Raw genomic sequence first — 120,547 nt, 5'->3', positions numbered from 1 at the left:
CATTCATCCCAAAGTGCTTCGCGCACAAGCAATCGTGTTCTGACGGTGTCTGGTCTTCCTTTTCACAACACCTATCCACGTTCTCGGACGAACCGAGCATACAAAAGACACATGGAAAATGATCTTCAAACTTTTCCCTGCTCTTTCGGCATTTTTACGAGAATGCAGGTTTTAGTATGGTGCTTTCAAAAGAACACAGGAATGCCCGTCCCGCATGGTGACTTCCGCCCACAGCCCCTGACCGTAAGTGCGCCCAACACGCTACGCAGCTGTGTAACTTAGCAGAGTTGAGTTGGTGCATACTCAGAGGGAGCTCACACTTAAAGGTCGACCTATAGAATTGTCTTCTGCAGTGAAAAAAAAAAAAAAACATTTTCCAGTTACTTATTTCTCATTCCCTCTCCATATAGGAGCGGGTCTACACGTGTTAAAATTATTGTAGCCATAATTGTCCCGATTTTAGGGAGTATATACACTTATCTTGGCGAGTGTCATAATGATGTTCAGATTGAATGCAGGATGATGGTTAACTTTGTGTCAGAGGTTTACTGTCCTGGTAAACGTAAATTGCAAGTTTATATGTGCATACTTGGTGAAAGCTCGATATTTTATGTTGCTAGAAAAAGGGAGATGTATTAGCGTCATAGACGAAACTGTTTGTTAGGCGAACAGCTTTTTTTTTTTTTTGTAATAGGTGTAGACGTGATATATTTGTTTTCATTGGCTGACTCCAGGCAATATGGCAATAATATAGCTCGGTGTATATGAGATAATATTAAAGTTTATATTTTAGTCCCGGTAATGAACGTTTTACAGAGTAAAGCATGCCTACGGATTTAGAAATTTCAATTTGTATTGGAAAAGGAACGCGGTACTTCGGCTCTGCAAGCAGAGATTACACAGTTACCCTAGCTGCTATGGGCCCATCTCTCCGGTTTCGCGATGACGTGAGCGTAAACGAAAAGCTCCCCGCTAAATATGGCGGAAAACCTTCTGCACTAATTCAGTTTCCCCGCTAAATTTAGGAGACAAATTGACGCCACGTGTCCTATGCACCAATTCAGTTTCCCCGCTAAATTCGGCATAAAAACTAATGTCACGTGGCCTGGCGCCACGGGACCTGCAGGCAAGTTCAGTTTTTCTTTTAAATTTAGTGGAAAAATTGACGTCACGTAAGTTATGCTCCAGTTAAATTTTCCGGCTATATTTCGCTGCAGATTTTGGCGGCAATAAGACGATCGTCATCCTCATGTCGTCGATTGAACAGCGCAGTTACCGCTGTCTAAACGCATCACGACGCCCGATCGTCCTCGAATTTTTTAAACCACACTCCGACAAGCTTTTAATTATTTAAACCCTAATATACGGACCTTTCAAATTTGAGTGCAATTTTCTTTGTAATAAAAGAGTTCACCAAATAAATAAGGTTATTCTTTTACAAATTTACAGATAAGCCATTTGCTGAGAGAGCCAGGCTGAGATTGCAGATAACTATTTATCCACTGTAATTTCTAAGATTGAATGCGTTTGTGCCGTCTGCATATATCAGCAATGTTCAGGATATATGGTATGCTAGCCAAGGTGTAAAAATAGTGATTTTAGAAAATGATTAATTAAACCGGACTGATTTCATATAAATCGGATACATTGAATTTCAATAAGATTAATTTGACTATATGATAATAGCAAGCAAATTGTGACTGTTTATTACTATCTGTATTTCTAAACATGGCATATTGATCCATCCATCCGACCACTGATAATATTGCAGAAGAAATACTGTATATTTAGACTACAGTTTAATTAACTACTCTTTATTGGTACAGTTGAACCTCATTATAACGAACACTGATATAGCGAAATATCGGATATAGCGAACTAATCACGAAGTTATATCCTCAGCCATTCTGGAGCAAAAACAGCTTGATTTTTTTAGCTTTTCTTCACGCTCTGATCCGCTGCAATCAGACATTACTTTTTCTAGTTTTTGTATCTTTCACATTGCAATTTGATTGCAATAGGGTGTTTGTATTGACGTCATGATGTCCACTGTTTTTTTTTATGTAATCTGTCTGGCGCGACTTGCCGGAGGCAAGCATTCCAAAGATGCATCCGGTACCATCAAGTATGTATGAAGTTTATAGTGCGGCCACCAAACAACGAAATGGCGGATTGGCGTCACGGGAAAGCACCCTACAGGACATTGCGTAGCTGACAAACAAGTGAAAGTTGGAAATGAAACTCATGATCTGATTGCTTGAAAAGAGCAACAATTTTATCTCGTATTCAGCCAGATATAAAACTTTCTTGCTTGGTGATTTTCTTTATTTCAAAGAAAAAAACAAATGCATATGAACAGCATCAAATGATAGACAAACAGTAAATAAAAAAACTTAATTTTGGGTTAAGATTTGATTTAAAGGGGCACTGATAGGGTATCTATGCTCGCCAAGGTTTTTATTGGCACAGGACATAGTAGAGCCCAACAACCCAGAACACAATTTGCGGCTCGAAATTCGTTCTCTTTCCGCCCGAAAACCGCCGATCGAGAATTGGCCGGTTTGAGTCGCATTTTCTATCGTCTCCATAGTCACGTAAGGTTTTCTATGCTTTAGACAAAACCACCAAAGATAATCAAAGTCGTAGATTCTCAGAAACACGCATTTAATATTTAAACATCATGATACCCATTCTCTGTGACTCCTAAAAACCTGCAAATATGTTGATTGAGAAAAAGAAGTTGCAGAAAACCAGAGGGAGAGAGACAGAAAAAAAACATTTCTTTAAAAAATCTAGGTCATTACTCTTGCGGTCGATGGGGCAATGCCCTCATTCCAGGACTCCGTAGGCCATGGCTGCTGGTCGATGCACCCTATGCATTCTCTACGTAATTCTCAACATGGCGTCGTATCGCGAGGGTTGCGGTTTGGAACAAACTGGATTACGCAATGACGGCGGAGGATAGGCGTGGGACCTCTATCTCAGAACTGTTGCTCGCGGTAACGGCGAATCTGTCTAGCTTTGAAAGAGAAATCGCTTACCCACCAGACAAGTAAAGTTTATTTCATACGACACGCCCGACCACCAATCTGATTCGCACAAAGACGTCGCCCCTTCTACTGGCTGAAGCCAACGCTGGTCTTACAAACGCAAATTCGTAGGAGCTTAAAACAGGCGCAAAGGTTAAGCACGAAATACTTGAATTTCGCCTTTCTCGCGCGACGTACGGGTTTTTTCGTCTGTTTCGCATGGCCAGAAAAAAAAGGGAAAAAAAGGATACGCTGTCAGGTGTAGTCACGTGACTTCCGGCTCCTCCTCTACATTTCTTAATAGGTAAAAACGAGCCTGTTGGTGAATAGATACGAATACTTGAAAACATAAAACATCGAGGAACGGGACGGCAGCAGGACTCCGTTTATTAAGCCACAATTTTATCGTTTCAACAATTCGTACCTACATTTCTTCTTTCTCTCTAGTTCTGTTTCGGTTATGGTTTCGAGCAGTTGCATTTTGAATTTATTAAAAATATACCTGACTTTGTAGCAGAATATTGATTTGGTTCTTCTCCAACACCATATTAAACGGCACGGCAAAAAAAAAAAAAAAATATATATATATATATTTTGCGGGTGTCAGTGTTCCTTTATATTAACCTAGTAAAACTGGTCTGATATAAATCATTTTTTTTATTCTCCACCCTGATGTTAGGTATACCATTAGTATAGATGAAAACAGCAAAGGTCGCAGTACTGAACCTTGAAGATAGCCATATTTGATCAAAATTGTAGATGATTCTTTCCGTTATATACTGTGGATTGCATACTTGATGTAAGATAATTTGTGAAGAGTTTATGTGCGGTTAACCATATACCATATGCTCTAATTTTTTAAAGACACAATCCTTGTTTAATTTAATCTGAGGCTTTATGAAGATCATAAAAAACAATTGGGAAGAGCGTAATTTCGATATTGTGAATTATATCTTGTCATGGATGTGCAAACGAGCGAGTTCAGTTATTTTACCCTTCCGGAATCCGCATTGTTGTCATTGCTTTTTTTTTTTTGTACATCTTGAATAATTTCTGAAGCCTTTTATTTATTATTTTTCATCTAGTATGGAGAACAAAAGCAATACCGATATTCGTCTGTAGTTATCTGGGTTGTTTTTGGAACCACCCTTAATGGTCGTTGAAACCTTGACTATTTTAACCGATTACAAAAAATACTACTTTCAAGTATACAATTACCTATATAAGTATTGGACATAGCAAATAGCACAGATAGAAATATACATAACTTTCACATCACCACTGCGCGAAGCATGTGGTTCTTAGATTGCATTGGATGCTCGTTCACGAATACCAGCGCGATTTCAGCACCTGAGAATCCCAATACTCTGCTGCTTATTTTTGCCTTGGGGACGCAGCAAGGAACTCTTTTGTTTCTTGAACCCATCTGTAATATTATGTTCTTGTTTCCGCAAGGAAGAACAGCTTTAAAGACGTCGATGTTAGCGGCGTCGGGCGGGACGTGCACAGGAGCGCCAATATACTTCTGGCGACCTCAGAAGTTTGCTAAACGGTATATTTGGCTAGCTGGTTGTTGAGCATCTTGTTTTAAAACAGCGCGACAAGGACAAAGCAAAGACTAGACAAACTAGTAAACACCCAGTAGAGTACCTGACAGAGAGAGAGAGAGTTCCCTTGCGCTGTTTCCAGCAGACAAGGAGAGCGGATTTGTTGTATCGAAAGCTTCTCAAGCTTTTCTTCCTGTTTTTCAAAAGTGTGGCGACGTACGGTTGGTCAAGGTTAGAAATGATGTTAAAGGGTCATGGAAAAGCTGGAGTCTGTAACAGCGATCGGTAGCGATAAATACAGAATAAAAACACTTCTGTTCAGATATGTTCTTTTCGGCAAAATTCCATAAAATCGCGGGCCTGTTACGGGTAATAGGGGCCGAAAATGAAACCTGGCTTAAATATCTAACGTAGTCTTAAAAAAAAAAAAACACCAAAAAACCTGTACTTACTGAACATTGACGACCCGTTCACGGTCAGAAACTCGAAAGGTGTCATAGAATTTTTAAGTGAAAATTAAACAGGGGCCTTTCAGCATTCTCCGTCGGCGTAAAATATCGGTACTATTCTATTCCACATAACGAACTAATGCGCAACGTTAACGACTGCACCAAAAAAGGGGGGCGATAGCGTTTTAAAACGGAAGTGGTATCTCCACAGAAAGATTTTAAGGCGAACGCCTTATATGTCTCATCGTTCAGTCGACCTTCAAGTCCTTGAGCAAAAACACGTCGGCGACACTCAAAGTACAAAAACACGTCGGCTACACGAAAGGTACCAAAACGAAAGGTACCGATGAAACGTCGCCAAAAGTGCGTCGTCAGAGGGCGCGCTGTCTTCGGAGGTTCGCTACCACCGGGACCACAGCCGACGCCACGATCCGAGTGAGCCAATGAAACACCGCCTAAAGTGCGTCGTCAAAGAGCGCGCTGACTTCGGATGTTCGCCATCTGGCTTGCATCGGCGCTTGGGTTTTTGCCTTCAATGGTGGTGTGCCGAACATCCGCACAAGCCCGATGTGCAGCTTGAGAATCTGTAAAGCGGTGGAAATAGGTCTTGGCGTTGCTATTGTTGGAGGAATTGTTTGCATGTCGGACATAACCAATATTAGCGTGCATTTCTGCTTGCGTGCCGTGCACGGGTTCCGTCGTAGCGTGATAGAGTCGCCTCAGAGTTGACGCACGCAGTGGCTTCAACCCAAGTCTATGAAAAACAACTCTGTTCCCTCTTGACGACAAACGGCGTCCATGTAAACTATCCGGATAAAACCTTCCAGGCAGGCAGTTTGGGTCCACTTGATATGTTTCTTGACGAATGTTCGTTGTCTTTCTACACTCTCGGGGGGCATATGCTGTGGCAGCGGTGCAAAATCGGTGAGCATGGTGCGCTCCCAGGGTGGCGATAGTTGTGGGAGGGATGGAAGCTTGCTAGCGTTGTGTCCAAGCATGGCTAGTGTGTCTTCCCGCGTGCGTGGAACGAAGACAGACCTCTTGTGGGTGAATTTGTGTCTCAAGAAGCTCTGGGAGGTCATTAATGCCACTGCAGCGTTTCAGAGCTGCTAGTGGACATGTAACAAGGAAGCCCAGTGATTGCTCGTGGTTGCTACTTGCCTCGTGGTTGAGACGCTCTAGGGTTTGAAGCTGCGTCCGGGTGACGGGGTGGTGTGGCAAATCATTCCACCCCGTCACCCGGACCCCGTTACTCTAGCGTGAATGAAGGCCGTGGAAAACTGCCAAAGTTCCTACTCTTTGAACCTCCCGGTACGTTTTGAAATTCTCCGCAGGACCTGTAGAACCTGTTTAGTGGTCGCAACAGTACGGTTTTACCAGGAGTTTGCTGCGCATTTGTCCTTGATGAGCATCCCGAGCAGTCGGAGTGATACCTTGCGAGGTATGAGCTGCTCTCCGCTTGATAAGCAGGTGCTGCCTTTGTCGGCTTCCTTGACTTTCGTAAATCTGCTTCCATGAATCACGATGAACTAAGTTTTGTCCGGTGCCGTAGCCAAACCTACTTTGACAAAGTATGCACATGTGGTATCAAGCTCCGCTTGGAGGGCTTCTTCTTGTTTGCCTAAACCTCCCGTGTGGGTCCAGACAGAGACATCGTCTGTGTATATGACTGTTCAATGTTCGGAATCTGTGCCAGCCTTGCCGGTAGTTGGGACATGGTTATGTTAAACCACGTAGGGGATATTACGGATCCCTGGGGGACCCCGACCCTGTTGTGGTGGGTGTTGCTGTTTTCTTTTCCGATTTGGACTTAGAATGATTTGTTCTCTAGGAAGGCAGCAATGAAGTTGTAGATCTTTTCTTTCTGACCGAGATCGCGCGAGCCTTGGTTAGGACCGTGACACGAGGAACGCCGTCAAGGCCTTTCCGGATATCTACTCCCACCACGATCCTGGGGTATGGGGAAGCGGTTACCAGACATTTTCTTTTTTTTTTTTATGAGGCGAAGAAAAATGTTTTTTTTGTTGACAGACCAGGGCGGAAGCCATATTGGATAGGAGAGAGGATCTATTTGTCTTCGATGTGCCAGGTCAAGTGAACGTTTACCATGCTCTCCCTCAGTTTGGAGAGACAAAAAGTTAACGATATAGACTTAAGGTTCGTTAGAGGATGTGGGAGTTTTCCGGGCTTAGGAATTGACTTTGCAATAAAAAAATTTCCATGCCTCGGGTAGTTTGACCTTGTCCCAGATCTGATTCATCACGGCAAGGAGGGCGTTTTTGTGAGAGTCCGGCGGATTGCCGAGGTGAACGTAGCATATGCCATCTGCGCCCCGCGTGCTCCGCGCATTTGCGTGTTGGAGAGCGTGGTTGAGCTCTATCATGCAGAAAGGGCTGTCGATCGCATCGTCATTATCCTTTCTGTCATATTTACCATAGGTGTTTTCGGTAGGTTTCGAGGTTTGTGGAAAGAATGAAAGCCGTTTACAACTCTCTGTAACACCGAATCAGGGCAGCTTTTGAGGAGGAGGAAGGAAGGGTACTGAGGGCAGAGTATTTCCTCCCCCCTCCTCCTCCTCCTCATACTGCCTGCTACTCCTCCCTCCGAGCGGTGTCGGCGTTGCCTTCGCCGTCGGCGTAACCATGCGGCCACGTGACCCTCGTGACCTCACGTGGGTCACGGGACCTCACAGGGGTCGCGTGACGTTACCGGGGTCACGTGACCTCACAAGCGTCACGTGACCTCACGGTTACGCCGAAGCCGACGGCGACGGCGACGCTGCTCAAGCCGGCAGCGGGCGCCTAAGAGCAGCGCTCTAAAATATGTCGGCAGCTTTCTCGACAAGTTCTGGCGTGCCGATGTTTTCCTTGAGCGCAACCCTTGCCGCGCCATTCCTCGCCTTACGTTGGCCGAGAAGCGAATGCAGAATACCCTACATCTTTGAGGGATGAGTATGTCCGCTTATCTGCTCGCAATTCTGCATTCATTGCTCTCAAGCTAAGTCGCTCGAGTAATGCTTGATCTTGTTCTGAATCTTGCGTATGCGTCTCTTGGTGCGCCGTTGTTTTCCTCTCTTACGGTAAGCAGCAAGAAGCCGAAGCGTGCGGTTCCAGAGCGCCTCGAGGTGCCGATCGGGGTCTGGGTGATATTGTGATGCTCGTCGTCCTTTGGTAGCCGCCGTCTTGGCCTCCTGGAGTTGCTGGGTTAGAAGCTCAATGCCCGCTTTGGAAAGTTCTTCACCGAGTATGAGGCAATATTTGTCAATATGTGTGATGTGGCTGATCCGAGTAACCGGTATTTTTCCGTCGTGTTGCTTTCGAGTCATGTGGAACCCGGATGCAGATTGGGGAGTGGCCGCTTCCCAAACAGTCCTCCAACACCGACCACTTGCACAGTTTGTGTACGCTTGCCCAGGTGAGATCAGCTGTTGTGTCTGCCTGGCGCCATGTTTGGCCCGATCGTGTGTATTAAGTATGGAGATGTAATATTTGGAAGGGTCCTCTAATTATCTTTGTCCCCTTAGCACCGCAGGAGTCGTAAATCCATGCTACATGCTTGAAGTTAGTTCCCGGATAGTGAGAGTTCATCCTGCGGGGATTGCCTCTTAAAATGAGGCGCAAAGCTGAGGTCGATAGGAGTCTGTTTGGTTTTATTGCAGGTATTTTACGGTGCAATGTAGACTGAGAAGACAAGGATGGCTCGCCGTAGCGTAAGCTGCACCTTGCACCGTGCGACGCTAGTAGTGTTAGTACACCCGCGCTCGGTGTCGATTTGAACATGATCAGTGTGTCTGGGCACGTATTAAGCTGCCTTGGTAGGATATTCTTGGTCTGCATGTGGCGAGTGTCCGTCGCATATGCCAATCGCAATAGTGGTCCGTTCTCTTCTTGTAGGGCGATTATGGTGTGTGTGTCGTTCGCATTTGCGAGTTAATGGCGTGCTATGACGTCTGCCTTCTTGTGAAGCGTACGGCAGTTCCACGGGATAACGGTCGAGCACGTCAAGAACCCCACTCGGCGTGCGCCAAGTATTTAGTTGCCGAGGGGGGGGGGGGGGTAGAGAGAGGAGGCGATTCGAAATTTTAAGGTCTGTTGTGGAGGTGCCCCGAATGGGAACCTGCCCGCGAACATCCATATTTTTCATGACGGTCCTTACGAAACTCTCTATGGCACTTTTGATGGATTGCTGAACCTTCTGCAGGTTGGTCTGCTTCAGCTGCGCGAGGAGCTGGACCACGTCAGCATGAGGTAACTGATGCTAATGTTCTCATGATGGAGGCAGCCGCACCAACGTGACAGGCAATGCGCTTGCTGTCTGGTGTAGCTGTGCATTGGCGGCTTGTGGAGTCGCTCGAAGAGCCCAGGTCTTACTTAACGGCGGTTGGGGAGTAAGTGCCGATTGTCGTGTAGTCGGCGCTTTGACCGCTTTCGCTGCTTTAGCAAAGGAAAGCTTGCTGCTATCATTGTAAGTCGAGGCAACTGGAGGAGATCTGCAACCGGTGTAAAAGCTGTGGTGGGTTGCTGTGGCCTTAGGTCTCTGTTGTGGTTGCGACGGTGGCGAGATGGTGGGTTTTTGTCTTGACTTATGTAGGCGTCGGAGAGAAAACGACTGCGTGGACGTGTGTTTGGGCGATTCAGGCTTTTATTGAGCTATCTGCTGATTTAGCTGCACTCTTTTTGGGCAGTCATTAGCTGTGGCGAGGCGAGGGCCTCCACAGTTGCGAGACTTTGACGTGTCGTTGAAGTACGTTGTATCCTTTTCGTGTTTTTTTTTTTTTTTGGTATCCGCACCACGAATTGGACTGGTTCTGACATTGTTCTTTGAGGTGCCCTATCTTGTGACAAGTTCCGCAGACCAGGATCTTGGCTTTGAAGGAGAACACTGGGATCGTAAAATGTCGTAGACCTGTCCGATAAGGCAGGCTCTTGTCACTAAACGTGATTAAGGCCATATCGTTTTCACCTAGGGGCCGTGCGCTGAAAAATTAACATTTCCTGTAGTGCAGGTTCTGCATAAGCTCAGTGGCAAGCATGCCACCCGCGTTTCTGATGATGTCTCTTATTTGTCTGTGGCGTACGGACTTCATGTCCTTTGATCTGGAGGTGGCCTGTGGTGACCAGCTTCCAACGAACTCGAGTTTCAGCAGCGTCCACAGCAATGTGATTGCTCCTGTTCAGGGAGCGAGTGAGGAACTTGGGCAAACCGTGCTGGTTGTCTAGTTTGAGATGATAAGTCGAAATACGCCAGAAAATGGCCTCATCTATCTTGATGAAAAGTTGGTCCATGATGCGACATCGTTTTGTGGGTTTGAGAATTCAGGCATGTTGATACATGGGGCGGCCAAAGGAAGTACTCGCGGATTCCAGTGTGGAGTTCTTATTGCGCCCGTACGTGAGGCGTTGCCAGCCGGACTCTTCTAGGGTTGAGGCCTGGGTAGAGGCGTCGGAGGGAGTCCGAGCGGTTTCCATTTTTAAGCCGCGCGTGTGATTTGTGCTCACCACGCTGAAGGTAGATGCAGCCGTGCAAAGAGATGATAGCGTTCTACAGGCTTTTTTCTGCCCATGCTTCGCAGTCTAAATGAATCGTACGTTCAAGGAAAGGTCAAGCAACTTGCCTCCTAAGTGTTGTGCATGCTCGAGATCCATATGCAGCGCAAACGGGTTGGTGTGAGGCCGGATAATGATCCTTGGTGGAGGAGCGATGGCGGCGGCCGGGGTGGCCGCCGTGCTCCCCGTTAGGCTTAGTGAGCCGGGCTGGCCAACTGAAATTTCGGTTGCCTGCAAGTTCATGCCCTCTTGGAGGGGGTCATTGACAAGTGCTTCGGTGTGGTCTAGGGATTAAAAAACACCGGTGGCGGGCATATGGGCCCGTAGATCCGTTGAAAAGCCTTGTACTGAACAAAGGAGATGCAAAAAGCGGCCGCTTTCTTTTGGAAGGAGTCTGTCTCTGTCGCGGATGTTCTGCCAGTGGCTGAAAGTCGTGGTGCGCTTCCACAAAACTTGCTTGTGACTACACCCGCTGCAGTACTATTTCTGAATCGGTTTCTTCTTCCACGGTAAAATAATGTGACGAACCTACCTTATAACAGTGTAGTTTGGAATGTCGTTAGCACGAAATGTTTCACGGCGCGTGGGCTTTTAAGGCACCTGGCGTGGCGATATAATTACTTTTTGAAGAAAGATTCTGCTTCAATTTTTCTTTGGCAGTGTCAGTGTCGACATCCAAGATTAGTCCAATTGTAGTGGACCCAGATAGTAAGGCGGAAACGGGATATATTAGTCTTTTTAGAAGTGCTTGTGCAGTTTTCTCAGTTCAAACGTCGATGGAGATTACGTTTCGCTGATCGTTGTACCTTATTTGGGTGACGGACCTAGAAGATGCCTTTCAGAGCTAGGGAATGCTTGAGGCTGGTGAGATATGTTTGCTTTCGTTTTTAATTAAGGGGGACAAAGATGACGGTGACGTCATCCGTTTGTCGTCTTAGTGGGCGCAGTCTGTCGGTACAGTAACCAAAAGCTTCGTGGATTTCTTTTTTTTTTAATAACAGTTGTTTGTGTTTAGTCGAGCTCTCGGTATCCATGTTGGCGATCTCGGAAGCCGTCGACAAAATTCTGAAGAGGCCTACCGTAGCTTATTCAAGGCTCCCGCTCGGAACAGTAACAGAACAGGCGCCCGTTTAAGTGTTTCGCGGTGTCGACGCCGCGAAACACTGAAACAGGCGCCTAAGAGCTGCGCTCTTAAACAAATACAACTTTTGTGGTGTCAGCGACCCCGAGACTAGAAGCTCCGCCTTCAGCGCGAGCTCGCTGGATTTTGCACTGATTTGGTTGCGCCTGCCTTCGCGTTCACGCTTGTGCTAGCAAGGGCAGAAAACTCGCGTTGAAGTCGGAGCTGCTAGTCTTCGCTTCAGGGTGTACGGAGTATAGCACGAGACACCGCCGAGAACCGATTTGAGGGTGACACCAGCGACACGTATCGCGCGCTCTACGAAAAGGTGCCACGGCGGGAAACGCGTTTCCAAACCGACCCTTTCTAGTAACGTTGCCCTGCTCGCAATCATATATAGAATAGGTTTTTCTTAGGCCTAGCGTTACACGGCTGCTTTTCTCGCTTACAGCGCCAATACAGCCAGCAAGCGAAATTATTCAAGTGAAAATACAACGTGATATGCTTGCGCTTAATAAACAGTACGCCACTTGTGTTAGGAATAAGCCAATAACCCAATCTACGCGTTCTTCTTTTGTTTTGTTATTTTTACAAATGATTAATTGTTTCGATATTTGAACTAAAGTTGAAATGAATACGATTCCACCAGATATGCGTTTTTTCATCTTCCTGCACGAGGCGCTGTCTTGTCAATGGTTGCCACCGTTCATTCAGGCTTAAGAACGGCCAGAATTGGAAGATGATCAAGAAAACAGGGCGGGATCACGGTTCATACTTTGCGTTCTAATTGCTCGTTCACACTTGCGGATTCGCAGGCAAGTCCACGGCGAAATTGACGCCGGGAGGGGGAATTCCCTGGCCGGCGGCGGAATATTCGACCGCGGGAGCAATCGGCCCGGGACCGATTCTTTCCCCGCAGAACAACTTTCCACGCCGCCGCAGCCAATCGGAACGCACGGAGGAAGTGGCGCTTCCCGCCCGAATTTTTTTAGGTTGCCGCCGGAGTTGTCGGAGTTCTCAAGTGGTGCATGACGCCGTCTCGCTGGTGTCGTTGCGTCGGCTAAAGTGCTGATGAGGACTAAATTATCCAACCCCGTTCGACAAGAGGTATCTGAGTAACGAAGACAGTGCCTACAAAGAAGATCTGTCTAACACAATTGGCGTGAGTGATACGTAAACACGCTGTATACGCTGTCTCGTTATTTTAGCATTGCCCTTTTGTATCGCCGACAGAATGCTGGGCATTTTCTCGGCAGTGCGGGCTCGACTTGCGAGAGCATTTTGCCGAACACCACACGAACCTGGGGCAATCTGCTCTAATTTATGCAACAAATTGAAGCCGCGCAAACACGGCGAGCGAAGCGAAATGTGAACGGCGCCTTTTCTTCCTCCCCAGTAAACTCGGTTGGCGGCAAAAGAGTTTCCCGCAAGTGTGAACGCCGCCTGAGTGAGGTAAGGCGAAGCGAAAGCCTGCTGCACCATTTCTTGCCGATGAACATGCTTAATCTGCAGATCCAAGGCACCCTAGCCTCACCCATAAATCTATCCCTCGCCGCTACCCGAATGTTTGCCGAGCTTGATTCCAAATCCAGTGCTCACGATATGCTTGGGTCCAATCTATGCACCGCATTCAAATATCGTCACTCGGGGGCTGCCAATCAACGTTGCTGCCAACACCGCGATCTCCGAGCTACGCCATCAAGATTTGCGAAAGGGGGAATGAAAGAAAACGTTCGCTTCCATCCTTGAAATTACACCACAACAAAAAAGTTCCTTGGTCAGCGGCGTTGCGTCCCACTAGTGTCTCTAAGCTCTTGTAAAGAAAACAAATCATTCCAAATAAGTATCGTTACATCGCCCCTTTAACTATGCAATGAGGAAGGAGTATTGTTACCTTCAGCAGTAAAACGTGGGTATTGTTACATTTGATATATGTCGAAAAGTTTGTCAACATATCAACTTTGTCGCATATAAAAAAGGAACCAATGTTTCCTCTTTTATATGCGGAGCACCAGTAGTTTGCTCTAATGAATTCTCCAATCACCATTCAGGTAAAGGTTGAAAAAAAAAGTGCGGCAAGGTTGCGCAGGGTACAAGTTAAGAGACATTTCGCAGATCAATATGCAAACAGTTCAGAGCCTTGTGGTCGCGTACTCGATCTGCACTCGAAACGGCGGCACGAGCTCCCGCTAGCAAAGGTGGATGACCTACGAAGGGTCGCTGTTAACGACACGCGTAGTTGAAATAACCAGCAATAGAATAGGCATTAAAGTTTGCCGTGTAGCAGGCGTATCTCCCACCGAAAGGTTAATTTGTAGTGAAAGAGATTTCCGGCTAATTTCATTAAGTGTTTCCGTGTGCAAGAAAACAAACGATGCAGCTGCCACACGCAAAAAATTAAATCATCAACAAATAATTGCCCGTTTAACTTCGTAATGCGGAAGGAGTATTGGTACCTTCAACCGTAAAACCTGGGTAGTGTTACATTTGATTAATGTTGGAAACATTGTCAACCTTTCAACTGCTTTTCCCTTTCTATATACGGAGCCCCAGTCGTATACTTTAATGAACTGTCCAATCCCCATGGAGTTAAAGGTTAAAACAATAATGAGTGCAAGCCAAGAGACAATTCGCTGATCAATATGCGAACAATTCAGAGCCTTGCGGTCGCGTACTCGATTTGCACTCGAAGCGGCGGCACGAACTCCCGCTAGAAAAGGCGAGCAACCTACCAAGAGTCGCTGTTAACGTCATGCGTACTTGGAATAACCTTTAATAGAATTGGTATTCAAGTTTGCAGTGTAGCAGGTGTATCTCTCACCGAAAGGTTAATTTGTTGTGTATGACATTTCCGGCTAATTTCCTTAAATGTTTCCGTGCGCAAGAAAACAAGCGATGGAGGTGCCACATGCAAAAATGAAATCATCAAAAAGTCATCGCCTCTTTAACTTTGTAATGCGGAAAGAGTATTGGTACCTTCAACAGTAAAACCCCGGTAATCTTACATTCGATTAATGTCGCAAACATTGTCAACCTTTCAACCGCGTTTCCTTATTTATATGCGAAGTCTCAGTAGTTTAGTCTAGTGATTTCTCCAATAACCAAATAGTTAAAGGTTGAAAAAATAATGAGTGTGGCAAGGTTACGCAGGGTACAAGTTAAGAGGCATTTCGCAGATCAATATGCGAAAAATTCAGAGCCTTGCGGTCGCGTACTCAATCTGCGCTCGAAGTGGCGGCATAAGCTCCCTCTAGCAAAGGTGGGTGACCTACGAAGGGTCGCTGTTAGCGTCATGCGTAGTTGAAATAACCAAGAATAAAATTGGCATTAAAGTTTGCCGTGTAGCAGGCGTATCTTCTACCGAAAGTTCTCTTTATAGTGAGTCACATTTCCGGCTGATTTCATTAAATGTTTCCTTGTGCTAGAAAATAATCCATGCAGTTGACTCAAGCAAAAATGAAACGTACATGCTAGTTTAAATAACCTTTATTGGCATTGGCATTCAAGTTTGCAGTGTAGCAGGCGTATCTTCAACGGAAAGGCCAGTTTGTATTGAATGCCATTTCCGGCTACTTTCATTAAATGTTTTTGTGCGCTATAAAATAATCGATTTACTTGACTCACGCAGAAATGAAATGTACATGCTAGTTTAAATAACCTTTATTAGCATTGCTTTGAAGTTTGCAGTGTAGCAGGCGTATCTTCAACGGAAAGGCCAGTTTGAATTGAATGACATTTCCGGCTACTTTCATTAAATGTTTTTGTGCGCTATAAAATAATCGATTTACTTGACTCACGCAAAAATGGAATGTACATGCTAGTTTAAATAACCTTTATTAGCATTGCATTCAAGTTTGCAGTGTAGCAGGTGTATCTTCAACTAAAAGGTCAGTTTGTATTGAATGACATTTCCGGCTACTTTCCTTAAATGTTTTTGTGCGCTATAAAATAATCGTTTTACTAAACTCACGCAAAAATGGAATGTACATGCTAGTTTAAATAACCTTTATTAGCATTGCATTCAAGTTTGCAGTGTAGCAAGTGTATCTTCAACGGAAAGGCCAGTTTGTATTGAATGACATTTCCGGCTACTTTCATTGAATGTTTTTGTGCGCTATAAAATAATCGATTTACTTGACTCACGCAAACATGGAATGTACATGCTAGTTTAAATAACCTTTATTAGCATTGCATTCAAGTTTGCAGTGTAGCAGGTGTATCTTCAACTAAAAGGTCAGTTTGTATTGAATGACATTTCCGGCTACTTTCATTAAATGTTTTTGTGCGCTATAAAATAATCGATTTACTTGACTCACGCAAACATGGAATGTACATGCTAGTTTAAATAACCTTTATTAGCATTGCATTCAAGTTTGCAGTGTAGCAGGTGTATCTTCAACTAAAAGGTCAGTTTGTATTGAATGACATTTCCGGCTACTTTCATTAAATGTTTTTGTGCGCTATAAAATAATCGATTTACTTGACTCACGCAAAAATGGAATGTACATGCTAGTTTAAATAACCTTTATTAGCATTGCATTCAAGTTTGCAGTGTAGCAGGCGTATCTTCAACGGAAAGGCCAGTTTGTATTGAATGACATTTCCGGCCACTTTCATTGAATGTTTTTGTGCGCTATAAAATAATCGATTTACTTGACTCACGCAAAAATGGAATGTACATGCTAGTTCAAATAACCTTTATTAGCATTGCATTCAAGTTTGCAGTGTAGCAGGCGTATCTTCAACGGAAAGGCCAGTTTGTATTGAATGACATTTCCGGCTACTTTCATTAAATGTTTTTGTGCGCTATAAAATAATCGATTTACTTGACTCACGCAAAAATGGAATGTACATGCTAGTTTAAATAACCTTTATTAGCATTGCATTCAAGTTTGCAGTGTAGCAGGCGTATCTTCAACGGAAAGGCCAGTTTGTATTGAATGACATTTCCGGCTACTTTCATTAAATGTTTTTGTGCGCTGTAAAATAATCGATTTACTTGACTCACGCAAATATGGAATGTACATGCTAGTTTAAATAACCTTTATTAGCATTGCATTCAAGTTTGCAGTGTAGCAGGCGTATCTTCAACGGAAAGGCCAGTTTGTATTGAATGACATTTCCGGCTACTTTCATTGAATGTTTTTGTGCGCTATAAAATAATCGATTTACTTGACTCACGCAAACATGGAATGTACATGCTAGTTTAAATAACCTTTATTAGCATTGCATTCAAGTTTGCAGTGTAGCAGGCGTATCTTCAACGGAAAGGCCAGTTTGTATTGAATGGCATTTCCGGCTACTTTCATTGAATGTTTTTGTGCGCTATAAAATAATCGATTTACTTGACTCACGCAAAAATGGAATGTACATGCTAGTTTAAATAACCTTTATTAGCATTGCATTCAAGTTTGCAGTGTAGCAGGCGTATCTTCAACGGAAAGGCCAGTTTGTATTGAATGACATTTCCGGCTACTTTCATTAAATGATTTTGTGCGCTATAAAATAACAGATTTACTTGACTCACGCAAAAATGGAATGTACATGCTAGTTTAAATAACCTTTATTAGCATTGCATTCGAGTTTGCAGTGTAGCAGGTGTATCTTCAGCGGAAAGGCCAGTTTGTATTGAATGACATTTCCGGCTACTTTCTTTGAATGTTTTTGTGCGCTATAAAATAATCGATTTACTTGACTCACGCAAACATGGAATGTACATGCTAGTTTAAATAACCTTTATTAGCATTGCATTCAAGTTTGCAGTGTAGCAGGCGTATCTTCAACGGAAAGGCCAGTTTGTATTGAAGGACATTTCCGGCTACTTTCATTGAATGTTTTTTTGCGCTATAAAATAATCGATTTACTTGACTCACGCAAAAATGGAAATGTACATGCTAGTTTAAATAACCTTTATTAGCATTGCATTAAAGTTTGCAGTGTAGCAGGCGTATCTTCAACGGAAAGGCCAGTTTGTATTGAATGACATTTCCGGCTACTTTCATTAAATGTTTTTGTGCGCTATAAAATAACCGATTTACTTGACTCACGCAAAAATGGAATGTACATGCTAGTTTAAATAACCTTTATTAGCATTGCATTCAAGTTTGCAGTGTAGCAGGTGTATCTTCAACGGAAAGGCCAGTTTGTATTGAATGACATTTCCGGCTACTTTCATTGAATGTTTTTGTGCGCTATAAAATAATCGATTTACTTGACTCACGCAAACATGGAATGTACACGCTAGTTCAAATAACCTTTATTAGCATTGCATTCAAGTTTGCAGTGTAGCAGGCGTATCTTCAACGGAAAGGCCAGTTTGTATTGAATGACATTTCCGGCTACTTTCATTGAATGTTTTTGTGCGCTATAAAATAATCGATTTACTTGACTCACGCAAAAATGGAATGTACATGCTAGTTTAAATAACCTTTATTAGCATTGCATTCAAGTTTGCAGTGTAGCAGGCGTATCTTCAACGGAAAGGCCAGTTTGTATTGAATGAGATTTCCGGCTACTTTCATTAAATGTTTTTGTGCGCTATAAAATAACCGATTTACTTGACTCACGAAAAAATGGAATGTACATGCTAGTTTAAATAACCTTTATTAGCATTGCATTCAAGTTTGCAGTGTAGCAGGTGTATCTTCAACGGAAAGGCCAGTTTGTATTGAATGACATTTCCGGCTACTTTCATTGAATGTTTTTGTGCGCTATAAAATAATCGATTTACTTGACTCATGCAAAAATGGAATGTACATGCTAGTTTAAATAACCTTTATTAGCATTGCATTCAAGTTTGCAGTGTAGCAGGTGTATCTTCAACGGAAAGGCCAGTTTGTATTGAATGACATTTCCGGCTACTTTCATTGAATGTTTTTGTGCGCTATAAAATAATCGATTTACTTGACTCACGCAAACATGGAATGTACGTGCTAGTTTAAATAACCTTTATTAGCATTGCATTCAAGTTTGCAGTGTAGCAGGCGTATATTCAACGGAAAGGCCAGTTTGTATTGAATGACATTTCCGGCTACTTTCATTAAATGTTTTTGTGCGCTATAAAATAATCGATTTACTTGACACACGCAAAAATGGAATGTACATGCTAGTTTAAATAACCTTTATTAGCATTGCATTCAAGTTTGCAGTGTAGCAGGCGTATCTTCAACGGAAAGGCCAGTTTGTATTGAATGACATTTCCGGCTACTTTCATTAAATGTTTTTGTGCGCTATAAAATAATCGATTTACTTGACTCACGTAAAAATGGAATGTACATGCTAGTTTAAATAACCTTTATTAGCATTGCATTCAAGTTTGCAGTGTAGCAGGCGTATCTTCAACAGAAAGGCCAGTTTGTATTGAATGACATTTCCGGCTACTTTCATTAAATGTTTTTGTCCGCTATAAAATAATCGGTTTACTTCACTCACGCAAAAATGGAATGTACATGCTAGTTTAAATAACCTTTATTACCATTGCATTCAAGTTTGCAGTGTAGCAGGTATATCTTCAACTGAAAGGTCACTTTGTATTGAATGACATTTCCGGCTGATTTCATTAAATGTTTTTGTGTGCTAGAAAATAATCGATGAAGTCGACTCAAGCAAAAATGAAACGTACATGCTAGTTTAAATAACCTTTATTGGCATTTGCATTCAAGTTTGCAGTGTAGCAGGCGTATCTTCAACGGAAAGATCAGTTTGTATTGAATGACATTTCCGGCTACTTTCATTAAATGTTTTTGTGCGCTATAAAATAATCGATTTACTTGACTCACGCAAAAATGGAATGTACATGCTAGTTTAAATAACCTTTATTACCATTGCATTCAAGTTTGCAGTGTAGCAGGTGTATCTTCAACTGAAAGGTCAGTTTGTATTGAATGACATTTCCGGCTAATTTGATTAAAAGTTTCTGTGTGCTATAAAATAATCGATGCAGTTGACTCATGCAAAAATGAAATTTTCATCTTAGTTCGAATAACCTTCAATGGAATTGGCATTGAAACTTGCCGTGTAGCCCAGGCGTGTCTTCTACCGAAACTCCAGTTTGTAGTAAATGAAATTTCCGGCTAATCTCATTTAATGTTTCTGTGTGCTAGAAAATAAGTGATGCAGTTGCCACACGCAAAAACGAAATTTCCTTCCTAGTTAGAATAATCTTCAATGAAAGTGGCCTTAACGTTTGCCGCGTAGCAGGCGTATCTCCTAACGAAAGTTCTCCTTGTAGTGAATGACATTTCCGGCTACTTTCATGGAATGTTTTTGTGCGCTATAAAATAATCGATTTACTTGACTCACGCAAACATGGAATGTACATGCTAGTTTAAATAACCTTTATTGGCATTGGCATTCAAGTTTGCAGTGTAGCAGGCATATCTTCAACTGAAAGGTCAGTTTGTATTGAATGACATTTCCGGCTATTTTTAATAAATGTTTCTGTGTGCTATAAAACAATCGATGCAGTTGACTTATGCAAAAATGAAATGTACATCTTAGTTGGAATAACCTTCAATGGAATTGGCATTAAAACTTGCCGTGTAGCAGGTGTGTGTTCTACCGAAAGGTCAGTTTGTAGTGAATGACATTTCCGGCTAATTTTATTAAATGTTTCTGTGTGCTATAAAACAATCGATGCAGTTAATTGACTTATGCAAAAATGAAATGTACATCTTAGTTGGAATAACCTTCAATGGACTTGGCATTAAAACTTGCCGTGTAGCAGGTGTGTTTTCTACCGAGAGGTCAGTTTGTATTGAATGATATTTCCGGCTAATTTTATTAAATGTTTCTCTGTGCTATAAAACAATCGATGCAGTTGACTTATTCAAAAATGAAATGTACATCTTAGTTGGAATAACCTTGAATGTAATTGGCATTGAAACTTCCCGTGTAGCCAGGCGTGTCTTCTATCGAAACTCCAGTTTGTAGTGAATGAAATTTCCGGCTAATCTCATTTAATGTTTCTGTGTGCTAGAAAATAATTGATGCAGTTGCCACACGCAAAAACGAAATTTCCTTCCTAGCTGGAATAATCTTCAATGAAAGTGGCCTTAACGTTTGCCGTGTAGCAGGCGTATCTCCTAACGAAAGTTCTCTTTGTAGTGAATGACATTTCCGGCTAATTTCATTTAACGTTTTTCTCTGTTAGAATATAATCGATGCACTTGGCAAATGCAAAACAAAAATGAAATGTACATCCTAGTTGGGATAAACTGCAATGAAATTGACATTAAAGTTTGCCGTGTAGCAGGCTTATCTTCTACCGAAAGATCAGTTTGCAATGAATGACATTTCGGGCTAATTTGAATGAATGTTTCCGTGTGCTAGAAAACCATCTATGCAGTCGCCACAGAAAAAATGAAATGTACTTCCTATTTTGAATACTTTCAACGGATCTGACAACAAAGTTCGCCATGTGGCATGCGTGTGCCCTCTCGAATACCAGATTCTAGTGAATGTCATTTCCAACAAATTCCATGAAATGTTTCCGTGTGGCAGAAAATAATCGATGCAATTGACACACACCAAATGAAATATACTTGCCATCGAATGTTTCGTCCCGAATTTCATACTCCTGTCGCACGGCAAAACTCAAGGGGCGATGCAACAATTTATTTTACTTTGAATAAATACAACTTAAAGTATTCCTTGACATCCTTAACGTATAAAACGCGGGTTCGTTGTTTTTTTTTTTGTTTTTTTTTCTTCACGCAATGACAGTCGCAAAGCAAATTTATCCCGTAAAAGATGACGTTACACCCTGCTTCCGTGCTCGAAACAAACCGTTGCTAGGGCTGTTGTTATGCACACATGCATGGGTGCTCGACGGCAGGTTAGAACTTGTCTGATAAAGCAGTGAATAATCTTTGTAATCATTATACCTTCTCAATATCTAATGATGAAGGCTTTCCTTTATCGCAGTGTCATATGGAGACCATCAAAATTTGAAATAACGTTTTACAGTCGGTTTTGGCTTTATAGCAGACCATAGAATGGCTTGTGGGTTCAGTGGTTCTTTCTGATGGAGCAGGCGGTTATATTGAAATAGTTTGATGACGAACGACTAAACCTCTATTCTTGGGACCAAGGTTTCGTTGGATTTTGGAAGCGATCAGCGTCCGTGTACATCATTGATCAACCCTTAAGGTGCGCGAGTACGCGAACTTTTGCCCGTTGGAGTGAGAAGGCAAAACCTAATTATGATAAGTTAAGCGACGACGTGGTGTGTATGAACGTCGAAGTGCAGGTGGGCACGCGTAGAAGTTATGACTATACAGAAGATGCTTCAGTACATGATAAAACGAACTCCGTAATTGACCTATACCTGATGTTTTTACACAGTTCTTTCGCTATTTGGGGTCTTGCTGAAAATGAAAGATTCATCAAAAGTTTTTATCACCGTCACAGTTGCAAGCAGGTACGACACACAGTCCCATATTGGGACCGTGCACCGTAAAGATTCCTAAGCTATTTTTTATGGACGGTCGGAAAGGATGAAAACGGCAGGGTTGCCCATAAAGAACAGCATAAGAGGAATGCTGGAAGCAGCGCCAGCTTGCACTGCAAGGCTAGAATAGTAAAAAATGCTATTGAGTATGGACATATTGGGCGTCCCTCTCTGTAGACGTATTGTTTAGCCGTAAATGAAAACACTACCTCTTTCAGTTTTTGAATATTTTTTGCCCGCTGTATTTTATTTAGAACTCAATTTCGGAATAATTACCTGGTCCTTGCCCTTAGGGTGCTTCTGCCATCTTATAGATTGCACCGTATGATAATAGTGACACATGATGCATGAAACGCGTGACCGCCCTCAACCCCTAGAAAAGCAAGCGACCTCCTCACCTCCCCTTCGTGCCCATCATAATAGGCCTCATTTGCGAAAGCACATTTGCTTAGTTGGCTGAGGACTTGGTGGTTAGACACATTTAAGATGCACTGTTACTCCGAAGAAATGAGGCTGATGAAGCTACAAGACTCCTCGAACCTTGTAGCGTGCAGCCGATATCCTGATCAAAGCAGGTTCACACCATTTTGTTGTCTTCAGGGAACTAAAACATAATGTGTTATGTCCATTTTAGAGGGACTATGATTACTAGCACCAATAAATACTCATAGATATATATCAAATTTAATAATCAGACTCAGTACGTGAAGCAATCAGTTATCAGTAAACCGTGCGCGTATTTCGGGGTTACCGAGCTAAAAAAGAAACAAATTACAATAATGATTATAGAGGCTTCAGCGCCGCTCCCGACGATTTCCCTAACGTTAGGAATCGGCAGTTTGTCGGTCTCCCACCAGATAGCGCAACGATGCATCAAAACATTTTTTTAGATTATCTAGTCCCTATAGAATTGAATAAATCGGGTGCCAAACACAAAGGAAGTCTAATATATAGTAAAGGCTCGTTCACGCAGTTGCTTCGACTGCGTTGCGCTACGTTGCGTCGTGCTGCACAAAGCCTTGAGGTGCGCTGGTCGGCTCGTCGTGAGGGTCGGCATAGCAACAGCTCGACGCAAGCATTCTTAACGTAATCCAACACAACTGTGTGAACGAGTGTTAATTCATGTCTGTTTACGACAAACCGTTTTATTACGTATCATTAATTTTATATGTTCATAAAGCAGATGCATCTAAAGCAATAAGGTCTAATAGGCTGCTAAAGTATTAGTACTTGAATAAATTAACAAAACCCCTCGTCTACATTTTTGCATGACTCCGGGGCTTAACAGTAGAGCGTGCTAGGCTGCTTAAGTACTTATTTATTTATTTAGTTATTTATTTTCAGTGCCAACCAATGGCCAGCAGCCTAGGACAGTAGAGTACCAAGTCAAAATTACAAAGGTGAAAAAGACAAAACAAATAAATCCAGAAAACGACCCGACGACAGCGCACTAAATCCGATTTTCAAAGCTTTTCTTCAATGGTGTGACGTCATCATTAAATAAGTCAAGGCGCGTATCTAGTTGAATAAAACAGTTCTGTATGCGAACTACGGGAGAGAAGCAATGCATGAGATTAACGGTAATCGCGCGGCTATTGCGAAAATGTCTAACAGGCACATTTAGATTGTTGCAAGACACAATAAAAGGACAGTCATAATAGCCATGCAGACACTTGAACAAAAATATGAGACCGCATCTGATGCGTCTTCTTTCAAACTCTACCAATCCTAAGTGATTGAGCACATTCACATAATAATAGGGTTCGGACAGGTCTTGTCTTGCGTGAATCGTACGTGCAAATTGCTTTTGGACTCGTTCTAACGTCGCTGCAGCAGTGGCACTAAGGTTCTTCCAGACAACTAAAGCAAAGTCTAATTTCGACAAAATAAGACTTCTGTGCAATACAAAAAGAAAAACATAAAGGATCGTGAAACACAGAACTAAGGCGAGTTACAATGTCCAAGACTTTAAAAGAGGCTGACAGGAAATCATTCCAACAAGTCTGTTGAACTTCAGCTCTTCATCTAGCATGACGCCAAGATCCCGCAAAACCGACACACGTTTAATAGGAGTGTTGTCTAGGCAGTAATCAAAAATTAATTATTAATCTATGTAAATTTTGCATGTGTTCGAGCTTTAAGACCTTATCAAATATTTGACTGCAGTTTAATTACCTGTTAAGCAAAATTAGAACTCCCATGTTCTATATAGAACACAAAATATTGCTGCGTTTGCAGCAGAGTATTTTACCAGCATCATGGCGGCTTTCGAAAATATTCATGAATATAAACAATATAAACAATAAACAATGAAATAAACCTGCAGGTTTAATTCATTAATACAATCCGATAGGCATAATCAGGGAAATATTCGGGCTGAACATTTGTGATTTTATGTCATCATTGATGGAGCTGTACGAGAAGAACACTTAAAAAGAAGAAAAAGAAAAGAAAGAACCTACATTAAAAAAAAGCCCTCGTGCAGTTTGGCTATTCTACATCTTTTTAACAAGACATCATCATCAAAATACTGTTAGATTTATAGGTCCTTTCGAAACTTGAAAACTAGCCAAGAAAACGGGAGTTTGCGCCTCCCTGTTGGCGGCGGTATAGGCGCTTTGCAGCAGCTGTGCATGGGTGCCGCCGTAATCGACCTTCAGTTTTTGTTTCCTCTTATTACATTCGCTTCACCTCATCATTACCACAGCAGGGCAGGTTATTGCCATTTTAGGTTCTACTGCGTCGTTCTCCACAGCACTGACCTTTGTGGCGACTTTTCAACACCCGCTGGACTGACTCCGCATCTGGAAAAGACAATTGAAGGTCAGCAACGGCGGCTACAATTTGGCGCGTGTGGAAAGCTGTCTATAGTTCTTCGCAAACGACATAAAATGTAACATAAGTTTTTGGAATTTTTGCTCCCCACTTGTCTGGAGAAAGGGGCTGAGTCATGGTTGATACTGTTTACATTTCGAGCCAGGTCTTCGGCGTCTTACACTGCCAGGCTGAACTGTCCAGTTTTTTTTTTCTCATGCTTCAGCCTTGCACCGCGATCGCATCCCGCACGCTCGCCGCATCTCTGACTAAGTTTTCCATGCATGTACAAATCCCCACATATTCCCACCACTCTGCCCATGTTTCATAATATCAACAGGTAGCCTTCATTACTGGAGCCGTTACCAAACTCTGCATTGGAAAATCGCGGTATTGTAAACAATGTTTAAGAGACACTGCGAAGACCTACAACAATCAATATGGAAATAAACAACCATTGTAAAGTCCATTGAATTAGCTATCTCAGAACCAGTGCCAGCCATTTGTGGGGAGATATAAAACCCCATAATAATAATAATAATAGTTTATTTCCATCAAACATGGTGGAGCAAAGGGTAAAAGCCTCAAAGGAGGCTTTTACCCTTTGCTCCACCATGCTTCATGGAGGCATTAACCTAGCCGAGCCGATAATCGGGAATTAAGAAGACTTTTTGCCTTCATTTGCTGCAGCCCTCCAGACACAGGTATGACGCACGGATGCCTGAAATAAAATATTTTATTTTATTATGTCTGACCTTTGAGTAGGGACTATTACTTGTGCGGAGAAGGATAAAAAGAAATAGAAAGATTTCCGCATAAGATGTTTTTAAAAAGTAATTACACTGCAATATAATTTTTTTCTTAAAGAAAAAAGCGCACCGTCAATCCCTTTTGCTCAGCCTACACCAACAAAAAATTTAAAGCGCAACTTTTTTTGTTGCAGGCGCTCATTCGAATTACCCACGTGATGTCCTCATGATATAAAGAGTAAAAGGTACAGGGAGAGGTGCATTCGTTACGACTTAAGGGAACCTTTGTACCATCGACGAAGATCTCAAGATGTTCGTAGCATTCGTGTTCATACCTCTTGTGGCCGGGAACGTCTTTATGGAAAGCAGTATTCGGCGTGTTCCGGAAATAACAGAAAGACAGGACTGGTCGAAAAAAACCTACATGTTATTTGACCCCTGCAATACTAACAAACGTGAGACCACTTTTTTCATCGATCCACGTAGCGAGTATCCTGATGGTCGTTAGTAGCGACACATCAGGTGCAATGTACACGGAGCGACACCATGGAGCCTTCGTAGACCGCTCCCCTACCTCCGCTACGCTCTCCCGAACAAATACGGCGCTACTGCGCGTGCGCGGAGCCAGCCTTGCCTTTCAGAGTCCCGGATCTTGTAGTGGATTGCGGAGAACGTTGCGGGACAGCGGAAACGATCCACGAAAACTCCCTACTGTTAGCGCGAACGCCAAATCTAAAATAATTTGCTTTAAATTTATTTCGAAAGGGTAATGTCGAGCTCGAAATTTTACGGGCTAGCTTAGATTCCGAAGTGAGCACTTTCCGCCATCATAGTAGTCTTTTACTGCAGCCTCTAGTTTCAAAGAGAAGTAGGGGAGGGGAGGGGGGGGGGGGGGAACGGAGATCACTTTTTTAGTGCTACGCGCATTGTGCTTTGATATAACGGGTGTTTGTGAAAAAACCTAACCCGTCTTTTTGCATCGCAAAAATAACCTGAACATCTCGGAGAACTCAATCTCTGGCAGAACGTAGCCCCAGCCGTTGGAGCAAGATGCCAAAGTTTCAGCACCGACCTTTATCTTATTCAAAAGTTATAAGGGATTTTTGAAATTTTCGATGGAGAAATGCGGCCCATTTTTGCCCGTTTTCGGTTTCTGGCGCCATAGAGCTCCATGTATTTGAGAGCTTCGTCTGCCGCCATTTTTTCATTGAATTTTTTTAGAAAATCGCTTATAACTTTTGAATATGATAACGGTTGGTGCTGAAACTTTGGCATCTTGCTCGAACGGCCGGGGCTACGTTCTAACAGAGTTCAAGCTCTTCACGATGTCTAGTTTATTTTTGCGGCACGAAATTCCGGCTACGGATTTCTGAAAAACACGTGGTACTTACTGCATAATGCCCACTATCATTTTTAGATATCTTTCATGCTTGCTACTTTCCTTGTATATTCAATGCAATTGTGATTTCCTTCTGAAAACAAACGAGAGCATACAGCGGCATCACTAGGGTAAGCGGCACCCGGGACGGTGGGCCACCGCGAAGAGAAGGAGAAAAGGAGAAGAGGAGACGAGAGCGCCCGTAGATATTATAACGCACAAATCTAAGCCGACTTACAAAAAAAAAAGAAAGAAAGAAAAGCGTCTCAGCTGAGACTGGGGGAAAGAAAGCACTACCATAGCCAGCGCACGAGGTACGCGGGACTCAAATCGCGTCTCAAGATGCTCGCGCCCCGCAGCCTTTGCAGTGTTTTTTTTTTCACCTCGCCTCAGCTGAGACGCTGTTCAAGCGAGCCGGCCTTGGTTGCGACGATTACACCAAATACTTTTGATTATATTCCTTGATACTCCGTTCGCCCATTGCCTCCTCTCCGCTGACAATGCCCGCAGATCGCCATGAGAAACGGCCACCCAAATGAAAAAGGTGGAGCGGCAGACAACGAATGAGAGGAGAGCGACGTAAGTGGCGCCCCGCCTGAGGCTGACGCCGAAACACACTTCTCCCGAGCGAACAAGTGTGTTTCCGGTCCTCGTCGATGCAAGAGTTGTGCGGTGACGTCCAGGTTCCCCGAGAAATTGCTATTTGATGTTTTGTGCTAACAGATCCTTGCGCTCCACATCTGCGACCGGACACTCTATGGCTCCGTCGTCGAACTGCCAGGCTTTGTGAGTATAGAGGAGGCTATGGTTCACCCTTATGTTGAGAATAGAAGTTCCTCCTTCAGCGCGAGCTGGCTAGCTTCCGCAGTGGATTTGTTGCGCGTGCCCGCGCGTTCACACTTGCGCGAGCAAGGGCAGAAAGCTCGCGCTGAAGGTGGAGCTTCTAGTTTCAGCTTAAGGGTGAACGGAGTAGTGGGTATAGACCCGTTGCTCTGGGGCAGGGGGCGCGAGCGCGTCCGGAAGACTTGCGCAAGACGCGACCATCTTATGCCGGCTGCATCGTCCGTGTGGCGCTGTAACGTTCGATTTTGCACGTGCGACGTTCGAACATAAGCAGCTGTCAGCATCTGTAGATGTGCAATAACAAAACATAAAAAAAAGCAAAAAGAAAAGAACAGAATTATGCAGCTCGCGGCCGCAGGGTCCCATTAAACATTCCTTTCATCTTTCCTTTCTTTCTAGCTTCCGCGAGCAAATATATTTCACTTTACGTGATAGCGAAGCCGAAGCTACTCGCAAAAGCGCGTCCTCCGGAACGATGCTCGCACTGCACGAGCGCGTGCTTGGCAGGGACGCTGAAAGCTCGCAGCTCGCTCTTGTAGCCTCTGCTACGCTGGCACTTAGAATGGAACGGAGTAGAAAAAACTCTAGAAGCGTATTGATGCATGCTCGAAACGCGAGCCAAATATTCTTTCTTTGCTCGCCTGGAGCGCTGCTCAAAGCTTGAGAGCTACGGGCCTATACCTGAAGCTGGCTGCCCTTGTCTCCATTGCAATTCTCGAACACATTAGAACGCTACACACGTGCGTCCGGTGTTTGGCTCCCGCGTTCGAACTGGTTCGACGAGCGCAGCGGAGACAAAGGCATCTAGCTTTCGGTCTACCCCCTAATCACTCCAATCAAAGCTCGGCGTTCCGAAGTTCCCTCTTGCCTCCCCCTCTACCTCACTTTCTCGGTGCTTACATTCTATACTTTGTTCATACTTAAACGTCTCAAACTGGTTTGAAATTTGCTGCGAAACGGCCCTCATCGAGCGTAGGAACGTGGAGAAAAATTTTTTTCCCGGAAATTCCAGTTATTTTGGGAGTTATTCAAAAATTAAGACTAGAAACAAAACTAAAACCTTTTTGATTCGTGACATGGTCAGAAACATATCAATGAATTTTGAGCGAAGCGACTGTCCAATCGGCTGCGGGTTGGGTCCATGGGTGCCGCGCCGAGAAAGTGCAGGCAGAGTCGGCCTCGTCGCTAAAGCCCCTTGCATTGTCGTAAGCTTAGGCTCCGAACGCAATCGACGTTACCAATGAATCCGGGCCGTTTACACTTCAGCGTCAGAAAAGCAGACTCGCGCGGCGTAGAACGATGGTCGTCGTCCACTTCGCCGCGCCCAGTCATAGAATCCAGCGTGGTGGGATGAAAGCGGCGACTGGGTGCAAGAAAAAACACCGTAATAAATCCGAAAAAAAAAAAAATACAATGTCGGGTTTGTCAAAGCTTCAACGGGCCGGCTTTGACGAATTTGATACACTCGCGTTTCGGAGCAGCCTTCCACGTTCACTTACTTATCACATCGAAGGAAGAAGCGGATGGTCCCGCATTTATGCCATTCACGAGTTTCAGACGGTAGCGTACTCCAAATATGCATTCGGGCTTAAACCTTGTTTCCATTGAACACCACTTCTACATTTGGCCTTCGTTGTTTCGAGTGGGTACAGCTGGCGGCGAAAACGTGATCATACATAGCCTATACACGAAGTCGTCCTGAATCCTAATTAACTATACCTTTGGTTCGTCATCGAGCTTCAAGGCTTTGCTTGCGCCCCGTGTAGGCACGTCCACCTTATTAAGCCTGTGAATCTTCTCGGGGTAGCGAGTAGAGCCGCCCATGTACTAACAGACTCGCCTAATCAAGCGCACGGACGTTGTGCGCTCGATTAATGTGCGCACGAAGGCACACCACTGAATGACGAGAGCGGTGCACGACATACGCAGATTCAAAACTGAGAAAATGAGCGTCGCGCACACGCTCCAAGTAACCCGACACGCCGATTCTCGATGTAGCAATTGGACGCCTGTACCACTCGCGCATTCTAAAAATATTTTTTTAAAATTTGTTATCGTTTTGGCTTAATAAAGACGCTTTTATGAAAGATTATTGCTAGTTTATGCAGCGATGCACATTATATAGCCCGCATAAAAAACGTTCTGACTACTCTTGCCGACTGCCAATTAAAAAATGCCTACCGATGATGTCACTGGTGCCGCGTTTTCAACACACTGTGTCGCCACCGGACGCTGGGTTGTTTTTGCCCCATCGATTCAAAATAGGGTGCGCTAATAATTCGTGGATACCACTTTTTCTCCCAGTAGTCCAAACCAATCGAGTGGAAATAACATATAAAGTTTAGAAACTCAATGAGGCTGTGCAAATCTGCCTTCTGCACTTTCTCCCAAAAACCTTGCGTAAAAAAAAAAAAAAGGAAGTTTGAGCGCGGCCGACAGTACGAGCGGAGTACCCAATCAAGTATTGCCGAAAGCGCCACGTCGCGGCTTCCACCATCTTTCTGCGCTCGTTCGCCCGCCCACCCACTCATTCAATCAAGTCCAGAGATTTGGTAGTGACTTCAAGGCAGACCTGCGGCTATCTCAAATACTCTAATCAAGATACTGTATTTCAAATACTTTTTGAAGTATTTTTGTATTTTGCAATCCGAAGTATTTGATACTGTATTTTGATTACATTTCTGAGTATCTCGTACTCATTACCTCAAATACATTTTTGACATTCCGCCATTTTCCGAGTTTTTTGTATAAAGTGGCATGGGCGTTACACGAGCAAACGTGAACATTCTTTCGAGCAACCAAATCCTGTTGCTGGCTCCCATAAGCTACGGTGATTTGGATTGAACTCGTGAAAACATCGCTTTTGTGCCGATTCTGACTCATAGTTCACCCCAAAGTTCGTACCCAATGAAGGTCTTGCCCTCGCCTTCCCAAAGGCGCCTTTTGTTTCCACAGGGTTTCCCCACAAAAAATCCTAAAACAGAAGGTGTAGTTCTACGGAAGTAAAGATGCCACCCAGAGGCGTAACGCAGACAGGGAAACGACCTACGACCACAATGCAGACTTGAGTGTCGAGAAAATAACAAATAGAAGAATATAAAAAGTGGAGACAAAACGAAGACACTCTGTTTTGTTTGTTGTATATTTGACTCTAAGCAAAACGTCAAGATGTTTTTTTTTATTATTATTTACTTCTTCTATTTTGGTCGTCGTTTGGCACTTATTGCCCACGGGAACACTGTCTGTAAGCGAAGATTGATAAGCGGAGAACAGGACAGGAAACTAACTGCGAGCAGGGTGACCTCTCAAAATGCCAGCAAAGCATCCCCTAACGTTGAGTGCCTTTCTGAATGCAACCAACTTGAAGAAAGTGTGACCAGTGCCGTGGCTATTATGAGGGCTATCGTTGTTATTCATTCACTCATTTCCGTATCTCACGTTTCTTTATAGTGATCTCTCCATTTAGGGAATATGGATTGTAGTTAAAGGGGCAGTGACGGTATTTAAGGTGGCCAAGGTTTTTGTTTCTACATGACTAATCAGAGACGAAATACCCAGAACACAATTTGCGGCTCTATATTCATTTTCTTTGCAGCCGAAAACCGCCGATCGAGAACTGGCCGGTTTGAGTCGTGCTCAATGTCTTCTTCGCGATCACGTGCCGTTTTTTATGGTTTAGACACAACCACCAAATATAATCAAAGTCATGAGTCATCGAAGGCATGCACCCAATACGAAGGGTTGACAAAAATATGATGCCCATTTTTGTAGCTTCTAAAAGACTGCAAACACGTTGATTGAAAAAAAAAAGAAGTTGCACATCCACTTGCCTTCCGGTAACTTTCTCCTCTCTATGCCTTCTTCCTCCCCAGTCCTGTTTAGGTTTCGGTTTCAAGCAGTTGCGTATTTTGACTTGATTAAAAATACACATGACGCTGTAGAAAAATATTCATTGTGTAGTTTTCTGACAATGAAACAATCGGCTGGCAAAACATCTGGGGTGTATTGTGCCCCTTTAAACGATGCGTCTAATGGGCGCCGCAGGACGTGATATTCAGCGATGTCACTATATCTGAAGCAACCTCTTTTCTATCTTGGTTTTAAAAGCGCACAAAAGACGAGGACAGAGTAAGAAACACAAACGACGGGCGAGCGCTCACTCGCAACTGCGAGTGAGCACTCGTCTCGTCTTTTGTGCGCTTTTAAAACCAATATGAATAACTACCAACTAGCCCAACTTTCCACTCTACTCTTTTCTATCTTTTGTTTTCGTCCCAGAAAAGTTGTGTAACATGTATCAGTGATTTCCTGCTCCTTATAGTTGGACTGCATAAAATGTCCCTGGGATTTTTTTTTTCTCTTTTTTTGCCGTTTTGTGTTGTTGCGTGCTAATAAACAATTCTGGTAAACAAGATTTGCGCAACTCTATAATTGTTTGTCATTGACGTGATACCAATTACGCAATGCGGATGTATCTTCAAAAGTAATTGAATTGCATTTCTAAGTTTTGAGTTCTACTAAAGATACTTTACAGTGAACGTAACTTGAGTAGTATTTAAAATACTTTATGAAGCAGGTAGTTGGTAACTTAAATACTGTTATTGAGTATTTTGTCCAACACTGTTTCAAGGGTTTAGTCTGTGTACATGTGCGTGTTTGTTTTCTATCCGGAATGATATAAGAGACTTATTTTTTATGTTTGCAATTTTAGCAAAGTTCTCCTGCGTCGTTTACTTCGCATCTCTGACCATTTGTGACAAATTAACAATCACTGTAACGCACCGCTGGCCCAACCACCGTCGGATTTTCGCAACGTCCCTCTTCTTGAAACATTGATAAGTAATGTCTGCTTCACGCACCTTTATTTTTCAGCTGGAAATCGAACGGTAAGCTGTTCCCAGATAAAAATGAGGGAACGCAGCAGCAAGCAAATAAAACACACAATTTATCCTCGTGACAAATCAGTAGAAGTGGACTGTGACATGGAGACCGATGGCGGCGGATGGACGGTAAGTGTCTCCTCATAACGCAGGGAATGTAAAATGAACTTTTTTAGATAACGTTGCCCTCTTCATTTTGATGAAGAGCCAAGGTCGTTGTAAGGGCCAGTGCAACAATATTAAAAGGTGTCATTAGCCTATTGTGCTAATGCCCTCACAGCACGTGGATTGGAAGCTCGATCTGCAGAACCCCGAGATCCTGGATTTCGTCTCCACGTCAGCCCGTTCAATCTGGATGATCATCGTAGCTGCGCGAAGTCGTGTATTGCTATGTGCTGCGCGGTTCACTCTAAAAACCCCACGCTAACATACGTACTGCACTGAAAAAAATTCTCATCTACGGCATGTAACAATTTTGCCCATACTCTGTCAGACTAATCAAACACTAAATTGTTATGTTTTTGCAAGTATCTGCAGTGGTGTCACATTTATTTTGTTTATCTTCATAAAAATAAAATAAATCAACAAGCTTAGCTCTTCTAGAATACCTCCATTCCACCATGCAATCATTGCAACGAATGAACAGGTTTCGCACTTATCTGGCGCTTGAATATCAGTAAACCTGCAAAAACTTTTTTTTCTCCCGTTAAGTTTCACTAAAGGGAGCTTCTGTAGTGCCATTTTACCCGATTCAACAAAACCATCCCATTTGTTTCATAACAAGCGAATAAAACCGGGCGATTGCATCTCTTCTGCTTAGAAGTTGACTGAGGGCCGCCAACATCGGCGATGCCGACTGGTTCTGATGTTCGAACACTATCGTACGGGAGCTTTAAAAGTGTTTTAATCCGACGCGAAAACCTCCAGACCACCGGAGAAGGAAAAGTAACTTTGAATGGGTTAGTAAAGATGATTTTCAAAACACGAAACAATAAAACATGTAGCAACGAACTCAAGCACTCAAACAGTACAGTTACCATGAATTCACTGTAGTAGATTTCTTTCAACTGCCAACCGACATTTAATGATACGACCGATGCCACCCTCGATGCGTCAGCCTTTCCCTTTTCTGAACCCAAATTCCCTCGGAAAAAAAGAAGAAAACCCTCGGACTGAAGGAGAAACCCGGGAAACGGAAGAGAGAGAAGAAATATAATTCCGAGGACACCTAAGCACTTCTTATCAGTTGGGAATGCGAAAGCATAACTGTCATCTTCCGTTCTCTCAGTTCGTCTGCGGTGTACTGGGGTGGACGGTCACGTTTCGCTATCTGCCAAAGTTTGCGGCCGCCGACGATCTAGATGCCCCAGGCGCCGCCATGTGCCTCGGCGCCAAGATGGGCAGAAGGGGTCTCAACGCACCACCCCCCTCCGGCAACGCCTGACCAGAGGCGTTGCCGAAGGCAACCGGTTTAACGCCCACTTTGTTTCTGCTGGTGCTCCCTTAAATTACCGCGTAGATATACCATGTGAACAGTTTATAAGGACAAATTGCCTACATTCTCTCTTCATATATCCGACTCATCAGTGTGAAATTAAAACCCTAATTATGGCACTACAATATGTTTGCGCTTCAGGTATGGATGATATCAAACCTGGACCGTTAAATGCCGTTTGTGGGAAAATCAGCTCTCCACTGGCTCACGTTTGACACCTCATGCTATCTACAGGCGTCTTCCCAGACAAACTGAAGCATGCACGTGTGGCTGTATACACAAAGATGGACCAGTTAATGAGCACAACAAATATTGACCTTTTTTGTACTTTTCAGTTTTTTCGAAGGTAGCTGAAAATATTAAAAATTAGCGACTTGTTAATTTTTTACTTGAATTAATATTATAGTAAAGGAGCAACTCGGTTTTCAGAAAAATGTCACCAGAAGTTGCACTCCTGGAATAAAATAACAAATCCTTCAGAGTATAGAACAAAAAGTATATACGCTAGCCATATTCATTGACCTTAAAAAGGCATTCGATTGCTTACAACGTGACGTACTCTTAAAGAAACTCAAATTCTGCGGAGTCCTGGTGTTGCGTTATTATTATTTAAAAACTATCTCTTGTCCAAAACAGTATATAACCAATAACGGACTGAAATGAGACCTTCAGCACATCAGATATGGAGTCCCCCAGGGATTGATTCTTGGCCCAATACTAGTTGCGTTATAAATCAACGACATTGTAAACATGCATGGTAGTTCGAATATAGTTTTATATGTAGATGATACAAATATTTTCTTCTCCGGTGTAGACATACACGATCTCTTTGGACGGGCCAAAAAAATGGTTGATGGGGTAGACATGTGGCTCAAAACAAATAAACTTTATTTGGATGTGAACAAAACTAAGTACTAACTATTTAAACCAAAAGGAATGACAAATCCGTCCAATTTTGAATTAGAATTCAAGGATTTCTTTCCAGCAGTTTTCAACAATTTGATTCTTGCTAGTTTTATGCCATGAAAACCTATCATGGACACCACATATTAATTCGCTCATAGGAAACTTTTGTCGAGCTGGTAGTCTTTCGAATACATTAAGATATTACTTACTCCAAAAAGCTTAATGTCAAATTCCTTTCGCCCTCATACACTCCTGCAGAAGTTATTGTCTCTTGGCGCGGTCAACTACGTCCCAAACAAATTTAGATCATCTCTTATCCATACAAAAGCGAGCATTACGAGTATGGGATGCAATATGCATGAGCCAGCATGTAGATTCGAACGAGTGATCTTTATCTCGCGCGCTCTGCGCTCGTGTTCAAACCGTGGCACCGCTGAGAGAGAGGTGGCGCCATCTCTCGCTGGGTACATCTCTTTCCTCTGGAAAAGTCAGAGCGTCACTATCAATATGCTTGCAGCATCACTGTGGTGGCCTTGTTTCCCTTGTTCTTCTTCACGGCTGCGGTCCCGGCTGCGGTCCCGGCTGAGGCTGACTCTGGTTAAAGTCACTTGAACTCTGTTCCGTGCCGGCTGTCTTTTCCACCGAAGAGGTCAGTCCCTGTCGAGAATCTGTCGCCGGCCGTAAGTGTTCACGGGTTCTTTGGCGGCCTTGACCTTCTCTGGTTAGAATGTTGTAGGACCTCGGCGCTGAATGTCCTACGACTATGGAAGGTGACCATGTCCACCGCAGGATGTTGTAGACGGTGATTCTAAAAACCCGTGTCAATGCCTGGCAGCGTTCTTGAGTTTGTATCGTAGTTCGCCATTTGTTGCCGCGTTATTTCTGTGAGACGACGTGTGACAGTTTTGGGTGGCACAATAACGGGCAGGTAATGTTCAAATCGTGCAGGTAACAATGTCCTTGTGTGTCGGCTCATCAATATTTGTACTGGCGATTAGAGGACATCGTCTCGTGGAGGGTTGCGCCACTCAAGGAGCGAACAGTAAAACTCTTCACTGTTCGCAGTCTTTCGCAAGAGTTGTTTGGCCTGTCTCGCGGCTCGTTCAGCCATGCCTTTTTATCGAGCATGGTAGGGGCTTGATGAAACTTGTTTTATCTTGAGGTTTTCCAGGAACTCCTGGCTCTAATATGGTGGGCCATTGTCGCTTATAATTTTCAATGGCAGTCCATGTGTTGCGAATACTTTCAGGCAAAACTCTTTTATTTTGGAATCTGTGGTGCTTTTTATTTCTTTTACCTCAAAATAAAATGAGTAAAAATCCGACAGGATTATGTAGTCTTTTTCTTCATGAGTGAAGAAATCGGTCTCGACAAAATGCCAAGGAAGCGTTGGCACTGCGTGGCTCAGGAGTGGTATCTTGCCGTTTCTTGATTTGTACTTCTCGTATTTGCTACATTTGTCATGTTCGCGTTCAACGTCAGCGTTGATTTCGGGCCTGAACAAAACTTCTTGCGATCTTTTTTTTTTTCTATTTGTCTTTGCCCGCGTGTGCCGTGTGGAGCAAGTTGAGAATCTTGGATCGGATGGCCGTTGGTATTATTATCTTGCTGGACCGCAGCACAAGGTCGTCTTCCTAGTGAATCTCCTCTCTGTAGGACCAGAATGGCCTTCCGAGTGCAGAAACTTGATCTTTCTGCTCGGGCCATGACGTCTGTGCATACTCGCGCAGTAGTCGCATCTGCGTATCAGCTGCAGTTGCGCCTCTTATTTAATTCGGCCGATCTTGTGTGACAGACATGTACTCCAGTGCTTTGACTTGACGTTTCTCTTCTTTTTTTTGCATTGTTTCTGTCGTGGGAAAGCGCGAAAGTGCGTCCGTTAGCCGCAGTTCTTTTCTAGGTTTGAATTTCACTTTCAATAAATATCTTTGGAAAGCCATCTTCATTTGAGTGCGGCTGTCAAAGATCTCGATGAGTGCGCTATTGGTGTTCCGTCTTACGTGATAACGGCTCCTACGCCGTATGGACTTGCGTTGACTGACAGCGTAATTGGCTTTTCTGCAGTGTAGTAAGCCAGCACTGGTGCCTTCGTCAAAGCGTCTCGCAGGTCTTCGCAACTCCAATTGTTGATCTTCCGTCTATACCCATGCGATATTTTTCTTCAGCAGTTCTCGTAGTGGTGTCGCACGCTTGGAAAGTCGTTGTATGAAGCTCGATTAGTAGGGGATCATTCCGAGAAATGTTGGAAGTTCCTTGCGATATTTAGGTTCCTTGACCTCCAGTATGACTTTGATCCTCTCTTAGTCAACTGCTACTCCATCACCAGTCAGTACTTGTCCGAGGTTGCCAAGACAGGACTTCTGTCTTGGCGAATTGGATCTTTTTTGGGTTAAGTCGTAGATTTTCCTCTCGGCAGCGTTAGAGCAAGTGTCGAAAATTTTCGCCATGTTCCTGACAAGAATCTTGTCCAGGCCTACTGTCCAGCGTTGCTTCGTTTCCTTGAATCGCTATAAACTAATTTGGCTTAAATCGCTGCCACCATGTAGGGCGCAATATGCATAAGCCAGCATGAAGATTCGAACGAATGATCTTTATTTCGCGCGCTCCGCGCTCGTGTTGAAACCGCGTGACCGCTAAGAGAGAGCTGGCGCCATTTCTCGCTGGTTACAACTAGTTACAACAACGAGCAGTTGGAAACAGAATTTTTTAGGAATGCCATACCGTGCTTTAGAGCAAGGGTGGCCAGGATGACCCAGCCTAAGAGCCGCACACAAATCCACTAAACTTCAAAGAGCCACCAGAAAGAGGACAAGCAGAAAGGGAGGGGGGAGGGGGCGGGAGGGTTCAGACATTTTTAGTGCAATAAATGAAGCTTGCACTGCTTTAGATATATCTCAGTCAAGGGCAGCCCAACTGTACGTATGGTAGCTGTAGCAGAAGAACAAATGTCAAACTGTTTTTCAATTTAAAACACGTTCCTTTTCTCTTTTTCCTGTGACCGGGAGGGAGGCGGGAAAGGGAAGGGGGGGGGGTGTTAGATTCATTAGAAAGTCGCGAGCCGCACTTTAACACACAAACACCCGCATGCGGCTCGAGAGCCGCAGCCTGCCCACCCCTGCTTATGAGCATATCAAATACTAAGCTTAAGAGATTTACAAAAACATTAACTGTCCCTCAAGATGTGACGGCAATTTCATATTTACAAATTGTTGTTCCATGCTAAGTACCCTGTGAAGATTGGCCCAAAAAATTAAGGACAAAATGAAATTTTGAAATCTCGTTCACTGACGAGTTATGGAGAGCAGAAGCTGAGTTTTCATATACCAGATTTTTCGAACCAACACCCAACTATTTCAGACTTTCTAAATAGTGCCAGGTCCCCTTAATTATGAGCAAAGTGTGAAAGAAATTTTATTTACGGATGAATAAAACAACAAAAAATATGTTTTAAACATTTTGAAGGATAAATGCATGTGATAGCACAAACAGTGTACTTTCTAAAAATCTGTTGACGCCAAATGTGATATCATGGATAACTAGCCCACCTCTGTTCGCACGCCGCTCGTTGTTTCTTTTATGTTTCCTTTTATATTTGTTAATTTACTGCATAGCAGTGAAAGCATTCCAAAAAAAGTGAAAGCCGTTTACAACTCCCTGTAACGCCGAATTGGAGCGCAACTCTTGAGGAGGAGCAGGGAAGGGTACTGAAGGGAGGTTAGACGCCTCCTCCTCCCCTCATTCTTTAATATGCTCCGAGGGGGTCACCTGACCTCGGGGGGAGGGGGTCACGTGACCTCGGAGGGGGGGGGGGTGTCGCGTGACTTCGGAGGGGGGGGGGTGTCGCGTGACTTCGGGGGAGGGGAGGGGGTTACGTGACCTCGGGGGGTCACGTGACGTGGGGGTCCCGTGACCTTGAGGTGACTTTAAAAGGGGTCACGTGACCTCGGGGTCACGTGACCCTGGGGTGACCTGGGGGTCACGTGACCTTAGGCTGACCTTGGGAGGGGTCACGTGGGGGTCACACGACCTTGAGGTGACCTTGGAAGGTGTCACGTGACCTTGGGGGTCACGTGACCTTGGAAGATGTCACGTGACCTCAAGTCACGTGACCTTGGGGTGCCCCGGGGGGGGTCACGTGACCTTGGGTGACTTTGGGAGGGGTCACGTGACCTTGGGAGGGGTCACGTGACTTTGGGGTGACCTTGGTTACGCCGACGGTGACGGCGACAGCGACGGCGACGCCGCTCTAGCCGGAAACGGGCGCCTAAGAGCTGCGCTCTAAAAAGTGAAAGCCGCTTACAACTCCCTGTAACGCCGAATTAGAGCGCAGCTCTTGAGGAGGAGGAGGGAAGGGTACTGGGGGGGGGGGTCAACTGACCGGGGGCTGTCACGTGACGATACCAATGGCAATGATGTCATCAGTGACGTCACTGATGACGTCATCAGTGACGATGACGATGCGGCTACCGATGACGTCATTAGTGATGCCGCTGATGACGTCACCATTGATGATGACGATGACGATGCGGATGTCGGTGACGTCATCAGTGATGATGACGATGACGGTAAGGATGCCGGTGACGTCATCAGTGATGATGACGATGACGGTAAGGATGCCGGTGACGTCATCAGTGACGTCACTAATGACGTCATCAGTAATGATGACGATGACGATGCGGATGTCGGTGACGTCGTCCGTGACGTCACTAATGACGTCATCAGTGATGATGACGATGACGATGCAGATGCCGGTGACGTCATCAGTGACGTGACTGATGATGTCATCAGTGATGATGACGATGCGGATGCCGGTGACGTCATCAGTGACGTCGCTGATGACGTCATCGGTGATGATGATGACGATGCGGATGCCGGTTACGTGTCAGTGGGGGGTCACGTGACCTCGGCGGGGGTCACGTGACCTTGGGGAAGTCACGTGACCTCAGGGGAGTCACGTGACCGGGGGGTCACGTGACCTCGGGGGGGGTCGCGCGGTGCATTATGGGACATTTTCCATAATGCACCGCGCAGTTACGCCGACGCCGACGCCGACGCCGACGCCGACGCCGACGCCGACGCCGCTCAACCCGGAAACGGGCGCCTGAGAGCTGCGCTCTAAAAGGGAGGCGTGGCCTCCCTTTTAGAGCGCAGCTCTTAGGGAGGCCACGCCTCCCTTTTAGAGCAAACTAATACAAACAAACAAACGAACGAACGAGAGCGGAGGCCGAGCGCGCGCTGTCTTGAATCTGCCACAACCCTTCCCTCCGCCCCCTCCGCAATCCGGCAACGCCTGTCAAGAGAGCGGCTGTGCGAGCTCTCACGAAGCGACCGTAGCTAACACCACCTAGATGGAAAGCCGCAGCGCTTCCCTCTCTCCCTTCAAGGGGCGTCGGCATGAGTAGGCTGAACTGGTAGTGCGCTTCTCCGCAAGGCTCCCCTTGATAGTTGGCTTCTTTGCAATGCGCGTTCTCTTTTTTTTTCCTTTGCCTCTGCGCTCGACGGGGCGCAAAAAAAAAAAAAAAGAAAAAAAAAAGCGCCACGGCGTCGCGTTTTTTTTTTTTTCTTTTTCTCCCCAACGGTCGTTTGTCGCGTTCCTTTCTTCGACGGCTTTTTTTCCTTACTCCTGCGGGTTGAGTCACGTGACAATAAGGCTGAAGAAATCAACTAGAACAACTCTGGACGCGAGTAGGTTTTTGGACGCCGACGGTCAGAAGTCTAACTCTCGAGTGAGATCGAGCACATTTTGGAATGTCCTCTCGCGGCCTCGTGTATGGACTTGAAAGCGGTGAAAGCTGCTTTTCGGTTGTCGGTGCGTAGTCCGTGCTGTCATTCGGTACAAATATTGTTTATCCGTGCATTGACGGAAAACTGGATGTGAAAGTGTCCATATTTGAATTTCTGCAAGGATGACTACGAAAGCGTGGACTATACAGCGAATCGATGGGAAGATCTCGCTTCTTACCGGCATGGCAGGGTAAGAACTTTTTAATTTTTATGATCGTGGTTTCGTTTCTTGTTTTTACTTTTCGCTGAATGCATGCTTGGGAGTGATTTGGTTGTGGCCTGGAAGCAACACAGTCAAATGCTGGCGCTACTTGCAGGTGCAGAACTAAATAAAAATGACCCGATTTATGAGTTCATGTTGGAATGTTTTCGCAAGCTACGCAAGTGATAGGTTACCGCGGTTGCAACCAGCACATCAATTAAAAAACAACAACAGAAGTACATTGTGTCTTTTCTGCGTATCCTCATCGGAGCGCAGAAATGATCCGCTACAACTAACTAGTAAGACCTATATTTTGGCGGGTCTCTGAGCTGTAGTTTGGAGTGCACGCAAGCCGGAATATGGTTCATTGATCAGTTATTTTTCCATACACAAGAGCCATATACTAAAGATTTAGCTGGAGCTGCTTCAGGCTCCCCAAGGAATCCCACCACGCACCAGGAAGCTCTATTAATTATTATTATTTTCTGAACCTGGTTCTATGTGCTCGTGCAATAAGCATTATTATTATTATTATTATTATTATTATTATTGCGCATTCGGCACATCAAATTCAAGAATAATTTTGATGTTTGTGATCCAAAATACCAGATCAAAACACTGCCAGTGTTTTCTCTCAAATGCGGGACCACTTCAGCTTAAAGAAGAGCATTCTTTCTCCTTTTTTTTCTTTTTATAACCATTTTTGATTACATTACCTTTTTTTAGGTTAATATGATTTCCTCCTTTTTCGTTCTATTTCCTGCAGAAGCGGTCACACATCCCGGATACTGCTTTGATGAACTACTGTACGGCCTCCATGGGACAAGCTGAAAACTGACAACTTAGAAGAGTACTTCGGAATGTATAGGCAACTGGCTTGCGTCTAATATCACGTGTCTACAAGGCACATTTGCGAAGATGAAAACAGAATACTGCTGTGGAGCACAATGTCAACGGTCACTACAGCTAGCAATGGAAACTAGAAAGATCTTTCCAAGCGAGCGGATACTTGACGCCCTACCTGCAACGTGGTACACCTGCAATGTGGCCCTGGGCTGTAAAAAAATAAGGCACAGCCTCCCGGCCTTGGGCTATGTGGCCAGCTGTGCAGTCTACACCACCTTAAAAAACCTAAGGGGCGAAAAATACAAGGCCGCGTCGGCAGCACGAAACAAGTTGGCTACAGTTCGCTCGCACAGGAAGACAAAGCTGGTGTAAATGCTGTAGCGAAATGAATGTTTGCATTAATGCCAAGAATGCCAAACAAAAGAAATGAAAAGCTGAAACTCGATCAAAGACACTCGCTGCCAACCGTCATGGATGTCAAGAAGTGAACTCGGACCAAGGAAGAGTATGTCTGACGCCTGTGATGATGAACCCATCGTGAGTTCGAGCTGAAGCATGTGTTGGACTGCAGTGAAAACTTTCAACTGAGGAACGTTTGTTGCAAGATACGCTAAGAGGTCAAGGCTAAACAAATTAGTTTGTGTCCGGCCAGCAACATGCTTGCGCTTCATCCTCATGCAAAGGCAACTGCTCTCTGAGGTCGGTGGATCTGTGTGTGTGTGTGTGCAGATAATCGGTGTCCTTGTAGCAGTCTGTTGGGTATCTTGTGGTGCTACAACAAAAATGCCAACATGCTGCTCAGATATTGTGTGTCTTGGTGTCACATAATCTACAGCATCTAAGATGCATGTGTGTAAATGTTTTTGAAGACGGATATTTTCAGAACTTATGGATACCAGGAGGCTCGTTTCGCAGTGTTCAAAGGTGACCGATTTCTTCTTTATGACTCTTCTGCATTGTAAATGCAAGCAACTTTGAATATCAAGCTCCCATGCCCACTTCTGTTTGTGTGCAAAACTTGTTTTTAGCCGCCCTAACTGTGTCGTTTCACAGACTCGGTACTGTCGAAGTACATCTGCATATGGGGCAACGCTCGGGTATTACGGTACTTTTTTTGCAAATATAAAGTTTTCATATTATGACATTGCGAAGAAATAGGTCACTGGTGTTTTTCGATGTAGTAACCAGATAGGTTGCTTGCTGCAAAACAAGTACTATATTTGGACAGGCAGAGTGCTTTGAATTGCTAAACATTTGCAGGTTGATCACAGGTCTAAGAAAAGTTTGCCAAAATATGTGCAATACATTTTTCAAACTATGTACAATACATTTTTCAAACCAGCACATCACAATTTTAGAATGTTATTACTTTTATACTTGTCTGGCAATTTGGGTCCCGTTGCTGTTGCATCAGTTGTCCCTAAGGGTAGTGTACTCGGGCCTCTATTGTTTCTAATATATATCAATGACCCTACCATTATCAATTAAATCGACAATTAGACGTTTTGCTCATGCTTGAGTTACTCCTCTATTAATCACAATATTGTCCAAGACGATTTAGATACAATATCACCATGGTGTTCCCTGTGGCAGATGAACGTTAACAGATATAAATGCAAAGAAATGTCCATAATTAAGTCTTCCACTAAAACTCCAACCCAGTACTTGTTACTTTCCGAACCACTAGAACACTCACTGTCGTACAAGTATTTGGGCGTGTATTTTACAGACTCATTATCATGGATTGAGCAAATAACAAATAGTGCACTAAAAACACTTAATTTGTGAAAAAAGCCATTTGTACAAGAAAATTCTTGTGTTCAATAAACGCATGAATCATGCAAAATATATAATAACCATATAAGAACTATATAAGATATATAAGAAACTTCTTACAAATTTCTTATATTCTAATCTAGTTCTTATAGGGCTCTTATATGTTCTTATATATCTTGTATGATTCATATGTGTTTATGGGACGCAGAAGTTTCTCATACAAATAAGATTTTTCAGTAGGGATCTAGCTCTTATTAAAGGAAAACTACTCGCATACAAAACATTTATCCTCCCACCTTTAGAATATGCGAGCATAATTTGGAATCCACTCCTAAGTTACCTATAATCTAGAGGCTCGAATCTTCAGAACAAAGCAGACAGATTTATATGTAGTGATTATTCATCCGAAACTAGTGTCTCCGCTTTAAAAGCTAGCATAAATCTTCCTAATCCGGAAAGAATACAAAAAATAGTCTGATTGTGTTTTTTTTTGTTTTTTTTTAAGATGTATATTATTCAGACTCCAATTTTCAATCTACTTAGTGCTGGGCTGCCCATTTCATATCATTTATATTAGATAATTCCTTCAAGATTGAACCATTTCAGTGCCATAGTTACACTTTCCTCTTCCTTAGTACTTTGCAACACTGACTAGAACAAACTACCTGACCATATTGTAACTGAGAGATATCCCATTTCATTTAAAAAGTGCATCAATTTGTGTAACTGAACTTTGGTTTGTAAAACTGCATCATAACATTAACATGCTAAAAAGCGGTGGTGTGTGTGTGTGTGACATTTTCTTTTTGTTGGTGTCTTTTTTATGTTCAATTACTATTTTGTCTTATTTTTTTTTAAATTTCCCCTGATGTAATGGGTCTTTGGATGCCTTTGAGGTGAATAAATTAAATGAAATGAATGCCTCTGCATCATTTTTCCAATTGTTACTTTAGTTCATTTTATCTGGTCCTACTACTTCGATTATTATCATTTCATAGGGATTATTTTTTATTACACAAGTCCCATGTCGTTCAGAGATAATTACACCACCAAGTTTATCGCTTAAAAAAATAACACATCTGTCTCAAGATATCACTTTCTTGTATTTCACTACAATAATTGTAGGTTATAAGAATTTTCCTGCGTTCTAAAATTGGTTCTTTATATCACTCGGCGTTCAGAGCTTTCATGTTAGCTCATAAAAAATAAATAGAGCGAAAACCCGCGTTTCTACGACGTAAAAGCTACGCGCGAAGCCTTCAGCTCAGCTCTATAGCGCGGCGGTCGTCAGCCTGCTGCCGTGACGTCACCGGAGGCGTGTGCTGGCCTTCTCCTCTAGGTGGTGTTGCCGTAGCCCCCCCCCCCCCCCCCCCTCCCCCAATCCGGCAACGCCTGCCACGAGAGCGGCGGCCGTAGCCCCCCCCCCCCCCCCTCCCTCTCTGGCAACGCCTGCCACAAGAGCGGCGGCCGAACTCGCGCTCTCGTGAAGTGGCCGCCAATGGCTATCTAGCACACACATATATATAACAGATATTCACGCGCGCACAGACACACAACTTATATATATATATAGGGTGTTATTTTTAAGCTTAACAGATTTGTTTTAAAAAAGCCGCTTGTGAATGTGAGTTATACGGCCAGGGGGACAAAATATAGGGGCTAATTGTAACGATCAGCCGGCTAATTAGTTAAAATTCGTTAATTAATTTTTTTAAATAATGAAAATAGACATATGGTTCCAATTAGAAACTTGCTCAGCGTCATCGGAAACCACTAAATCAGTAATTTTCAGAAAAGCTTTGAGCGCGTGAGAAGCGTAGTAGTGCACTAAAGTTACCACTCGTGGAGCAGGTAGAAAGCTAGCGGTTGCGATAAGGCTCCCGCCCGATTTTTTCGTCTCTTATCTAGCCCCAGCCTCGTACCTGCTCCACGAGTGGTAACTTTAGTACGCTACTACGCTTCTCACGCGCGGAAAGTGTTTCTTAAAATGACTGATTTAGTGGTTTTCGATGACGCTGAGCAAGTTTCTAATTGGAACCATATGTCTATTTTCATTAATTAAAAAGTTAATTAACGAATTTTAATTAATTAGACGACTGATCGTTACTATTAGCCTCCTATATTAAGTTCCCCTGGCGGTATAACTGACCTCCATAAGCGGCATAAGTGTAACTTTCACGGCTTTTTTTAAACAAATCTGTTAAGCTTAAAAAAAGACACCCTGTATAAAGGTGAGGCAGAGTAGCTTGAGAACAATGGACCGGAAAAATGTAATAAGTCAGAGATCCGGACTTGCGGAGTTGCTATGCTAGGAGTTTATTGTATGTTTATACGACCGTTTCGCCGAGAGGCTCGGCTTCGTCAGGAAATGGCATACATACTCCTGACGAAGCCGTGCCTCTCGGCGAAACTGTCGTAATACCTACAAATAACTCCTAGCATGGCAACTCCGCAATTGTTTTTTTCTGCATAGTGTGCCCCCTTAAGCTTATGTGTATATTGCATGTTCCAAGCACCAAAAGCGTTGCTTCTGGCTTTGATAATCAAATCTCGTAAGAACTTTGCGTGGCGTATAAACAACGCGCAACACTTCCTTTTTTTTTTCAGGCGACATCGAGTCTGGTGAGACAGAGCATAGTCACGTGTCTCTCTCCTACGCGTTAATTGGCTCACCTGGACCGTAGCCTTCGCCGTTTAACAAGATACCGTGAAACGTGTTTATACTCTCTCTCACTAAAAGCGTGCAATACAGCCAAAGCTACAGGGAAGAGAGCGTATGCCAACCTGTTCAAGAGAAGGGATAGGAGGAACGGTAGAGAAGGGCTGGGATCCCCTCTCCTCTTTTCACTCCTCTTGAACAAGTCTGGATACACTCCCTTTCCTGTAGCTCCGGCTGTACTGCACGGTTTTAGTGAGACATAGAAAAGCTGCTACCCCAACCAAGCGTGAAAAATGGTACATTCTCATTCCCTTTGCTCTGACTCATCTATCGACTTCCAGGTGATTCAACGTCGGACCGAATATGAAGTCACCAATGACAAGTTCGAGAAAGAATTTGAAGATTATGAGCGTGGATTTAGGACAAGAGCCGGTAGAGCCCTCTGGATAGGCAAGTACAAGTATATAAATCCATGTGTATTTGCATCTCAGAAAAGGCAACCCGCATCTGGAGCGCATGTAGGAGATCTTTTAGGAGATCTTCACTGTCATGTGCCATCCGAAGAATTTCCAGCAGAAAGTATAATTACAAAAAACAAATGAAAAAAGAAAGTAAATATTAGAGAAATATATAACTATACATCGCTTCAACTCAGGTCTCAGCAAAGCCAAAACTACAGCCCGAACCCTAATCCTTTGTACGTACCTGTCTCGCATGCGGCCTCATGGTCTGTTGGCACCGTTTTTAGGCTGCATGTATACGCAGTTGCAGCTATAGGATCGCTCCCACGAAAGCAGAAAGAAAGTATGAAATAAACCTGCTTAAACTCCGAACAAACCCGAACTCTTCACAGGATCATGTAACTGACTCTGAACTTTAGCATAGATCGGGACCGTGTTGTCGTATGTGAAACGCTTCATGAATTTCCCTAGCCATTTCTTGTAAATGCTTAGCCAAATTTTCAATGTCACCTAACCAAGATGAACAGCCACACCTATCGCAATGAACGGCTAGGTGACCCGAAGGTGAAGACCTCAAAGAGAGAGAATGCTCCCCAGTTCTAACATTAATACATTTGCCCGTCTGCCCATTATACACTTTACCACAGGGAAGGGGTATTTTATAAACGACCCCCACAGCACAAGCTACATATTTGATGCATTGGCTTACCCACACCCTACACGTTGAAGTCTTGCTCTCTCAATGGAAGCACACAAACGAGATAACTTGGAAGCTGCTGGAAAGACTATAGGGACTTTGTATTTAACAGTAACTTTTTAATCCTGCGGGAGAAGCTGTGCAAATATGGTATTACCACCGATCGAGAAGCAAGTTTTTGTCTAACGTTGTCAAGTATGCTAAGAGGATACCTGAATAATTTTAAAAGTAACTCCGATACTCCCATTATGACAAGTTCCGAGAAACCAACTTTTGTTAACCTATCGACTTAAACCAAAAGTTGTAGAAAACTTTTGTGAAAACAGGATTTCAATAAAGAAACTCTAAAACATGATCTTGCAATAACTCATTTTACAACTTTTGAGTGCGTAGATTCATAGCTAAGGAGCGAATTTTTTGATCTAGGCTCAGAAGCCTAGCACAGGTGACTCGGCTCAAGATGAATGCTCAGGTCCAAAATTTGCAAACCCGTTTAGTTGGAACCTCATTCGTAAACTGCAGAGCCCAAGAGCACTCCTGAAGGGTATCAATACCTCTGGGACAAAGTCAAAACTTCTTGAGCCCTGCTTAGCTTTTGGGAGGCAACCGATCCGTTTAAGTCAACCCAAAGTTGGACCACCTGAATGAGACCCCCATGGGCAATAGACTAGAAAAGATCTTCCACGTCCATCGAAACCAAATCACAAGTTCCTAGGTTGTCATTGCTTAGATAATCTACCAATTCTTCAAAGTTCCGAATTAAAAAAAGATCAGTTAACATCAAAGATGACAGGCGATGCTGGAGATACTTCGAGACATGCAACTGCAATGACTCTCTCTACGTAATGATCGCCCTGAACGGCAGGGTGTTCTTATGGGTCCTCACAAAGAAGAAAAGAGCAGATTGAGACCACGAGGCACCTGGAAAGAGTTTCGAAGCCTTTCTAAACAAAGCTGCTTACAAGGTTGCGCAGCACGCGTCTTCACCTTGCCCAGAACTGCATCTGAAACAGATTTGATTTTTTGGCATCCTCCCTCCTTATCAGAAACCAGCAGCTTTAACCCAGAGTCGTTGAAAAAAGAGAGAATAGGGCCGAAATAAAATTGATGCACAGGTTTCCTGGTGTCCCGCTCCATTTTTCTACAAAGTCCAGGATACACTTGACTTTTCCTCAGCAACAGTCTTCTCAGATATTCGTCTCACAAGGGAAAGCATTCCCTGGGGCTTCAAAAGGGGCTCAGTAGCGTACTTTGGACCCTTATTCCATAAGTTTGTGATAGAATCAAATGCAGCTGCATCACCTAAAACACAACACTGTTCCCTGCACTAGGCGGGTCTGTGTGTTTCTTAGGGAACGTCGAACATAGATGCAGCCATAAGAACTCGGTAATACGTGAAAACTCAAATCGACACGCACGAAGTATTCTCCTGGTGCTGTGTTCTTTAGTGCACGTGTTATAAAACCACACATTTAAGCAGTCATACAGACATCTGACTTGCCTCCCGTGTTCCGAGCGGAAAATCTTGGATACGCGCTAGGCATGTCCAGATGACGGAGACATCGATCCAAAAAGGTTTATTACCTCATGGGGGTAAATGCAGAAGTATTAATGTTAGAGCTCGGGAGCAAGTGAATATTGTGCAGACAGGCAGATGTAGTATTATTAGAGCTAGAGAGCAAGTGTATATTGGGAAAAGGGGCCGATGTATTAATGTTAGAGCTCGGGAGCAAGTGCATATTGGGTAGACGGGCAGATGTATTACTGTTAGACCTCGGGAGCAACTGTATATTGGGAAGACGGGCCGACGTATTGGGCAGACGGGCACATGTATTAATGTTAGAGCTCGGGAGCAAGTGAATATTGGGCAGACGGGCAGATGTATTAATATTAGAGCTCAAGAGCACGTGTATATTGGGCAAACGGGCCGATGTATTAATGTTAGAGCTCGGGAACAAGTGCATATCGGGTAGACGGGCACATGTATAAAAGTTAGGCCTCGGGAGCAAGTGTATATTGAGAAGACGGGCCGATGTATTGGGCAGACGGGCACATGTATTAATGCCAGAACTCGGGAGTAAGTGTATATTCGGCAGACAGGCACATGTATTAATGTTAGAGCTCGGGAGCAAGTGAATATTGGGCATGCGGGCAGATGTATTAATTTTATAGCTCGGGAGCAAGTGTATATTGGGCAGACGGGCAGATGTATTAATGTTAGACCCCAGGAGCAAGAGAGTATTCGGCACACGGGCCGACGTATTGGGCAGACGGGCGCATGTACTAATGTTAGAGCTCGGGAGCAAGCGAACATTGGGCAGACGGGCAGATAGATGTATTAATGTTAGAGCTCGGAAGAAAGTGTGTATTGGGCAGACGGGCAGATGTTTTAATGTTAGAGCTCGGGAGTAAGTCCATATTTGGCAGACGGGCAGGTGTATTAATGTTAGAGCTCGGGAGTAAGTGTATACTGGGCATACGGGCAGATGTACTAATGTTAGCGCTCGGGATCAAGTGAATATTGGGCAGTCAGGCAGATACATTAATGTTAGAGCTCCGGAGCAGGTGTATATTGGGCAGACGGTAGATATATTAATGTTTGAGCTCGGGAGCAAGTGTATATTGGGCAGACGGGCAGATGTATTAATGTTAGAGCTTGGGACTAAGTGTATACTGGGCATACGGGCAGATGTACTAATGTTAGCGCTCGGGATCAAGTGAATATTGGGCAGTCAGGCAGATACATTAATGTTAGAGCTCCGGAGCAGGTGTATATTGGGCAGACGGTAGATATATTAATGTTGGAGCTCGGGAGCAAGTGTATATTGGGCAGACGGGCAGATGTATTAATGTTAGAGCTCGGGACTAAGTGTATACTGGGCATACGGGCAGATGTACTAATGTTAGCGCTCGGGATCAAGTGAATATTGGGCAGACAGGCAGATACATTAATGTTAGAGCTCCGGAGCAGGTTATATTGGGCAGACGGTAGATATATTAATGTTGGAGCTCGGGAGCAAGTGTATATTGGGCAGACGGGCAGATGTATTAATGTTAGAGCTCGGGACTAAGTGTATACTGGGCATACGGGCAGATGTACTAATGTTAGCGCTCGGGATCAAGTGAATATTGGGCAGTCAGGCAGATACATTAATGTTAGAGCTCCAGAGCAGGTGTATATTGGGCAGACGGTAGATATATTAATGTTGGAGCTCGGGAGCAAGTGTATATTGGGCAGACGGGCAGGTGTGTTAATGTTAGAGCTCGGGAGTAAGTGTATACTGGGCATACGGGCAGATGTACTAATGTTAGCGCTCGGGATCAAGAGAATATTGGGCAGTCAGGCAGATACATTAATGCTAGAGCTCCGGAGCAGGTGTATATTGGGCAGACGGTAGATATATTAATGTTGGAGCTCGGGAGCAAGTGTATATTGGGCAGACGGGCAGATGTATTAATGTTAGAGCTCGGGAGTAAGTGTATACTGGGCATACGGGCAGATGTACTAATGTTAGCGCTCGGGAGCAAGTGAATATTGGGCAGACGGGCAGATGTGTTAATGCTAGAGCTCGGGAGCAAGTGAATATTGGGCAGGCGGTCAGATGTATTAACATTGGAGCTCGGCAGCAAGTGAATATTGGGCAGACGGGCAGATGTGTTAATGTTAAAGCTCTGGAGTATGGGTGTACTGGGTATATGGGCAGACGTGTTAATTTTAGAACTCGGGAGTAAGTGTATATTGGGCAGACGGGCAGATGTATTAATGTTAGAGCTCGGGAGCAAGGGTATATTGGGCAGACGGGCAGATATATTAATGTTAGAGCTCGGAAGCAAATGTATATTGCGCAGACGGGCAGATGTGTTAATGTTAGAACTCGGGAGTAAGTGTATATTGGGCAGACGGGCAGAGGTATCAATGTTAGAGCTCGGGAGCAAATGTATACTGTCCAGACGGGCAGATGTATTAATGTTAGAGCTCGGGATTAAATAAATATTAGGCAGAGGGGCAGATATACTAATATTATAGTTCGTGAGTGGGTGGATATTGAGCAGACGGGAGACGTATTAATGTTAGGGCGCGGGAGCAACTGTATATATGGCAGACGGGCGGATGTATTAATGTTAGAGCTCGGGAGCAAGTGTATATTTGTCGGACGGGGAGATGTACTAATGTTAGAGCCGGGGAGAAAGTGTGTATTGGGCAGTCAGGCAGATGTATTAATTTTAGATCTCGGGAGCAAGTGTATACTGGGCAGACGGGCAGATGTGTTAATGTTAAAGCTCGGGAGCGAGTGTATATGGGCATACGGGCAGATGTACTAATGTTAGAGCTCGGGTTCAAGTGAATATTGGGCAGTAAGGCAGACGTATTAATGTTAGAGCTCGGGAGCAAGTGTATATTGGGCAGACGGGCAGATGTATTAATGTTAGAGCTTGGGAGCAAGTGTGTGCTGGGCAGACGGGCAGATGTATTAATGTTAGAGCTCGGGAGCAAGTGTATATTGGCCAGACTGGCATATGTATTAATGTTAGAGCTCGGGAGCAAGTGTATATTGGCCAGACTGGCATATGTATTAATGTTAGAGCTTGGGAGCAAGTGTATATTGGCCAGACTGGCATATGTACTAATGTTAGAGCTTGGGAGCAAGTGTATATTAGCCAGACTGGCATATGTATTAATGTTAGAGCTCGGGACCAAGTGTATATTGGCCAGACTGGAATATGTATTAATGTTAGAGCTCGAGAGCAAGGGTATATTGGCCAGACTGGCATATGTATTAATGTTAGAGCTCGGGAGCAAGTGTATATTGGCCAGACTGGCATATGTATTAATGTTAGAGCTTGGGAGCAAGTGTATATTGGCCAGACTGGCATATGTACCAATGTTAGAGCTCGGGAGCAAGTGTATATTGGCCAGACTGGCATATGTATTAATGTTAGAGCTCGGGAGCAAGTGTATATTGGCCAGACTGGCATATGTATTAATGTTAGAGCTCGGGAGCAAGTGTATATTGGCCAGACTGGCATATGTATTAATGTTAGAGCTTGGGAGCAAGTGTATATTGGCCAGACTGGCATATGTATTAATGTTAGAGCTCGGGAGCAAGTGTATATTGGCCAGACTGGCAGATGTATTAAGGTTAGAGCTTCGGAGCAAGTGTATATTGGCCAGACTGGCATATGTATTAATGTTAGAGCTCGGGAGCAAGTGTATATTGGCCAGACTGGCATATGTATTAATGTTAGAGCTTGGGAGCAAGTGTATATTGGCCAGACTGGCATATGTATTAATGTTAGAGCTCGGGAGCAGGTGTATATTGGCCAGACTGGCATATGTATTAATGTTAGAGCTCGGGAGCAAGTGTGTGCTGGGCAGACGGGCAGATGTAATAATGTTAGAGCTCGGGAGCAAGCGTATATTGGCCAGACTGGCATATGTATTAATGTTAGAGCTCGGGAGCAAGTGTATATTGGCCAGACGGGCAGATGTATTAATGTTAGAGCTCGGGAGCAAGTGTATATTGGCCAGACTGGCATATGTATTAATGTTAGAGCTCGGGAGCAAGTGTATATTGGCCAGACTGGCATATGTATTAATGTTAGAGCTTGGGAGCAAGTGTATATTGGCCAGACTGGCATATGTACTAATGTTAGAGCTTGGGAGCAAGTGTATATTGGCCAGACTGGCATATGTATTAATGTTAGAGCTCGGGAGCAAGTGTATATTGGCCAGACTGGCATATGTATTAATGTTAAAGCTCGGGAGCAAGTGTATATTGGCCAGACTGGCATATGTATTAATGTTAGAGCTCGGGAGCAAGTGTATATTGGCCAGACTGGCATATGTATTAATGTTAGAGCTTGGGAGGAAGTGTATATTGGCCAGACTGGCATATGTACTAATGTTAGAGCTCGGGAGCAAGTGTATATTGGCCAGACTGGCAAATGTATTAATGTTAGAGCTCGGGAGCAAGTGTATATTGGCCAGACTGGCATATGTATTAATGTTAGAGCTCGGGAGCAAGTGTATATTGGCCAGACTGGCATATCTATTAATGTTAGAGCTCGGGAGCAAGTGTATATTGGCCAGACTGGCATATGTATTAATGTTAGAGCTCGGGAGCAAGTGTATATTGGCCATTCGGGCAGATGTATTAAGGTTAGAGCTCGGGAGCAAGTGTATATTGGCCAGACTGGCATATGTATTAATGTTAGAGCTCGGGAGCAAGTGTATATTGGCCAGACTGGCATATGTATTAATGTTAGAGCTCGGGAGCAAGTGTATATTGGCCAGACTGGCAGATGTATTAAGGTTAGAGCTCGGGAGCAAGTGTATATTGGCCAGACTGGCATATGTATTAATGTTAGAGCTTGGGAGCAAGTGTATATTGGCAAGACTGGCATATGTATTAATGTTAGAGCTCGGGAGCAAGTGTATATTGGCCAGACGGGCAGATGTATTAATGTTAGAGCTCGGGAGCAAGTGTATATTGGCCAGACTGGCATATGTATTAATGTTAGAGCTCGGGAGCAAGTGTATATTGGCCAGACTGGCATATGTATTAATGTTAGAGCTTGGGAGCAAGTGTATATTGGCCAGACTGGCATATGTACTAATGTTAGAGCTTGGGAGCAAGTGTATATTGGCCAGACTGGCATATGTGTTAATGTTAGAGCTCGGGAGCAAGTGTATATTGGCCAGATTGGCATATGTATTAATGTTAGAGCTCGGGAGCAAGTGTATATTGGCCAGACTGGCATATGTATTAATGTTAGAGCTCGGGAGCAAGTGTATATTGGCCAGACTGGCATATGTATTAATGTTAGAGCTTGGGAGCAAGTGTATATTGGCCAGACTGGCATATGTATTAATGTTAGAGCTCGGGAGCAAGTGTATATTGGCCAGACTGGCATATGCATTAATGTTAGAGCTCGGGAGCAAGTGTGTGCTGGGCAGACGGGCAGATGTATTAATGTTAGAGCTCGGGAGCAAGTGTATATTGGCCAGACTGGCATATGTATTAATGTTAGAGCTCGGGAGCAAGTGTATATTGGCCAGACTTGCATATGTATTAATGTTAGAGCTTGGGAGCAAGTGTATATTGGCCAGACTGGCATATGTACTAATGTTAGAGCTTGGGAGCAAGTGTATATTGGACAGATTCGCATATGTATTAATGTTAGAGCTTGGGAGCAAGTGTATATTGGCCAGACTGGCATATGTATTAATGTTAGAGCTTGGGAGCAAGTGTATAATGGCCAGACTGGCATATGTATTAATATCAGAGCTCGGGAGCAAGTGTATATTGGCCAGACTGGCATATGTATTAATGTTAGAGCTCGGGAGCAAGTGTATATTGGCCAGACTGGCATATGTATTAATGTTAGAGCTCGGGAGCAAGTGTATATTGGCCAGACTGGCATATGTATTAATGTTAGAGCTCGGGAGCAAGTGTATATTGGCCAGACTGGCATATGTATTAATGTTAGAGCTCGGGAGCAAGTGTATATTGGCCAGACTGGCATATGTATTAATGTTAAAGCTCGGGAGCAAGTGTATATTGGCCAGACGGGCAGATGTATTAAGGTTAGAGCTCGGGAGCAAGTGTATATTGGCCAGACTGGCATATGTATTAATGTTAGAGCTCGGGAGCAAGTGTATATTGGCCAGAGTGGCATATGTATTAATGTTAGAGCTCGGGAGCAAGTGTATATTTGCCAGACGGGCAGATGTATTAATGTTAGAGCTCGGGAGCAAGTGTATATTGGCCAGACTGGCATATGTATTAATGTTAGAGCTCGGGAGCAAGTGTATATTGGCCAGACTAGCAGATGTATTAAGGTTAGAGCTCGGGAGCAAGTGTATATTGGCCAGACTGGCATATGTATTAATGTTAGAGCTCGGGAACAAGTGTATATTGGCCAGACTGTCATATGTATTAATGTTGGAGCTCGGGAGCAAGTGTATATTGGCCAGACGGGCAGATGTATTAATGTTAGAGCTCAGGAGCAAGTGTATATTGGCCAGACTGGCATATGTATTAATGTTAGAGCTTGGGAGCAAGTGTATATTGGCCTGACTGGCATATGTACTAATGTTAGAGCTTGGGAGCAAGTGTATATTGGCCAGACTGGCATATGTATTAATGTAAGAGCTTGGGAGCAAGTGTATATTGGCCAGACTGGCATATGTATTAATGTTAGAGCTCGGAAGCAAGTGTATATTGGAAAGACTGGCATATGTACTAATGTTAGAGCTCGGGATGAAGTGTGTGCTGGGCAGACGGGCAGATGTATTAATGTTAGAGCTCGGGAGCAAGTGTATATTGGCCAGACTGGCATATGTATTAATGTTAGAGCTCGGGAGCAAGTGTATATTGGCCAGACTGTCATATGTATTAATGTTAGAGCTTGGGAGCAAGTGTATATTGGCCAGACTGGCATATGTATTGATGTTAGAGCTCGGGAGCAGGTGTATATTGGCCAGACTGGCATATGTATTAATGTTAGAGCTCAGGAGCAAGTGTATATTGGCCAGACTGGCATATGTATTAATGTTAGAGCTTGGGAGCAAGTGTATATTGGCCAGACTGGCATATGTACTAATGTTAGAGCTCGGGAGCAAGTGTATATTGGCCAGACTGGCATATGTATTAATGTTAGAGCTCGGGAGCAAGTGCATATTGGCCAGACGGGCAGATGTATTAATGTTAGAGCTCGGGAGCAAGTGTATATTGGCCAGACGGGCAGATGTATTAAGGTTAGAGCTCGGGAGCAAGTGTATATTGGCCAGACTGGCATATGTATTAATGTTAGAGCTCGGGAGCAAGTGTATATTGGCCAGACTGGCATATGTATTAATGTTAGAGCTCGGGAGCAAGTGCATATTGGCCAGACGGGCAGATGTATTAATGTTAGAGCTCGGGAGCAAGTGTATATTGGCCAGACTGGCATATGTATTAATGTTAGAGCTCGGGAGCAAGTGTATATTGGCCAGACTGGCAGATGTATTAAGGTTAGAGCTCGGGAGCAAGTGTATATTGGCCAGACTGGCATATGTATTAATGTTAGAGCTCGGGAGCAAGTGTATATTGGCCAGACTGGCATATGTATTAATGTTAGAGCTTGGGAGCAAGTGTATATTGGCCAGACTGGAATATGTACTAATGTTAGAGCTTGGGAGCAAGTGCATATTGGCCAGACTGGCATATGTATTAATGTTAGAGCTCGGGAGCAAGTGTATATTTGCCAGACGGGCAGATGTATTAATGTTAAAGCTCGGGAGCAAGTGTATATAGGCCAGACTGGCATATGTATTAATGTTAGAGCTCGGGAGCAAGTGTATATTGGCCAGACTGGCAGATGTATTAAGGTTAGAGCTCGGGAGCAAGTGTATATTGGCCAGACTGGCATATGTATTAAAGTTAGAGCTCGGGAACAAGTGTATATTGGCCAGACTGGCATATGTATTAATGTTAGAGCTCGGGAGCAAGTGTATATTGGCCAGACTGGCATATGTATTAATGTTAGAGCTCGGGAGCAAGTGTATATTGGCCAGACTGGCATATGTATTAATATTAGAGCTCGGGAGCAAGTGTATAGTGGCCAGACTGGCATATGTATTAATGTTAGAGCTCGGGAGCAAGTGTATATTGGCCAGACTGGCACATGTATGAATGTTAGAGCTCGGGAGCAAGTGTATATTGGCCAGACTGGCATATGTATTAATGTTAGAGCTCGGGAGCAAGTGTATATTGGCCAGACTGGCATATGTATTAATGTTAGAGCTCGGGAGCAAGTGTATATTGGCCAGACTGGCATATGTATTAATGTTAGAGCTCGGGAGCAAGTGTATATTGGCCATACTGGCATATGTATTAATGTTAGAGCTCGGGAGCAAGTGTATATTGGCCAGACTGGCATATGTATGAATGTTAGAGCTCGGGAGCAAGTGTATATTGGCCAGACTGGCATATGTATTAATGTTAGAGCTCGGGAGCAAGTGTATATTGGCCAGACTGGCATATGTATTAATGTTAGAGCTCGGGAGCAAGTGTATATTGGCCAGACTGGCATATGTATTAATGTTAGAGCTCGGGAGCAAGTGTATATTGGCCAGACTGGCATATGTATTAATGTTAGAGCTCGGGAGCAAGTGTATATTGGCCAGACTAGCATATGTATTAATGTTAGAGCTCGGGAGCAAGTGTGTGCTGGGCAGACGGGCAGATGTATTAAGGTTAGAGCTCGGGAGCAAGTGTATATTGGCCAGACTGGCATATGTTTTAATGTTAGAGCTCGGGAGCAAGTGTATATTGGCCAGACTGGCATATGTATTAATGTTAGAGCTCGGGAGCAAGTGTATATTGGCCAGACTGGCATATGTATTAATGTTAGAGCTCGGGAGCAAGTGTATATTGGCCAGACTGGCATATGTATTAATGTTAGAGCTCGGGAGCAAGTGTATATTGGCCAGAATGGCTTATGTATTAATGTTAGAGCTCGGGAGCAACTGTATATTGGCCAGACTGGCATATGTATTAATGTTAGACCTTGGGAGCAAGTGTGTGCTGTGCAGACGGGCAGATGTATTAAGGTTAGAGCTCGGGAGCAAGTGTATATTGGCATATGTATTAATGTTAGAGCTTGGGAGCAAGTGTATATTGGCCAGACTGGCACATGTATTAATGTTAGAGCTCGGGAGCAAGTGTGTGCTGGGCAGACGGGCAGATGTATTAATGTTAGAGCTCGGTAGCAAGTGTATATTGGCCAGACTGGCATATGTATTAATGTTAGAGCTCGGGAGCAAGTGTATATTGGCCAGACTGGCATATGTATTAATGTTAGAGCTTGGGAGCAAGTGTATATTGGCCAGACTGGCATTTGTACTAATGTTAGAGCTTGGGAGCAAGTGTATATTTGCCAGACTGGCATATGTATTAATGTAAGAGCTTGGGAGCAAGTGTATAATGGCCAGACTGGCATATGTATTAATGTTAGAGCTCGGGAGCAAGTGTATATTGGCCAGACTGGCATATGTATTAATGCTAGAGCTCGGGAGCAAGTGTATATTGGCCAGACTGGCATATGTATTAATGTTAGAGCCAGGGAGCAAGTGTATATTGGCCAGACTGGCATATGTATTAATGTTAGAGCTCGGGAGCAAGTGTATATTGGCCAGACTGGCATATGTATTAATGTTAGAGCTCGGGAGCAAGTGTATATTGGCCAGACTGGCATATGTATTAATGTTAGAGCTCGGGAGCAAGTGTATATTGGCCAGACTGTCATATGTATTAATGTTAGAGCTCGGGAGCAAGTGTATATTGGCCAGACTGGCATATGTATTAATGTTAGAGCTCGGGAGCAAGTGTATTTTGGCCAGACTGGCATATGTATTAATGTTAGAGCTCGGGAGCAAGTGTGTGCTGGGCAGACGGGCAGATGTATTAAGGTTAGAGCTCGGGAGCAAGTGTATATTGGCCAGACTGGCATATGTATTAATGTTAGAGCTCGGGAGCAAGTGTATATTGGCCAGACTGGCATATGTATTAATGCTAGAGCTCGGGAGCAAGTGTATATTGGCCAGACTGGCATATGTATTAATGTTAGAGCTCGGGAGCAAGTGTATATTGGCCAGACTGGCATATGTATTAATGTTAGAGCTTGGGAGCAAGTGTATATTGGCCAGACTGGCATATGTATTAATGTTAGAGCTCGGGAGCAAGTGTATATTGGCCAGACTGGCATATGTATTAATGTTAGAGCTCGGGAGCAAGTGTATATTGGCCAGACTGGCATATGTATTAATGTTAGAGCTCAGGAGCAAGTGTATATTGGCCAGACTGGCATATGTATTAATGTTAGAGCTCGGGAACAAGTGTATATTGGCCAGACTGGCATATGTATTAATGTTAGAGCTCGGGAGCAAGTGTATATTGGCCAGACTGGCATATGTATTAATGTTAGAGCTCGGGAGCAAGTGTATATTGGCCAGACTGGCACATGTATGAATGTTAGAGCTCGGGAGCAAGTGTATATTGGCCAGACTGGCATATGTATTAATGTTAGAGCTCGGGAGCAAGTGTATATTGGCCAGACTGGCATATGTATGAATGTTAGAGCTCGGGAGCAAGTGTATATTGGCCAGACTGGCATATGTATTAATGTTAGAGCTCGGGAGCAAGGGTATATTGGCCATACTGGCATATGTATTAATGTTAGAGCTCGGGAGCAAGTGTATATTGGCCAGACTGGCATATGAATGAATGTTAGAGCTCGGGAGCAAGTGTATATTGGCCAGACTGGCATATGTATTAATGTTAGAGCTCGGGAGCAAGTGTATATTGGCCAGACTGGCATATGTATTAATGTTAGAGCTCGGGAGCAAGTGTATATTGGCCAGACTGGCATATGTATTAATGTTAGAGCTCGGGAGCAAGTGTATATTGGCCAGACTGGCATATGTATTAATGTTAGAGCTCGGGAGCAAGTGTATATTGGCCAGACTAGCATATGTATTAATGTTAGAGCTCGGGAGCAAGTGTGTGCTGGGCAGACGGGCAGATGTATTAAGGTTAGAGCTCGGGAGCAAGTGTATATTGGCCAGACTGGCATATGTTTTAATGTTAGAGCTCGGGAGCAAGTGTATATTGGCCAGACTGGCATATGTATTAATGTTAGAGCTCGGGAGCAAGTGTATATTGGCCAGACTGGCATATGTATTAATGTTAGAGCTCGGGAGCAAGTGTATATTGGCCAGACTGGCATATGTATTAATGTTAGAGCTCGGGAGCAAGTGTATATTGGCCAGAATGGCTTATGTATTAATGTTAGAGCTCGGGAGCAACTGTATATTGGCCAGACTGGCATATGTATTAATGTTAGACCTTGGGAGCAAGTGTGTGCTGTGCAGACGGGCAGATGTATTAAGGTTAGAGCTCGGGAGCAAGTGTATATTGGCCAGACTGGCATATGTATTAATGTTAGAGCTTGGGAGCAAGTGTATATTGGCCAGACTGGCACATGTATTATTGTTAGAGCTCGGGAGCAAGTGTGTGCTGGGCAGACGGGCAGATGTATTAATGTTAGAGCTCGGTAGCAAGTGTATATTGGCCAGACTGGCATATGTATTAATGTTAGAGCTCGGGAGCAAGTGTATATTGGCCAGACTGGCATATGTATTAATGTTAGAGCTTGGGAGCAAGTGTATATTGGCCAGACTGGCATTTGTACTAATGTTAGAGCTTGGGAGCAAGTGTATATTTGCCAGACTGGCATATGTATTAATGTAAGAGCTTGGGAGCAAGTGTATATTGGCCAGACTGGCATATGTATTAATGTTAGAGCTCGGGAGCAAGTGTATATTGGACAGACTGGCATATGTATTAATGTTAGAGCTCGGGAGCAAGTGTATATTGGCCAGACTGGCATATGCACTAATGTTAGAGCTCGGGAGCAAGTGTATATTGGCCAGACTGGCATATGTATTAATGTTAGAGCTCGGGAGCAAGTGTATATTGGCCAGACTGGCATATGTATTAATGTTAGAGCTCGGGAGCAAGTGTATATTGGCCAGACTGGCATATCTATTAATGTTAGAGCTCGGGAGCAAGTGTATATTGGCCAGACTGGCATATGTAATAATGTTAGAGCTCGGGAGCAAGTGTATATTGGCCAGACGGGCAGATGTATTAATGTTAGAGCTCGGGAGCAAGTGTATATTGGCCAGACTGGCATATGTATTAATGTTAGAGCTCGGGAGCAAGTGCATATTGGCCAGACGGGCAGATGTATTAATGTTAGAGCTCGGGAGCAAGTGTATATTGGCCAGACTGGCATATGTATTAATGTTAGAGCTCGGGAGCAAGTGTATATTGGCCAGACTGGCAGATGTATTAAGGTTAGAGCTCGGGAGCAAGTGTATATTGGCCAGACTGGCATATGTATTAATGTTAGAGCTCGGGAGCAAGTGTATATTGGCCAGATTGGCATATGTATTAATGTTAGAGCTTGGGAGCAAGTGTATATTGGCCAGACTGGCATATGTACTAATGTTAGAGCTTGGGAGCAAGTGTATATTGGCCAGACTGGCATATGTATTAATGTTAGAGCTCGGGAGCAAGTGTATATTGGCCAGACTGGCATATGTATTAATGTTAGAGCTCGGGAGCAAGTGTATATTGGCCAGACTGGCATATGTATTAATGTTAGAGCTCGGGAGCAAGTGTATATTGGCCAGACTGGCATATGTATTAATGTTAGAGCTTGGGAGCAAGTGTATATTGGCCAGACTGGCATATGTATTAATGTTAGAGCTCGGGAGCAAGTGTATATTGGCCAGACTGGCATATGTATTAATGTTAGAGCTCGGGAGCAAGTGTATGCTGGGCAGACGGGCAGATGTATTAATGTTAGAGCTCGGGAGCAAGTGTATATTGGACAGACTGGCATATGTATTAATGTTAGAGCTCGGGAGCAAGTGTATATTGGCCAGACTTGCATATGTATTAATGTTAGAGCTCGGGAGCAAGTGTATATTGGCCAGACTGGCATATGTATTAATGTTAGAGCTCGGGAGCAAGTGTATATTGGCCAGACTGGCATATGTATTAATGTTAGAGCTCGGGAGCAAGTGTATATTGGCCAGACTGGCATATGTATTAATGTTAGAGCTCGGGAGCAAGTGTATATTGGCCAGACGGGCAGATGTATTAAGGTTAGAGCTCGGGAGCAAGTGTATATTGGCCAGACTGGCATATGTATGAATGTTAGAGCTCGGGAGCAAGCGTATACTGGCCAGACTGGCATATGTATTAATGTTAGAGCTCGGGAGCAAGTGTATATTTGCCAGACGGGCAGATGTATTAATGTTAGAGCTCGGGAGCAAGTGTATATTGGCCAGACTGGCATATGTATTAATGTTAGAGCTCGGGAGCAAGTGTATATTGGCCAGACTGGCAGATGTATTAAGGTTAGAGCTCGGGAGCAAGTGTATATTGGCCAGACTGGCATATGTATTAATGTTAGTGCTCGGGAACAAGTGTATATTGGCCAGACTGTCATATGTATTAATGTTGGAGGTCGGGAGCAAGTGTATATTGGCCAGACGGGCAGATGTATTAATGTTAGAGCTCGGAAGCAAGTGTATATTGGCCAGACTGGCATATGTATTAATGTTAGAGCACGGGAGCAAGTGTATATTGGCCAGACTGGCATATGTATTAATGTTAGAGCTTGGGAGCAAGTGTATATTGGCCAGACTGGCATATGTATTAATGTTAGAGCTCGGGAGCAAGTGTGTGCTGGGCCGACTGGCAGATGTATTAATGTTAGAGCTCGGGAGCAAGTGTATATTGGCCAGACTGGCATATGTATTAATGTTAGAGCTCGGGAGCAAGTGTATATTGGCCAGACTGGCATATGTATTAATGTTAGAGCTTGGGAGCAAGTGTGTATTGGCCAGACTGGCATATGTACTAATGTTAGAGCTTGGGAGCAAGTGTATATTGGCCAGACTGGCATATGTATTAATGTTAGAGCTTGGGAGCAAGTGTATATTGGCCAGACTGGCATATGTATTAATGTTAGAGCTCGGGAGCAAGTGTATATTGGACAGACTGACATATGTACTAATGTTACAGCTCGGGATCAAGTGTGTGCTGGGCAGACGGGCAGATGTATTAATGTTAGAGCTCGGGAACAAGTGTATATTGGCCAGAATGGCATATGTATTGATGTTAGAGCTCGGGAGCAAGTGTATATTGGCCAGACTGGCATATGTATTAATGTTAGAGCTCGGGAGCAAGTGTGTGCTGGGCAGACGGGCAGAGGTATTAATGTTAGAGCTCGGGAGCAAGTGTATATTGGCCAGACTGGCATATGTATTAATTTTAGAGCTCGGGAGCAAGTGTATATTGGCCAGACTGGCATATGTATTAATGTTAGAGCTCGGGAGCAAGTGTATGTTGGCCAGACTGGCATATGTGTTAATGTTAGAGCTTGGGAGCAAGTGTATATTGGCCAGACTGGCATATGTATTAATGTTAGAGCTCGGGAGCAAGTGTGTGCTGGGCAGACAGGCAGATGTATTAAGGTTAGAGCTCGGGAGCAAGTGTATATTGGCCAGACTGACATATGTATTAATGTTAGAGCTCGGGAGCAAGTGTATATTGGGCAGACGGGCAGATGTATTAAGGTTAGAGCTCGGGAGCAAGTGTATATTGGCCAGACTGGCATATGTATTAATGTTAGAGCTCGGGAGCAAGTGTATATTGGCCAGACTGGCAGATGTATTAATGTTAGAGCTCGGGAGCAAGTGTATATTGGCCAGACTGGCAGATGTATTAAGGTTAGAGCTCGGGAGCAAGTGCATATTGGCCAGACTGGCATATGTATTAATGTTAGAACTTGGGAGCAAGTGTATATTGGCCAGACTGGCATATGTATTAATGTTAGAGCTCGGGAGCAAGTGTATATTGGCCAGACTGGCAGATGTATTAAGGTTAGAGCTCGGGAGCAAGTGTATATTGGCCAGACTGGCAGATGTATTAATGTTAGAGCTCGGGAGGAAATGTATATTGGCCAGACTGGCATATGTATTAATGTTAGAGCTCGGGAGCAAGTGTATATTGGCCAGACGGGCAGATGTATTAATGTTAGAGCTCGGGAGCAAGTGTATATTGGCCAGACTGGCATATGTATTAATGTTAGAGCTCGGGAGCAAGTGTATATTGGCCAGACAGGCATATGTATTAATGTTAGAGCTCGGGAGCAAGTGTATATTGGCCAGACTGGCATATGTATTAATGTTAGAGCTCGGGAGGAAGTGTATATTGGCCAGACTGGCATATGTATTAATGTTAGAGCTCGGGAGCAAGTGTATATTGGCCAGACTGGCATATGTATTAATGTTAGAGCTCGAGAACAAGTGTATATTGGCCAGACTGTCATATGTATTAATGTTGGAGCTCGGGAGCAAGTGTATATTGGCCAGACGGGCAGATGTATTAATGTTAGAGCTCGGAAGCAAGTGTATATTGGCCAGACTGGCATATGTATTAATGTTAGAGCACGGGAGCAAGTGTATATTGGCCAGACTGGCATATGTATTAATGTTAGAGCTTGGGAGCAAGTGTATATTGGCCAGACTGGCATATGTATTAATGTTAGAGCTCGGGAGCAAGTGTGTGCTGGGCCGACTGGCAGATGTATTAATGTTAGAGCTCGGGAGCAAGTGTATATTGGCCAGACTGGCATATGTATTAATGTTAGAGCTTGGGAGCAAGTGTATATTGGCCAGACTGGCATATGTATTAATGTTAGAGCTAGGGAGCAAGTGTGTATTGGCCAGACTGGCATATGTTCTAATGTTAGAGCTTGGGAGCAAGTGTATATTGGCCAGACTGGCATATGTATTAATGTTAGAGCTTGGGAGCAAGTGTATATTGGCCAGACTGGCATATGTATTAATGTTAGAGCTCGGGAGCAAGTGTATATTGGACAGACTGGCATATGTACTAATGTTACAGCTCGGGATCAAGTGTATATTGGCCAGACAGGCAGATGTATTAATGTTAGAGCTCGGGAGCAAGTGTATATTGGCCAGACTGGCATATGTATTAATGTTAGATCTCGGGAGCAAGTGTATATTGGACAGACTGGCATATGTACTAATGTTACAGCTCGGGATCAAGTGTATATTGGCCAGACTGGCATATGTATTAATGTTAGAGCTCGGGAGCAAGTGTATATTGGCCAGACTGGCATATGTATTAATGTTAAAGCTCGGGAGCAAGTGTGTGCTGGACAGACGGGCAGATGTATCAAGGTTAGAGCTCTGGAGCAAGTGTATATTGGCCAGACTGGCATATGTATTAATGTTAGAGCTCGGGAGCAAATGTATATTGGCCAGACTGGCATATGTATTAATGTTAGAGCTCGGGAGCAAGTGTATATTGGCCAGACTGGCATATGTGTTAATGTTAGAGCTTGGGAGCAAGTGTATATTGGCCAGACTGGCATATGTATTAATGTTAGAGCTCGGGAGCAAGTGTGTGCTGGGCAGACAGGCAGATGTATTAAGGTTAGAGCTCGGGAGCAAGTGTATATTGGCCAGACTGGCATATGTATAATGTTAGAGCTCGGGAGCAAGTGTATATTGGGCAGACGGGCAGATGTATTAAGGTTAGAGCTCGGGAGCAAGTGTATATTGGCCAGACTGGCATATGTATTAATGTTAGAGCTCGGGAGCAAGTGTATATTGGCCAGACTGGCAGATGTATTAATGTTAGAGCTCGGGAGCAAGTGTATATTGGCCAGACTGGCAGATGTATTAAGGTTAGAGCTCGGGAGCGAGTGCATATTGGCCAGACTGGCATATGTATTAATGTTAGAACTTGGGAGCAAGTGTATATTGGCCAGACTGGCATATGTATTAATGTTAGAGCTCGGGAGCAAGTGTATATTGGCCAGACTGGCAGATGTATTAAGGTTAGAGCTCGGGAGCAAGTGTATATTGGCCCGACTGGCAGATGTATTAATGTTAGAACTCGGGAGGAAGTGTATATTGGCCAGACTGGCATATGTATTAATGTTAGAGCTCGGGAGCAAGTGTATATTGGCCAGACGGGCAGATGTATTAATGTTAGAGCTCGGGAGCAAGTGTATATTGGCCAGACTGGCATATGTATTAATGTTAGAGCTCGGGAGCAAGTGTATATTGGCCAGACAGGCATATGTATTGATGTTAGAGCTCGGGAGCAAGTGTATATTGGCCAGACTGGCATATGTATTAATGTTAGAGCTCGGGAGCAAGTGTATATTGGCCAGACTGGCATATGTATTAATGTTAGAGCTCGGGAGCAAGTGTATATTGGCCAGACTGGCATATGTATTAATGTTAGAGCTCGGGAGCAAGTGTATATTGGCCAGACTGGCATATGTATTAATGTTAGAGCTCGGGAGCAAGTGTGTGCTGGGCAGACGGGCAGATGTATTAATGTTAGAGCTCAGGAGCAAGTGTATATTGGCCAGACTGGCATATGTATTAATGTTAGAGCTCGGGAGCAAGTGTATATTGGCCAGACTGGCATATGTATTAATGTTAGAGCTCGGGAGCAAGCGTATATTGGCCAGGCTGGCATATGTATTAATGTTAGAGCTCGGGAGCAAGTGTATATTGGCCAGACTGGCATATGTATTAATTTTAGAGCTCGGGAGCAAGTGTATATTGGCCAGACTGGCATATGTATTAATGTTAGAGCTCGGGAGCAAGTGTATATTGGCCAGACTGGCATATGTATTAATGTTAGAGCTCGGGAGCAAGTGTGTGCTGGGCAGACAGGCAGATGTATTAAGGTTAGAGCTCGGGAGCAAGTGTATATTGGCCAGACTGGCATATGTATTAATGTTAGAGCTCGGGAGCAAGTGTATATTGGCCAGACTGGCATATGTATTAATGTTAGAGCTCGGGAGCAAGTGTATATTGGCCAGACTGGCATATGTATTAATGTTAGAGCTCGGGAGCGAGTGTATATTATCCAGACTGGCATATGTATTAATGTTAGAGCTCGGGAGCAAGTGTATATTGGCCAGACTGGCATATGTATTAATGTTAGAGCTCGGGAGCAAGTGTATATTGGCCAGACTGGCATATGTATTAATGTTAGAGCTCGGGAGCAAGTGTATATTGGCCAGACTGGCATATGTATTAATGTTAGAGCTCGGGAGCAAGTGTATATTGGCCAGACTGGCATATGTATTAATTTTAGAGCTCGGGAGCAAGTGTATATTGGCCAGACTGGCATATGTATTAATGTTAGAGCTCGGGAGCAAGTGTGTGCTGGGCAGACGGGCAGACGTATTAAGGTTAGAGCTCGGGAGCAAGTGTATATTGGCCACACTGGCATATGTATTAATGTTAGGGCTCGGGAGCAAGTGTATATTGGCCAGACTGGCATATGTATTAATGTTAGAGCTCGGGAGCAATGTATATTGGCCAGACTGGCATATGTATTAATGTCAGAGCTCGGGAGCAAGTGTATAATGGCCAGACTGGCATATGTAATAATGTTAGAGCTCGGCAGCAAGTGTATATTGGCCAGACTGGCATATGTATTAATGCTAGAGCTCCGGAGCAAGTGTATATTGGCCAGACTGGCATATGTATTAATGTTAGAGCTCGGGAGAGAGTGTGTGCTGGGCAGACAGGCAGATGTATTAAGGTCATAGCTCGGGAGCAAGTGTATATTGGCCAGACTGGCATATGTATTAATATTAGAGCTCGGGAGCAAGTGTATATTGGCCAGACTGGCATATGTATTAATGTTAGAGCTCGGGAGCAAGTGTGTGCTGGGCAGACTGGCAAATGTATTAATGTTAGAGCTCGGGAGCAAGTGTATATTGGCCAGACTGGCATATGTATTATAGTTAGAGCTCTGGAGCAAGTGTATATTGGCCAGACTGGCATATGTATTAATGTTATAGCTCGGGAGCAAGTGTGTGCTGGGCGGACTGGCAAATGTATTAATGTTAGAGCTCGGGAGCAAGTGTATATTGGCCAGACTGGCATATGTATTAATGTTACAACTCGGGAGCAAGTGTATATTGGCCAGACTGACCTATGTATTAATGTTAGAGCTCGGGAGCAAGTGTGTGCTGGGCAGACTGGCAAATGTATTAAGGTTAGAGCTCGGGAGCAAGTGTATATTGGCCAGACTGGCATATGTATTAAGGTTAGAGCTCGGGAGCAAGTGTATATTGGCCAGACTGGCATATGTATTAATGTTAGAGCTCGGGAGCAAGTGTATATTGGCCAGACTGGCATATGTATTAATGTTAGAGCTCGGGAGCAAGTGTGTGCTGGGCAGACTGGCAAATGTATTAATGTTAGAGCTCGGGAGCAAGTGTATATTGGCCAGACTGGCATATGTACTAATGTTCCAGCTCGGGAGCAAGTGTATATTGGCCAGACTGGCATATGTATTAATGTTAGAGCTCGGGAGAAAGTGTGTGCTGGGCAGACGGACAGATGTATTAAGGTTAGAGCTCGGGAGCAAGTGTATATTGGCCAGACTGGCATATGTAGTAATGTTAGAGCTCGGGAGCAAGTGTGTGCTGGGCAGACTGGCATATGTATTAATGTTAGAGCTCGGGAGCAAGTGTATATTGGCCAGACTGGCATATGTATTAATGTTAGAGCTCGGGAGCAAGTGTATATTGGCCAGACTGGCATATGTATTAATGTTAGAGCTCGGGAGCAAGTGTGTGCTGGGCAGACGGGTATTGTATTATTGTTAGAGCTCGGGAGTAAGTGTAGACTGGGCAGATGGGCAGATGTACTAATGTTAGAGCTCGGGAGCAAGTGTGTATTGGGCAGACGGGTATTGTATTAATGTTAGAGCTCGGGAGCAAATGAATATTGTGCTGACCGGCAGATGTATTAATGTTAGAGCTCGGAAGCGAGCGTGTATTGGGCAGACGGGTAGATGCTTTAATGTTAGAGCTCGGGAGTAAGTCTACATTGGGCAGAAGGGCAGATCTGTTAATGTTGGAGCTCGGGAGTAAGTGTATACTGGGCATACGGGCAGATGTACTAATGTTAGAGCTCTGGATCAAGTGAATATTGGGCAATCAGGCAGATGTATTAATGTTAGAGCTCGGGAGCAGGTGTATATTGGGCAGGCGGCAGATATATTAATGTTTAAGCTCGGGAGCAAGTGTGTATTGGGCAGACGGGCAGATTATTAAGGTTAGAGCTCGGCAGCAAGTGTATATTTGTCAGACGGGTAGATGTATTAATGTTAGAGCTCGGGAGCAAGTGAATATTGGGCAGACGGGCTGATGCACTAATGTTAAAGCCGGGGAGAAAGTGTGTATTGGGCAGACGGGCAGATGTATTAATGTTAGAGCTCGGGAGCAAGCGAATATTGGGCAGACGGGCAGATTGGTTAATGTTAGAGCTCGGGAGCAGGTGTGTATTGGGCAAACGGGCAAATGTATTAATGTGAGAGCTCGGGAGGAAGTGTATACTGGGCGGATGGGCAGATGTGTTAACGTTAGAGCTCGGGAGTAAGCGTATACTGGGCATATGGCAGATGCACTAACGTTACAGCTGGAGATCAAGTGAATATTAGGCAGTCAGGCAGATGTGTTAATGTTAGAGCTCGGGAGCAGGTGCATATTGGGTAGACGGTAGATATATTAACGTTGGAGCTCGGGAGCAAGTGTATATTGGGAAGACGGTGAGGTGTATTGACGTTAGAGCTCGGGAACAAGTGTGTATTGGGTTGAGGGGCCGATGTGTTAATGTTAGAGCTCGGCAACAAGTGTGTATTGGGCAGACGGGGAGATGCATTACTGTTAGAGCTCGAATCAAGTGAATATTGGGCAGACGGGCAGATCTGTTAATGTTAGAGCTCGGTAGTAAGTGTATATTGGGCAGACGGGCAGTTGTATTAATGTTAGAGCTCGGGAGCAAGTGTATATTGGGCAGACGGGCAGATGTATTAATTTTAGAGCTCGGGAGCAAGTGTATATTGGGCAGACCGGCAGATGTATTAATGTTTTCGCTCGGGAGCAAGTGTATATTAGGCAGAATGTTAGAGATCTTGAGCAAGTCTGTATTGGGCAGACGGGCCGATGTATTAATATTCGAGTTCAGGAGCAAGTGCATATTCGAAAGACAGGCAGATGTATTAATGTTAGAGCTCGGGAGTCAGTGTATGTTTGGCAGACGGTCAGATGTATTGATGTTAGAGCTCGGGAGTAAGTGAATAATGGGAAGACGGGCAGATGTATTAATGTTAGAGCTCGGGAGCAACTGTATATTCGGCAGATTTGCAGATGTAGTAATGTTAGAGCTCTGTACTAAGTGCATATTTGGCAGACGGGCAGATGTATTAATGTTAGGGCTTGGGAGTAAGTGTATATTTCGCAGACGGGCATTGTATTAATGTTAGAGCTCGGGAGTAAGTCTATATCGGGCAGACGGGCAGATGTATTAATGTTAGAGCTCGGGAGCAAGTGTATATTCGGCAGACACGCAGATGTCATAATCTGAGAGCTCGGGAGTGAGTGTATATTGGGCAGAATGTTAGAGCTCGTGAGCAAGTGTATATTGGGGAGACGGGCAGATGTATTATTATTCGAGCTCGGGAGCAAGTGTATATTCGGAAGACATGCAGATGTATTAATGTTAGAGCTCGAGATTAATTGTATATTTGGCTGAGAGGCAGATGTATTAATGTTAGAACTCGAAAGCAAGTGTATATTTGGCAGACATGCAGATGTATTAATGTTAGAGATCGGGAGTAAGTGTATATTCGGCAGACAGACAGATGTATTAATGTTAAATCTCGGGAGCAAGTGTATTTTCGGAAGACAGGCACATGTATTAATGGTAGAGATCGGGAGTAAGAGCATATTTGGCGGACAGGCAGATATATTAATGTCAGAGCTCGGGAGTAAGTGTATATTTGGCAGACAGGCAGATGTATTAATGTTTGAACTCGGGAGTAAGTGTATATTTGGCAGACATGGAGACGTATTATTGTTAGAGCTCGGGAGTAAGTGTATATTTGGCAGACAGGCAGATTTATTAATGCTAAAGCTCGGGTGCAAGTGCATATTCGGAAGACAGGCACATGTATTAATGTTAGAGTTCGGGAGTAAGAGCATATTTGGCAGACAGGCAGATATATTAATGTTAGAGCTCGGGAGTAGGTATATATTTGGCAGACAGGCAGATGTATTAATGTTAGAGCTCGGGAGCAGGCGTATATTGTGCATGCGGCATATATATTAATCTGGGAACCCGGGAGCAAGTGTATATTGGGAAGACGAGTAGATGTATTGACGTTTGATCTCGGGAGCAAGTGTATACTGAGCAGACGGGCAGATGTGTTAATGTGAAAGCTCGGGAGTACGTGTATACTGCGCTTACTGGCAGATGTACTATTGTTAGAGCTTGAAATTAAGTGAATATTGGACAGTCAGGCAGATGTATTACTTTTAGAGCTCTGGAGTAAGTGTTTATTTGGAAGACAGGCAGATGTATTAATTTTAGAACTCGGGAGCAAGTGTATATTTGGTAGACATGCAGATGTTTTACTGTTAGAGCTCTGGAGTAAGTGTGTATTTGGCAGACGGGCAGATGTATTAATGTTAGATCTCGGGAGCAAGTGAATATTGGGCAGACAGGCAGTTGTAGTAATGTTAGAGCTCGGGAGCAAGTGTATATTTGGCAGACAGGCAGATGTATTAATGTTAGATCTCGGGAGCAAGTGAATATTGGGCAGACAGGCAGTTGTAGTAATGTTAGAGCTTGGGAGCAAGTGTGTACTGGGCAGACGGGCAGATGTATTACTGTTAGAGCTCAGGAGCAAGTGTATATTGCGCAGACCGGCAGATGTAATAATGTTTTCGCTCGGGAGCAAGTGTATATTAGGCAGAATCTTAGAGATATTGAGCAAGTGTATATTCGGCAGACGGGCCGATGTATTAATATTCGAGTTCAGGAGCAAGTGTATATTCGAAAGACAGGCAGATGTATTAATGTTCGAGCTCGAGAATCAGTGTATATTTGGCAGACGGGCAGATGTATTAATGTTAGAGCTCGGGAGTAAGTGAATAATGGGCAGACGGGCAGATGTATTAATGTTAGAGCTCGGGAGCAACTGTATATTCGGAAGCACGTAGATGTAGTAATGTTAGAGCTCTGTACTAAGTGCATATTATGCAGACGGGCAGATGTATTAATGTTAGGGCTTGGGAGTAAGTGTATATTTGGCAGACGGGCATTGTATGAATGTTAGAGCTCGGGAGCACGAGTATACTGGGCAGACGGGCAGATGTGGTAATGTTAGAGCTCGGGAGTAAGTCTATATCGGGCAGACGGGCAGATGTATTGATGTTAGAGCTCGTGAGCATATGTATACTGCGCAGACGGACAGATGTATTCATGTTAAAGCTCGGGATCATGTGAATATTAGGCAGTCAGGCAGATTCCTTAATGTTAGAGTTCAGAAGCAGGTGTATATTGGGCAGACGGCAGATGTATCAATGTTGGAGCTCGGGAGCAAGTGTATATTATGCAGACGGGATGTGTAATAATGTTAGTGCTTGGGAGCAAGTGTATATTGGGCAGACGGGCAAATGTGTTAATGTGAGAGCTCGGGCATAAGTGTATATTGGACAGACGGGCAGGTGTATTAATGTTAGAGCTCGGGATTAAGTGTATATTTGGCTGAGAGGCAGATGTATTAATGTTAGAACTCGAGAGTCAGTGTATATTTGGCAGACATGCAGATGTATTAATGTTAGAGCTCGGGTGTAAGTGTATATTCGGCAGACACGCAGATGTATTAATGTTAGAGCTCGGGAGTAAGTGTATATTTGGCAGACAGGAAGATGTATTAATGTTAGAGCTCGGGAGTAAGTGTATATTTGGCAGACGGGCAGATGTATTAATGTTAGAGCTCGGGAGCAACTGTATATTCGGCAGACACGCAGATGTATTAATGTTAGAGCTCGGGGGTAAGTGTATATTTGGCAGACAGGAAGATGTATTAATGTTAAAGCTCGGGAGTAAGTGTGTATTTGGCAGACAGGAAGATGTATTAACGTTAGAGCTCGGGAGTAAGTGTATATTTGGCAGACACGCAGATGTATTAATGTTAGAGCTCGGGAGTAAGTGTATATTTGGCAGACAGGAAGATGTATTAACGTTAGAGCTCGGGAGTAAGTGTATATTTGGCAGACGGGCAGATGTACTAATGTTAGAGCTCGGGAGTAAGTGTATATTAGGCAGACAGCAGATGTACCAATGTTAGAGCTCGGGAGCAAGTGTGTAATTGGGTGACACGCAGATGTATTAATGTTAGAGCTCGGGAGTAAATGTATATTTGGCAGACGGGATATGTATTATTGTTAGAGCTCAGGAGCAAGCGTATACTGCGCAGGCGGGCAGATGTGGTAATGTTAGAGCTCGGGAGTAAGTCTATATTGGGCAGACGGGAAGATGTATAGATGTTAAAGCTCGGGAGCATATGTATACTGGGAGACGGGCAGATGCATTAATGTTAGAGCTCGGGATCAAGTGAATATTAGGCAGTCAGGCAGATTCATTAATGTTAGAGCAAGGGAGCAGGCGTATATTTTGGAGACGGCAGATATATTAATGTTGGAGCTCGGGAGCAAGTGAATACTGGGAAGACGGGAAGGTGTATTAATGTTAGAGCTGGGAGCTATTGTGTATTGGGCAGACAGGCAGATGTATTAATGTTAGAGCTCGTAAGCAAGTGAATATTGGGAAGACGGACAGATGTATTAATGTTATAGCTCGGGAGGAAGTCTATATTTGGCAGACGGGCAGATGTATTACTGTTAGAGCTGGGAGCTAGTGTGTATTGGGCAGACGGGCAAATGTATTAATTAATCTTAGAGCTGGGAGCTAGTGTGTATATTGGGCAGACAGGCAGATGTATTAATGTTAGAGCTCGGGAGCAAGTGAATATTGGGAAGACGGGAAGGTGTAATAATGTTAGAGCTTGGGAGCAAGTGTATATTGGGCAGACGGGCAGATGTAATAATGTTAGATGTCGGGAGCAAGTGTATATTGCGCAGGCGGGCAAATGTGTTAATGTTAGAACTCGGGCGTAAGTATATATTGGACAGACGGGCAGGTCTATTAATGTTAGAGCTCGGGAGCAAGTTTATATTCGGCAGACGCAGATGTCATAATGTGAGAGCTCGGGAGTGAGTGTATCTTGGGCTGAATGTTAGAGCTGGTGAGCAAGTGTATGTTGGGCAGACGGGCAGATGTATTATTATTCGAGCTCGGGAGCAAGTGTATATTTGGCAGAGAGGCAAATGTATTAATGTTAGAACTCGGGAGCAAGTATATATTTAGCAGACATGCAGATGTATTCATGTTAGAGCTCGGGAGTAAGTGTGTATTTGGCAGACGGGAAGATGTATTAATGTTAGATCTCGCGAGCAAGTGAGTATTGGGCAGACAGGCAGATGTAGTAATGTGAGATCTCGGGAGCAAGTGAATATTGGGCAGACAGGCAGTTGTAGTACTTTTAGAGCTCGGGAGCAAGTGTATATTTGACAGACGCGCAGATGTATTAATGTTAGAGCTCGGGAGCAAGTGTATATTTGACAGACACGCAGATGTATTAATGTTCGAGCTCGGGGGCAAGTGTATTTTGGGCAGAATGCAAGCGCTCGTGAGCAAGTTGTATATTGGGCAGACAGGCAGGTGCAATAATACTGGAACTCGGAAGATGTATTAATGTTATAGCTCGGGAGCAAGTGTATATTGGGCAGAATGCTAGCGCTCGTGAGCAAGTGTATATTAGGCAGACAGGCAGATGTAATAATATTCGAGCTCGGGAGATGTATTAATGTTAGAGCTCGGGAGCAAGTGTATATTTGGCAGACAGGCGGATGTATTAATGTTGGCGCTCGGGAGCAAGTGTATATTCGGCAGACACGCAGATGTATTATTGTTAGGGCTCGGGAGTAAGTGTATATTTGGGAAACAGGAAGATGTATTAATGTTAGAGCTCGGGAGTAAGTGTATATTTGGCAGACGGGCGGATGTATTAATGTTAGAGCTCGGGAGTAAGTGTATATTAGGCAGACAGCAGATGTACCAATGGTAGAGCTCGGGAGCAAGTGTGTAATTGGTAGACATGCAGATGTATTGATGTTAGAGCTCGGGAGCAAGTGTATATTTGGCAGAATGCTAGCCCTCGTGAGCAAGTATATATTGGGCAGATAGGCAGATGAAATCATATTCGAGTTCGGGAGATGTATTAATGTTAGAGCTCGGGAGTAAGTGTATATTTGGCAGACACGCAGATGTATTAATGTTAGAGCTCGGGAGCAAGTGTATTTTGGGCAGAATGCTAGCGCTCGTGAGCAAGTGTATAATGCGCAGACAGGCAGATGTAATAATATTCGAGCTCGGGAGATGAATTAATGTTAGAGCTCGGGAGCAAGTGTACATTTGGTAGACATGCAGATGTATTAATGTTAGAGCTCGGGAGCAAGTGTATATTGGGCAGACAGGCAGATGTAATAATATTCGAGCTCGGGAGATGTATTAATGTTAGAGCTTGGGAGCAAGTGTATATTTGGCAGACACGCAGATGTATTAATGTTAGAGCTCGGGAGCAAGTGTATATTTGGCAGAATGCTAGCGCTCGTGAGCAAGTGTATATTGGGCAGATAGGCAGATGAAATCATATTCGAGTTCGGGAGATGTATTAATGTTAGAGCTCGGGAGTAAGTGTATATTTGGCAGACACGTAGATGTATTAATGTTAGAGCTCAGGAGCAAGTGTATTTTGGGCAGAATGCTAGCGCTCGTGAGCAAGTGTATAATGCGCAGACAGGCAGATGTAATAATATTCGAGCTCGGGAGATGAATTAATGTTAGAGCTCGGGAGCAAGTGTATATTGGGCAGAATGCTAGCGCTCGTGAGCAAGTGTATATTAGGCAGACAGGCAGATGTAATAATATTCGAGCTCGGGAGATGTATTAATGATAGATTTCGGGAACAAGTGTATATTTGGCAGACACGCAGATATATTAATGTTAGAGCTCGGGAGCAACTGTATATTCGGCAGACACACATATGTATAATGTTAGGGCTCGGGAGTAAGTTTATATTTGGCAGATTGGAAGATGTATTAATGTTAGAGCTCGGGAGTAAGTGTAGATTTGGCAGACGGGCAGATGTATTAATGTTAGAGCTCGACAGCAATTGTATATTGAACAGACACGCTGATGTATTAATGATAGAGCTCGGGAGTAAGTGTATATTTGGCAGACAGGAAGATGTATTAATGTTAGAGCTCGGGAGTAAATGTATATTTGGCAGACGGGATATGTATTATTGTTAGAGCTCAGGAGCAAGAGTATACTGGGCAGGCGGGCAGATGTGGTAATGTTAGAGCTCGGGAGTAAGTCTATATTGGGCAGACGGGCAGATGTATAGATGTTAAAGCTCGGGAGCATATGTATACTGGGAGACGGGCAGATGCATTAATGTTAGAGCTCGGGATCAAGTGAATATTAGGCAGTCAGGCAGATTCATTAATGTTAGAGCAAGGGAGCAGGCGTATATTTTGCAGACGGCAGATATATTAATGTTGGAGCTCGGGAGCAAGTGAATACTGGGAAGACGGGAAGGTGTATTAATGTTAGAGCTGGGAGCTAGTGTGTATTGGGCAGACAGGCAGATGTATTAATGTTAGAGCTCGTAAGCAAGTGAATATTGGGAAGACGGACAGATGTATTAATGTTATAGCTCGGGAGGAAGTCTATATTTGGCAGACGGGCAGATGTATTACTGTTAGAGCTGGGAGCTAGTGTGTATTGGGCAGACGGGCAGATGTATTAATTAATGTTAGAGCTGGGAGCTAGTGTGTATTGGGCAGACAGGCAGATGTATTAATGTTAGAGCTTGGGAGCAAGTGAATATTGGGAAGACGGGAAGGTGTAATAATGTTAGAGCTTGGGAGCAAGTGTATATTGGGCAGACGGGCAGATGTAATAATGTTAGATGTCGGGAGCAAGTGTATATTGCGCAGGCGGGCAAATGTGTTAATGTTAGAACTCGGGCGTAAGTATATATTGGACAGACGGGCAGGTCTATTAATGTTAGAGCTCGGGAGCAAGTTTATATTCGGCAGACACGCAGATGTCATAATGTGAGAGCTCGGGAGTGAGTGTATCTTGGGCTGAATGTTAGAGCTGGTGAGCAAGTGTATGTTGGGCAGACGGGCAGATGTATTATTATTCGAGCTCGGGAGCAAGTGTATATTTGGCAGAGAGGCAAATGTATTAATGTTAGAACTCGGGAGCAAGTATATATTTAGCAGACATGCAGATGTATTCATGTTAGAACTCGGGAGTAAGTGTGTATTTGGCAGACGGGCAGATGTATTAATGTTAGATCTCGCGAGCAAGTGAGTATTGGGCAGACAGGCAGATGTATTAATGTGAGATCTCGGGAGCAAGTGAATATTGGGCAGACAGGCAGTTGTAGTACTTTTAGAGCTCGGGAGCAAGTGTATATTTGACAGACGCGCAGATGTATTAATGTTAGAGCTCCGGAGCAAGTGTATATTTGACAGACACGCAGATGTATTAATGTTCGAGCTCGGGGGCAAGTGTATTTTGGGCAGAATGCAAGCACTCGTGAGCAAGTTGTATATTGGGCAGACAGGCAGGTGCAATAATACTCGAACTCGGAAGATGTATTAATGTTAGAGCTCGGGAGCAAGTGTATATTGGGCAGAATGCTAGCGCTCGTGAGCAAGTGTATATTAGGCAGACAGGCAGATGTAATAATATTCGAGCTCGGGAGATGTATTAATGTTAGAGCTCGGGAGCAAGTGGATATTTGGCAGACAGCCGGATGTATTAATGTTGGCGCTCGGGAGCAAGTGTATATTCGGCAGACACGCAGATGTATTATTGTTAGGGCTCGGGAGTAAGTGTATATTTGGCAAACAGGAAGATGTATTAATGTTAGAGCTCGGGAGTAAGTGTATATTTGGCAGACGGGCGGATGTATTAATGTTAGAGCTCGGGAGTAAGTGTATATTAGGCAGACAGCAGATGTACCAATGGTAGAGCTCGGGAGCAAGTGTGTAATTGGTAGACATGCAGATGTATTGATGTTAGAGCTCGGGAGCAAGTGTATATTTGGCAGAATGCTAGCCCTCGTGAGCAAGTGTATATTGGGCAGATAGGCAGATGAAATCATATTCGAGTTCGGGAGATGTATTAATGTTAGAGCTCGGGAGTAAGTGTATATTTGGCAGACACGCAGATGTATTAATGTTAGAGCTCGGGAGCAAGTGTATTTTGGGCAGAATGCTAGCGCTCGTGAGCAAGTGTATAATGCGCAGACAGGCAGATGTAATAATATTCGAGCTCGGGAGATGAATTAATGTTAGAGCTCGGGAGCAAGTGTACATTTGGCAGACATGCAGATGTATTAATGTTAGAGCTCGGGAGCAAGTGTATATTGGGCAGACAGGCAGATGTAATAATATTCGAGCTCGGGAGATGTATTAATGTTAGAGCTCGGGAGCAAGTGTATATTTGGCAGACACGCAGATGTATTAATGTTTGAGCTCGGGAGCAAGTGTATATTGGGCAGACAGGCAGATGTAATAATATTCGAGCTCGGGAGATGAATTAATGTTTGAGCTCGGGAGCAAGTGTATATTTGGCAGACACGCAGATGTATTAATGTTTGAGCTCGGGAGCAAGTGTATATTCGGCAGACACGCAGATGTATTAATGTTAGGAGTCGGGAGATATATTAATGTTAGAGCTCGGGAGCAAGTGTGTATTTGGCAGACACGCAGATGTATTAATGTTTGTGCTCGGGAGCAAGTGTATATTCGCAAGACACGCAGATGTATTAATGTTAGGACTGGGGAGATGTATTAATGTTAGAGCTCGGGAGCAAGTGTATATTTGGCAGACACGCAGATGTATTGATGTTAGAGCTCGGGAGCAAGTGTATATTTGGCAGAATGCTAGCCCTCGTGAGCAAGTGTATATTGGGCAGATAGGCAGATGAAATAATATTCGAGTTCGGGAGATGTATTAATGTTAGAGCTCGGGAGTAAGTGTATATTTGGCAGACACGCAGATGTATTAATGTTAGAGCTCGGGAGCAAGTGTATTTTGGGCAGAATGCTAGCGCTCGTGAGCAAGTGTATAATGCGCCGATAGGCAGATGTAATAATATTCGAGCTCGGGAGATGAATTAATGTTAGAGCTCGGGAGCAAGTGTATATATGGCAGACACGCAGATGTATTAATGTTAGAGCTCGGGAGCAAGTGTATATTGGGCAGACAGGCAGATGTAATAATATTCGAGCTCGGGAGATGTATTAATGTTAGAGCTCGGGAGTAAGTGTATATTAGGCAGACAGCAGATGTACCAATGTTAGAGGTCGGGAGCAAGTGTGTAATTAGCAGACATGCAGATGTATTAATGTTAGGCCTCAGGAGTAAGTTTATATTTGGCAGACAGGAAGATGTATTAATGTTAGAGCTCGGAAGTAAGTGTATATTAGGCAGACAGCATATGTACCAATGTTAGAGCTCGGGAGCAAGTGTATATTTGGCAGACAGGCTGATGTATTAATGTTGGAGCTCGGGAGCAAGTGTATATTCGGCAGACACGCAGATGTATTAATGTTAGGGCTCGGGAGTAAGTGTATATTTGGCAGACAGGAAGATCTATTAATGTTAGAGCTCGGGAGTAAGTGTATATTTGGCAGACGGGCAGGTGTATTAATGTTAGAGCTCGGGAGCAACTGTATATTCGGCAGACACGCAGATGTATTAATGTTAGACCGCGGGAGTAAGTGTATATTTGGCAGACAGGAAGATGTATTAATGTTAGAGCTCGGGAGTAAGTGTATATTTGGCAGACGGGCAGATGTATTAATGTTAGAGCTCGGGAGTAAGTGTATATTTGGCAGACGGGCAGATATATTAATGTTAGAGCTCGGGAGCAACTGTATATTCGGCAGACACGCAGATGTATTAATGTTAGAGCTCGGGGGTAAGTGTATATTTGGCAGACAGGAAGATGTATTAATGTTAGAGCTCGGTAGCAAGTGTATATTTGGCAGAATTTTAGTGCTCGTGAGCAAGTGTATATTGGGCAGATAGGCAGATGAAATTATATTCGAGCTCGGGAGATGTATTAATGTTAGAGCTCGGGAGTAAGTGTACATTTGGCAGACACGCAGATGTATTAATGTTAGAGCTCAGGAGCAAGTGTATTTTGGGAAGAATGCTAACGCTCGTGAGCAGGTGTATAATGCGCAGACAGGCAGATGTAATAATAATCGAGCTCGGGAGATCAATTAATGTTAGAGCTCGGGAGCATGTGTATATTGGGCAGAATGCTAGCGCTCGTGAGCAAGTGTATATTAGGCAGACAGGCAGATGTAATAATATTTGAGCTCGGAAGATGTATTAATGTTAGAGCTTGGGAGCAAGCGTATATTTGGCAGACACGCAGATGTATTAATGTTAGAGCTCGGGAGCAAGTGTATATTTGGCAGACAGGCGGATGTATTAAAGTTGGCGCTCGGGAGCAAGTGTATATTCGGCAGACACGCAGATGTATTATTGTTAGGGCTCGGGAGTAAGTGTATATTTGGCAAACAGGAAGATGTATTAATGTTAGAGCTCGGGAGTAAGTGTATATTTGGCAGACGGGCGGATGTATTAATGTTAGAGCTCGGGAGTAAGTGTATATTAGGCAGACAGCAGATGTACCAATGGTAGAGCTCGGGAGCAAGTGTGTAATTGGTAGACATGCAGATGTATTGATGTTAGAGCTCGGGAGCAAGTGTATATTTGGCAGAATGCTAGCCCTCGTGAGCAAGTGTATATTGGGCAGATAGGCAGATGAAATCATATTCGAGTTCGGGAGATGTATTAATGTTAGAGCTCGGGAGCAAGTGTATATTTGGCAGACACGCAGATGTATTGATGTTAGAGCTCGGGAGCAAGTGTATATTTGGCAGAATGCTAGCCCTCGTGAGCAAGTGTATATTGGGCACATAGGCAGATGAAATAATATTCGAGTTCGGTAGATGTATTAATATTAGAGCTCGGGAGTAAGTGTATATTTGGCAGACACGCAGATGTATTAATGTTAGAGCTCGGGAGCAAGTGTATTTTGGGCAGAATGCTAGCGCTCGTGAGCAAGTGCATAATGCGCAGACAGGCAGATGTAATAATATTCGAGCTCGGGATATGAATTAATGTTAGAGCTCGGGAGCAAGTGTACATTTGGCAGACATGCAGATGTATTAATGTTAGAGCTCGGGAGCAAGTGTATATTGGGCAGACAGGCAGATGTAATAATATTCGAGCTCGGGAGATGTATTAATGTTAGAGCTCGGGAGCAAGTGTATATTTGGCAGACACGCAGATGTATTAATGTTTGAGCTCGGGAGCAAGTGTATATTGGGCAGACAGGCAGATGTAATAATATTCGAGCTCGGGAGATGAAATAATGTTAGAGCTCGGGAGCAAGTGTATATTTGGCAGACACGCAGATGTATTAATGTTTGAGCTCGGGAGCAAGTGTATATTCGGCAGACACGCAGATGTATTAATGTTAGGACTCGGGAGATATATTAATGTTAGAGCTCGGGAGCAAGTGTGTATTTGGCAGACACGCAGATGTATTGATGTTAGAGCTCGGGAGCAAGTGTATATTTGGCAGAATGCTAGCCCTCGTGAGCAAGTGTATATTGGGCAGATAGGCAGATGAAATAATATTCAAGTTCGGGAGATGTATTAATGTTAGAGCTCGGGAGTAAGTGTATATTTGGCAGACACGCAGATGTATTAATGTTAGAGCTCGGGAGCAAGTGTATTTTGGGCAGAATGCTAGCGCTCGTGAGCAAGTGTATAATGCGCCGACAGGCAGATGTAATAATATTCGAGCTCGGGAGATGAATTAATGTTAGAGCTCGGGAGCAAGTGTATATTTGGCAGACATGCAGATGTATTATTGTTAGAGCTCGGGAGCAAGTGTATATTGGGCAGACAGGCAGATGTAATAATATTCGAGCTCGGGAGATGTATTAATGTTAGAGTTCGGGAGCAAGTGTATATTTGGCAGACACGCAGATGTATTAATGTTAGAGCTCGGGAGCAAGTGTATATTCGGCAGACACGCAGATGTATTAATGTTAGGGGTCGGGAGTAAGTTTATATTTGGCAGACAGGAAGATGTATTAATGTTAGAGCTCGGGAGTAAGTGTATATTAGGCAGACAGCAGATGTACCAATGTTAGAGCTCGGGAGCAAGTGTGTAATTAGCAGACATGCAGATGTATTAATGTTAGGCCTCGGGAGTAAGTGTGTATTTGGCAGACGGGCAGATGTATTAATGTTAGATCTCGCGAGCAAGTGAGTATTGGGCAGACAGGCAGATGTATTAATGTGAGATCTCGGGAGCAAGTGAATATTGGGCAGACAGGCAGTTGTAGTACTTTTAGAGCTCGGGAGCAAGTGTATATTTGACAGACGCGCAGATGTATTAATGTTAGAGCTCCGGAGCAAGTGTATATTTGACAGACACGCAGATGTATTAATGTTCGAGCTCGGGGGCAAGTGTATTTTGGGCAGAATGCAAGCACTCGTGAGCAAGTTGTATATTGGGCAGACAGGCAGGTGCAATAATACTCGAACTCGGAAGATGTATTAATGTTAGAGCTCGGGAGCAAGTGTATATTGGGCAGAATGCTAGCGCTCGTGAGCAAGTGTATATTAGGCAGACAGGCAGATGTAATAATATTCGAGCTCGGGAGATGTATTAATGTTAGAGCTCGGGAGCAAGTGGATATTTGGCAGACAGCCGGATGTATTAATGTTGGCGCTCGGGAGCAAGTGTATATTCGGCAGACACGCAGATGTATTATTGTTAGGGCTCGGGAGTAAGTGTATATTTGGCAAACAGGAAGATGTATTAATGTTAGAGCTCGGGAGTAAGTGTATATTTGGCAGACGGGCGGATGTATTAATGTTAGAGCTCGGGAGTAAGTGTATATTAGGCAGACAGCAGATGTACCAATGGTAGAGCTCGGGAGCAAGTGTGTAATTGGTAGACATGCAGATGTATTGATGTTAGAGCTCGGGAGCAAGTGTATATTTGGCAGAATGCTAGCCCTCGTGAGCAAGTGTATATTGGGCAGATAGGCAGATGAAATCATATTCGAGTTCGGGAGATGTATTAATGTTAGAGCTCGGGAGTAAGTGTATATTTGGCAGACACGCAGATGTATTAATGTTAGAGCTCGGGAGCAAGTGTATTTTGGGCAGAATGCTAGCGCTCGTGAGCAAGTGTATAATGCGCAGACAGGCAGATGTAATAATATTCGAGCTCGGGAGATGAATTAATGTTAGAGCTCGGGAGCAAGTGTACATTTGGCAGACATGCAGATGTATTAATGTTAGAGCTCGGGAGCAAGTGTATATTGGGCAGACAGGCAGATGTAATAATATTCGAGCTCGGGAGATGTATTAATGTTAGAGCTCGGGAGCAAGTGTATATTTGGCAGACACGCAGATGTATTAATGTTTGAGCTCGGGAGCAAGTGTATATTGGGCAGACAGGCAGATGTAATAATATTCGAGCTCGGGAGATGAATTAATGTTTGAGCTCGGGAGCAAGTGTATATTTGGCAGACACGCAGATGTATTAATGTTTGAGCTCGGGAGCAAGTGTATATTCGGCAGACACGCAGATGTATTAATGTTAGGAGTCGGGAGATATATTAATGTTAGAGCTCGGGAGCAAGTGTGTATTTGGCAGACACGCAGATGTATTAATGTTTGTGCTCGGGAGCAAGTGTATATTCGCAAGACACGCAGATGTATTAATGTTAGGACTGGGGAGATGTATTAATGTTAGAGCTCGGGAGCAAGTGTATATTTGGCAGACACGCAGATGTATTGATGTTAGAGCTCGGGAGCAAGTGTATATTTGGCAGAATGCTAGCCCTCGTGAGCAAGTGTATATTGGGCAGATAGGCAGATGAAATAATATTCGAGTTCGGGAGATGTATTAATGTTAGAGCTCGGGAGTAAGTGTATATTTGGCAGACACGCAGATGTATTAATGTTAGAGCTCGGGAGCAAGTGTATTTTGGGCAGAATGCTAGCGCTCGTGAGCAAGTGTATAATGCGCCGATAGGCAGATGTAATAATATTCGAGCTCGGGAGATGAATTAATGTTAGAGCTCGGGAGCAAGTGTATATATGGCAGACACGCAGATGTATTAATGTTAGAGCTCGGGAGCAAGTGTATATTGGGCAGACAGGCAGATGTAATAATATTCGAGCTCGGGAGATGTATTAATGTTAGAGCTCGGGAGTAAGTGTATATTAGGCAGACAGCAGATGTACCAATGTTAGAGGTCGGGAGCAAGTGTGTAATTAGCAGACATGCAGATGTATTAATGTTAGGCCTCAGGAGTAAGTTTATATTTGGCAGACAGGAAGATGTATTAATGTTAGAGCTCGGAAGTAAGTGTATATTAGGCAGACAGCATATGTACCAATGTTAGAGCTCGGGAGCAAGTGTATATTTGGCAGACAGGCTGATGTATTAATGTTGGAGCTCGGGAGCAAGTGTATATTCGGCAGACACGCAGATGTATTAATGTTAGGGCTCGGGAGTAAGTGTATATTTGGCGGACAGGAAGATCTATTAATGTTAGAGCTCGGGAGTAAGTGTATATTTGGCAGACGGGCAGGTGTATTAATGTTAGAGCTCGGGAGCAACTGTATATTCGGCAGACACGCAGATGTATTAATGTTAGACCGCGGGAGTAAGTGTATATTTGGCAGACAGGAAGATGTATTAATGTTAGAGCTCGGGAGTAAGTGTATATTTGGCAGACGGGCAGATGTATTAATGTTAGAGCTCGGGAGTAAGTGTATATTTGGCAGACGGGCAGATATATTAATGTTAGAGCTCGGGAGCAACTGTATATTCGGCAGACACGGAGATGTATTAATGTTAGAGCTCGGGGGTAAGTGTATATTTGGCAGACAGGAAGATGTATTAATGTTAGAGCTCGGTAGCAAGTGTATATTTGGCAGAATTTTAGTGCTCGTGAGCAAGTGTATATTGGGCAGATAGGCAGATGAAATTATATTCGAGCTCGGGAGATGTATTAATGTTAGAGCTCGGGAGTAAGTGTACATTTGGCAGACACGCAGATGTATTAATGTTAGAGCTCAGGAGCAAGTGTATTTTGGGAAGAATGCTAACGCTCGTGAGCAGGTGTATAATGCGCAGACAGGCAGATGTAATAATAATCGAGCTCGGGAGATCAATTAATGTTAGAGCTCGGGAGCATGTGTATATTGGGCAGAATGCTAGCGCTCGTGAGCAAGTGTATATTAGGCAGACAGGCAGATGTAATAATATTTGAGCTCGGAAGATGTATTAATGTTAGAGCTTGGGAGCAAGCGTATATTTGGCAGACACGCAGATGTATTAATGTTAGAGCTCGGGAGCAAGTGTATATTTGGCAGACAGGCGGATGTATTAAAGTTGGCGCTCGGGAGCAAGTGTATATTCGGCAGACACGCAGATGTATTATTGTTAGGGCTCGGGAGTAAGTGTATATTTGGCAAACAGGAAGATGTATTAATGTTAGAGCTCGGGAGTAAGTGTATATTTGGCAGACGGGCGGATGTATTAATGTTAGAGCTCGGGAGTAAGTGTATATTAGGCAGACAGCAGATGTACCAATGGTAGAGCTCGGGAGCAAGTGTGTAATTGGTAGACATGCAGATGTATTGATGTTAGAGCTCGGGAGCAAGTGTATATTTGGCAGAATGCTAGCCCTCGTGAGCAAGTGTATATTGGGCAGATAGGCAGATGAAATCATATTCGAGTTCGGGAGATGTATTAATGTTAGAGCTCGGGAGCAAGTGTATATTTGGCAGACACGCAGATGTATTGATGTTAGAGCTCGGGAGCAAGTGTATATTTGGCAGAATGCTAGCCCTCGTGAGCAAGTGTATATTGGGCACATAGGCAGATGAAATAATATTCGAGTTCGGTAGATGTATTAATATTAGAGCTCGGGAGTAAGTGTATATTTGGCAGACACGCAGATGTATTAATGTTAGAGCTCGGGAGCAAGTGTATTTTGGGCAGAATGCTAACGCTCGTGAGCAAGTGCATAATGCGCAGACAGGCAGATGTAATAATATTCGAGCTCGGGATATGAATTAATGTTAGAGCTCGGGAGCAAGTGTACATTTGGCAGACATGCAGATGTATTAATGTTAGAGCTCGGGAGCAAGTGTATATTGGGCAGACAGGCAGATGTAATAATATTCGAGCTCGGGAGATGTATTAATGTTAGAGCTCGGGAGCAAGTGTATATTTGGCAGACACGCAGATGTATTAATGTTTGAGCTCGGGAGCAAATGTATATTGGGCAGACAGGCAGATGTAATAATATTCGAGCTCGGGAGATGAAATAATGTTAGAGCTCGGGAGCAAGTGTATATTTGGCAGACACGCAGATGTATTAATGTTTGAGCTCGGGAGCAAGTGTATATTCGGCAGACACGCAGATGTATTAATGTTAGGACTCGGGAGATATATTAATGTTAGAGCTCGGGAGCAAGTGTGTATTTGGCAGACACGCAGATGTATTGATGTTAGAGCTCGGGAGCAAGTGTATATTTGGCAGAATGCTAGCCCTCGTGAGCAAGTGTATATTGGGCAGATAGGCAGATGAAATAATATTCAAGTTCGGGAGATGTATTAATGTTAGAGCTCGGGAGTAAGTGTATATTTGGCAGACACGCAGATGTATTAATGTTAGAGCTCGGGAGCAAGTGTATTTTGGGCAGAATGCTAGCGCTCGTGAGCAAGTGTATAATGCGCCGACAGGCAGATGTAATAATATTCGAGCTCGGGAGATGAATTAATGTTAGAGCTCGGGAGCAAGTGTATATTTGGCAGACATGCAGATGTATTATTGTTAGAGCTCGGGAGCAGGTGTATATTGGGCAGACAGGCAGATGTAATAATATTCGAGCTCGGGAGATGTATTAATGTTAGAGTTCGGGAGCAAGTGTATATTTGGCAGACACGCAGATGTATTAATGTTAGAGCTCGGGAGCAAGTGTATATTCGGCAGACACGCAGATGTATTAATGTTAGGGGTCGGGAGTAAGTTTATATTTGGCAGACAGGAAGATGTATTAATGTTAGAGCTCGGGAGTAAGTGTATATTAGGCAGACAGCAGATGTACCAATGTTAGAGCTCGGGAGCAAGTGTGTAATTAGCAGACATGCAGATGTATTAATGTTAGGCCTCGGGAGTAAGTTTATATTTGGCAGACAGGAAGATGTATTAATGTTAGAGCTCGGAAGTAAGTGTATATTAGGCAGACAGCAGATGTACCAATGTGAGAGCTCGGGAGCGAGTGTATATTTGGCAGACACGCAGATGTATTAATGTTGGAGCTCGGGAGCAAGTGTATATTCGGCAGACACGCAGATGTATTAATGTTAGGGCTCGGGAGTAAGTGTATATTTGGAAGACAGGAAGATCTATTAATGTTAGAGCTCGGGAGTAAGTGTATATTTGGCAGACGGGCAGGTGTATTAATGTTAGAGCTCGGGAGCAACTGTATATTCGGCAGACACGCAGATGTATTAATGTTAGACCTCGGGAGTAAGTGTATATTTGGCAGACAGGAAGAAGTATTAATGTTAGAGGTCGGGAGTAAGTGTATATTTGGCAGACGTTCAGATGTATTAATGTTAGAGCTCGGGAGTAAGTGTATATTTGGCAGACGGGCAGATATATTAATGTTAGAGCTCGGGAGCAACTGTATATTCGGCAGACACGCAGATGTATTAATGTTAGAGCTCGGGGGTAAGTGTATATTTGGCAGACAGGAAGATGTATTAATGTTAGAGCTCGGTAGCAAGTGTATATTTGGCAGAATTTTAGTGCTCGTGAGCAAGTGTATATTGGGCAGATAGGCAGATGAAATAATATTCGAGCTCGGGAGATGTATTAATGTGAGAGCTCGGGAGTAAGTGTACATTTGGCAGACACGCAGATGTATTAATGTTAGAGCTCAGGAGCAAGTGTATTTTGGGCAGAATGCTAGCGCTCGTGAGCAGGTGTATAATGCGCAGACAGGCAGATGTAATAATATTCGAGCTCGGAAGATGTATTAATGTTAGAGCTTGGGAGCAAGCGTATATTTGGCTGACACGCAGATGTATTCATGTTAGAGCTCGGGAGCAACTGTATATTCGGCAGACACACATATGTATAATGTTAGGGCTCGGGAGTAAGTTTATATTTGGCAGACTGGAAGATGTATTAATGTTAGAGCTCGGGAGTAAGCGTATATTTGGCAGACGGGCAGATGTATTAATGTTAGAGCTCGACAGCAATTGTATATTGAACAGACACGCTGATGTATTAATGATAGAGCTCGCGAGTAAGTGTATATTTGGCAGACAGGAAGATGTATTAATGTTAGAGCTCGGGAGAAATGTATATTTGGCAGACGGGCAGATGTATTAATGTTAGAGCTCGGGAACAAGCGATTATTGGGCAGACGGGCATATGTATTATTGTTAGAGCTAAGGAGGAAGCGTATACTGGGCAGGCGGGCAGATGTGGTAATGTTAGAGCTCGGGAGTAAGTCTATATTGGGCAGACGGACAGATGTATAGATGTTAAAGCTCGGGAGCATATGTATACTGGGAGACGGGCAGATGCATTAATATTAGAGCTCGGGATCAAGTGAATATTAGGCAGTCAGGCAGATTCATTAATGTTAGAGCAAGGGAGCAGGCGTATATTGGGCAGACGGCAGATATATTAATGTTGGAGCTCGGGAGCAAGTGAATATTGGGAAGGCGGGAAGGTGTATTAATGTTAGAACTCGGGGGCAAGTGTATATTATGCAGACGGGAAGGTGAAATAATGTTAGAGCTTGGGAGCAAGTGTATATTGGGCAGACTGGCAGATGTAATAATGTTAGATGTCGGGAGCAAGTGTATATTGCGCAGGCGGGCAAATGTGTTAATGTTAGAACTCGGGCGTAAGTATATATTGGACAGACGGGCAGGTCTATTAATGTTAGAGCTCGGGAGCAAGTGTATATTCGGCAGACACGCCGATGTATTAATGTTAGAGCTCTGGAGTAAGTGTGTATTTGGCAGACGGGCAGATGTATTAATGTTAGATCTCGGGAGCAAGTGAATATTGGGCAGACGCAGTTGTAATACTTTTAGAGCTCGGGAGCAAGTGTATATTTGACAGACGCGCATATGTATTAATGTTAGAGCTCGGGAGCAAGTGTATATTTGACAGACACGCAGATGTATTAATGTTCGAGCTCGGGGGCAAGTGTATTTTGGGCAGAATGCAAGCGCTCGTGAGCAAGTTTTATATTGGGCAGACAGGCAGATGCAATAATACTCGAACTCGGAAGATGTATTAATGTTAGAGCTCGGGAGCAAGTGTGTATTGGGCAGAATGCTAATGCTCGTGAGCAAGTGCATATTAGGCAGACAGGCAGATGTATTAATGTTAGAGCTCTGGAGTAAGTGTATAGTTGGCAGACACGCAAATGTATTAATGTTAGAGCTCGGGAGCAAGTGTATTTTGGGCAGAATGCTGGCGCTCGTGAGCAAGTGTATAATGCGCAGACAGGCAGATGAAATAATATTCGAGTTCGGGAGATGTATTAATGTTAGAGCTCGGGAGTAAGTGTATGTTTGGCAGACACGCAGATGTATTGATGTTAGAGCTCGGGAGCAAGTGTATATTTGGCAGAATGCTAGCGCTCGTGAGCAAGTGTATATTGGGCAGATAGGCAGATGAAATAATATTCGAGTTCGGGAGATGTATTAATGTTAGAGTTCGGGAGTAAGTGTATATTTGGCAGACACGCAAATGTATTAATGTTAGAGCTCGGGAACAAGTGTATTTTGGGCAGAATGCTAGCGCTCGTGAGCAAGTGTATAATGCGCAGACAGGCAGATGTAATAATATTCGAGCTCGGGAGATGTATTAATGTTAGAGCTCGGGAGCAAGTGTATATTTGGCAGACACGCAGATGTATTAATGTTAGAGCTCGGGAGCAAGTGTATATTGGGCAGACAGGCAGATGTAATAATATTCGAGCTCGGGAGATGAATTAATGTTAGAGCTCGGGAGCAAGTGTATATTTGGCAGACACGCAGATGTATTAATGTTAGAGCTCGGGAGCAAGTTTATTTTGGGCAGAATGCTAGCGCTCGTGAGCAAGTGTATAATGCGCAGACAGGCAGATGAAATAATATTCGAGTTCGGGAGATGTATTAATGTTAGGACTCGGGAGATGTATTAATGTTAGAGCTCGGGAGTAAGTGTATGTTTGGCAGACACGCAGATGTATTGATGTTAGAGCTCGGGAGCAAGTGTATATTTGGCAGAATGCTAGCGCTCGTGAGCAAGTGTATATTGGGCAGATAGGCAGATGAAATAATATTCGAGTTCGGGAGATGTATTAATGTTAGAGCTCAGGAGTAAGTGTATATTTGGCAGACACGCAAATGTATTAATGTTAGAGCTCGGGAGCAAGTGTATTTTGGGCAGAATGCTAGCGCTCGTGAGCAAGTGTATAATGCACAGACAGGCAGATGTAATAATATTCGAGCTCGGGAGATGAATTAATGTTAGAGCTCGGGAGCAAGTGTATATTTGGCAGACACGCAGATGTATTAATGTTTGAGCTTGGGAGCAAGTGTATATTCGGCAGACACGCAGATGTATTAATGTTAGGACTCGGGAGTACGTGTATATTTGGCATACAGGAAGATGTATTAATGTTAGAGTTTGGGAGTAAGTGTATATTTGGCAGACACGCAGATGTATTAATGTTAGAACTCGGGAGCAAGTGTATTTTGGGCAGAATGCTAGCGCTCGTGAGCAAGTGTATAATGCGCAGACAGGCAGATGTAATAATATGCGAGCTCGGGAGATGAATTAATGCTAGAGCTCGGGAGCAAGTGTATGTTTGGCAGACACGCAGATGTATTAATGTTTGAGCTCGGGAGCAAGTGTATATTGGGCAGACAGGCAGATGTAATAATATTCGAGCTCGGGAGATGTATTAATGTTAGAGCTCGGGAGCAAGTGTATATTTGGCAGACACGCAGATGTATTAATGTTAGAACTCGGGAGCATGTGTATATTGGGCAGACAGGCAGATGTAATAATATTCGAGCTCGGGAGATGTATTAATGTTAGAGCTCGGGAGCAAGTGTATATTTGGCAGACACGCAGATGTATTAATGTTTGAGCTCGGGAGCAAGTGTATACTGGGCAGAGAGGCAGATGTAATAATATTCGAGCTCGGGAGATGAATTAATGTTAGAGCTCGGGAGCAAGTGTATATTTGGCAGACACGCAGATGTATTAATGTTTGAGCTCGGGAGATGTATTAATGTTAGAGCTCGGGAGCAAGTGTATATTTGGCAGACACGCAGATGTATTAATGTTAGGACTCGGGAGATATATTAATGTTAGAGCTCGGAAGCAAGTGTATATTTGGCAGACACGCAGATGTATTAATGTTAGGACTCGGGAGATGTATTAATGTTAGAGCTCGGGAGCAAGTGTATATTTGGCAGACACGCAGATGTATTAATGTTTGAGCTCGGGAGCAAGTGTATACTGGGCAGACAGGCAGATGTAATAATATTCGAGCTCGGGAGATGAATTAATGTTAGAGCTCGGGAGCAAGTGTATATTGGGCAGACACGCAGATGTATTAATGTTTGAGCTCGGGAGATGTATTAATGTTAGAGCTCGGGAGCAAGTGTATATTCGGCAGACACGCAGATGTATTAATGTTAGGACTCTGGAGATATATTAATGTTAGAGCTCGGAAGCAAGTGTATATTTGGCAGACACGCAGATGTATTAATGTTAGGACTCGGGAGATGTATTAATGTTAGAGCTCGGGAGCAAGTGTATATTTGGCAGACACGCAGATGTATTGATGTTAGAGCTCGGGAGCAAGTGTATATTTGGCAGAATGCTAGCCCTCGTGAGCAAGTGTATATTGGGCAGATAGGCAGATGAAATAATATTCGAGTTCGGGAGATGTATTAATGTTAGAGCTCGGGAGTAAGTGTATATTTGGCAGACACGCAGATGTATTAATGTTAGAGCTCGGAAGCAAGTGTATTTTGGGCAGAATGCTAGCGCTCGTGAGCAAGTGTATAATGCTCCGACAGGCAGATGTAATAATATTCGAGCTCGGGAGATGAATTAATGTTAGAGCTCGGGAGCAAGTGTACATTTGGCAGACATGCAGATGTATTATTGTTAGAGCTCGGGAGCAAGTGTATATTGGGCAGACAGGCAGATGTAATAATATTCGAGCTCGGGAGATGTATTAATGTTAGAGCTAGGGAGCAAGTGTATATTTGGCAGACACGCAGATGTATTAATGTTAGAGCTCGGGAGCAAGTGTATATTTGGCAGAATGCTAGCCCTCGTGAGCAAGTGTATATTGGGCAGATAGGCAGATGAAATCATATTCGAGTTCGGGAGATGTATTAATGTTAGAGCTCGGGAGCAAGTGTACATTTGGCAGACATGCAGATGTATTAATGTTAGAGCTCGGGAGCAAGTGTATATTGGGCAGACAGGCAGATGTAATAATATTCGAGCTCGGGAGATGTATTAATGTTAGAGCTTGGGAGCAAGTGTATATTTGGCAGACACGCAGATGTATTAATGTTAGAGCTCGGGAGCAAGTGTATATTTGGCAGAATGCTAGCCCTCTTGAGCAAGTGTATATTGGGCAGACAGGCAGATGTAATAATATTCGAGCTCGGGAGATGTATTAATGTTAGAGCTCGGGAGTAAGTGTATATTTGGCAGACACGCAGATTTATTAATGTTAGAGCTCGGGAGCAAGCGTATATTGGGCAGACACGCAGTTGTATTAATGTTAGAGCTCGGGAGTAAGTGTATATTTGGCAGACGGGCAGATGTATTAATGTTAGAGCTCGGGAGTAAGTGTATATTTGGCAGACACGCAGATGTATTAATGCTAGAGCTCGGGAGTAAGTGTATATTTGGCAGACAGGAAGATGTATTAATGTTAGAGCTCGGGAGTAAGTGTATATTTGGCAGAGAGGAAGATGTATTAATGTTTGACCTCGGGAGCAAGTGTATATTTGGCAGACAGGAAGATGTATTAATGTTAGAGCTCGGGAGTAAGTGTATATTTGGCAGACGGGCAGATGTATTAATGTTAGAGCTCGGGAGTAAGTGTATATTTGGCAGACACGCAGATGTATTAATGTTAGAGCTCGGGAGTAAGTGTATATTTGGCAGACAGGAAGATGTATTAATGTTAGAGCTCGGGAGTAAGTGTATATTTGGCAGACGGGAAGACGTATTAATGTTAGAGCTCGGGAGCAACTGTATATTTGGCAGACACGGAGATGTATTAATGTTAGAGCTCGGGAGTAAGCGTATATTTGGCAGACACGCAGAAGTATTAATGTTAGAGCTCGGGAGCAAGTGTATATTGGACAGAGACGCAGTTGTATTAATGTTAGAGCTCGGGAGTAAGTGTATATTTGGCAGACGGGCAGATGTATTAATGTTAGAGCTCGGGAGTAAGTGTATATTCGGCAGACACGCACATGTATTAATGTTAGAGCTCGAGAATAAGTGTATATCTGGCAGACAGGCAGATGCACCAATGTTAGAGCTCGGGATCAAGTGTATAATTGGCAGACACTCAGATGTATTAATGTTACAGCTCGGGAGCAAGTGTATATTGGGTAGAATGCTAGCGCTCGTGAGCAAGTGTATATTGGGAAGGCAGGCAGATGTGATAATATTCGAGCTCGGGAGATGTATTAATGTTACAGCTCGGGAGTAAGTGTATATTTGCCAGACAGGCAGATGCATTAATGTTGGAGCTCTGGAGAAAGTGTATATGTGGCAGACGGGCAGATGTATGAATGTTAGAGCTCGGGAGCAACTGTATATTCGGCAGACACGCGGATGTATGAATGTTAGAGCTCGGGAATAAGTGCATATCTGGCAGACAGGAAGATGTATTAATGTTAGAGCTCGGGAGCAACTGTATATTCGGCAGATACGCAGATGCATTAATGTTAGAGCTCGGGAGTAAGTGAATATTGGGCAGACGGTCAGATGTATTAATGTTAGAGCTGCGTAGCAAGTGTATATTGGGCAGACGGGCAAATGTAATAATGCTAGAGCTCGGGAGCAAGTGTATACTGGGCAGACGAGCAGATGTGTTAATTTTAGACCTCGGGAGTAAGACTATATTGGGCAGACGGGCAGATGTATATATGTTAGGGCTTGGGAGCATATGTATACTGGGCCGATGGGCAGATGTATTAATGTTAGAGCTCGGGATCAAGTGAATATTGGGCAGTCAGGCAGATGTATTAATGTTAGGGCTTGGGAGCAGGTGTATATTGGGCAGATGGCAGATGTATTAATGTTGGAGCTCGGGAGCAAGCGTATATTGGGAAGACGGGTAGATGTATTGACGTCAGAGCTCAGGAGCAAGTGTGTATTGGGCAGACGGGCATATGTATATTTGTTAGAGCTCAGGAGCAAGTGTCTATTGGGAAGACGGGGAGATGTATTGACGTTAGAGCTCGGGCCCAAGTGTATATTGGGCAGACGGGCAGATGTATTAATGTTAGAGCTCGGGAGCAAGTGTATATTGCGCAGACGGGCAGATGTATTAATGTTAGAGCTCGGAAGTAAGTGTATATTAAGTATGCGGGAAGATGTATTAATGTTATAGCTTGGGAGCAAGTGTAAATTGGGCTGACGGGCAGATATCATAATCTTAGAGCTCGGGAGCGAGTGTATAACGGCAGACGGGCAGATATATTATTGTTAGAGCTCGGGAGCAAGTGTATATTGGGCTGAAGGGCATATGTATTAACGTTAGAGTTTGGGAGCAGGTGTATATTCGGCAGACGGGCAGATGTATTAATGTAAGAGCTTAGAAGCATTCTTTCTCTTTGAGGTCTTCACCTCCGGGTCACCTAGCCGTTCATTGCAATAGGTATGGCTGTTCACCTCGGTTAGGTGAGATTAGAATTTTGGCTAAATCTTCACAAAAATGGCTAGGAAAATTCATGATGCGTTTTTCATCTGACAACACGGCCCCGATCTATGCGTAAGTTCAGAGTCAGTTGCGTTATCCAGTGAAGAGTTCGAGTTAGTTCGGAGTTTGGGCATGTTTATTTCACACTTTATTTCTGCTTTCGTAGGAGCGAACCTATAGCTACAAGTGCGTACATGCAGCCTAAAGACGGTGCCCACACACCATGAGGCCGCATGTGAGGGAGGTACGCACAGAGCGTTAGGAATCGAGCTGTAGTTTTAGCTTTGCTCATACCTGAGGTGGAATTATGTATAGTTCTATACTTTTCTACTCTTTATTTTTCTTTTTCATTTGTTTTTCGCAAATATATTTTCTTTACAAACTCTTCGGATGGCACATGACCGTAAAGATTTTCTTCCCGTTGGATTATTCTTCTCTTTATTTCTTTGTCTTCATATGTTGATGTGTTTTAAGAAGACGAAAATGACAGTAAGTCGGGAGCCAGCGCTGTGTCTGTGTCCCTTCTTCTATTTGTCCTTGTGTTCGTTTGCGCTGTTTTATTTACATGTTTAGAATTCACCAAAAATTAGCCCACTTCCAAACATTACTGCAGTTCCTTGCTGTTACATCGGACCCTTTTATGTGTTCCTTTACTCTTCCACATCCAGATATTTTCTATGTTAATGCCATCGCGGTTTCTACGCGCAAAGCAAGGCAATATGGGTACGCTGCTAAGAAAGGCAATTACACCCCTGAGGTAATTAACTTTTTCAGACTGATGTCTCCGTCTTCTGGACATGCCAAGTGCGTATCCAAGATTCTCCGCTCCTAATATACACTCGCTCTCGAGCTCTAACAATAATGCATCTACCCGTCTGCCCAATATTCACTTGCTCTCGAGCTCTAACATTAATACATGTGTCCATCTGCCCAATACATCTGCCTGTCTTCCCAATATACACTTGCTCCCGAGGTCTAACATTAATACATCTGCCCGTCTGCTGAATATACACTTGCTCCCAAGTTCTAACATTAATACATCTGCCCGTCTGCACAATATTCACTTGCTCCCGAGCTCTAACATTAATGCATCTGCATTTACCCTCCTGTGGTAATAAACAATTTGGATTGATGTCTCCGTCATCTGGACATGCCTAGCGCGTATCCAAGATTTTCAGCTCGGAACACTGGAGGCAAGTCAGGCTTTTGCATGACTGCATAAAAGTGTTGTTTTATAACACGTGCACTAACGAACACAGCGCCAGGAGAAAACTTCATGCGTGTCGATTTGAGTCTTCACTTATTACCGAGTTCTTATAGCTGCATCTATGTTCGACGTTCCCTAAGAAACACACAGACCCGCCTAGTGCAGGGAACAGTGTTGTGTTTTAGGTGATGCAGCTGCATTTGATTCTGTCACAAACTTATTAAAGAAGGGTCCAAAGTACGCTATAAAACCCCTTGTGAAGTCCAAGGAAATGTTCTCCCGTGTGAGACGGTTGTCTGAGAAGAGTGTTGGTGAGAAAAATGTCAAGTGTATCCTGGACTGTGTAGAAATTTTAAGTAGGGACACCAGGAAGTCTGTGCATCAATTTCATTTCGGTCCTATTTTTTTTTTCAAGGACTCTGGGTTAAAACTGGTGGTTTCTGATAAGGAAGGAAAATTTGTAGTTCTGCCAGAACATATATATAAGTAAAAAATTTCAAACCTGTTTCAGAAATTTCAAACCTGTTTCAGATATCGTTTTGGGCAAGGTGAAGACGCGTGCTGTGCAACTTTGTAAACAGCTTGGTTTACAAAGGGTTCGAAAGTATGTCCAGGCGGCTCGAGGTCTCAATCTGGAGGTTTTCCTGTCTGTGAAGACCCATAAGAACACTATGCCGTTCAGGGCGATCGTTACGCAGAGAGAGTCTTTGCAGTTGCATGCCTCGATGTATCTCCAGCATCAACTATCGTCTTTGAAGCTAACTGATCCTTTTTTAATTCGGAACTCTAAAGAATAGGTAGATTATATAAGCAATGACAACCCCGGAACTTGTATTTTGGTTTCGATCTAGGTGGAAGGCCTTTTCTACTTTATTCTCCATGGGGGCCTCATTCACGTGGTCCAACTTTGCATAGTTTTAAACGGTTCTGTTGGCTTCCAGAATTCGACTTGTATTTCAGTGGAAAGTTTTTGGATCTTCTCCGCTTTTACTTAAATTCAACAATCATTGCTCTCTAGGGCAACACGTTTCTGCAAACATCCGGATTCTGGACTGGGTTTAGTGTTGCTCCGATATTAAGTGATATCATCCTAGCAGGTATTGATTGTGCTATTGCAGAAATGTTAGATGATCGCTTTCTTTAAGTCTTCAGGTATGTTGAGGATTACCTGGTTGTGTTAAAACCTAAGCAGGGCTCAAGATGTGCTGACTTGGTCTCAGAGTTATTAGATACCTTTCGGGAGTGCTCTGCAGGTCTGCGGTTTACGAATGAGGTTCCAACTAAAAAAGCTTTGCAATTTTCGGACCCAAATATTTGTCTTGAACCAAGTCACTTGTGCTGGGCTTATCAGCCTAAAACAGAAAAGTCCCTCCTTAGCTGTGAATCCACGCACTCAAAAGTTGTAAAAACGAGGCATTTCAAAATCATGTTTAAGAGCGTCTTTATCGAAATCCTGTGTTCACCGAAGTTTCAACAACTTTATGGTTGAAGTCAATAGGTTAACAAGAGCGGGTTTCCCGATACTTGTCATAGTGGGGGTAGCGGGGTCACTTTAAAAATTATTCAGGAATCCCCTTAGCATACTTGACAGCGTTAGACAAAAACCTGCTTCTCGACCGGGGGTAATACCATATTTGCGCAGCTTCTCGCACAGGATAAAAAAGTGGCTGTTAAATACGAAGTCCCTATAGTCTTTCCAGCACTTTCCAAGTTATCTCGTTTGTGTGCTTACATTGAGAAAGCAAGACTTCAACGTGTAGGGTGTGGGTAAACCAATGCATCAAATATGCAGCTTGTGCTGTGGGGGTCGTTTATAAAATACCCTTTTCCTGTGGTAAGGTGTATATTGGGCAGACGAGCAAATGTATTAATGTTAGAACTTGGGGGCATTCTCTGTCTTTGAGGTCTTCACCTTCGGGTCACCTAGCCGTTTATTGCGACAGGTGTGGCTGTTCACCTCGGTTAGGTGACATTGAAATTTTGGCTAAACATTCACAAAAAAAGGGCTAGGAAAATTCATAAAGCGTTTCACATACGACAACACGGTCCCGATCTATGCTAAAGTTCAGAGTCAGTTACATGATCCTGTGAAGAGTTCGGGTTTGTTCGGAGTTTAAGCAGGTTTATTTCATACTTTCTTTCTGCTTTCGTGGGAGCGATCCTATAGCTGCAACCGCGTATACATGCAGCCTAAAAACGGTGCCAACAGACATGAGGCCGCATGCGAGACAGGTACGTACAAAGGATTAGGGTTCGGGCTGTAGTTTTGGCTTTGCTGAGACCTGAGTTGAAGCGATGTATAGTTATATATTTCTCTACTATTTCCTTTCCTTTTTCATTTGTTTTTTGTAATTATACTTTTTGTTAGAAATTCTTCGGATGGCACATGACAGTGAAGATCTCCTAGATGTTTGATTCTCCTACTTTTTTTCTTTGTCTTGTTATTCTAATCTGTTTTAAGAAAACAAAAAAGACGGTAAGCCGTGAGTCAGCGCTGTGGTTTGTGTCCCTTCTTCTACTTGTCCTTGCGTTCGTTTGCGCTGTTCTATTTCTATGTTTACGATGCACCACCAACTAGCCCACCTCTAAACATTACCACAGGCTGCATTTTACAGTTTTCTGAAAAACCACATAACTGCGACGGGTTTTTGAGTTTCGGTTTGCAATAGGAGCGTTCCTGGGCACCAACGGCACCGCGCCCCATGGCGAAATAGTGCAAGCTGCCTCTGCAGCCTTGCGCGAGGACAGCGAAGCTAGATGTTGGTTGCACTATTTCTCCACGGGGTGCGGTGCCGTCGGTACCGAGAGGCTCTCCGATTGCAAACCAAATCTTAAAAACCAGTCGAAGTTCTGCTGTTTCTCAAAAATCTGTAAAGTGGTGGTCGGTGACCGCTTCAAAGTATCTTGCATAGAGCTACGGTCTCAATTTTCCAATAGCACAGAAATTGAAATTTAGAACCTTTGTAAACAACGTTTTTGTAATATTTAATAACGGCATCCGTAAAATATGTTTTTAACGCGAAATCCTTATTTGTTTTATTGAGCGAAAAAGCATCGTATAAACCAATAAAATGCAATTGAGCGGCCCGCGTTGCTCAATGCGCGACCTTACTTGTCCCATTACCTAGGCGTCGTCCTTTCAGTCATTCTAGAAGTCGTCCTATACCTCTAGGACGGCCTCACTTGTCACAATACTTGAAGAAAAAACGGCGTCGGGGGCGTTGTTGCTGTGCCCGAACGATGATCATAAAATATGTCATCAAGTAACAGCAGCGTGATGCCAAGTGAATAGTTTCTAAAAACATAATATCCAAATAATATTAAAATAGATTTCGAGTTTAATAATCCAGATAGCGAAATGTTAAACTGGGGTTTTCGGTAGGAATAGAGCTCTAAAAATTGCGAAACTTGATGTGTATAGAAAGTAACATAGAAGCATTCAATCTCAAAAATAATTTACCAGTTTAACCCGCCTAAAGGGGCATGGCTCTCAAAAACACATCCTTAAGCGCCTGAGAATTTTATTGAACTCTCTAATTACGTTGTTCGACACATTTCGCAGTAGGAGTGAAACCGACATTAACATCTGTACCAAGGCGTTGACTCCAAAACAAAAGTTAGGTTCGGTACAGACGATACTAAACCGAAGACAAACGGACGACAAGGGGGCAAACACGCACGTCTCAGTCTTTATGAGTGAAGCAAAGTGATGAGTTTAAAAAAAAAGAGGCTGCATTTCCACGTGGTGAATGATGTTTATCGGGGCGAAGCTCTGGTGGTGCTGATGATACTGACTTTATTGTTCATGGGTAGTGCTGATGGTGCTGATTTTCTTTTATTGCTCACAGGTAGTGCTGAGTTCCGGGTTGCGTTTCGACTTCATTATTACTGCTTTATGGTCGGTGAAATGCAGAGCCAGTGGTTCTTCTAGCGGATCAGCTTGGATCCGCTAAAAACCGTGGGAACGCATCTCCACCGCTTAAGTCAATGGTCTATACAGGAAGAGAATGCGTGGTACCGATCGTGGTTATATACGCATTTGAGCATTTGACTGCAGCGCCCTCTCGGCTATAAACGTTGAGTCAATGCATGCAAAGTTTAACTCGATTATATAGGCATTTGACCGCCGCACCCTCTCCTGTATAGATGCTGAGCGGGTACTTGCAACGTTGGAGTGTAGCGTTGTGGTTAAGACGTCTGCCTCGTAAGCAAGCGGTCCTTAGTTCAAACCCCCGTGCGGGCGTCCGTTTTTTTTAGGGGCGAAGCTCCTTAGGGTCTAGCCTTGTCCGTCCGTCCGTCCGTCCGGCCGGCCGGCGCTCACGCTCACATAAAAAGAAAAAATGTTTGCGCAGTCGACAGGATTCGTACCTGTGCGGGAGACCCAATGGATTTCCAGTTCATCGCCTTAACCACCCGGCCACGACTGCGGGACGAGTAGGGGGCTCTGAGATGTGGTAGTAGCTCAAGAGCTGGGGTTTTTGTAATGAATGAAACGTTGAGTGTAGCCGCTCAACGTCTATACAGGAGAGGGCGCTGCGGTCAAATGCGTATATAATTGCGTTAAACTTTGCATGCATTGGCTCAACGTTTATAGACGAGAGGACGCTGCGGTCAAATGCTCAAATCCGTATATAACCACGATCCGTACCACACGTTCTCTTTCTGACATGGACCGTTGACTTACGCGGTGGAGATGCGTTTCCACGGCTCCTAGCGGTTACAAGCTGATCCGATAGAAGAACCACAGCTGGCTCTGCATTTCACCGACCATAAAGCATTAATAACGAAGTCGAAACGCAACCCGGAACTCAGCACTACCTATGAGCAATAAAAAATATCAGCACCATCAGCACTACCTATGATCAATCAAATCAGTATCACCAGCACCACCAGAGCTTCGGCCCAATCAGCATCATTCACCCCGTAGAGATGCGGTGATTTTTTTTTTTTTTTAATGGGCCGATTTCGAGGCAGTGCAATCGATGTGAGCACGGACGCCGGGCTAGACCGTAAAGAGCTTCGCCCATAAAAAGTGCGTTTGTCCCTTTGGCGTCCGTTCGTCTCCGGTTTAGAATCATGTGTAACCTTAACGAGCTCGCCTGCTTTCTAAATATGGTTTCTGTTTTGCTTGTGACTTAAAAACAAAAACAAAAAAAAAACTGTATCATGGCGTCAATATTACGCTGACCATATTTGTTTTTTTGTTTTTTTGAGAAAGCTGTGACCTGCCTGCGTACTACTCCAGCTTCCCCGTAGAAGCGGAAATAATCCGTGTCGCTCAGTACAGCCAGCGCACCACGAGACAGGCCCAGTAGCAACTGGTACACCATCACGTATCTCCGACCCTCAATTTATCCGCCATTTCATAAACGGGTGGCCCCACACATAGACAGTTGGAGTCGCGGGTGTCACGTGACACCTTGGCTTCAGGTCATGCGGCAACGTCACGTCGCGTGGTAATGTTTCCCGCAAACTTTAGTGGGTCTACATGTACCGTGCGCCACGTCACAGCCTTCAGTGACGTTAAATCTCCTTAGAAAGCACCAGTAGTATTAATATTAATTTTTGGTCCCCGCGTAAAACAAAAGCAATCAGTAAAGATACTTTCGGGTGACGTAGCCTATCTGTGTTTATTTGCTCTGCGATTAGCTCTGATACTCTTCATTGAAAACAAGCTCTCAAGAATAATTTTATTTTGCCAGCGTTTCAGCTTGCTCATGTCTCCAAACAATTTCAATAATGTAATGCATCACCCACTGCTACCGATGCGTAAGAATATATAGTATAGCAAAATAAAAACTGAATCGCTGCTTTTATAGGTATTTATTGTTTTGAATTTACTATCGTTAACTTGCTTTGATCCATGCATTTAGTCAGCGCCATGCTCATTCCTGCAGCTTATGTTAGGAGTAAGGCCCCATGTCAAAGAGGGTTTATGAGTCAGTCTTAAATTCAGAGATGGTGTTTGTGTTTTATTTTTAAAAGCATCTTATACCTTCCCGTTAAAGGACTTGAAAATCTTCATGCACTTACGAGTTTTCCGAACAACCAACAAGCTCTCAGAATTGAACTGAAAACAAAAGGAGCAAAGGAAACTACAGTATTGCTCTATCACAAATTTCTCGTCGGCTCCAAAGAGGAGCATTACAAGCTGACCATCGACGAGTACGAGGGTCCTGAACGTAAGTATCAGGTTTGCCGTCTAGCCTCTTTCAACATATCATGCGAAGAATGCGTAATGGCGCGTGTTATTGAGCGCTTTGTCCGCTGTGAGCAGGACTTCTCCGGCTCTGCCGACAGAAAACCAAAAACTGGAAACGAGTCCAAACTGACTGCTTTTGAAAGGCTGTAAATTTTGCAGTGCTTTTCGTCTCTCTAAATGGGCTGATTTTGTGTTTTAAGATGGCACTTAGCTATTCTCTAACTAATACTTTGTTTAAATTTACTAATTTAAAATTTAAAATCTCAAACATAATTACGAGCCTAGCTATCGCAAACATTAATAATTGTTCTGAATGTACCCTTTGAAAAAACTAGTACGTAATCAAGACCTTCTGTGTGACATGCAGTTTCGCATGAACGATTTGGCCGATGTTCCGTGAAACACGGCGGCTTATCCTACCTTTTATGAAATGTTAAAAAAAACACATGAGAAAGATGCAGACAAAACTACAAAAGTTCTGAGAGCCGCAGAAAAAAAGGGGTAGTAATTTAGTTACAGTAATTGAACTACTGTAATCTCTTTCTTTGTAATTTTAGTTGTGATTAAGTACTTTCGGCTGGAAGAAATTGTAATTTTTATTTAATTATTTTCTAGCTCCAGTCATTGCAAAATTTCAGGCACACTTACAATTACTTTTCGAAGCCTTTGCGGTGCTGACGGAACCCCTCTGAAAGCCTCAGTGCCCGCACCAGCGGCCTAGCGCTCGGTGACACACGCGCAGTTCCACGTTTCTTTCCTGTTGAGTTTACTTCGTATAGTATTTGCGTCAGCATTTTGGAGACTGACTTCGCACCTGTGAATATTGTCACCAATGTTTCGGGAGCCTCGATTCGGTTCTTATATATTTCTGAACCATCATAATTCTAACTCAATGTAAATAATTTACCATAACATGAGACGTGTGGTTGTCTGAATCTGTTCCTACTAGGACGTGTGGATAATATTAACATTATTAAAACACTCAGCGATCACTAATTGTCGGATTTCTTTTTGCCTGGCTAACAAAAGTGTGTTAGCCCAATTTTAATTTCCGATCTGGCGTTTTGAAAATAAAAACTAATTTATTATTATTTAATGAAAATATCAGAGTGTAGGACTTCATTACCCCAGACTGTTGTAGTAATTGCTCGTCGCCAAACATGTAGTAATAAAAGAAGGCAATCACCCGAGAAATAAATACAGCAGTGCCTGCGTGGGCCTGTGGAAAAGACGAGGGGTCTCACATGCCGAAGTGGTGACCGGCGGGGCCGGGGGTGCGGGAGCCCTGGAAGGAAGGAGGCGTCCGACGCGGGTGTTGGTTGATGGCGTACTCTGTTTATTCAACGGTAAACAACATGGGGGTCAAGCGCCACGGGGACGCGACCCTGACAACACGGGCGCAATGATGGACAGTGGCGCCATCTAGGTAGTCTATGAAGAAAGTACAAAAAAAATTAAGTACAACACCTGTCAAGTTCTATCGTTAATTTAACGAAATTCACAAAAGGAAAGTAGAATACATGACTTTTATAGAGCGATGCCTAAGCCTCCTCATACATTGGGGCAAGCACTGAAGAAATTCATTGCATTCTTAACAACTCGCTTAAAGTTATATGGCCCAAGTCGAGTCGCTGTCGGAGATAAGTTATTGTAAATTAATTGTATTACTTTCTGAAAGTATTTTGTAATCATAAAAATGTACTTTCTCCTAGTAGTAATTGTAATTAAACTAATTTTGAAGCAAAGTAATTGTAATTGTAATTCAATTACATTTTGGAAGTAATTTACCAATGTATAGGCACACCTTTTTGTCAAAAAGCAGTTCAGCTGTATGTACGTTGTGTAGTACAAGACTGCCAAGACAATAAGATTTTTTTTATTTTTTATATTGCAGAACTTTTTTTATCATGGGGACAGAGAAGGAAAAGGGAAAGGAGGATGCGACACGAGAGCCGCATTTAGGCCACCCCTTTGCTATAATGTTAACTTTTGACTGTTGTTTCTTACCAGATTTTGTTTAACATTTCGTTCAACTACAGACATCCGCAGTGGCTGGTAGAATTGAAGCCCCAGCCCGATTCCTGACATAATATTGACACTATAAGTGGGTTTTTGAACCAGTCAGACTAAACGCATTTTCGGAATACCCGGGTTTTAGTCTTCCAAACTTGCTATTTATTATCTCTCCTGAAAAAGCAGCAAATGAAGGCTGTGCACAATCAACATTAAAATTTTTCCGCTTTCTCCAGCAGTGTGATGTCATGCGCTGTAGAACTTGGAAGCCTAGCAGACAGTTTAAAACAACACTGTACCTTAAGCATTTTTTTTGTTTGCCGGCGTGAGCTTGCTTAGAATTCATTCCACACCACCAAACAAGAACCAACTGTGCTGCCCCATATAACAATCAATAACTGGATGGAAGAATGATAAAAGGATAACAGCCGTACCTTTGTAACGAGCCGTAGCTTGCTCCACCTAGTGTCATGTTTTCAGTGTTGCCGGTGTTACCGTGGTTCCTTTCAGACCAAAATTTAAAATGCAATAACTCCACAAAAAAGTATTGTGACTTGTAATTTAGGTTACTAGTTCGGTTGTGTTAATTAATGTGTGTGACCAATTTTGATGGAAATAGGTTTGGAAGAGACGAAAAGCCTTTTGTGTCCACTGACGCAGTGAAATATTCCCAGATGTTTGCTTATAACAGAACACATTATTTTATATTTGCGGCTTGTTAGTATATTATAGTGCAAGTGCCGTGAACACCCTTGCCTGGATCACACTGTTTTTTTTTCATGCACAGGTCACAACGCGTTATCCTACCACAACGGAGAGAAGTTCACCACCAAGAAGAGCATGATTGAAGCACCTGACCGAGACGAGTGCTCCGGAGGAACTCTAAGTGGTGGCTGGTGGTTCAAGAGATGTAACAAGGCAAATCTAAACGGACGTAATTTCAAGCACCCTTCGTCAATAAGGGGCCTCGGTATTACCTGGCACATAAACGGCAAAGACGACTCCTACAATTACATCTACGAAAGTGTGGAAATGAAGATCAGGAACAATGACTTTGGTTTCTGCACGGGCGCTTTTAAATACAAACAAAACTAATTTCTAATTTCTGTTGGGTGCGAAAAAAAAAAAAGCACTGAATCGCGCGGAAGTTGCGTTTTACAATATGCTCCGTGAATTTTTAGCTTTTTGACCTTTCTCTGCAAATTTTGGAAATAAAATACCACTTCTAGAGAGCACGATTCGCTTACCGTGGCTCTCCCGGCTATACTGCTAATGTCTAACTCCAAAGCGGCGGTCCCATTGCTTATACATCTTACAAAAGACACGCTGCAAACACTGTCTGAGGCCTTCCTTGTATATGAGGTTCCTGTCACACTGGTCATATAAAAACCGTTCTTGAATTGTTAAAAGTATGCATAGGCACGAAGCAAATAAGCTTCAAACATGATTTAGGCGTCTCCGCAGATAATTTTGACATCACGTCTGCAGCCCGTGTCGTTTGTATGATGCATGAGCAGTGTGAGAGCGGCTTAAATTCCCCAACTGCGCACCATTGGCGCCGACTTACTAGAAGCCAAATGAGCATTGTTGCAGAGTATACAGAAAGGACAGATGTGTTCAGGCAGCGGCCCCTGGAGTCGTATGTGTCTGCGCTGTAAAGGAACAAGTATTTAGAAACAATCTGGTCGTTGCCGCACGACTTACGAGGAGTGGCTGTTAAAACACTTGGATGAACGCTCATTGTCCACTCACAGGTAACCCTTGCGGTCCGAACCAACAGATGCCCGAGTTTCAGAACTAACCGTTATCTTGTTCACAAACTATAAGCGATTTACTTCCAACGGAAAAATGGCGGCCGACGGCGCTCTCGAATGCACGGAGCCTAAGAGCGCCACTTGCCAAAAATGGGAGACCACGGGTTCCATCTAACGCCGGGCTCTTCAGAAAATCACGTAACTTTGGTATACTGGCACCTTGGGCGAGTTGGTGAGTCATTACTAACAAGAAAACAGCGCGAAAACTGACGAAGGGCAGGCAGAAGGACACGACAAAAGGCTACATCATCTGTTACGCGAGCTGTGAACCCACAAATCAAGGGAGTACCGACCCACGTTTGATGTCTGTTCAGGTGGCGGAAGACGTCGAAGAAGTTGGAAAGGGTGAAATGGTGGGAAAGACAAAAACAAAGTGAAAGCCGCTTAGAGCTCTCTGTAACACCAAAATAGAGCGCACAGAGTTGAGGAAGAGGAGGAAAGGGTACTTAGGAGAGCGTATACCCCTCCTCCCTCCTCCTCACCTCCTCATCCTGCCTGCTACTTCTCCCTCTGGGCTACGTGGCCGTCGCCGTCGGAGTAGCCGTGAGGTCACGTGACCGTCGTGACCTCACGAGTCTCACGTGACCTCACGGGGGTCACGTGACCCCGGTGACGTCGCCGTCACCGTCGCCGTCGGCGGCGCCGCTCAAGCCGGAAACGGGCGCCTAAGAGCTGCGCTCTAAAGATTTAATGACATCAGGGATGAAAATATTGCCAACATAGAAAATTTGGAACAAAACAGCATGTCGCCAAGTACACCAGCAATCGAATTTACAAATTGACAGTTAGCCAAGTAAGAAGCTCTTCAGGACTGAAACAAAAAGAAAGACTAACCTGGCGCGGGGACAATTTTATCTGGTAGGCTACCCTACCGAAACTTCCGGTATAAGTTTTCGCTATCCGGATTATGGAACCGGAAATCTATCTGGATTCTATCTGGACTCTATCTGGAATTGAGGTTTTCAGAAATTATTCCTTTGTTCTCAATCTGGATTTCGGGTTTCCAGTAACAAATTTCCGGTTCCATATTCCGGATAGGGAAAGTTATACCGGATTTTTCGGTAGGGTATTCCATTCGTTTACACTGGTAGAGTAATTGTATGAGCCAAGCCTTTCTTCCTATGGCACATTGATTGCCCCGTCGTTGAACTCTGTGATGGGCGCTGAATTTTCTTTCCCATCTTTATGGGCCTGCAAACTAAAAAAAGCTTCTGATCGTGCCCCGAAAGGTGTCCGCACCCAAGCAGCCTTCCAGCCTGAAAAGTCTTCTGTTTATGAAATTTCCAAGATTTTTTGTTCTTCATTTTGAAGATAAAATGCCACTGAACGAACTGTCCCCCTTCCTTGTAGCTTAGGTAGTAGAATGCGTTGTTCGAGAAAACTTCAATGCAAAGAAATTGGCCTCCAGAGACGACCTTTTGCAAATCAGTACAAAGCAGCAGAGTGATGCCCTCTTGTGTCTTAACTCTGTGTCAGACTATAAAGTCAGTGTTACCCCTCACCGCAAACTGAACACCGTCCTAGGAGTAATTTTTGAGGACGACCTGCTAGACACATCGTATGCAGAGCTGGTGGAGGGCCTCTCTGGCCAAGGAGTGGTCGCTGCACGACGAATGACAGTTCATCGCGATGGCACAGAGCACAAGACAAAGCCCATAGTCTTAACGTTTGAATCTGCAACACTTCCAGAGGCCATAAAAGCTGGCTATCTCCACTGCAGGCTTCGGCCCTATGTGCCTAATCCTCGAAGGTCTTTAAATGCTAGAGATTTGGCCATGGTTCTCAGCACTGACGTGGAAAAGCCACTTGTGGGAAATAGTGCCAAGACTGACCACACACGGACTCTTGCACCAACGACGCACACTGAGTGAACTGCGGTGATCCCAACCCTGCATATTCTCGATTCTGCGGCACGTGGAAGGAGGAGAAGAAGGTGCTTACACTTCAAGATAAATCAACGAAGACCTCTCCTACCCAGAGGTACGCCGTCGTTTCGGATTCTTGCTTAAAGGCAGTTAGTTATCCGCCGGTGGTGCAGCGGGGACCTGCACCATTGATGGTAGCAGTGGATACGCAGATTTCCTTTTTGGGCTATGGGAGGCCACTGCAGCCCCCCACGCCCCAGCTGCAATCTCGGCTAGGCGGTCTACCGACCCTCCCAGCCAGAGTGCGAACCCTCACGCTCCAATAGGACCACAGCCTTTATCCTCTCAGGCTTTTTCCCAAACCCCAGGATGGGCCGGTGACTAGCTCAACCGTCCCTCCTTTGCAGTTTCGTTCCAGGAAAAAGGATCAGCACTCTCGCCCACACACCTTGGAGAGAGCGTCATCGAAGGAGCGGCATGGCTCTCCAGCCGCACCTGCAGCGCCCAAGGGGCAGCAAGGGGTGGACTTAGGCGGCTCCCCACCCAGCACCTCCTCCGCCCCTTTGGCTGAGTCTGATCAAAGATGGGGCATGGCGCCCCGTTCTCCAAACCTGCTGAAGCCTGCAGGGAAAGCCTCGCCTCAGGAAACTGAGGCCATGAATGAGTGCTCAAAAGTCTCCACTCATGCGTCTCACCAAGACGACATGAAGTGGGAGACTCCTAAGAGTAAACACAAAAACCAAAAGACCTTTATCCACCTAACATGACATTGCGAACTAATTTTTGCCACATACATCAGCTTTAGAGCTCTTGTTTGTATTCTCCTTGTGTTTCTTCTTTATTTACATTTTAACTCGTTTTTAGAACAATGACGAAATTCCATTTTATGCAACGGAAATGCCATGGCCTAATCAGAAATATTGGTGATGTAAATTATGTTATGGATGATTTGAGATCAATTGCCCTCAGCCTGCAAGAAACACATTTAAATAACACTCATACACAAATTTTACGTCCGCACCAAGTTTTTAGAATAGATAGACCCTCCCCTAAAATGTCGGGAGGAGTGGCATTAGTGATGCAGAGTTGTGTTGCTTGCTCGAAGGTCCCCCTTTCTACGCCCTTAGAGGCTGTAGCGATGCGGCTTCTGGTTGACCGTTTGATCACGTTAGTTTCTTTTTATCTGCCACCTAACTCTCCACTGCATATCAGTGAACTTGAGTCACTTGTAAAACAATTACCTCAACCTTTTTTTTTAATTTTAGGCGATTTTTAAGCCCTCCATCCTTTGTGGGGTAGTGCTCGCCAGGAGATATGTAAAGGCGTCATAGAACTTTTCTTTTTTTATCATCGGCTTTGTGTGTTTTAATGGGAGGTAACCTACATTTTTTGGTGCAGCACATCAATTTCATTTCACTTCATTTCATGTCATTTATTTCACCTTAAAAGCCCAGTTAGGGCATTACATAAACGGGGGCAGTTTATTAACACGAAACAGAAAAACGCACTAATGGAGAATAATACAACGAAAAAAAATAAAAAGTGTAGTAAACCCAGGTAGCACGCCAAAGGAATGCCGGACTTGGGCAAAGGTCTGGCAAACATAAGGGCCCAACTTTGGCGCAGTTAGGTTTTTGCACCATGGCACTCATCATTTTCAAAGTACGGTGCCTAACTATAGCCTTGGTTGGGCGATCCTAGGGCATTCCAAAGTTAGGCTCTTCTCTGGTACGCCAGAGGAGTGCCAAAGGTTGCTGCCATGCTTGAGCCATAATTGCCATAGTAAATCCTAATCTGTGAATTCGGGGCATGCCAAGGTTTGGCGTTTTTCTGGTCCGCCAAAGGAGGGCCAAAGTTGGTGCCATACTTGAGCCATAACTGCCATAGTGAATCCTAATCTGGAAATTCGGATCATGCCAAGGTTTGGCGTTTCTCTGGTTCGCCAGAGGAGCGCCAAAGTTGGTGCCATACTTCAGCCATAACTGCCAGAGCAACGCCTAATTTCGGTATTTGGGACGTGCCAAAGTTTGGCTTTCTCTGGTCCGCCACACGAGTGCCGAAGTAGTGCCGTACTAGAGCCATAACTGCCTGAGCAACGCCTAATTTGGGTATTTTATACATGCCAAAGCTTGGCTTTTTTCTGGTCCGCCACAGGAGTGCCAAAGTAGTGCCATACTAGAGCCATAACTGCCAGAGAAACGCCTAGTTTGGGTATTTTGGACATGCCCAATTTTGGCTTTTCTCTTGTCCGCCAAAGGAGCGCCAAAGTAGTGCCATACTTCAGCCATAACTGCCAGAGCAACGCCTAATTTCGGTATTTGGGACGTGCCAAAGTTTGACTTTTCTCTGGTCCGCCACACGAGTGCCGAAGTAGTGCCGTACTAAAGCCATAACCGCCTGAGCAACGCCAAATTTGGGTATTTTATACATGCCAAAGTTTGGCCTTTTTCTGGTCCGCCACAGGAGTGCCAAACTAGTGGCATACTACAGCCATAACTGCCAGAGCAACGCCTAATTTGGGTATTTTATACATGCCAAAGTTAGGCTTTTCTCTGGTCCGCCACACGAGTGCCGAAGTAGCGCCGTACTGGAGCCATAACTGCCCGAGCAACGCCTAATTTGGGTATTTTATACATCCGAAAGTTTGGCTTTTTTTCTGGTCCGCCACAGGAGTGCCAAAGTAGTGCCATACTAGAGCCATAACTGCCAGAGCAACGCCTAGTTTGGGTATTTTGGACATGCCCAATTTTGGCTTTTCTCTTGACCGCCAAAGGAGTGCCAAAGTAGTGCCATACTTTAGCCATAACTGCCAGAGCAACGCCTAATTTCGGTATGTGTGACGTGCCAAAGTTTGGCTTTTCTCTGGTCCGCCACACGAGTGCCGAAGTAGTGCCGTACTAGAGCCATAACTGCCTGAGCAACGCCTAATTTGGGTATTTTATACATGCCAAAGCTTGGCTTTTTTCTGGTCCGCCACAGGAGTGCCAAAGTAGTGCCATACTAGAGCCATAACTGCCAGAGCAACGCCTAATTTGGGTATTTTATACATGCCAAAGTTTGGCTTTTCTCTGGTCCGCCACACGAGTGCCGAAGTAGTGCCGTACTAGAGCCATAACTGCCTGAGCAACGCCTAATTTGGATATTTTATACATGCCAAAGTTTGGCTTTTTTCTGGTCCGCCACAGGAGTGCCAAAGTAGTGCCATACTAGAGCCATAACTGCCAGAGCAACGCCTAATTTGGGTATTTTATACATGCCATAGTTTGGCTTTTCTCTGGTCCGCCACAGGAGTGCCGAAGTAGTGCCATACTAGAGCCATAACTGCCAGAGCAACGCCTAATTTGGGTATTTTGGACATGCCCAATTTCGGCTTTTCTCTGGTCCGCCAAAGGAGTGCCGAAGTAGTGCCATACTTGAGCCATAACTGCCAGAGCAATGCCCAATATGGGTATTTCGGACATGCCAAAGTTTGGCGTTGCTCTGGTCCGCCAGAGGAACGCCAAAGTTGGTGCCATACTTGAGCCATAACTGCCACAGTAAATCCTAATCTGGGAATTCGGAACACGCCAAGGTTCGGCGTTTCTCTGGTCCGCCAGAGGAGCGCCAAAGTTGGTGCTCTAATTCAGCCATAACTGCTAGAGCAACGCCTAATTTGGGTATTTTGGACACGCCAAAGTTTGGCGTTTCTCTGGTACGCCACATGAGTGCCGAAGTGTGCCATACTTGAGCCATAACTACCAAAGCAACGCCTAATTTCGGTATTTCGGCCACGCCGAGTTTGGTTTTTCTCTGGTGCGCCACAGTTCTGCCAAAGTAAGTGCCAGACTTGAGCTATAACTGCCACAGCAAATCTTAATTTGGCGATTCGGGGCATGCCGAAATTTAACTCTTCTCTGGCTACCCAGTGAAGTGCCAAATAAGTGCCAAAAGTGGCAAAGAAATCCGAGATGCCTGCCCAAGTTTCGAATATCTCTGGTTTGTCATAGAAGTGCACTTTCACGCGTCTTATAAGAAAATTAAATTAAATAAGCGTGGGAAACACGATTGTAAGATGTCATCACCTCCGTTCCTAAGCCGCACGGCAATACTCTGCAGTACCGTGCCAGTGCCGGTCGAAAGTCGGTTCCAATATCGCTCAAATGTCCAGTTTTGCACCACCGTTTGATATCCGGCAGGTATTGCCATACAGACGTTTTGCCTTGACCTAGGGTTCGCGCAATATTGTGCGAATACTCTACGATGCGTCTGCTCCGTATAGGCCGAATGTCGTGCAAGTATGTGTACGTTGCATGTCATTTGTTGCATATCCAATCACTTATACGGACAAACAAAATTGTTTCGATCGCTCCCAGAAGTTTATTAAACCACTATCATTACACACACTGTATTCTCGACATATTTACAAAAGTGACACTTCTCTGTAAAACGAAAAGCAAATTATGACATAAAATTAACACTGTCCTCATGCCAACCAAAATCATCACACAAAAAACCGCGGAGATTGAGAGGAAAGCAGGGCTATTATTAGAAGCATGCTTGCAGTGTACTTGCTAATAAAAGAGCGATATCATGCAATCCTTGATAGATGCATAATCCAACTCAGGCACCCCAAAACACATTCGAGAAAGAAGGTTGCGCACCTTCAACTGACGTCTCGCCGTCGGTGAAGAGCAGTTTTTGTCGAAGCGTGTCGAACAAACACATCACAAGAATTCCACGAACTGCGGTAAAAAAATGGCTGTTACCGAAAAATTGGCATGGACGTATTTCGACCGTTTGCGACGAAAAAACACGGCCGCGTCTGTAACGCACGAAAGCAACAGAACACTGAAGAGCGCAGTTCGAAAACCGGCCCCAGAGATCCCATCAGCGTGACAGAGGACACGTGACACGTCACATGACAAATTTTCGTTCAAACGTTTTTGTCCTACACGTCCTACGTAGAGAGGTCACGCCGGGTCACGCGATTCGCTCCACCCTTTTGATTTGCTTAATTTGGCTGTCGCGCTCGCTGACAGCCACACGAAGACACAAAAGCAGGTGGGGAGGATTTGCAAAAGGCGAGGCCGGTTCTGCCGGTGACCTTGTCGCCTTGCCTATACTCCGTTTCACCTTCAGTCCGAGCGCAGTGGACGCCACGAGCCATCCCAGCCGATCCAGCGCCGGGAGAAAGTCGCGTGACCTGCCGGTGGGGTGGGGCGACACAGGGAGGTCAAGGTCGCATGACACTCCCTCAACGCCGCATTGGCAGGGATGGCTCCTAGCGTCCGCTGTGCTCGGACGGAAGGTGAAACGGAGTATAGTCTGTCAGCGTTCGGCTTCCATTGTGGGCCTCAGTAAGATAATCTCCTTTCTTGAGAGCGAAATGGAAGGGGTGCTTATGTTTTGCGGGCTTGTCGCCATCCGATAGGCCTCAATTATTTCTCTCCCCACTCGCTCGCAGTGGCCTCCAATGGCTGCTGTGACGGCGAAATTAAGAGCGCAGCCGGGACATTTTCTCCCGTGAATGACGATCGGGTGCTGAGAATCCGAAGCAGCTCTTTTGGCGTCCATTTGATGCTCTCGGAGTCGGTTGTTGAGGCATCGCCCCGTTTGCCCGATGTACCTGGCCCCGCAGGACAGGGGGATCGCGTACACTTCCTCCGCTTCCTCTCCTTCTCCCAAGATTTACCTTTCTGGTACTCCCACGGAGCGGGCGGGCTTTGAGCTTGAAGCCGAAAATAAATGTTGTTAAGGTTGAAAGATTGTCCTGTCTGTATCGCTCCTTTTGTGTCTCCAGTTTCTAAATGTTTAAAAAGTACCAGCACGCTAAAATAGTACAGGTTCCGGGATCTTATTTTCATTCCCCAAGTGTGATGAGGGAGCCGCGCCAAGGAGCCCCGGTCGTTTCCGCTCTTTGTTATTGCTAGGATTTGACAGTGCTCAATCACAATGCAAGACACGCACAGAGCCACGCTTTGCAATGCGCCGCCTAATCATGATATCTCTTGTGGAGACGTGCGCACATCAGTCTCGCGCAGTGTTAGCTCAATGCAGCACTTTCTGTAAAGGCGGGTTCACACCGGGGATGTGAGCAGTCGCGCGATCCGACTAAATCGCATCACGAAAAAAAAAAAAAAGAAGTAATTAGATGGTCAATCTGACGTGCGCGATGAGCGAGTCCAACGCCTTCTTTGGCGAGTCGCTTCTCAAAAACACTCGCTCCGAATGCCGTTGATTGGCTTGGCCTCTCCGCGACTAGAGCGCATCGCAAAAAGTCGGGTCAGCAAGCGACTGCTCAAATACCGTCGCTTCGCGATGGTCGCTTTTGCCATGAAAGTTATGGCGCAACTAGATCGCATGGCCGGTGTGAGCGCGCCTTAATGTCGAACCAGTCTCACGGCGCGTCCCGATATTGGCGTGTGCCTACGCGCGAGTACAGCATCCGGCACAATTTGCGTTTGCAAAGCCTGGTCCAGCCGCGTCAAAACATTCAGCCAACTTTTGGATTGGAGAAATCAAGAGACACCCAAAATAAGGTAAAGTTGCCAGCCGAATGAAACTTGATTTCTATTTGATTAAGATGAAGACCACCCGCAGACATCAAATACCTCATCAGCCGAACTCCAAGGCAGTAAGCCTAGTTCTGGCACTTGTTTGGAAATTTTGGCCCGTTGCTGCCAGATGACAGCCGAACTATCGGGAAGCGAAGCCTAACTTTGGCACTTGTTTGGCGACTTTGGCCCGTAGCTTCCAGATGACAACCGAACTATCGGGAAGCGAAGCGTTACTTGGGCACTCGTTTGGCGACTTGGGCCCAAAGATGCCAGATGTCAACCAAACTACAAGGTAGTAAGCCTAACTATGGCACATCTGTGGCGATTTTGGTCCGAATGTGCCTGGTGACAGCCAAACTATCAAAAAGTGAAGCCTAACTTTGGCATTAGTTTGGCAATTTTGGCCCACAAATGCCAAAGATCTGCCAAACTACCGGGCAGTAAGCCTAAATCTGGCAGTTGTTAGGCGATTTAGGCCCGAAGATCCCAGATGACAGCCGAACTACCTGGCAGTGAAGCCTAAGTTTGGCACTTGTTTGGCGAATTAGGGCCAAAATACCCAGACTGTTGCTAAGGGAGGTCAGGTTTGGCTCTAGTTCGGCTTCTTCGGGCTTTTCAATGCCCGAAACTCCCAGACGCAAGTCAAGTTTTGGCCCAGAACTCGGTGCTTCCTGGGTAATTTGGTTTAAATTGCTGCCACCATGTAGGATGCAATATGCATGAGCAAGTATGGAGATTCGAACGAATGATCTCTACCTCGCGCGGTCCGCGCTCGTGTTGAAACCGCGTGACCGCTGAGAGAGAGGAGGCGCCATTTCTCGCTGGTTACTACAACGAGCAGTTGGAAACAAATTTTTTTAGGAATGCCACACCATACTTTATTTAGAGCATATCAAAAATTGAGCAAAGAGATTTACACAAATATAAACTATCCCTCAAGATGTGGCGGCAATTTCATACTGACAAATTGTTGTTCCATGCAAAGTACCCCGTGAAAATTGGCCCGTACAATTTAAGACAAAATGTGATTTTGAAATCTCGTTCACGGACAAGTTATGGAGATCAGAAGCTAAGATTTCATATACCAGATTTTTCGAACCGACACCCAACTATTGCAGACTTTCTAAATAGTGCCAGGTCACCCCTTCATTATAAGAAAAGTACGAAAGAGATTTTATTTACGGATGAATAAAACAACAAAAAATATGTCCTGAACTTTTTGAATGGTAAATGCATGTGATAGTAAAAAAAAATTTACTTTATTAAAGATATCTTGAAGCCAAATGTAATACCATAGATAACTAACTAGCCCACCTCTGTTCGCACGCCACCGGTTGTTTCTTATTTGTTTTCTTTCGTATTTGTTATTTTACTGTATAGCAATGAAAGCATGCCAAGAAGTGAGGCATGGCCTCGTCAGGCACTTCAAGTGGCTTTAGCCATGTCCCCTGAGACTTTCTTTAAGCCTGTCTCGAATAAACTCATACAAACAAACAAACAAACAAACGAACGAACGAACGAACGAACGAACTGCCGCTGCCCCCTCCCCCCCTCCACCCCTTCCAACAACGCCTGTCACGAGAGCGGCTCTTGTTTGTCTCGAATCACATTCAAAGTGACGACTACTTGGTAACTGATAAGTGATTTTTTTTATAAGGATGTGGAACAGTGATCTGAGGACGACAAACGGAGGTGTTGCGCTGGGGAGAACACCAATGTTGCAGTCAAGTGAATGGGAAGGTTTGATAGCTGCTTTTCATGAGTTTGGTTGCGATCGATTAGATCGAGCCATCCACGCCGGTCGGTGCTTTGGCTATTTATTTTGGCTGCTTTTCGCCGAAAAAGCCTCTGGACCACACCGAAGGAGTTGGGCTGATTTCGCAATTACTTGATTCATAAAAACCTGCTTGCTGCATACGATTAATAGGGGAAATAGCCTTTTTTCAGAAGGTGGGGGACGCGTCTCGCAAAGCTAGAAGCTGTCACGACATTATGATCTATCGCACCTCCAATATTTTTGTTATACCCTCGTCGAAGCCAGCATCAATATACGTCTGCATTGCTCAGGTTGTCCGGCCACAAAAAACACTCAATTTCTCCGTTCAGGATTAGAATTCAAGCTCAATGCAGAGGGTCTCTGCGTGAACCTCCGATGAAGACTCTCTTCAGTTTGTCCGCTTTCGTCTCCGTGCTGCCGGCTAGAACCATTTGGCTGAGTTTAAGAAGTATCTCCCTGTTTGTCGAATATGCTTTTATTTAGCAGTTCACCTAATGGCTAGTCAGCCAAGCTCATATTTCGACTCGAAGAATATACTAATATTGCTTTAGTGGAATATAGTACGTGATATAATACTTAGCCTGCATGTTTTTTCAAAATGACTTCTTAATTGCTACTAAAGCCTGAATCGAAATACGAGTATCAGCTGCTTAGTGGGACGCTAACGGGTTAACATGCTCCCTGGCTCAAAAAGCGCTTGCTTAATTTTCGTAATTCTCATGCAGCCTGTGTTGTTCACCGAACTGACGACTGAAGCTGTTCCTTAAACGCGGATACGCACAAAAGCTCGATTTCGCGGACAGAAAAGTTGCATGGTTGAGGCATGAAAGTTAGCTGAAAATTACTCTCGGTGGAACAATTCTGTCGTCATCGCCGCTTTCCTTAGCTGATCAAAACTGATTAGAGTCGGTTACCGTTTCTCCGGAGCCCATACTTTCGGTTTTGAACGAGATCTCCGAAACAAAAGTTTGGCATGTTACAATGTTCTACACGCCGAAACTCCTAGGCTCAATGTTCCAGAAGCCCACGGGCGTACAAAAGGGGCTCCGCGTGGCAATTGCCAGGGTCAGTTTCGCCCCAGCCTTCGACTCTGCTTTTACGCCGACTTCGACGCTCTACTGTTATCTTCTCTTTCCGTTTTTTTCCAGATATTACAGTTATTTTTTTTCGCCTTGTCATTCGTGAAAATATAGTATTTTTCATAACGTACTGCTGCCAAAAATGCATATATACCCTAGTAACATAATCTGAAATGGCTACATATTTCTCTGTTTAATAAACGCATAGGATCACATAACATCATATAAGAGCATACAAGAACCTTATAAGAATATACAAGAACAATATAAGACTGTATAAGAAGTTAAAAGTAACTTCTTCTCAGTTTCTAATCACTTCTTTTATAAACTTGTATTGTTTTTATGTCTTCTCATACGGTCCTCGTATGCTCTTGTATTATCTTATTTGATCCTATGCATATATAAGACAGAAAACGTTTATTCGTATAAGACATTTCACTAGTGTACGGAGCAGTGAGTGTGTAAGTGTGACCGAAAAAACTGTCAACTTAGTCAAATAGGCGCTTCGTGGCTCCCCGTATAGCCGATAGTTCCGACATCGCTAAACAATAATTAAGAACGTATATATCTTGTTCTAAACACCCAACGTATGTGCCATGGGGTGTGGGCCATCGCTACTGTAATTATTTTTCAGTAATTGACACAAATAAATTTTCGGTGATAGACCCTTTTTAAAAGTCCATCGAGCAGAATTGACAGCCGACATTTCTTAGACACGAAGCGTCCGATTAAATGTGTTCGAATTTGTTCTGAACGCTGACGCATTCCTCGTGTCTGGTTCACGCTTAAAGCACGTGCTCAAACAAGGGCCGACTTAGATAACTGGAGCAGCGGTCACTAGAGGGCCTGCACTTCGGAAAAAGGTCTATTGCCACTGAGAAAAAAAAAAATAATGGCCACACAGCGAAAACATTATGACTCTCCAAGCTGAATTTCAGACTAGCGCACTTCTTAAATAATCTATGTATAAATAGTGTGAATCTTTGCGGTCTAATACCTAAAGTCTTAAAGGGGTACTCCGGCGATTTTTTGAGCCACCCCAATAAACAGCATTTTCTGAATCCCCGGCCTTGACCCTTTTGAGTATGGCTTTTAGTATCGCGAAATTAAGAGTGGCTCTTCTAAATACGGCAAAGGAATATGATGCCAGAACAGAGACTCAAATATACCCGCGCCTTTCAGTGCCCTGACGTAAGTGGTAGGCGGGCTCGCCGATCAAGCAGGGAGTTTAAAAGGTGAACTATGTCGAGCATTCGTTTCGTGCCGCTGCGCGGGGGCTAGAGCGAGCTTCCAAAGCATTCATGTGACACCATGAAACCCCTTGTAATCAGTTTAGAAGAAGTCCTCTAGTCCAAAGAGTGAACCCCTTTCTGCCGCTGGCGTCAGTTTTTCGCTGTTGCCAGAATAGACTTTTAGTTTGAAAAACCCGATGTGGAACAAAATTGTATATTCAATACCTTAGCAAAAGAAGAACTTTTTTCGTGGAACATTTGTGATACTCTTCTAGTCATGTGCGTTGGCGTGTTAAGGAAATTTCCAAACAAATCGGGGACCGTGAAGCGAATTCCGTTTTAGGGACACCGACACCCCCCCCCCCCCCCCCCTTAAAAAAAATGTATTTTTATTCTTTGCAAAAGTTTTGTCTGCTGTACAAGTTCGTAAATGTTATTCATATTAAGAAGTAGCGCACAAAAGACGGGACAAAACGACGTAGAAGCGATTGTCCTGTGCCAACGTTGCTGTGTGCTTCGTCTTTTTGTGCCGTCTTTTTTGCGCTACTTTTAATATTTTTTGCCAGTCGATTTAATATGGTGTCAGTACAGTGTACTAGAATACTTGGGTAGTGTTTGGACAAGAACGGCTCGCCTGAGGCGCGTGGCATTGATAGCGACAGGTGTCGACACCGGCGCCTTACCTAGAAGGTGTGCGCATGCCCGGTTGCAGGCGCGAAAATATGAAGCTTTTGTGCGGCTTTGGTAGAGCGCACATAGAATTTCTGATACAGCTACGACTTGCCAGCGGTCGTACCACGGCATCATTTACGCTGCGGCACGACCGTTGGCAACATGATGCTTCAATGTATTGGAAGGTACAAGCTACATTACACTACCTTCACATAAAAACGATTGGGACTTTAAAGAAGCGGATTCCAATTTGTTTCAGCGTAGAATTAGCTGCGACTTTCGGTTCCTCGGATGGTGAGCATCTTAAATGAAATGCCAATATCCTTGGTTGCAAAAGGCGAAACATTAGATATTTGGCGAGAATATCTAAAACTCAGAAGCAGTTTTTTTTTTTTTTTTTTGCACATACTAAAGCTCGAGATTGTTTTAGTATGTTTTTAAGTGCTCCAGGTTAAGTTTTCTGTATTCTTTTCTGCCGTTTTTTCTTCTGGACCTTCACCAGCTCGCTTCACTTGTCACTCATTCTTGTGTTCATTTCTGCGACAAACCACTCAAGCGACAGTCACAAAGAGATGAGGATGTTATATGTCTTCATGGCTGCCACGACCATCCTAGAACCACCCGCCGTTCACTTGTAAGAAATGGCTTATATGCCGAGGCAATTTTTATCACACGTTTTAACGTTGAACTTAAGTGAAAAAACTGAGACAACGGGGGCTGAAAAAGTAATTCTTTAAAAGATTCAAAGAAGAAAACCAGCAACTATT

At 44.1% G+C, this 120,547-nt stretch overlaps 1 protein-coding gene across 1 annotated transcript; it reads left to right on the top strand.

Annotated features, from left to right (window-relative positions):
- The first annotated feature begins 25,930 nt into the window (after positions 1-25,930).
- On the top strand, positions 25,931-106,069 carry LOC120841010 (ficolin-2). The gene is made up of 5 exons (XM_040211841.3): positions 25,931-26,159; positions 32,798-32,934; positions 46,815-46,923; positions 102,599-102,772; positions 105,593-106,069. Exons 1-5 carry the CDS (start codon positions 26,015-26,017, stop codon positions 105,898-105,900), a joined length of 873 nt encoding a protein of 290 aa, XP_040067775.1. The 5' UTR covers positions 25,931-26,014; the 3' UTR covers positions 105,901-106,069.
- Positions 106,070-120,547: the final 14,478 nt, after the last annotated feature.

Source organism: Ixodes scapularis, unplaced genomic scaffold, assembly GCF_016920785.2.
Source record: "Ixodes scapularis isolate PalLabHiFi unplaced genomic scaffold, ASM1692078v2 PGA_scaffold13__105_contigs__length_92229423, whole genome shotgun sequence".
Lineage (NCBI taxonomy): Eukaryota > Metazoa > Arthropoda > Arachnida > Ixodida > Ixodidae > Ixodes > Ixodes scapularis.
This window is presented reverse-complemented; position numbering and strand designations above follow the sequence as displayed.

Bases quoted from the DNA above. Each gene is read 5' to 3' on its own strand.
- LOC120841010 (XM_040211841.3), top strand. From the start codon at position 26,015: ATGTTCGTAGCATTCGTGTTCATACCTCTTGTGGCCGGGAACGTCTTT. The intron at 32,935-46,814 runs GTAAGTGTCTCC...ATCGACTTCCAG, and splicing joins CCGATGGCGGCGGATGGACG to GTGATTCAACGTCGGACCGA. The intron at 46,924-102,598 runs GCAAGTACAAGT...TTCCCGTTAAAG, and splicing joins CGGTAGAGCCCTCTGGATAG to GACTTGAAAATCTTCATGCA.